Source organism: Coffea eugenioides, chromosome 11, assembly GCF_003713205.1.
Source record: "Coffea eugenioides isolate CCC68of chromosome 11, Ceug_1.0, whole genome shotgun sequence".
In the NCBI taxonomy this organism is placed as follows: domain Eukaryota; kingdom Viridiplantae; phylum Streptophyta; class Magnoliopsida; order Gentianales; family Rubiaceae; genus Coffea; species Coffea eugenioides.
In genome coordinates, this window is record NC_040045.1 from 37,457,343 (window position 1) to 37,600,650 (window position 143,308).

Here is a 143,308-nt window from a genome sequence, read left to right on the forward strand (position 1 = left end):
ATTTTTTTTTGTTTTTCTTTGATGGTTTGAAGAATATTTTACGGACTTGTCATGGAGAAATAAAGATTATTTCAGAATCCAAATTTGATTCTATGACTAGCCATAGGATCGAATCGGAAATACCTTTCCTAAGAAATTCCAACTCTTATATATGCTTTCGGAAAAGTGAGAAATTAATGATCATATGTTATCTTCGGGTTTATGCTTTGTCTTTCAATTCTTAATTGTTGTTTCTGAAGAAGATGGAATTGGAATTCTTTTCGAAGGATTCAAATTAATTTGCAAATTGAAGAAAACTTATACATGCACGACTCAAACAGTGAAAAGAAGGAACAAAAATTACTCTAGATAAAAAAAAAAGAAGCATTTTCTTTTGGTTGCATTTCACAAATCCATAACTCTTAATTGTGGACAGAGCTAATTTCCTTTTCAGCCTTGCTAGTGGTGCATTTTGCCACAATTGCTGGTTTTTGCCTCTAAAAGCAGCACTCAGTGATCTGGATACTCTTCTTGCTCTAAAGACAACCATATTGGATCCCCAAAGGATCATCCCAACCAACTGGTCCACTTCGACCTCCGTTTGCAGCTGGATTGGAATCGCTTGTAACACTCGCCACCGAAGGGTGGCATTGAAACATATACAAGCTGAAGTTTGCATTTCTCTTCGGGATTAAAAAAAAAGGTTATTTACAAGTGCAATAGTTCCATTGCAGTGCCAATTTTATGTTTCTATTTTGCCAGTAAATGGGGTAAGTGTAGATTATTATATGGGTAACATATCTACGTGTTTTGAAAAATATTTTTGTTTATATAGTTATAGTTTGATTTTTTAGTTGTGTATGCATTAGTAAGTTTAGGTGTAAGATTATAAATTTGAATTTATATTTTAAGTTTTCTAGGTTTAACATGTATCTAAATCTACTGATAGGTATAAAATATTTAATCTTATAATTATTAAGTTATAAGTCATAAACATACAATAAACATACAAAATAGTGGATAATTAATTACATGCTATTAGGTTGTATACCCATTTGCCAGACATGTATTCCGAATGCTTTACTTTTATACTTTTAACCTTCGTGGTTTTGTTCACAAACTAAGGTCTTGTTAGAATTTGTATTCAAGGGGTCGGCCCCTTTAACAAACACACCTTAATTACTTCGAAATGTACAAATCCTCATCTATCATCATGTCCTATATTTTTAGATACATTTTTTATTGTAACCTTACTTTCTAAGAAAGATTAGTTCTTGGGGTCCCCAAGCGGCCGTCAAGATTTCTTGAGACCAGCTTTTTCATTTACTCTTCCATGATTTTAAACTCGGACCGGACCGGCCGATTTAATTGAGAACTAGCCAAGTGTTTGGTCCAAGTTATTTTAAAAACTTGGATTGGTAGAAACCAGTCAAATGCGACCAAAAATCAAGTTTAACCGGAAATCGGAAGAATCGGTAAAAATCGGGTTTTCTTATTTTCCTTTTTGTTGAATTTTTTTGCCTTCCTTAGCTCTAACTCCAAATCTTTGTTAGCTCTTCTCCCCTCTACAAATCCATTTTCACTCTTGCACTTCAATTCAAGCATAAAATCAATGCTTTAACCTTTTTTTAGATCTTGTATTCAAAAGAAGAAAAGACCCAAAAAATGCAGAAAGAGAAAAGTTTGAAAAAAATAGATAAAAGCTTGATATTTCATGAGTTTGAGAATAAATAATGAGCAAATCTTATATACATTGACGGTGTAAACACTATCACGGTTGGATATACGACACACATACAATATTTGAGTTCAAATTTAAATTCAGATTATGTGTCATGCATCTAATGGTGAAAGTGTATACACTGTCAGTGTATAGAAGATTAATCTATAAATAATTAATAAAATAAGAATGAAAATGAAATTTAAAAAAAAAAAAGAAGAAAAAGAAGAAAGGAGTTGTAGAGTGGCAGGAGAAAAAGGAAGATGAAACTTTGGTAGTTGTGTTCTATGGAATGCATCAGGAGTAGAGGAAGAAATGGGAAACTATGATGTGGGGTCAAAGCATTTTCACTATTATGTTCTGACCCTTAGGTTGTTAAAAACTATTAATATATCTCAAATATTTCATACTTTATAAATGTTGTCCTAAAGTTTGTATTATTTTTCAATCAAATCCATAATTTTAATTCTAAACTTATTAATGTTCATTAAAATAATATAAATTGTTACTTGATCATTCTAATTTCTTTGTATTTTCTTGTTAAATACATTTGAAACATCAAATATATATGAATATATCTTTATTAATATTAACATGATCTTAGGTATTTTACATACAATATTTTAATTTTTAAATAATTTTTATTTTTGACGTCATTCGATTCAACCCCCGATCAAACCCGATCGAACCCATCAACCCCTGAACTTTGGGCTTTATCGAGTTGATACCCAGTTCGAACTTGAAAACATAGGTATTCTTCTGCTTTTTGAGTGTTTGGTAGAATAATTGATATCATAGACAGCTCCGGTGCTTTAGTATTCTATCTGGAATTGAATTTTGAGTATAACAATTTTCCAGGGTTGATAGTATTAATCCAAGCCAAGCTAAAATTATTATGTCTCTGAAAACTTCAATACAAAAATAAATTGAAGGATAAAAAAAAAGAAGAGAAAATGCAGATAAGCGTCCTAATCCTACTAGTCTATGGCATTCACTGTCTCGTAAAGACACACACCACATAGGGCCCTATTTAGTCTATTTTTGGAGGACAAAAGATGAGAAGACACGGAGAAGTGTCTTGTTCCTCTATGGGCCAGTATTAATCTAAGGGTGTGTTTAATAAATTGAAGTTTGAAAACTAATATTTGAAATTGGAAATCTAAATTTATTAATTTACTAAATTGTTAAGTATTAAATCTGATATATTTAAATATATATCATATTAAGTGATAAGTGAATTGCTTATTACTTATTTTTTGGAGCAAGTTTTGCTTAAGAAATTCAGTGGAACTTAATTAATTCAAATGTTCTATTTTTGTTACCAAACGCATCTAAACATGTTAAGATCTGAATTTATTAAATTTAAATGATGAATTGGATTATCAAACAACACCTAAGCCATCCATTGTCTCACAAAAGACACACCACATAGGCCTGCTTTGTCTTTAGGCATTCATTGTGTGGAAAGACAAGTTGGAGAAAACTGCTCTTGTCTAAAACTCTAAATCCCTACAAAAGCAGTACACAGCAATTAAAAACTACTTCTGTCCTGAAAGATGAACCAATTACTCGATAATCAAATTGAATTCGGTTCGGTAAGACTTTGTTTGAGTTTAATTCGCTAACTAATCAAACTAAGTTTGAATTGTACATTACATTTGATAAATGTTCAAACTTGCTTCAAACTTCACTCGATCAGCATAAATTTGAAATTTATAGGTACAAAACTCAAGTTACTTGAGGCCAACTCAAGTTCCACTCGATAAAAAACTTGTCCGGGCTCAGCTCAATAAATAAAGAAACCAAACTTGAATACAGTTTCAAGTCTGATAAAATAATCAAATAAATTTTTACACAAGGGTGTTCGATTTAATTAGATTTATTTACACATTACCTGTCAATTGTTGTCCTTATTTTGTTAGGTTGACCAAATTGCCATAGTTATAAAACTCGGCCCGGACCTCGACTTGACCAGTTCAACGGGCTTCTAGTTCAACCACCAGTTGGGTTGTTCAACCGCAGGTTGGACAGTTGCTATATTATATAATATAATAATATATTTTAAATTACAAAAATAATAAAATTTTTAAGTTGGTGGTTCAACCTGCAGTTTTTTCCCGATTCACCAGTTGAATTGCCAAGTTGTTCACTGCTCGATAGTTTTATTACTTGTCCGATCTAATTAGTGACCTAGTTCGATCCTATAGCTGGTTCACCAGGTTGAATGGTTCGATTGCTAGGCTGAGCCAGGTTTTGTAACCATGCAAATTGTATTTACCGCTATAAGTAACCAAAAGTCCTATTTTGTTACGTTGCCGTACTTATTTTGGTAAAACTATTCCTGTTTAAGTTCCTACATCATGTGAGTTCTGTTGGAGATCTTAGAAAACTCTATCCCATCTCTTCTTTGAGTGCCCTTATTCAGCTCAAGTATGGGAAGCAGTACAGAGCAAATGCCTGATTTATATACTTGTTAATACTTGGGATGTTGAACTCCAGTAGGTGGTAAAGCATGCCTCGAAAAAACTCTTCTGCAGCTGTGTGTGTGACACATGGTTAGCAATATCGGCCGATTCTGATACGAATTGGCTGAGTTGTAACCGGAACTGAGGGAACCAATACGATATCAATTCTCGAATCGCGGATATTATCATATTCACGGCAAGTCACTCTGACTTAGCCGATATTAGCCGATTCGAATCCGTAATACATGGTATCGGCCGATAAATCCAATTCAACTCGGAGTTGACTTGGATTTTTTTCATATTATGCATTTTTTTTATATTTTCTAATTTTAGTAATATTTTAAGATTTTTTGAAAATTTTTATGTGCTATAATATGCGTATTATCCGATATTCAATCGACATGCCACGACGGATGTGGAACAATCAAGACCGCGACACGACTGCAACCCGTGACTACGAACCATGGTGAGACATTTAGCTTTTGCTGCAGTAGTTTTTCATCTTTGGCGCAGTAGGAACAAGCAAGTGTTTCGAAAACTGCTATATACTACTGATTATGTTGTGCAGTTGGTGTTAAAGGATTTACGTAGAATTATGGCAGGATGGAGGAATACGGAAAGGAAATTGGAGAATTTTCAGTTTAGTATGGAATTAGGTGTCCCTTTATCAATTTTAGGTGTCCTTGATGGGATTTGTAGTCTAATACTTTGATTATAGAGTTAGCTGCTGTTTTTACAGAGGCTTGATTGCTCATCTTCTGTATATGATTGAGGGGTATGCCCCTCATACTTGTGTAAATTTTTGCTCATCTATCAAATGAAAAGGAGCTTACAAAAAAAAAAAATGAATAAATCTGAAAGGAAGGCTGTTGACTAGAAACTCTTATACGAATATGGTCTACAGTGTAAGTGGGTTTATTACGTTTATCTTTTGGTTAAATAACCAAATGCACCCGTCGGTCGCCCAAATTACTTATCCGATGGTCTTCCAACTCAACTCATGGAATGAAATAAAGGGAAAAAGTGCAATTTTGATCCATGATGTTTGGCCTATGTGCCAACTAGATGTAAAGTTTCGATTAAAATAAATTTGGTTTTCAAAGTTTTTTATTTTAGACACACTTAGAACAATTAACTAAAAATCAATAATGAATAATGGTAAAAATCAAATTGCTGTTATTCAGCAGCTTTGACTTTGCAATTTTAGTCTCCAATGTTTCGGACTCGGATCCTTATATTCCCTTAAATTATAATAGTGATGTTCAGGGTTTTAAAATGAAATGATATGTGTATTAGGTAGTCATTGTGTTAGATGTGCAATACATTTTTTATAATAGAAAACTTGTAAAGCTAATTAAATTTCTTTTTCCTTTTTTTTCTTACTTTTTATTTCATTTATTCATCCCACTAATTTCTTATAGATAGTCTCAAATTTATTGTTTGGCACTATGAATAATTGACTGATAATAAATTCTATAATTTTGGGGACTAGATTTTTTTTTACTGAAATAATGGAAACTAATTTGGGGCATAGATCAAACATTGAGAACCAAAAGTACATTTCTCCCTAGGCATTTTGTATGATATTTTTGTGTATTATTCTACCCTAATCAAGTTCAACTCGACTGATTTAAAGCTCTATCCTAACCATATTCATCTCAGCTGAAAGATAAAATATAGACGCATATTTATCTCTGGTTGTGGTTCGCTGTCAAATTGGTGTGATGGTGTCCTCCACCGTGTGGACTCTTCAAATTCTAGAAGTTGAGGTCCACCCCCCTTCCCAACAACCATTAGGGTCCATTTATTGCACCCGTAAAGACTTGGTCTGAGCTTCGACAAATCTATGCTCATTAGACAGGCTAAAATCCGAAAGTAAAATTCAACATTTGGATTTTGTCATCACATCCCAAAAGATTTTCATTGTAAAAAACAACCATGTTTGGTGTAATAGCCCTAGGAAGGAAAAATTTTTACAATTAACTTTTGCAATGTCCATCTATGTCAATCCTTCCTTGATATTAATATACCCTATAGAAGTTGTCATGTTTCAAAGTTTGCCAGTCTTGATACTCTTTCTCGTCTTTCCCTTTATCTGGAGTACTCGTGAAGCTCTCACCAATTCATAGTTGAGCTCTCTATTGCTTTTCTTGGAAATGATAGCTTTGTCATCTGGGCTGATCGCGCTTTTGGCCCCTTCTGGGGTTCCCCCATGGAAACATGGAAATTCCTCAATGGTGTCATTAACAGTTCTCTACATTGACTATCTAAAGAAAACCGTCCCCATCTTTTCATCAGGCCTACCAATACAGTTAGGGACAAATAGAATTAAGAATACTGTTGGTTCTAATTGAAATCTTATATTTTGTTTATTGTCTTCTTAATTCAAAGTAATTTAATTAAGGTTACAATTTTTTTTCTAACTACTACAATTATTGCTATTATTGAAATGCAAAAAATCTAATTATTAGGAAGAAGGGTATTTTGGACAGATTGAAAACAAAGATCCGATCCTACTTAGTTTCTAATGCTTAACATTTTTTGTTGTCATCAATAGATATGATACAATGAATTTTAATCATTATAATAAATTAAAAACTCAAAAGAGCATAGTATGAAACTTCAAGCATCGATTAATAAGGGTATAATTGAAATAATAAAAATTAAGATCATAACAATGCTTACACTTACACTCTAAAGTACCTAGACTCATAGTGCTTTCTATATAGTATAATATAATGATGATTTGTATTTTTCATTTAAGCCTCTAAGCACAATGCAAAAGTTTTTATAGCATTACTTTTTAACGATAAATTAATCTAATACAACAGTATTGACAAGAAATATTTATGCTTTCCTTTAATGTAAGAAAATCGTTTGAGTCTCTCTTGAATTTTGATTTCCTTGCGTAAAACTTGTAACATATCTCAGTTTTTTCTTGACAATTGATATTCTTTGAATTTAGATTTGTATTCCAAATTTAAATATCACAGTGTGGTTGTTGAATTAATCCAAAGCTGGCCTATAAATTTACACCTTTCACGCATTAAACAATGGCTTTAATCACTTACCTGCATATAGTGCTGCTTGTGTGCACCATCAAGAATTAGATTCTGCCTCTATACATTTATCAAACAAGCACCCCCTTTTGGTTGCATTTCAGCGGTCCATGATCCAAATATTGCAAATAACTATGGACAAAGCTTATTCCCTTTGGCTTGCAGCCTTGGTGGTACTGTTGCATTTTGCCCCAACTTCGGTTTGTGTCCAAGTTGTTTCCGCAGGCAATACTCGTGATCTGGATGCTCTTCTTGCCTTGAAGGCAACCGTATTCGATCCCGAGAGGATCCTCCCGACCAACTGGTCCAGTTCTGCCTCTGTGTGCAGCTGGATCGGAATCACTTGTAATACTCGCCATCAGAGAGTAGCAGCCATAGACCTGCCGAACATGGGCCTAATCGGCACCATACCTCCCCAACTTGGAAATCTTTCTTTCTTGGTCCGGCTGAATTTGCCAAATAATAGCTTGCACGGAAGACCTCCACCGGATCTGTCTAATTTGCGCCGATTGAGATACATTAGCTTGGCAGGCAACAGCTTTAGCGGAAGGCTTCCCTCATGGTTGGGAGCTTTATCTGAACTTCAGTACTTATCTCTGGGATATAACAAGTTTTATGGTTCATTGTCAGGTGTGCTTTTCAACGCAACAAAGTTGCAGACTATCCTGTTGCCGAACAACTCAATAACGGGACATATTCCTGACGAGTTCAGCTCTCTTGAGAACTTGATCGGGCTGAACTTGGATTTTAACCAGCTTACAGGCTCTCTGCCCAAGTCTTTGTTTAACCTCTCGTCACTGCAGAAACTTGGTGTTTCGAGCAATAGCTTATCTGGTTCCCTTCCGAGGGATATCTGCAAGAAACATGTCTCTCAACTCCAAGGGCTTTATTTATCATACAATCAACTTCAAGGCGAAATTCCTTCTGGTATTGGAGGATGTTCAAGGCTTCAAAACTTGTCCTTATCCTACAACAAATTCAATGGATCCTTACCCAAAGAATTTTGGAATCTAACTGCGCTTGAGAGGATCCGTCTTGGTAACACCTATCTTGAAGGTATGTTAATGGCTTGGATTTCATTCAAATTCATGATAGTTTTGTGTCTTTGCGTACGGATTTTGTCCATAACTAAACCTGCGCAAACGTAGACCCAGCATAGAATCATGGTTTGGCCATAATCTGGGGCCAAAAATCATGGACCAAGAGCCAAATCCAAACGCAAACCTGACCTACATCCAACATATGTATATTCAATCGTATGCTTCACAAAACTATGCATTCAAGAGCATTTTTAACCATTGACCAAACGTATCTAAGTATAGAAAAGTATATTTTCCAAACTTATGGGAATCCTGGATTTTTGTGTGCAGGTCCAATTGCAGACGATATTCATAATCTTCAAAATTTGAGGATTCTTCACTTAGCCAATACTGACATGACTGGTATGTCATCCACCTTTTGCAGAGCTAAACGCATGTGTCTCATTGAACATTGTCATTCATATGCATGGCCCAGCTCAAAGCAAATTCACTCAGCAAATCTGATCAGTTCATTTTAGAATCAAAAAATTAGAATGAATTGCCAACATCGGACTAAGCTAAGCTAGTGTTGTTCAATAGTTGCCAGTGTAACATAAAGAATCCGAATTCACCATTCTATATGACTTTATTATACAACCAAACTGGCATGGCATTTTGTTTTTCCTCTATATCTAGCCATCTCTTAAATTTAATTCACCTTTTGCTTCCAACCACCATCACTATCATCCCTCCAATGACTCCCTGCTCCCATACAACCATTACGTGATAAATGGACCCGTTCAATGATACCGACAAAAACTTAAATAAACCTTAAATCACTAATTGCTCATTTGCTAATTTAATGCCAAATATGCCTTAAAAAAAATTCAATGAGTCTCCCATCCCTTGCTTTTGTTGTTAACCAGAGTATGAAATAGAGGCTTAGCTCTTAGCTAGATTTGCAGATCTCATTCTAAGCTTCTAACTCTTCACCCCGACAAATTATCGCCACAACCACCGGCCGAAGTGAGAAAACACAAATATTGCTAAATAACTCTCGCCTGGCGGATGTGAGATTTGGCCCAACATGGTGCTAGGTAGACTAAAAAAATTCCAGCTTGCTTGAGATCCTGCACCGACCTTCTTTGGATCTGGCACTGATTCTTGAGTTGGAACACGCACACGCTTCTTTTCTTCAGCCTTTTCGTGCACGATCTGACGACTTGAACCCACTAGTGAATTTACCAAGTTATGCCCCCAAACGTTCTAGATCAATATCTCTCTTACAGTTTCTATTTCAAAGCACACTTGTGAACATAATCCTCTTTGTATTGTATGCAGTATTTTTTAAAAAAAATTTTGTGTCAATCATCAACATCTAACACTACACCTACTCCTAAACTAACTTGTACTAAAAGATGGTTCGACTAGGACAAAAGAGATTAGAAGAAGAGAAATTTGCCTCTAGACTAAAGAGTTTAACACAAAAATATGCATTTTTTTCCCCTTCAAACAGGAAAATTTTCATATATAGATGCATACTTTCTCTCTCACACACACATACACATACATAGACACATTTTCCATATTAATATACAATTTGTAGGTATAAAATTTAATAATTGAAAATATAATCAAATATGACACTAAAGCATAATATTAGAATTAATTTATATAATATACATAGGATAAAATATTTTAATCTGGTGTTCAAATTCAAGTAGTTGTTAGGCATATTTTATTTTATGAATTAAATAAATTAAGACTTAAGCATTTAAGTACATGCGTAACCTTCATTCAAACCCCCTACATTTAGACTTTTCCAAATTAACCATACCTTTGCAACAAAATTAACACTTGAAGCCCCTAGTCGACAAAATATTAATAGTTGCAGATGTGCAAGTTACGTCCTAAGTCAGAAGCTAAAGCTTGCTTTTAGGAAGGTTATTTCACTTTTATTTTCCTCAAGCATCTCAGTTTTGAACTCGCTTTGTCAGGTTTGCTACCTCAGGCGATTGGTTATCTTACCAAGTTGGAGGTTCTAGTACTAGATGAAAACAAGTTTACAGGTCCCATTCCCGTTAGGCTATTCAATATTTCATCACTGCAAATATTATCGATGGTACAAAATAATCTCTGGGGCAATTTGCCGTCAACTTTGGGCGTTATGTTGCCGAATCTTGAAGATCTTTTTATTGGGGGAAACAGACTAAGTGGGATGATATTAACATCTATCTCAAATGCTTCAAGTCTCGTAGGTTTAGACGTCGGTTCTAACCAATTTACTGGTCCAATTCCTCATTCTCTTGGTGGCTTAAGATTCCTAGAAGTCTTAGCTCTTGGAGATAATAGTTTCTCTTATGAATCTCATTCCGGAGAGTTAAGCTTCCTGACTTTCCTATCAAATTGCAGATATCTAAAGCAGTTATGGTTAAGTCTGAATCCTTTGAATGGCTTCCTTCCAATTTCTATTGGAAATCTTTCAAGCACTCTCGAATCCTTTTATTTAGATAATAGTGGAATTATTGGCCATATTCCAAGTTCCATTGGAAACTTAAGCAACTTGGTAGACCTCAATTTGTCTGGAAATGCCTTGGAAGGGACCATTCCAAGAACTATTGGAGGGTTACTGAACCTTCAGAGAGTTGAGCTTGGGTATAACAAAATAGAGGGACCTTTTCCACGTCAGTTCTGTCATCTATTCAACCTAGGCCATTTAAGTTTGAAAAGTAATATGGTCTCTGGTATGCTTCCTAGTTGCATAGAGAACATGACTTCCCTAAGATATCTTTATCTGGACTCCAACAATTTAACTTCTATTGTGCCCTCAAGCTTGTGGAGAGTTGGGGATATATTGGAGCTCAATTTGTCCAAAAATTCTTTTAGCAGTTCTTTGTCCTCAGAAATTGGAAATTTGAAGGAGCTAATCATGATGGACCTATCTGTTAATGACTTTTATGGAGATATCCCTACAGCCATAGGAGCACTAGAGAAGTTACAGATACTATCCTTGAAACATAACAGGATACAAGGATTTATTCCGGATTCCATGAAGAATATGTTGGAGTTACAGTATTTGGACTTCTCATTTAACAATTTGGCTGGTGAAATTCCCAAGTCACTGGAAGCACTCTCAAATCTTGTATACTTTAATGTGTCTTTCAACAGACTCAGAGGACCAATTCCACATGGAGGAAATTTTGCCAACTTTACAGAACTATCTTTTCTCTCAAATGAAGCTTTGTGTGATGCTTCTTGGCTCCAACCTTGTCAAACTTTTGAACATAGATCAAAGAAAAAGATTTTCTTGCCTGTGTTGTTGGCACTTGGATCAGCAATCTTAGCCATGGTCATTTCATTTTTGGTGATAAGAAAGTGGAGAAGAAAAATTGTGATTCCAACTAATTTTGATCCGGAAGCAACACTTGAAAGGGTATCCTATCATGAACTTAGACAGATGACAAATGGGTTCAATGATGATATGGTACTTGGCTCGGGAGCCTTTGGCTCAGTTTACAAGGGAGTACGTGAAAATGGGACGATTTGGGCTATAAAGGTTTTCAATTTGCAGCTAGAAGGTGCATTTAAAAGCTTTGATATAGAATCTGAAGTCCTACGTAGTCTTCGTCATCGTAATCTGACTAAAGTTATCAGTGCTTGCTCTAACCCTGACTTTAAAGCTTTGGTACTTGAATACATGCCTAATAGAAGTCTAGACAAATGGCTTTATTCAGGCAACCAAATCTTGAATACCATGCAAAGGTTGGACATTATGATAGATGTGGCTTGTGGTTTAGAATATCTTCACTATGGTTATTCAACTCCTGTAGTCCACTGTGATTTGAAGCCTAGCAACATTCTTCTTGATCAATATATGGTTGGCCATGTTTGCGATTTTGGAATCACGAAATTATTGGGAGATGGAGAAAGTGTGGTACAAACAAAGACCCTCGCTACAATTGGATATATTGCCCCAGGTGACTCTTCTTGAATCCAATCTCTAACTTTTGATGTCACTCAAGTAATGTTTCAACTTTCAGGAAAACAAAGAACTTGTATCACCACTTGAACTTGACAAAAAGTTTTAACTCAATTTTGATGCTAGAGTATGGACTAGAAGGATTGGTTTCAACAAGTTGTGATGTATATAGCTTTGGGATTACATTGATGGAGACATTTACAAAGAGGGGGCCCAAGGATGAGATGTTTACTGAAGAACTAAGCCTGCAGAGATGGGTAAAAGAATCCTTACCAGATTCCGTGATTCAGGTTATAGATGTGGACTTAGTTCATCTTGAAGATGAAGTAGTCAAGAATAAGATAGCGTGCATATCATCTATCTTGCAACTTGCTTTATGTTGTACACCTGACGCTCCTAAGGACAGAATGAGCATGAAAGATGTCCTAAGAACACTCCAGAAGATCAAACTTCAATTCTCCGAGGGGCTTAAACCTTGAAGCAGGTATATAACTGTTATATAAAGATAACTAAAAATTGCAAATTTTCTTCTTGGAATTCATGACATATCAGATAATTATTCAAAAAACAAAAATTCATCGATGCATTACTCTTAATTCTTTTCTGTTCTGAATATATGGCAGTGGCATACGGTGTAATTGTGGTCAATTCTTTCATTTGACTTGGTGCACCTACCAAATGCTTCAAGTGCAAGACAAGAGTGAGATTTTTTCCTCCCTCAAAAGGGATGTCATTTTCTGTATTTCCTGATGCAGCATTGCTGATTCAGGTAGCTTTTTAACAATGGTTTACTTGCAATGTCCACAACAATTTGCATTTTCCTCCAAAGAATATGTTGGTTCTTAATTGTCTACATAGTTATCCCACTGTATCTTGTGCATATTATCTTGAGCTTGCAAGTCAGATCCTGGAACTGTCCTATGGACATGATCTTCAGTGAAAATGTCTGTAACTCATCTAAGAAAGAGACAGAGTTGAGATGTAAGACAGCATAAACAAGGCATGAATCCAGGGCAGTAGAATAGATTTCAGTTTATTAATTTCCTGCCTTCATGAATATCTCACTTATCATAAGAACTTGATAGCCTATGCAACCTCATCAATATTGTCTTTCGAAATGGCAAGTCCTAAAATTCTCAACGCATGGGTGATGATAATTCGAGATGTAGTAACTTTGATAAGCGAAAGCTAATTATTTGAGTGTGATATTGTTCGTTCATCAATCAAGCACACAACAACATCTATCAAAATCAAATATCAAATTGTATGGAAATTTCGATTATGAAATTTCGCTGCACAAAATTGCGTACAGTCCTGAATAGGAGTTATTTACCCGGTATTTTCCAAATTAATTAACACTTTCGCGGGAAGAATCATCTGTGGATGAAGTCATTAGTGTTCGACTGCAGGTGCTGGTTGTTAGGCTACTATGTTCCCCAAAAATACTAATAGCCTGTTCTCATCTGCAAAAAGAGAGAAGTATAGTTGAGACTTGGCCCGTGTTAGTCATTATAGTCGAACCCATTCAAATTTTTATTTATAAAAAATAAATATATTAAAATATTTAAAAAAAAAAAAAAGAGTTGAGACTTGAAGAACCCTCTTGGAATAACAGGTCTTCATCAACGGCAGGTCTTTGTCAAGATTGCCTTCTCATTGTTAACAAGTCTTAAGTAAAGATAGATGTTTTATGATCTTATTGCAGTGTCAAGTGACTATCACTCATAGGAAATTTTGAAGTGGGACAGAGAATAAGGGTCAAAAGTAGACCAAATTAATTCTAACAAATGTAAGATTCAAATGACACCGTAGACAATGTTTTTAATGGAGCATAGAATGATATTCTAGATTTACATCTATTACGAGAAGATATGTATAAAATGGTAAATATAAGATTATTCAAAATATGTAACACAGTTCGAATTATAACTGTCCATGCCCCTTCACTCAAATGACATCCTTGACAAAACTCTCCATAAGTGCTCAGTTTAGATTTGAGAAAGAGTCAAAGAACCTGTGTCCGACGACGTCCGTCGCGATTGTGATGTTACGTGACTGTCAATAATTTTTCCAAGCCTCATTACGTCGAGGCCTTGTTTGGATTGCGATTTTTCGTCGGAAAATTACGTCGTTTTTCGTGATCACATTTTCCTATTATCTTTTTTCTTCACATACATCAAATCGCTACAGTAATTTTTCCATGAAATATCATGGAAAATGCAATCCAAACACAAACCTTGCAAGACATACAAGGCAGTTGACTGGAAATTCATGTGCACATAATTATTTTTCAAAATAGACAATGACGAATGCGGAACCTTTTATGGCTTTTCTAGCGTTAGTGACTGGAGTTTTCATGCTATTTTCTCTTGGGAAATTCAAGGTTAGTTGAACTCATGCGCATTAAGTACATGCAATACAACCATTGGGCCTCGCTCCAACAGTTAAGGAGATCCTTCGTAAAACTCTCTCTGCGCTAGGTCTCAAGGATTCAAATCCCGTCTAGTGCATTACAAGGAAGTATAGTGTTTTTTTTTTCTTAAAAATTTCCGAGTTTAGAAATGCATTTGTCTAATCTGACAGGTTACTCCCAAGTCTCTTGTACATGTTTCTTTAGACTCTCCTTCCCTTATAGTACAAGTTAGTATAGAAGTAGGGTGCATGGAGTTGTTGCTGTTGTGGAAAAAGAAATATGTGCAATACTATTTTATTTTGAATTTCGTGCTTTTGGGGCATGAAGGTCTTTACAGAAAAAGAAAATAAGAAAGTTACATAGAAGTTTGAAAATTTGCTAGAATTTCGTCCAATAGTTAGAGAGATCCTCTTTGAAACTCTCTTGTGTACTATGTTGAGGATTCAAACCCGGTCTACCGTATCACAAAAAAGTATAGTTCTTCCTTCCTTAAAAATTCGAAAATATAATAGTACACTTATCTAATATGGTGGTTCACTTCAAATCCCCCATACATGTTCCCTTGAGCTCCCCTTCCCCCATAGCGTAAGTTTGTGTAGAAATAGGGTAGATTATTGCTGTTGTGGGGAAAAAATACATGCAATACTATTTCATCTTGAATTTTGTGCTTTTGGGGCATGAAGGTCTTTACAAAAAAAGAAAATAAGAAAGTTAAATAGAAGTTTGAAAAATTGCCAATAATTTTCACTATTAATTTTCCCAAAATCTACCGTTAATTCATCTTAAATCTAACTGATACCGATTTTGACTTATATATATGTCAATAATTTTCAGGATCATGATGATATTTGAATTATTAAAAAAATATTAATATAATACTTTTATTAATTAAACGACGTAAATACGATAAAGAAGTCATTGACAGTCAGACCGTTAAAAACCCTTTCAGAAACAAAGTTGGGAAAAGTCCCAATCCAATTAGACTCTTCATTCCCCAAGACGTTTCTTCTACCTCTATACATTTATATGACAAGCGTGTTCTTTTGGTTCCATTTCACAAGTCCACAAAGCTAAATTTTGCAAATAACCATGGACGCAGCTAATTTCCTTTTGCTTTCAGCCTTGCTGGTGATGCATTTTGCCACAATTGCTGGCGGTTTCAGAGTTGTTGCCACTAAAAATAACACTCGTGATCTGGATGCTCTTCTTGCTCTGAAGGCAACCATATTAGATCCCCAAAACATCATTCCAACCAACTGGTCCAGTTCTACCTCTCTATGCAACTGGATTGGAATCACTTGTAACGCTCGCCATCAAAGAGTTGCGGCCATCGTGCTTCCTCACATGGGGCTACTGGGAACCATACCCCCAGAATTGGGAAATCTTTCATTCCTCGTCCGGCTGAATTTTGTGAATAACAGCTTACATGGACACCTTCCAACTGAGCTGTCTCATTTGCGCCGATTGAAATACATCGACCTGGAAAGCAATGCGTTTGATGGAGGCTTTCCATCATGGTTGGCGACTTTGCCTGAACTTCGGGTCTTGAACTTTTTATATAATAACTTTTCGGGTTCGCTAATGTCATGTGGGATTTCTAATGTAACCAAGCTGGAGACTCTCAACTTGGGCCACAACTCATTCACTGGAAACATTCCTGACGAGTTCAGTGGCCTCAAGAACTTGAGTATTGTAAACATAGGACATAACCAACTTACAGGCTCTCTGCCCCCGTCTTTGTTTAACCTTTCTTCACTGGAGATACTTAGTCTTACAAATAATAGCTTATCTGGTTCCCTTCCGGAACATATCTGCAATCATCTCCCTCAACTCCAAGGGCTTTTTTTGTCAATCAACCAAGTTGAAGGTGAAATTCCTTCCGGTATCGGGAAATGTTCAAGGATTCAACATTTTTCCTTCGCCACCAACAAATTCACTGGATCCATACCGAGAGAATTTTGGAATCTGTCCATGCTTCAGACAGTCTATCTTGAAGAAAACTATCTTAAAGGTAGGTACTATAGTTCCATTAATGTCAACGTTTCTGGGTTTACCCATCAGATACATGAACTCTGTGACGAATTTGATCTAAATTTTAATTGAAAACTGGATTCTGCAAAAGTTCAAACCTAACCAGAGAATTGTGGACTGGGAATTATTTGAGCCCCTGTAGTCTGGGGCCAAACTTCAAATCCACACTCCACCCACATTTAACACATATATTAATCATATATAGGATGCAAATGCAGTATACATGTTTTCTATGCTCAGGCCGGAGCATAAAAGGCATAGACGATTTGAAAGTTCGCACAGCTTTTTGGATTCAAAAAAATTATTTAGAAGTGCAATTCTTGCAGTGCAGTACTTAAAAGAGACAAGAAGAAAAGTGAACCGATTTTATTTTGCAAGTGCATATCCTAAATAAATACAGTATACAGTCATGATCTTCTGTGCAGGTCAAATTCCAGAAGATATTTACAATCTTCGGGATTTTAGGCTTCTGGACATAAGGGACAATGAAATGACCGGTATGTATTATTCACACTTGTCCTTATGCAGAGTCGAACTATTGCATGTCTCACAATATTAACTTGCATTTTTAAGAAAATATATAAGCACCTATACCTTGTGCTTTCCCCCGGAGGTGGGGGTGGTGCATATTTCTGAAATGAGACTTTCTGGAATCTGTGAGGGAACAGGGGAAAAAGAAAAGAAATATTCTGCAGGCGGTCTCAAAAAGTACAATTCATGTCTCAAATTTACTTTTTCTATTAATCTAAAGACCAAGTTGTAGTTTTTAAAATTTCACTTCTTCGTTGCAGGCATTGCTTTACATTTTCTGATATATACTCTGAGTAGTACAATAGTGACTCTACTTCTTTTCACTTATGTTTTTGGTGGTTCATTTCTTTTAGTATTTAAATTGCATCACAAATGTGAATTTGGAAGTTTCATAAATTCAAGTTGTTACCATCTATGGCATGATATTTTAAATAACCGCACGAAGTTTTCACAAAATAGGGGTGAATATGCCTAAATATTAAAGGCAAAGAATAGAGTGGTGCTTCTCATATTGGAAAACAATTAAGGGTCAAGAAGTGTCTATACCATCTAAAAGGTTGTAGTATCATGTCAAGCATCTTATAACTTCTAAGCTTTTTTCTTCAGGGACGATACCTCAGGCAATTGGTTACCTTAACAAGTTGGAGTATTTAGCACTGGATTCAAACAGGTTTACAGGTGCAATCCCAGCCAAACTATTCAATATTTCATCATTGCAAACAATATCGTTGGCAGCAAATGATCTCTCAGGCGGTCTGCCAACAACTTTAGGCATTATGTTACCCAGTCTTGAATATCTTTTTGTTGGGGGAAACAGACTAAGTGGAGTACTTGAACTGACATCTATCTCAAATGCTTCAAGTCTCATTGGTCTAGATGTTAGTTTTAACCAATTTACTGGTGCAATTCCTCATTCTCTTGGTGACTTAAGATTACTAGAAGTCTTAGATCTTAAAAGCAACAGTTTCTCTTATAAGTCTAACTCTGGAGAAATAAGCCTCTTGATTTCCCTATCAAATTGCAGATATCTACAGGAGTTGGAATTAGATGAGAGTCCATTAAATGGCTTCCTTCCAACTTCTATTGGAAATCTTTCCAACAATCTCAGATTACTTTCTTTGAATTACTGTGGAATTTTTGGCCAAATTCCAAGTTCAATAGAAAATTTAACCAGCTTGGCAGACCTGAGTTTGGGTGGGAATGCTTTGGAAGGGATAAATCCAGCAAGTATTAGAAGGTTATCGGAGCTACAGAAAGTGGAGCTTGGTTATAATAGAATTCAAGGACCCTTTCCAAGTGAGCTGTGTGATTTGGTTAACTTAGGCAGATTAAGTTTGAGCAGCAATATGGTTTCTGGGAGACTTCCTAGTTGCATAGGAAACATTACTTCCCTAAGATATCTATATCTGGATTCCAATAATTTAACTTCTAAGTTGCCCTCAAACTTGTGGAGCCTAAGCGATATCTTGGAGCTGAATTTGTCCACCAATACTTTCCAAGGTTCTTTCCCACCTGAACTTCAAAATTTGAAGGCACTGACCATTATGGACCTATCTGTCAATGACTTTTATGGTGACATTCCTTCAACAATTGGAGCCCTACAGATGTTACAAGAACTATCCTTGAAGCATAACAGACTACAAGGACCTATTCCAGATTCCATGAAGAACATGTTGGAATTACAGTATTTGGATCTGTCATTTAACAATTTGACTGGTGCAATTCCAAAGTCACTGGAGCTACTCCAGAATCTTGTACACTTCAATGTGTCCTTCAACAAACTAAGAGGACCAGTTCCTCATGGAGGACCTTTTGCAAACTTTACGGAGCTATCTTTTCTCTCAAATGAAGCTTTATGTGATGCTCCATGGCTCCAACCTTGTCAAACTTTTGAACATAGATCAAGGAAAAAGACTCTCTTGTTTGCATTGTTGGCGGTTGGATCAGCAATGTTTGCCATGGTCATGTCAATTTTGGTGATAAGAAAGTGGAGAAGAAAATTTGTGATTCCAACTAATTTTGTTGCGGAAGCAACAGTTGAAAGGGTATCCTTCCATGAACTTAGACAAATGACAAATGGGTTCCATGAAGATATGTTACTTGGCTCGGGAGCCTTTGGTTCGGTTTACAAGGGAGTACGCGAAAATGGGATGACTTGGGCAATAAAGACTTTTGATTTGCAGCTAGAAGGTGCATTTAAAAGCTTTGATACAGAATGTGAAGTCCTACGTAGTGTTCGTCACCGTAATCTGACTAAAGTGATCAGTGCTTGCTCAAGCCCTGACTTTAAAGCTTTGGTACTTGAATACATGCCTAATGGAAGCCTTGAGAAGTGGCTTTATTCAGGCAGTCAGATCTTGAATATTAAGCAAAGGTTGGACATTATGATAGATGTGGCTTGTGGTTTGGAATATCTCCACTATGGTTATTCAACTCCAGTAGTTCACTGTGACTTGAAGCCTAGCAATATTCTTCTTAATCAAGATATGGTTGGCCATGTTTGTGATTTTGGAATCACGAAGTTACTGGGAGATGGAGAAAATGTGATACAAACAAAGACCCTCGCTACATTTGGATATATTGCCCCAGGTGTGAACCTCTTCTCGACTCCAATTTCTAATATGTGATGTTAATCAAGAATGTTTCAACTATCAATTAGCTAATATTACATTTGCACCATATTGGTTGTGAAGAAATACTTATACTAGAATTTAACCATGAATTTCAATATTGATGCTAGAGTATGGACTAGAAGGACTGGTCTCAACAAGTTGTGATGTTTATAGCTTTGGGATTACATTGATGGAGACATTTACAAAAAGAAGGCCTAAGGATGAGATGTTCACCGAAGAGTTAAGCCTAAGGCTTTGGATAGAAGAATCCGTACCAGATTTTGCGATTAAGGTTATGGATGCGGACTTACTTCATCTTGAAGATGAACTAGTCAAGAGTAAGTTAGCTTGCATATCATCTATCTTGCAACTTGGTTTATATTGTACAACATATTCTCCTGAGGACAGAATGAACATGAAAGATGTTTTGAGAGCACTCCAGAAGATCAAACTTCAATTCTTTGAAGAGCCAAAACCTTTAAAGCAGGTACACAACCATTATACCTAACACAATTCAATTGCAATCTTCTTGAAATCCACGACATATCAAAATCTCCTTCTAATATTAAAGATTATATTCATTTCAACCACTACTTAAGTTTTTGTGTTGTGAATAAATGGCAGACTCCTAAGGTGTAATTCTGGTGAATCCATTTCTTTGACTCGCTGCACCAACCAAATGCTTAAGGTTCAAGACAGGAGTGAGACGTGTGTTTTGTCAAAAGGGATGTTATTTTTCGTCATTGTTGATTTCTGTGGTTTTGTTAACGTTATTCTTGCTTGTGGTTTGGACTTTGAAAACGAACTTTTATGAATTTATGTACGTACCTTGCATTGTTCTATCATTGTTCTTCCTTTGCAGAGAAGAGAGAAGCAATGGCTTTTCTTTTAAAAAAAAGTAACAAGAAATGCAAAAAAAAAAAGGTTAAAGTAACTCATTGAATAAGGTTACAATTAGAAATAAAAAATATGGATCAATAAATTGCATTTTCTCTAAATGCCAATTTCGTGAATTGTAGTACCCTTCTTTCTCAGTACCTAAGAGAGTCTTCATGCTGAAAATTCTGAAAGTTTGTACAGGTGATAAATGTTAGGTATAGTTTAGTTCCCTTTAACTATAAATTTCAGAAAAAGCGAGTCGATCTATTGTTAAATTACAGTAAGTTGTTGCCATCCCTTCTTTCTCAATAACTTGACCTTAATTTGTAATAATACTTCCCAAGTTTTATGGTAATTCCTCTAATCCAACATGATTTATATACAGTGAATTCCTGGCTGGATTGTGGACTTGTGATAGACTCAATGACAGAAGGAAATTGAAACTGCCGTTTGTGATCTGATCTCTAGGACTTCTTTATCATTTTCTATTTTCATGGCAGTAATATGTTAACACTAGGGACCTCTTTCTTCTTCTTGGTTTTGTCCCTTCTTTTTTATGACACCAAACCAAAAGGAATGTGGAGCTGGCGGTTGGATTACAATTACACTAAGTCAGAGAAAAACCAAATTCAAAAAATATTATTTCAATTAAATCAATATTATTGCATGTTGCATTACAACAGCTTGATCAAGCCAGAAAATGTTTACACTCCCGGCCCCTCTAACGTCTCTGCAATGTTGCCAACAGCTTCTAGCAGAACTTGGAAATGTTTGTTGGCTTGCTTAAGCGAAGACCCTGTTTGATAACTTAATTCAGTACTTAAATTTAATAGATTCAAATTTTAATATATTCAGACCGTATGATAACCAAAAATTAAATATCTGAATTAATTAAGTGGCACTAAATTTTCTAAATAAAACTTGTTTCCAAAATTAAGTGATAAACTATTCACTTATTACTGAATGTGATATACACTCAAATATATTAGATTTAATACTTAACAATTCAATAATTTCATATTTCAGACTTCAATTTTATCAAACGCACCGTTCGTCAGGTTCAAGTGGCTGTCCATTATCAAAAGCTATATCACAACCAGTAGCTTTATCATCAACTGAAACAACGCTGTTAACAAGACCTGCATAGTCCTTGCTACTCAAGAGATCACTGAAACCATCAACATCGCCTTCGACATCAGTGAAATCCTCTCGACATTGGTCTAATCTATCTCTCAATGTTTGATTAGTTACTGGCCCCTCAATCTTGTTGACGAAAGCTTGAATTGATTGTACTTGGGATTTTGCCAAATTAATCACGATTTGGTCTAGACTTGGAAGATCTGTGGTGTTAGAACCAGGGGCTGCTCGTAGAGTCTGGTTACAATATAGAATATCCAGTAGTGACTTGGAACAAATATATCATCAACTAAGTCTGCTTTTGTTGGATTACATGCAAAGACTAAACAAATACAAATACTACAAAGCAACACCCCTATCACACAAGCCATCTCAAATTTCTAGCTTGATTGATACCCTTTTTTTCTTGGTAAATTTTGTAGCTAAATATACTGAATAAAGTTCATACATGATATTTGGCTAAATGACACTAGCTATCATATACATATTAGTAGTTGCCTTGGTGCTTAATATGGCAGAGAATCGATGTATTCATTAGCTAGCAAATATATAGCAAGGAATTTCCTTTTGAGATATCTAACTTGGCAAGGGAACTAAATAATTGAAAACCTATAATTTTGGTCAGCACACTAATTCTTTCTAGAGTAAGTAAACCATAACAGACACTTCAATTCCCAACGAAATTATATGTTTACTAAAAAAGGAAACAAAAAAGAAATGTGAAACAATCTAATTGTTATTATATATAGTGGCAACATAGTTTTTGAAGTTTTTATTCCCTTCTCATAAGGTTAATAGATTAATAGAAAAGGGAGGTAAAAGAATAAATATTTATACCCTCATGGAAAATATATCAAATTAAGAAGAGACATTACTTCATTACTTTACGTATTATCTTGAATTCACAAATTATCCAGCTAAATATTTTTCATCGTTCTTTAAATTTCTTCCTCTAATCAAATTTTGCCTAAATTATTTTTTCATTGTTCCTTATTTATCCATATGTTGTATATTTTCGGGTACAAGGGGAGTGGATGAGAAGGGCGCCAAAAACCCACACACACACACACACACACAGATGGATTTTGTGGGTTGACAAATAGCCCATCAAACTTAAAGCACAAATCCAGCCCAAGTGAGCTCCCTTCACCCACACCTCCCTCCTACAAACCCCGTAGTCCGCAAATTCACAATTCACAATTTTAAAATCCCCAAATTGATAAGCAATAGTTTCTCGATAATCAATTGAAACCGGGTCCCATTGCAGAGTAGAAAATTTTCAATTCCCAGTGATGGAGTGGAAAAGAAGAAGATTAAACTCAATTGGCTCCCTTTCACGAGCAGAATATGGGATTTCCTGCAGAATTACAGCCTCAGTTCTTGACCTTCCCACATGCCTTTTGATTGATATCTTTTCAAGGCTTCCAGTCACCACAATTCTCAGCTGCAAACGTGTTTGCAAGGCATGGTACACATTTTTTTCATCAGAAACGGATTTTGCTAATGTTTATTTATCAAACCCACCTTTCAGTAGTATTGTAATGTCCTTTGGAAAGTCTGCTTTTTGTTTTCTTGAACTCAAAGCGGATTATAACTACTGCCTTCCCCGAAATAGTCCCAAGATTTTTCGAATCCCAGATGGGATTAATGAGTGGACCGTGACTTTGTTTGGTTCTAGCAATGGATTGCTTTGTTTTTCTGCTTATAGTTTAAATAAGCATGAGTATAAGGTGTATTTGTGTAATCCATTGCTTGGGGAATATGCTATGCTCCCTCTGTCAAATGTAGAGGAAAAAGACAGTAAGGTGGCGTATGGATTTGGGTTTAGTCCGAAAACGGGAGAGTATAAGGTGTTTAGAATTCTTAATAGGAAATGGAATCCGGGTAAGACTGAAGCTCAGGTTTGTACAATTGGCTTGGATAATGATTGGAGGGTCTTAAAGGAAAGTGCCCCTCTTCCGCATGCTAGGCAATTGATGGATCGGATATATGATAGATACCGAATTTGTGAAGTTACTGTTAATGGAGCTTTGCATTGGATAACTGATTATATGATTACGGGTGACTTCTTGTATTCATTTGACATTGGTGACGAAAAGATCCAGCCTGTTCCGCAACCTCGTGGTATGGTAGTTGGAAATGGTCGGGTGAGTTTGGGGGTTTTGAGGGGTTGCCTTTGTATCTATCAAATTGCTTTCCCTCCTGTGTTAGATATTTGGTCAATGAAGGAATATGGAGTTGTAGAATCATGGACTAAAGAGAGTATCATGGAAAGTTGCATTCCACCTCGCATGTATCGAAGCCTATATCTTCCCGTCGTAATTTGGAGAGCTGGAGAGATGTTTATGTGTACAGAATATGGGCACCTGTTTTCTTATAGTCTGGAAGAAAAGAGATCAACCATCGTCTCAGCTTATCTTGCGCATGATCATTATCGTTTTGCAGTTCCATATGCTCCGTGCTTCCTTTCGCTCAAGAATATTGTGAAGGCAGGAAAAGAGCAGGTACTGAGTATGAAAAATGTAGATTTTGTGCATTGCTAGTATCTTTTGACACCAAGAATAGCCTTTTGTTTTTTGAATACTGCATGTTATTAATGACTGTGGCATGTTGTTAAAGTTGGTTTTAGTTAAGCATGTTATTAATGACTGTGGCAATGTTATTAAATATCTGTATTCATTGTCCATCAAGTTGCTCTTTGGATGATGGATAGATTTGTGTTTCCTCCCAGAGGGATCTTTGGTTTCTACTTGTCCTGTTTTACTCAACCAGACTGTTGTCTAGGTGGCAAAAAATGATAAATCCTTGTTGCATCTTGGATAATGGTAACAAATGGAATATTATTTACAGATATATATGTATTACTTGATTTAGAAGTCCACATGCTAATTATTTTTTTTACTATAATAATTTACTAGCATTTGTATAAAAAATAAAGGTTGTTTATTTTAGCAAATTGTATTGCCTTGAAGTTTTAGCGGATGATTTTCAAGCAGTTGTTGTCTCTTGAAATGTGGTAGACTCATAATTTGGTTATATTCAAATCTATAGACTGTTAAGTACGACAATATCTGCTTTTGGCCTTTCTTTTGAACTTGATGGAACTTCTGAGGCTTATGCTTGTTGTCAATGTGTAAGGCACTAGGTGGAGGGTCTTGAGAGACAGTGGTGTGATTGTGTGGGTGGTCTTACATGAAGAATAAACAAAAGAAAATGAAGGAAGTTGAAGAAATGACAAATATACATGTATTCTTTTTCCATATTTCACTCGAAAATTACTGCTTCTGTCTAATATGTGTTGGAGCGTAATTATCGTTGCTGCCTGCTGAGAATAGCTTAATCTGTTGGGCATAATTCTTATTTTTCTTTTAGTGATGAAATTATTGAAATAGATAACTATGCATCAGGGTTACCATACCATGGTATATGGTCTTTTTATTTGCTAAGGTGATTGTTATTTATTTATGCTGCTTAAAGTAGATGAACATGACCTTAGGGTAAAAGCTTCATCATTATTTTTTCTGTTCTAGGGGATTTTACTCAACAAACTCCCTAGTTCTAGTCTTCCATATCGCTCAAGTAAATTGCAGGTCAATATGATAACCTCCTTTTTTGTGCACTCTCCTTCACATGGTTCTCACTTCTCAGAGCTGTGGAGGAAGAGTGGATAGTTGGTAACATGAGTTCTTTGTGGAAAATATCTATCCAGAAGCAAGTTTAGCTTCCCAGTTATTAATTTGGGTAGTAATCTGGTCATTATTGCTGTTTTCTCTGCCCTTCTACGGTTCATTTGTGCCACTAATATTATGGTGTGCTTTGGCAATTGGACAATTTTAACATCTCAGTTAGTGTATTAATTGTTTGGCTATGACATTAAGGTCATTTTGGATTATGCTGTTACTACCCTCTGAAATTCATGCGTTCTTGTTCTTAGGAATATATGATAGGAACAAAAGCAATGTTAAGTGAGATCTGACATTTGTTGTTTGTACTTTGTGAGAGCAAATTCATGGTTCAGGATTATATGTATTTTTTTATGGACAGGTTTGCTCTAGATTCTTCTTGTTCTTGTTGTTCCTCTCTCTCTCTCTCTGTGAGAAGAATTTATGAATCTCATTTCTGAAATTGGCTGACAAGCTTGCATTTTAATAGCCATTTCAATCTTATTCCTCTAATCTTACTATCATGTTGCTTGGTAGGGAGTTGATACAGAGCTTAACTTTGTTCTGGAGCAAAACAACATCAAAGATGCTTCAGCAATTAAGCACTGGAGTACTACTACTGGAATTAGGGATTTGCCAATCTTCATTTTGCTGAATATTTTTTCCAGAGTCCCAAGCTCCACTGTTATATCAATCAAGTGTGTTTGCAGGACCTGGTACAACTTGATTTCAGATCCTCATTTTGCTGATAGTTACTTCACTACTCAACAATCTGTTAGTCTTGTGCTTTCCAATAGAGATTCCATTTGCTCCTTTCTTGAACTCAAAACAGATTGCTATCGCAATGCTCAACCTAACATTGAAAAAATTCTTGAAACACCTGCCCAGTTTTCAAATAAGAGAGTAACATTTATAGGCTCTTGTAATGGCTTGATTTGTTTATCTAAAATCTCCCATTCTGTGAAGAAGTGCAAACTTTATATTTTTAATCCGCAATTGAGAGAATACACAATGCTTCCTAAACTAAAAATATATAAAACTTGTGAAGACGTCTATGGATTTGGATATTGTCCAGCAACTGGCCATTACAAGGTCTTGAGATTTCACACTACAAAAAGGCAGCCAAAAACATCAGAAGCTCAAGTTCACACAATTGGAATTGATTATCGCTGGAGAACTATATGGAAATGCCGCCTCCATCCAGTGGCTGCAAATTGGCCTAAGGACCTTAGCAAAGCACGATTTTGTGGGGTTACTCTCAAGGGAGCTCTTCATTGGATGGTTGAAGATTCTCACGATCCTTACTTCATATATTCATTTGACATGGAAGAAGAAGATGTCCATCCAATTCCATCTCCCCCAATTATTGGAGGGAGGGGCTGTTGGACTAGTCTTGGAGTTCTACGAGATTTTCTTTGTGTATTTCATGGTACTTCCAATCTTAATTTGGATATATGGTGGATGAGAGATTATGGAGTTGTGAATTCATGGACTAAGGAAAGTGTTCTGGCAAGCTACATCCCAGTTGGTCTAAAAGCTGGTGCATTTTTACCTCTTTTTGTTTGGAGAAATGATGAGATACTGATGTCTACTGATCATGGGGCTTTAGTTTCTTATTGTCCAAGAGACAGCAAATGTACTGTACTTAAGATTGAGCATAATGCTGGTGGCTACTTGACAGCAGCTCCACATTTCTCTAGTTTTCTTTCATTGAAGGCTGCTATGAAAGGTGTAGATTTGAAGGTGGTAAAGGTGAAGTGACCTTTTAGAGCCTTGTTTGTTTGGATTCACTTCTTATAGTTCAGCAGTAAGTCATATTGCCTAGCAGTAAATATTCTTGCCATAACTCCTTGTAAATTTTGTTTGTGAGATCCTGTGCTATATTTGGAGTATATCATAATAATAGCTGAAAAATTACTCTATTGTTATGCTTTGTTGTGGTTTACAGCTCCTGATTGCTAACAAAGTTTTTGGCCCTTCTCCAGTTCTTTGCGCGCAGGGATTGTCACGAGTTTTTAAGAAGTTTTGATCATTTTTCTGTAAATGATTGTTAGGTTTTAAGAATTAATCCTATGATTTGTTCTCAATTCTACATTAGGAAGTTTAAACTCTTGTGGACTCCCAATTGTAGGTGGTTTTTAACCAATTATATTTTCTACATAAATTGCTTATATGGACCCCCTTCCATTTATTCATTTAGGCTCCGTTTGATAACACTGAATCTGAATTCTGAATTCTGAATACTGAAATAATTAATTTGCTGAATTTTAAGCACTGAAAAAAGATATATGAATGTCTGAATCTTAATGCTGAATTTATTTATACTGTTTGATAAATATTCATAACTTAATGCTTAATAAGCTAAATTGTACAATTTTACCCTTCTATCTTTTTATCCAAAAAGAAAATAGAACCTATGATTTAATTAATTTAAAATTATTAGGTATGAAAATGACAATGATTGTGAAGAGCAATTCATACAATGACAATGTTTCTTTGTGTGGGAAAAGGGTTTGGTTTCATCGTTTTGAGAATGGGAAAATGAGCTTTTAATACTCCAAAAGTACGTTCAATTACATTTCTCAATCTTGCATGTGCTTGGTTAAAGCGTTCTTCTTTTGATCTTGGACGAGAAGCATTTCGAAAATCAGACAACCAATATCTAATATTTCGATATGGTGTCATAAAGCCACGTGTGTGTGGATAAGCTGCATCACATAAATAATATTTATCTGCACAAAAAAAAATCAAAATATAAATGTTTGTGGATGAAAATTACTGCAAAAAAATACTATTGTTAAAAAAAATTTTGAATAGAGAATATCAGGTTGTTTTGTTTAATTAGATAAGGATTTTGAATAGGGAATATTAGGTTGTTTAATTAAATAAGAATTTTGAATGTAATTAACAAACAGGGATATATTTGGTAGATAAGATAAAGTAGTTGAAGTAAATCTCTTGATTCTTATCAAATTAAGCATTAAGCTACGATTCTTGTGCTGAAAAAAATACATACAAATTCAGCACCACTTAATAAGTTCAGCAGGTGAATTTTTATTTATCAAACACCCACAACATCTGAATGTCTGAATGAATTCAGTTTCAGCACTTTTTTATGTTTGACAAATCCTTTCCGTGATCAATTTGCTATGTTGTCTGTAGGGGTAATTTTATGAGTTGTTGGTAAAAAAATCTTGTAAATTGTCCATGATTGTGCTGTAGGGATTGTGTGAATCTACTTGGTTTGGTAACCAAACCAAACTTTGGTTATTAGAAATACAAGTTGAAAATTGTAAAAGTACTTTGTCGATCTAAATAGTAAAATGTAATTTTCGTATGTACTGACTGTGTATATAATATTACGATCGAATGCGTGACACACATGCAAAATTTAGGCGATTTTTTTTTTCAAGATTCAGCTTTAATAGTGCTGCAAGGTCACAGCAGCTTGGTACTTTTCTGTGAACGTAGGGGTGAGGTTTTTCTTACAAATTACAAGAAAGCCAGTTCTTACTTAACTTTTTTTACATTTCAAGTGAGATTTTTTTTCCCAGTTCAAGTGAGACTCTAATAAGTCTTACAAGCTGGAAGAAGAAAAGGGAGGGTTTTGAGAGTGGAGTCAGGAAAATCAACATTTAATTGTTCTTATCTAACATACACGTAGTATATGTTGTTGCATTTCAATTGTTATCTTTTACTACATTCCAAATATATAACTCGATTTCAGATCCTCATTTTGGTAATACTTACTTCACTGCTAAATGCTCCATTAGTCTAGTGCTTTCAAATAGAAATTCCATTTTCTCCTTTCTTGAGCTTAAATCAGGTTCTGATCACAACGCTCAACATGGTGGTAAGAAAATTCTTGCAATGCCAGCTGAAATCTCAGATAACAGAGTAACGGTTTTGGGCTCTTGTAATGGCTTGATTTTTTTTTTTTATCTATGATCTCTAACTCTGACCAGAAGTGCACTCTTGTTATTTTGAATCTGCAACTGCATGAGTTTGCATTCCTCCCCCAACCAAAAATTGAGAAAAGAGCTCGTGAAGATGTTTGTGGATTTGGACTTAGTCCAGCAACTGGCCAGTCCAAGGTCTTGAGAATTTTCACCAGAATGTGGCAGCCAAGAAAATCAGAATCTTAGGTTCACACCATTGGATTTGATGATGGCTGGGGAACTGTAGGCAAAACGCTGCCCCTTTCCAATCGCTAAAAAATGGCCTGAACATTTTAATAAAGCTCGATTTTGTGAGGCTAGTCTTAAGGGAGCTCTTCATTGGATAGTTGAAGATTCTCATTATCCTGACTTCATATAGTCATTTGACCTGGAAGAAGAAGAAGAAGACGGCCATCCAATTCCACCTCCCCAAATTATTGGAGGAAGAAGCTGTTGGACTAGTCTTGGAGTATTCCATGGTGCTTGCCCCCCTTGGTTTTGATATATGGTGGATGAAAGAGTATGGAGTTGTGACTTCATGGACTAAAGAAAGTCCATGAATGCTTATGATTTTGTGTCCGGACTAATATTTGGACGAAATATAACATTCTGGCTTATGATTTTGTTGTTTTTCCATGCTTTGAAATATGATCAAACAGCAGAAAATTGTTTCGTGGTTTTTTTTTTTCCTTCCCTTTTTTCTGAATGTCGCTTAAATCTTGTATAACTTGATGATATCTCTAATAATGCTGGGACATCTATGCTTCGAACTGGCAAAGTCATATGGTCAGCTGTGACTTTATTGCCTCAAAAACTGGTTTATTTGGATTGTAATTTATTTGCCAATTTTTATTTATTTACATCATTAACATATTTTTAATCACTTTTTAATCTTATATAAATCATATTAAGAAAGTGCTACAATATTTTTTTTTTTTCAAAAAATTACTCAGCTAAGAATGAGTGTACAGTCAAACGCAATTTTGTCCGCAGTGGCAATGGCCAGCATGTGGATTTCATATATCAAGATGCAGTAAAAGAAAGAATGTCTGACAAAAAGGGGAAAAAATAATCAGAAAATCGTAATTGCCTGCCACCTTTGACCTAGATCTAGATCCACAGTCAAGTCATCAACACTAAAATTTCCTAGCTTTTTCAACATCATTTCTCTTCTTTCTTGTTTCCTGGGCATTTCTCTCCTGATAATCTATCATTTTTGGTTGCTTTCCTTTGCTTTCTTGCTTTCACACTCACCTCAGCTCGATTATCCTCTGTCCTCCATTCACTGTGGTGTAAACAATTAAGAATGCGGCCCCTTTTTCTTTTCGCGGTCATTTACTAGTGGATCTTTTCTCAATAGCAGTAGAAAATTTTCCTGCAAGAAATTTCTTGAACGCTTCCCATGTCAGGTCATCCATCCCTTCTACGATCTACTTTGACAATAAATAGGTGGTGCAAAGGCTACTTAGCCAGAAAAGGCAAATGGATCCTCAATTATACAAAGCAGCCCAATCGGGTGATTCAGATGTTATCAGACGGTATGCAGATCGGCTTGATTCTCAGCTGACTCCGAACAATAATACAGTCCTTCACATATTAGCACAATTCTGTGACTCTTCATATGCTGTTGAGCAGATTCTTGGAATAAACCACTCCTTGCTGTGCAAACAAAATGCAAAAGGTGATACTGCCCTGCATGTAGCTGCTAGAAACCGGTACTCTGGTGTCGTGCGAGCTCTTATTGATTGCGCAAAAGATGGTGAAAAGCCTGACAAACATAACTCTGAAGGGAGGATAAAGATGCTGAGACTGACTAATGACGATAAAGACACAGCCCTGCACGTGGCTGTAAGGACAAACTGCTACGACATTGTGGAACTCTTGGTAAAACAAGATGATGAGCTTCCACACCCCCGGAACAAGGCAGGGGAGAGCCCTCTTTATCTTGCTGTTGAGAGGGGATATCATGATATTGTGGATCTGATTTTAGGAACTTGTAAATCACCATCTTATCATGGTCCTCATTGTACAACGGCCTTGCATCGTGCAGCAATGGGGAACTCCTCAGGTAATGCTTAGCTTAGAATAAATTGAAGAGCATATTATGTTTTAAACTCTCTCGTCTCCGTTCAGTAATCATCTTAGTTAAAACAAACAAAAATGGTGGCTTTATGAGTTAAATTTTTTTAGTCCAACTATAGCCGTATGGATAGATGTGTCGGCAGGGACGGAGCCAGAAATTTATTTTTGGGGGGGCTGAAGTGTATTAAATTTTTTTTTTTGTGACGAAATAAATATATTTAATAAGTAAAATTTAGAATCAATAATTATAAAAATAATAAAAACATATAATTATACATACCCAAAAATTTGTTATTGATTAACACTTGAAGTATTGGTAGTTGTTGCACTCGAATAATTCAATTCTTTTTTTTTTAAGGTTGAGAACTAGAAATAGTAATTTATTTTAACTTTTAAATCTTGAGAACTAAAAGTGCTTTTTTTTTTTTCAGTTTGGTAAAATATGACGACTTTGTAAAGCTTAACACCTGCTTGAGAGGAAAAGTAAACACAGATGGTTTACTCAGGAATAGAAAAATAATGACAAGTTGAACAACAGAAAAGAACATTACAATGTACTATGTGTCTAGCTTGTGTACAGAATACAGTCTTGATCCAATTGTGATCCATGCCACTTAGACTAAGCAATAACTGTTAAAACTTCAAATTCATTCACAAAATGTAATAAGGTCTCCAAAAGAGAGAATGGGAAAGACTTTGAGAAGTTCCATTTGCAGTGGGCAAAGACTTGACGTACTCAAACTAAACAAAGCTGGATATTTGGAACTTTCTTGACTTTAGGCTGCCCATCCAGCATTACTACTCAATTCTGCACAGACTGGAAACCACCTCAATTGCCATAAATTCCATACAAAAGGTCAATGTCCACTTTGGGGACCAGGCCAGTTAAGAAGCACCCAAATAATGAAAGCACCACACCCATCCATTAATTTAACGTCGCGTTATCAAGCTGGCATATTGCCCATGAATTCTTCATCCTCTTAGCCAGGAACCTTCTTGTCTCGTTCTCACTCGGCCAAGTATAAAAAGACATTCCCAATGCTGATGTCCTCTCTCAAATCCAAAGCTATCTGATCATATACTAGCATATAAATTAACCCCCGCTTCAATTCTTCTCTAGAATTTCACCTTACGACTTTCATACTAGGGATTTCTTCCAGTTAGTATTATTACCAAAATCTAAACCAATGGCCGCCGGAATCCCCTATATATAGGGGTTTTCCGGCGGCTTGGGGGGGCTTAAGCCCCCACCAGCCCCCCCTTAAATCCGTGGCTGTGTGTCGGAATTCCGTGACAATTTTGAAATTCTTTATTATTCTTCTCTTAGTCAACATAGATTTGTTATAGAAGTGAATCTTGAATCAGTGAGAAAATATTTTCAATCTGATGATTGCACAGAATGCGTGAAATTGTTATTAGGCAAGTTGCCAAACCTCACAAAGGAGGCAGATCGTGATGGACAGACTGCATTACACGTTGCTGCAAAACTCGGTCACCAGGAAGTTACAAAATTACTACTGTCAGCAGATAAGTCCATGGCCTATATCAGGTCTTACAAGGTTAACTCCATGACGTCCGAGGCAGCCCTACATGTAGCAGTGAAGTATGGGCATTTAAATGTGGTAAAAGAAATTTTATCACACTGCCCGGATTGTTGGGAGAAGCGCAATGGTTATAACCAGAACATTCTTCATCTTGCAGTGGCGAAAGAACAGAAACAATTGTTGGACTTCATCTTAGACAACGTTTGGGGTTCTGAACTCATGAATGAGAGAGACCTTGATGGAAATACTCCTCTCCATCTTTATGCTGCTACTAAAAATTTGGATGGCTGTAATCTCGCAAGTCACATCCATGCAGATAAGAATGCCTTCAATGTTGCTAATTTCACTCCGCTAGATGTGGTCGTACAAGCTCCTGATCAGACTGAAAGACTGGTAAGTATCTTCGGCTATTCAGTACTTGTTCGGACTTCTTATGAACTCTTTCTGCAGTTGATTCTGTGCAAAAATTAATAACTACTGCCATTTTTCAATCTCATGTTCTTTCAGAATGTAATCAAGGATGAGCTGGAGAGAAATGGTGCTACTCGAGGATTTCGATGTAGTGGAACTAGATTGAAAGGAAAGCGTGGAAAAGCACTTTACGAAAGCAACCAATGTCATCGACCAGAAGAAGATTCAAAAAGCAAAGCTGAGACTAATTTGATAGTTGCTGTACTGATACTAACAGTCACTTTTGCGGCTGGTTTTACTGTTCCAGGGGGGTATGAAAGTAGTGATGGTCCAAATAAAGGCATGGCAGTTCTAAGACACAAACCATCTTTTATTGTCTTTGTAATTGCTGATATGATTGCCTTGGGATACTCCTCAGCAGCAGTTTTTACACAATTTATGTTTTCACCTTCAGAAGGTGAATTCTTCTTATGGCGCAGTTTTCCTACTACACATGGGACATTAGAATTGCCCTGACGGCAATGGTGACTGCATTTGTTTCGGGCCTGTTTGCTGTGCTTTCATCAACGATAATGAAAGTCTTGCTATGTTCACTAGGGATCACTTCATTGCTTGGGTTTATGGGATTTTTTGTACTTTTTGGAACTGGAAACTTCGGCATTCAGCTCAAGAACGCTGGAAATCAGTGTAAGATCATTTTGTCATTGTCGGGTGGAAGACTTGGATTTGCAATTGGTAGGATCCTGTATTAGGGACTTGTACTGTATTTTCATGTAGTAATGAAGTGAATGTTGTTAATGGGAATACTTGCTCTTAGATTTCAAGTTAAAGAGATTCAATTGCTTTCAGAGGACTTGTGAATTACTGACCAAGCACAGATGCACTCTATAACTTCCTGTCGGCTTGGTTCCAAAATATCCCTTTTTAATTTCACAAAGTTGAATTTATATATAATCATTTCCGATACTTTATTTGCTCTGTTATTTGATTTCTTTTACTTACCAGTGCTGGTTGTGTGGTTCCTTATTGTGAACTAGTCCAAAATTCTTCCATTTTCCATCACGCACGAGCTACTTAACTTTTAACTAAAATGCCTCCGAAAGAGCGTACAAGCCATTAGTATGCACTGTGGTTACTTTTGATATATCGACCATCTGAGCTCCCTTAGCTGTTCTTAAGTTTCATAGCTCTTGCACAAAGTTGGTTGATTTTGATTGCTGCTGCTAATAGAAAGGGTTAGAGTTCATTTCCTCGGGATACTGTCAACACCAGCTTTTTCACTTACCTTCTACCAAAACACACACACGGTCTGAATTCCAATTTCATTGTTGTCATTGCATGATACAGGTTTCTCAATCCCCCAAGTGATTATTTAAAATATTATTTGAAATAATTACTGCAACACTATATGTACGATAAAAGGTTGTTAGAAAAATAAAAAACTGATTAAAAATTGTAGTTGCGATACAAGCAAAATAATATTTAAAAAAACTATTGCTATCCAAACACACTCAGGCCTCTCACTCGACTAAGAATGACTGGACAGTCAAATGTAATTTCCTCCCCCAACCAAAAATTGAGAAAAGAGCTCGTGAAGATGTTTGTGGATTTGGACTTAGTCCAGCAACTGGCCAGTCCAAGGTCTTGAGAATTTTCACCAGAATGTGGCAGCCAAGAAAATCAGAATCTTAGGTTCACACCATTGGATTTGATGATGGCTGGGGAACTGTACGCAAAACGCTGCCCCTTTCCAATCGCTAAAAAATGGCCTGAACATTTTAATAAAGCTCGATTTTGTGAGGCTAGTCTTAAGGGAGTTCTTCATTGGATAGTTGAAGATTCTCATTATCCTGACTTCATATAGTCATTTGACCTGGAAGAAGAAGAAGAAGACGGCCATCCAATTCCACCTCCCCAAATTATTGGAGGAAGAAGCTGTTGGACTAGTCTTGGAGTATTCCATAGTGCTTGCCCCCCTTGGTTTTGATATATGGTGGATGAAAGAGTATGGAGTTGTGACTTCATGGACTAAAGAAAGTCCTTTGGCGAACTGCATTGCCTAGCAGTATCGTAGCTGCTGTGATTTCTTCCTGCAAATATTGCTTGTGAGATTCTCGCCCCTATTTGGAACATGTCAAGATACTAACTGTAAAATGATTCGTATCGCTTGTGCACTGCTGTGGTCTAAATCTCCTGATTGGTAACAAAGTTGCTCTCTCTTTCTCTTCGTGTGTAGCAGTGACAATTGCAACAGCAGCTTCTTGCTTGCCCTTCACCGAATTTTCTAAGTTGTCGCTATGGCAACTTTTCAGATGGTAGAGCATTATTCTTATTGATGGAAGATAGTAGAGCTGCAGTGATTTGCACAAATCTGTTTGATTTGGTTTTGAGAAACGCTATCAATTGAATCATGTAAAAGGCCTTTTGCGGCCTTGTTTGGAAAACAAGTTTTTTTACCTAGTTTGTCTGATACAAGTTTTTTAACAACTAGTTATTAGTAATCTCAAAAAACTTCTTAAAGTTTTTAAACTATACACTTCAAAATATTCAAAATTTTACCTACTTTAAAATTTTTTTCTACAACTTCTACAATAAGTTACAATAAAATTTTAGATAAACACTTAAAAAATTCACTTGCCAAATGGGGTAAATATTTGGACGGAATATAACATTCTGGCTTATGATTTTGTTGTTTTTCCATGCTTTGAAATATGATTAACTGGCAGACAATTGTTTCATGGTTTTTTTCTTTCCCTTTTTCAGAATGTCGCTTAAATCTTGTACAACTTGATGATGTGTCTAATATTGCTGGGACATCTTTGCTTCGAACTGGCAAAGTCATATGGTCAGCTGTGACTTTGTTGCCTCTCTCTAACTATGTGTTTCAGGAGCTATTGCACCTTTCTTTCTTGAAACTTTTTAAAGTTGACTATCACTCATGGAAATTCAAGATTGGACTGCATAGCTAGTTGGCAAAGTTCTACTTCCTTGGAAACTATTTGGATTGTAGTTTATTTATCAACTTTTATTTATTTATATAATTAACATATTTTTAAATCACCTTTTTATTTTTCCCATGACATATAAAAAAAATGTTATGGTATTTTTTTTTTCAAAAAATTACTCAGCTAAGAATGACCGTACACTCAAACGTAATTTTCTCGCTGTGGCCATGCCCAGTATGTGGATTTCATATATCAAGATGAAGTAAAAGATAGAATGTCTGACAAAAAGAAAAAAAATCAGAAAATCGTAATTGCCTGCCATCTTTGACCTCGATCCACCATCAAGTCATCAACACTAAAATTTCCTGGCTTTTTCGAGGTCATTTCTCTTCTTTCTTGTTTCCTGGGCATTTCTCTCCTGATAATCTTTCATTTTTGGTTGCTTTCCTTTGCTTTCTTGGTTTCACACTCACCTCAGCTCAATTATCCTTTGTCCTCCATTCACTGTGGTGTAAACAATTAAGAATGCAACACCTTTTTTCTTTTGGCAGTGATTTACTAGTGGATCTTTTCTCAATAGCGTAGAAAATTTTCCTGCAAGAAATTTCTTGAAAGCTTCCCATGTCAGGTCATCCATCCCTTCTGCGATCTACTTTGACAATAAATAGGTGGTGCAAAAGCTACTTATTCAGAAAAGGCAAATGGATCCTCAATTATACAAAGCAGCCCAATCGGGTGATTCAGATGTTATCAGACGGTGTGCAGATCAACTTGATTCTCAGCTTACTCCGAACCAAAATACAGTCCTTCACATATTAGCACAATTCTGTGACTCTTCATATGCTGTTGAGCAGATTCTCGGAATAAACCACTCCTTGCTGTGCAAACAAAATGCAAAAGGCAATACTGCCCTGCATGTAGCTGCTAGAAACCGGTACTCTGGTGTCGTGCGAGCTCTTATTGATTGCGCAAAAAATGGTGAAAAGCCTGATAAACATAACTCTGAAGGGTGGATAAAGATGCTTAGACTGACTAATGACAATAGAGACACAGCCCTTCATTTGGCTGTAAGGACAAACTGCTATGACATTGTGGAACTCTTGGTAAAAGAAGATGATGAGCTTCCACAGCCCCGGAACAAGGCAGGGGAGAGCCCTCTTTATCTTGCTGTTGAGAGGGGATATCACGATATTGTGGATCTGATTTTAGGAACTTGTAAGTCACCATCTTATCATGGTCCTCATTTTACAACGGCTTTGCATCGTGCAGCAATGGGGAACTCCTTAGGTAATGCTTAGCTTAGAATAAATTGAAGAGCATATTATGTCTTAAACTCTCTCTAGTCTCTGTTCAGTAATCATCTTAGTTAAAACAAACAAAAATGGTGGTTTCATGACTCATGAGTTAAACTTTTTTAGTCCAACTAATAGTTGTATGGATAGATGTGTAGGAATCCCTTGACAATTTTGAAATTCTTTATTGTTCTTCTCTTAGTCAACATGGAGTTCTTATAGAAGTGAATCTTGAATCAGTGAGAAAATATTTTCAATCTGGTGATTGCACAGAATGCGTGAAATTGCTATTAGGCAAGTTGCCAAATCTCACGAAGGAGGCAGATCGTGATGGACAGACTGCATTACATATTGCTGCAAAACTTGGTCACCAGGAAGTTATAAAATTACTACTCTCAGCAGATAAGTCTGTGGCCTATATCAGGTCTTGCCAGGTATACTCCATGACTAAATCCAAAACGTCCAAGACAGCCCTACATGTAGCAGTGAAGTATGGGCATTTAAATGTGGTAAAAGAAATTTTATCACACTGCCCTGATTGTTGGGAGATGTGCAATGGCGATAACCAGAACATTCTTCATCTTGCTGTGGCAAAAGAACAGAAACAATTGTTGGACTTCATCTTAGACAACGTTTGGGCTTCTGAACTCATCAATGAGGGGGACCTTGGTGGAAATACTCCTCTCCATCTTTATGCTGCTACTAAAAATTTGGATGGCTGTAATCTCATAAGTCACATCCATGCAGATAAGAATGCCTTCAATTTTGCTAATTTCACTCCGCTAGATGTGGTCGTACAAACTCCTGATCAGACTGAAAGACTGGTAAGTATCTTCAGCTATTCAGTACTTGTTCAGACTTCTTATGAATTTCTGCAGTTGATTCTGTGCAAAAATTAATAACTGCTGCCATTTTTCAATCTCGTGTTCTTTCAGAATGTAATCAAGGGTGAGCTGGAGAGAAATGGTGCTACTCGAGGATTTCGCCGTAGTGGAACTAGATTGAAAGGAAAGCGTGAAGAAGCACTTTACAAAAGCAACCAATGTAATCAACTAGCAAAAGATTCGAAAAGAAAAGATGACACTTATTTGATAGTTGCTGCACTGATAGTAACAGTCACTTTTGCTGCTGGTTTTACTGTTCCAGGAGGGTATGAAAGTAGTGATGGTCCAAATAAAGGCATGGCAGTTCTAAGACACAAACCATCTTTTATTGTCTTTGTAATTGCGGATATGATTGCCTTGGCATACGCCTCAGCAGCAGTTTTTCTACAATTTAAGTTTTCACCCTCAGAAGTTGACTGTGAACGCTGGTTATGGTACAGTAAGAGTAATACTCATTGGAACATTAGAGTCGCCCTGATGGCAATGGTGACAGCATTTGTTTCTGGCCTGTTTGCTGTGCTATCATCACCGTTAATCAAAGCCTTAGTATGTTATTCAGGAATCACTTCATTTCTTGTGTTTATGGGATTTTTTGTGATTTTTACAACGGAAGATTGCTACTTTTGGCTCCGAAATGCTGGAAATCGGTGTAAGATCATTTTGTCATTGTGGTGTGGAAGACTTCGGATTGCAATTGTTAGGTTCCGGAGTTGGTGATTTATACTGGTCTTTCATGTAGTAAAATGAAGTGAATGTTGTTAATGGGAACACTTACTCTTTAAAATGCTCGGGATACCGTCAACACCAGCTTTTTCCTTTACCTTCTACCAAGACACTACTTTTTTTTTTTTTTTTTCGAAACGTTAGAAGCTATTCATTCATTTGAAAAGGAAATTACATGTACGAGCAACGGCTCGAAAAAACACTTTACAACTAGTGCACATCAGGCACCGAGGAAATTCCATTCCTCATCCACTAAAATGCCAAAGGCATAAGAACTTAAAGCTCTAGCTCGTGTAATACTATCTTCATTAGCCAATCTAAACAAGCACATTCGAAACAACTTTTGCATGCTCAGTATGTCGTCTATCAAGGTAGCTAGCCTACTGTTAGAGGGGCTATTGTGTTTTATCTGTCGCATAAGGTCCTGGCTTTGGAACTGGATCGTTATTCTGCTCCACTGATGCTCTAAAGCTTTGCACAAGACCAGATGGACAGCCACTGCTTCATCTATGACTTTGTCACCCTTACTTCGCTCCTTGAGTGCCCATTCCGCAAGTCTAATACTTGGGTACTTGGTAGCTGTGACTCCTATCCCCAGTGGTTCCTGGCCATTCTGGCTTGTTGTAGCCACCTCCAGCTTGATGGTGTCCTCTTCATTGCTCCCCTGATATTGCTCATCCTGATTTAAAGATGTTTCTCTTGTGCTCAGTCTAGTTTTGCCTTTCATAACTTCCTCTTGCTCCAGCCACTCTTTTTGAGCTTTAACAATTGTCCGAACTGGAGAGCAGCTGGTCTTGTTTTCAAATTCCTTGCTATTTCTTTCTTTCCACAACTGCCATAAGATATTGGCAGTCAGGCCAATGTGTTCCATCCCTCCATGCCTATTCCTTGCTTCTGAAATTCTGATCCACCACCTTTTGAAATCCCCTGTTTGATCAACAGCACCATCCCATTGTAATGGAGCTGCCTTCCATACCTGCTGCGTGTGGTGGCAGTTTAGCAATAAGTGTTCAACTGTTTCCTGGTCCTCCCCACATAATCTACACACAGGATCTCCCAAACTTGTTTTCCTAAAAATTGCTGCTCTTACTGGTAGTGCCCCTGTTAAACATTTCCAGATGAATATCTTCACCTTATGTTTGATGTTGAGCTTCCACAAGGTGTTCCACATTTGTCGAACTTGCTGACCTTCTCCTGTGATGCTTGGTCCAGCTGCCTCTGGTACTATCTGCCTAGCTTTGGTACGCTCTTTCATTAAACATTTGTAGCCTGAGCTGACAGTATAGGTTCCCCCTGGATTATGCTGCCAATAGTAGTTGTCCTCCCTCCCCATCAGGCTTAAAGGAATATTCAGTATCTTCTCAGCATCGCTTTGATTAAAATGCTGGAAGATGGTGTTCCTCTTCCATCTATGATGGCTTATAAGTTCATGTACCATCTTCAAGTTGAAGCTTTGAGGTCCAAGGGAGGTTGGCCTACCTGAACTGGAACCTGGAATCCACTTATGGCCCCAAATGCTCGTACTTCTCCCGTTACCAATTTTTCTGATCACCCCTTCCTCGATTAGACTTCTAGCTCCTAACAGTCCTTGCCATATCCAAGAAGCATTCTGTTGTGGCCTGCAAGTTAGTAAAGAATCCTTTGGGAAGTATCTTGCTCTCAGCACTTTACTAATGAGAAGGTTTGGGTTGGTGAGGATTCTCCATATCTGCTTACCCAACAGTGCTCTGTTGTAAGCTTCAATGTCCTTGAAGCCCAAACCTCCTGCATTCCTGTTCATAGACATTTTCTTCCAAGATAGCCAATGCAATTTGTTTTTCCCATTTGCTTCTCCCCACCAGTAGTTAGCCATCAGAGCACTTATGTCCTTACAAAGCTTTCTTGGCAGCTTGAACACAGACATGGCATAAGTTGGCATTGCCATTGAGACTGCTTTAAGCATTACTTCCTTGCCAGCTGTGCTCAGTAACTTGTTCCTCCAGTCTTGTATCTTCCTCTTTATGTTTTCCTTTATAAAACCAAAGATTTGCTCTTTTGTCCTAGAGATCACCATAGGCAGACCTAGGTACTTTCCTTGTTGCATCTCCTATGTTCCAAAGACATATTCTTACTAAAGAAAACAGATGACTTCTCTAGATTGATTAACTGACCTGAGGCCTCCTCATACGTTTTAAGAATCTTCATGATTTCTGCGGCCTGCTGTTTGTTTGCTTTGCAGAAAATGAGGGAATCGTCTGCAAAAAAAAGGTGAGTGATGACTGGTCCATGTCTGCTTATCCTCAGCCCATTTATATCCTTTCTCTCTTCAGCTTTTCTCAACAAATTTGAGAAACCTTCTGAGCAAATAAGAAATAAGTAAGGGGACAGAGGGTCCCCTTGTCTTATTCCCCTTTTAGGATTTACAAAGCCTTTGGTTTCCCCATTACAATTGAAAGAATACGTGACAGTCTCCAGACAGCTAGTTATCCATGTAATCCATTGTGCACAAAAACCCATCTTTTGCATCATAGCCTGTAAGAAATGCCACTCCACTCTATCATATGCTTTGGCCATGTCCAACTTTATTGCCATATAGCCTTCCTTTCCTTGCCTTTTGTTTTTGAGGTACTGCATGTACTCATGAGCTAGAATTACATTATCTAAGATTTGTCTGTCTGGGATGAAAGCAGATTGTGTGTTACTTATGCACTTGTCCAGGACAAGCTTCAGTCTGTTAGCCAAAATTTTGGAAATGGTTTTGTAGATGACACTACACAGACTAATGGGTCTAAAGTTTTTCACATTTGTTGGGTTCATGATTTTAGGGATAAGAGAAATAATAGTATGGTTTATGGATTTTAGCATGAATCCTGAGCTAAAGAAAGACTGAATAGCTGGAACCAAGTCTCCTTTGATAGTACTCCAAAAACGTTGGAAGAATAAAGGGGTCATGCCATCTTGGCCTGGGGCTTTATCAGGCTGCATAGAGAAGAGAGCTACTCTAATTTCCTCTTCCTCAACTGAGTTAGTTAAATTGGTGTTCATTTCCTGAGTTATAGAGTGGGGGATACCCTCTAGCATCTCAGTCATATCTCTCCTCCCTCCACTGGTAAACAACTCACTGAAGTAGTTTGAAATTTCTGTGGTTACTTCCTCCTCATTCTCCGTCCATGAGCCATCATTCCTTTGCAAATTTCTAAGCTTATTCCTGGTTCTTCTACCTCTAACATAAGCATGGAAATATCTAGTATTTTTATCCCCATCTCTTAGCCAATCGATCCTTGCCTTTTGACACCAGAATTGCTCCTCCTTTTCATAAGCCTCCTTCAGTTGGTATTTGATCTCAGCAGTAGCTTTTTTCTTGTTATCATAATTCGAAACTCTCACAGCTTCCAACTTTTTCCTTAGTTCCTCAATCAGACTTTTAGAATTTGCTTGGAAGGTGTTCCTCCACTTCAATAGTTCAACCCTACAATTTCTGATCTTCTTGGTAACCCTGAACATTCGAGAACCAGGCTCTTCCAACTGCCAAGCTTTCTCCACCACCTGTTGGCACCCTTCCCTTTGAAGCCAACGTTTATCAAAAAAGAACTTCTTCTTCCTTTTTTCCTTATGTGGCTCAGTATCTAAAAAGAGCATGCTATGGTCAGAAGCAAAGGTATCCAGGTGTTGACATCTTGTCTTCTCAAAAGTCTGGACCCATTCATAGCTAGCAAGACATCTGTCTAGCCTCTGTCTGATTTCTCCATCTTCCTCCCAGTGGTTACTCCAAGTCCAAGGATGTCCTTCATAGCCTAAATCTATCAAATTATTCTGGTTGATAAAATCCTTGAAGTCCTTAAAGCTTTTCTCCTCCCTGAGAGTTCCACCCCACTTTTCATCATTCGACACTATATCATTGAAATCCCCTGCAATCAAGAATCTACCTCCCCACAGCCTACTTCTATCCCTCAAAACTCTCCACTGTTCCTTCCTAATTTGAGGATCACAACTCGCATAAATCCCTACAAGCCACCAATCGCACTGAGACTCTTGATCCTCAATTCTGACCTCTATGGTGAACGCAGTCTGATTGATTTCCCTGACATTAGTGTCCTCTTTCCATATCACAGCCATACCACCTGCCTTGTGCATTGCTTCCACTACAAAACAATTATCAAACCTTAACCCTTTTGCCATCCTGTCTACCACTAGTTTCCTATTCTTAGTCTCACACAAGAAGATCACATTTGGGGAGAGGAGGTTGTTCACCTCCCTCAGGTGGGGAACTGTCAAGGGGCTCCCCACTCCTTGACAGTTCCACACCAGAGCCCTCATTTCCTTTGGGGGGCCCCATTAGGGAAGGACCCCACCTCCACCTCTCTCATAGCTGTGTAATCCACTATTTCCAGAGGCTTAGCTCGTTTGCCTGATGCCTCTTGCTGATGCGCTTCCTCCATATCCTCATCATATAGCTGAACCTTCCTTTTCCTTCTTCCTTCAAAGATGTTATCCTGATCATTCCTTTCTTTCAGAGCCCTTCGTGTTTTCATAGGGGACTTCAACTTCTTGTAAGACCTTTTGACTTGCTTGTTAATAGCTTCTTGAATCTTTACAATACCTTGGGACTCTTCCTGCCTCCCTGCCATCCGAACTGGAATCTCTAGTAAACTATTCTCCTGAACCAGCCACCTTGTGCAACCTTCTCTGTCCTCCTCCATATCCTCCATTTCAGCTATAGACTGATTTTCCTCTACATTCACTTGGTCTAAACTAGGAACATCAATATTCTCCTTATTCGAGGATTGGGGATCTTCTCTACGCCCATGTTCCCTTCCGCTAGTTTCCACATTAGTATAGGGTTCACTTCGATTTCGCAGGACTCCCCTTTCATCCTCCTGTTCATTCGTAACCTCCTGGGTACTTCTATTTCCTACCCCTGAGGTTCTAAGAGCCTTAAGAAGCACCTCTCCAGAATGGATCCTACACTTCTCCCTCTCCACCATTTCTCCATTCTGAAACTTCCAATATCTTTTATCCTTCACCGTATCATCCCTTACCACTCTTTCCTTTGCTGGGCTTCTGTTAATCCCAGCTCGCATCCATGGTCCGTATTGGTTCTCTAGCATACCTTCTGGAACAGCTATACGTTCTTTGCAAGTCCGTTCCCTGTGTCCTACTATTCCACACTTATAACAGAAATCCGGGCACCTTTCATACTTAAAAGCAACCCACTTGAGTGACCCTGCTACCTGCACCAATGTTCCTCTGAGCAGGGGTTTTGACAGATCAACATGCACTAACACTTTCAGATGCCTACCTTCTTTTCCCCCTCCCTGAGGGATAACCACTTCCTTTATATCCTTAAATACTGCTCCTATTTTCCTGCCCACCTCTTTGGAAAGCCAATGCATGGGAAGGTTCCAAATCTGAACCCATAAAGGAGCAGTAACAAAAGCACCATAGTCATCTTCAACCCCTTCAGACCATCTGTTCAACACTAAGATTTGGTTATCCATTAACCAAGGACCCCCTGCCAAAATTCTTTCTTTATCGTCCCGGTTTGGGATATTGAATTGGAACAGGTTTGGACCCAATTCCATAACTGTCAGATTCTTGGGGTAGCTCCATGCTGCAGTCACAAAATTCTTCACTCCGGTGAAATTAGCTATTTTCTCCCCCATGATTCTCCCTACCAGACTTCCTTTACAGTCCTTTACTCCACTGCTCAGGTCCTCCAGCTCCAGTTTAGCTCCAGAGATCTCATTCCCTTCCAGCGAAAATCTTTGTAATAGTTCAGATAGGTCACCCTCCATAGATAAAACTGAGATGCGATAGGGTATGCTCTCTCTGAACTTAGAAGTTACGCCGTTTCAACTACCAGCCACGATATAGTCAAAGGAAAGCACAAAGAGTAGCTAAGAAATAAGGAAGCGGAAAAAAAACAGGGGACAAAACAAGCACTTCTGGATCGAGACTATCCCAATAAATGAGACCAGCCAGACTTACGACAAAGAGAAACAGACAACACTGACAAATAAAAAACGCTGTAAAAACTAATGCATGAGTACAGGCCTTACCTCTGAAACGGGAGCAAGGAAAAGAGAAAAATCAATTTTTACCTTGCTTTCAGTTGTTCATAAAGTGTAGGACAGACAACTTTGTGTTCCCCCTGGATAGACATCCTTAAATTTCCTTGAGTGCGATGATTAAAGCTGCGTTAATCTTTCATTGATTGCTGAAACAGATTGGTAGTGGTGATGGTTGGAATATTGTGGAAAAAAGTGCGGGATCGTGTGGATTTTGAAAAAGTTTGAAAACATGCTGAAACTCCCACCAAAGGGAGGTTGGCTCTTACCCCAAGAGAGAGCTTCCTCTACACTAGAGAGAGGATGGAATTATACTAGCTTTTTCTTAGTGGCCACCAAGACACTACTGACACTACCCAAATTCTAATTTCCATGTTGCCATTGCGTTATACAGGCTTCTCAGTCCCCAAGGAAAGTAATTGGATTGACTACTTATTAGCCGTTTCTGTGATTCTTCATTTGCAGTTGAAAAAAAAAATTGAATTAATTATTTCCCTGCTGCATGAATCCAGTGCAAAAGGTGAGACTGCACTCCGTATAGCTGCCAGAAACAGACATTCCAGTGTCTACAAGCAGTTATCAATAGCAAACAGGATTGTCAAATACATTGCCGAATCAAGCAAGCAGTTGCTTAGGCAGACTAAAAGGAGACTAAAAGCAGTTTTTTTGACCCCCGGAATGAGGACGGGAACTCTGCATAATTTTCATCCGGAGGAAATATCATTCCATAACTGATCTTATTTGGAAAATTTGAAGTCAAAACTGTCCAATTTATGCTGGCCTTTCTCGTAAAATTGCCTTGAATTCTGCAACAATAACCATTTCTAAGGTAAATTTATTCTTGGAATAGGACATGGGGTAAATTATTCTAGTTCTTTCATTTCTGACATATTTGCAGAGCCCTTCTCTTCTGTTTACAATATCAAACTGTATTCTAAGATGGATCTGGGGCAACATAAGTAAATTTAGGAACAGTCTTAGTGCATGCATCGGTCGTCATCATTTAATAAGAAGATTAAATTTTGCCATACACAATTTATGCCTCAAAAGAGTGCACTCCGCTCACACGGGCATAAAATCGAAATTGTACTACACCCAATAGGAGGACTACACTGGTTCCTGTCAAATTGGACCTTCAAAGAACAACATAGGGTGTCATTGTATCAATTTTGCATCTTTCGAAAATCATCCTTTCGACATATCATGAATAAAAGTAGATTTCAAGGAATCGACGGAAAAAAACTTGACAATTTTTACCTTCTTCTAATTCTCAATCTTAAGCATTGAAGCAAGTAAGCTATGAAGTTCAAGCTTGAAGAATGGACCTTTATTGTGCTCCCCAAAGGACAGTAGCATACCAAATCTTAGATTGAACATACAAGTACGTGAACTAAGCATGGACAATAGCTTAAAGCGTATAGAGCAGGGGTGAACTAAGCATGGACATATGATGGTACATGTACAAAATACTCTATGATGGTAAACATATAAGGTACAATCCACTGGGACTTCTGTCCCTGCCCCTTTTCCATGAGAGCAGTGGAGAGATAAATTATTTGTTTCCAGGATTGTCACTTGGCTCTCTTTATTGAAATCAAACTTTCCTTGTAAGTTACAGATCTAAAACGAGTGTAATGCCCAAGAAAAACATCAAAGTTCTGGAGTTGCAGGCATGCACTGAGGGTACACAAATAAACTCTTTTGTGGACTTGCTAACCAGAAGAAGCTCATCCTTCCAAAAAAACCAGCATGTTCCTGAAGGCAGTGAGCTCAGGTCCAGTCGAATACACCTTAATCCTAGACTCCTCAACACCGTACTCCTCCATCACCCATACGCCAACATGCTCCTCTGCTATACCACTCTCCGGTACTCCACCATGAAATTAAGGCAAGGGATTCTCTTAGCACATCGACACCACAGGAGACATAACATGTTTGTTGAGATATGCCAACTTTTCCTACTGATTTTTTTTAGATTATGTTTGGTATCAAAATAATTTAGTTAGTAGAAGAATAAATCTTGTAGTCAAGATATTTGTTAATCAAAGATCATGTTGGTTTGTTAACAAATATTTTAGCTAAGATTTACTAATAAAAGATTATTTTTTATTGAGATTTTTCTGGATAATTGTTAGGTAGATATTTGCTAGTTTGTTTCATGTAATCACTATAAATAATGAGTTGAAGAATGAATAACATAAACTTATTTTTACCTTCAATACAAGTCTCTTATAAGTATTTTTTGCAACACTGAAGTGTTGTTTCTTAATTTATACCCCAAAAAATTAACAATGTGGTATTAGAGCCTATATCTTAAGGGCTTGAGTCTTTTTTTGAGAGTGAATGTATTCGGTGAGGATCTTTTTATAAGTTCAAAACCATGATAGGAAAGAAATTTTTTGTCAAATATTTCAACTTTTAGTGGTGAAACTTGTCAAATTTGGACCATTAAATTTTGAACTTATTTGGTAGTCAATGATCTAAGGGATATGGTGGAGACAAATTTTGTCTTGCCAATAGAATTGATGGATACGCAGATTGGAAACATAGAGTTGCAGTTAGACAGAGATCCGAGGCCAACATTCATGACAAGTGTCCATTTTACCTAATAGTTTGTGTTATTTTAGATCATTTGTAGTTAATTTTGAACTCCTAAGAAATTATGAAAGACCATTTTGACAATATTTGATGTCCATGAGTAACTTTGAGAAGACTTGTGAATTCGTCCCTTTTACTTGTTAAAATTTATCATTTTTGGTAGGGATGAAAGAGCAACAAAAATATGGGACTATTTACAAAAAGTCATCACCAAATTGGATGAAAGCATACGAGACCGGACAATGAATTTCGAGTTAGATACCAAATTGGATACCCGTTAGAATGTTTTGCAAGAGAAAGGGTGATGAGTAGCATACGGCGTCGGATAAAGGGAGTCAAACCAGATAATCGTGCCAGATACTCTTTAAAGGATTTTCTGAAGAAGAGTGTTTAGTAATATACAGTGTCAGATAGTGAAATTCGCTTCGGATACCGCTTGGTATACTTGATCAGGAAAAATCAATAAGTTGCGCAACTTACACAACTTGCAATCAGCTTTCCATCCTTCTTTTCTGTAATGGCTATGACGTTTTGACAGCTACATTTTGGGTCCAAAACATCAATTTTTGTCAACTTTATTTCACTCCATTGCACATTTTTAACTCTTCAAGACACAAAAGATATTTTGGTGAAAGATTGGAGAAGTTTTGAAAATTATAAATAGAGGAGCCTTTAGTCTTAGAAGGAAGCTTTTGAGCTTTAGTTTCTAGTTGGTTTTAGAGGGGGAGAAAGTTTTGAAGCAAAAGAGAGAAACAAAAGTTTATAGGCAAGACACAAACCCACAATACTTATAACTTTTTTCTTCATTTCTATTAGTTTATAGGACTAGTTTAGGACTTTTGTTGTGCATCCACTCTTGTATTGGCTCCACAAGGAGGCCGATGGAGATGAAGATGGAAAACCTCAAGAAACTCTAGTGACAAGGGTTTTCTTTTCCTCACCTCTTAATCTTTGTATTAGATTCTAAATTTTGTTAATGCAAGTTTTGGATATTATATTTGTGATGTTGTTTTAAAATTTATGCCTTGAGTATTTGGTTGAGTTATCTATAATTTCTAAGTATTGATTTCTTGATTATTTTAAGCTATTATCTTGATTAATTTATTCAGTACTTTTGATCTCAAAATCATGATTAACTGGCCATTAATTGTGATAATTTCAAGGTGTTAGATTTGCAATAAAAATTAAAATTGGACACTAGTTCATAGAAGTATTAAACCTAGAGAATACACTCACGAAAGTAGAAATACACTTTTGTAGCTTGTTTCGCAGTAATTTCATAGAAGTAAATGAATTTATAGTTAATCTCATAACCACAAAAGTAGATATAGATTAGTTATAGATATGGTTGATACACCAGCGAAAACAAATATCACGTATGATAAGTGACTAATTTGAGCTATATTTGAATGACATTTTATATTATTTTTAGTCACTTTGGCTATATTATAGGAAGAAAATTTATCATTTTGGCTATAATTTGTTTAAAATGCTCTTAAGTAATTAAATGAGGTTTATGTCACTTTTTACTTGCATTTTGCCCATAATTTGTATAGGAGTTGAAAATAAACTTCATTTGGATGAAAAGGAAAGTTGACAATTTTGACACATATTTGTATTTCAGCTATAACTTGAGTTACAGTGATCGAATTAAGATGATTCTTAAACTATTTTGAAGATAAGAGATAGATCTACAAATCTTGTGAAGATATCAAAATCCAGTTTGAAGGTTTTCCAGGTCAAAAAGTCGAATTACAGTAGCCAATTTATATGGTCAAAACTGAAATGAGACATTGAGTAATGAAGGGTATTTCAGTCATTTCTCAGCCTACACGTATCCAAATGAGATGATTCTTGATGCATTGGAAAGCTAACTCAAAGGATTACAAGTTTTATGTTTTGGTCAAGAGTTAATTCAGCTTCTATCATCGTGAAAAGTTCAGTTGAAGTTGATGCAAAATTGGAATGCCTTGAAGACTGAACAGAAATTGCAAAGAAAAGCAGGGGAGCAATCCAGCCGTATTATGGCCTGATTTTGGTCAGAAATGGCTGCTCTCCACTTGTACAACTTGTTTCCTCCTCCAATAATTCACAAAAATTGATGGACGTGTGACAACCATTTAGCAGCTGTAAAAGGGATATTTGAAGCCTCATTTTTTGACTACATTCATCTATAAATGGCCATGGACTTACAAGGATCAAGAGAGCTTGGGGGAGAGAAAGGAAACACCATAAAAATATAGTTCTTAGCTTGTTTCTTAGCTCTTTAGTTTAGTTAGTGTAGGATAGTTAGTTTCTAGCTAGTTTATCCTTTCTTGTATAGAACCTAGAAGAAGATGAAGTTGGAGGATGAAGAAGGCAAGGAGAGAGCTCATGTGACAAGGGTTACTCTACCTTCCAAATCTTTATCTTTTGTAATTGATTCTTAAATTTAGTTAATATGCAAGTTATGGATTCTATGTTTATTATGTGTTTCTAAAATTTATGCCTTGGGTTTGGTTGAACTTTCTATGATTGTTAGTGTTTATTATTTGGTTATTTGATGCTATTATTTTGAGTAAATTATTTAACATTTTAGCTCTTTAAATCATGATTAACCTGGTACCATTAATTGTAATTATCTAAAGGTGTTGTTTTTTCAATGAAAATTGAGATTTAATGCTAGTTCAAGAAGTGCTAAACTTAGGGAGTTCACTCACGAGAGTAAAGGAGTATCTTTGTGGTTTAAGTGATTCATTTCATGTAATTTCATAGAATAAATGAACTTGTAGTTAATTTCATAACCACGAGCGTAGGTATGGATTAGTTATAAGTATAGTTGATTTACTACGAAAGTAGGTTTCACATGTATAAGAAAATTACGCCATAACTAACCAAGATAGTAGTACTCAATGATCCAAAAGTAGCACTTGCATGAGTAGTTAGGAATACCATAACCTAAGGAGCTTTCATTTGTTATTTTCTTGCATAAGTTTAGCATAGTTTTATTTCTTTTAATTCATTGATCGTCTAAATAATAGAGAAACTTTAGTAGTGCCAGTAATTGTCCAATTTTTCTCGTGGGATCGACCCGATATATGCCCTAAATTACTAGTTGACCTGTATACTTGCAGTCAAAACGGATATAAATTGGATTTAAACTTATACTTATATTTAAAACCCGTCAACGTACATAAGGAAATTACACCATGGCTTAGCCAAGATTTTAATACTAATTTAGTCAGAAAGTTGCACTAGCATAAGTAGACAGAGATTCCATTATCCGAGGAGTTTTCATTTGTATTCTGTTCCCATTAATAGCTTAGATTTGTTAGTTATAGTTTGTTGAAAGTCTAAATAACAGAGAAACTTTAGTAGTGCCGATAGTTGTCCGTCTCCCTGTGGATTCGACCCTAATTATCCTTTACTCGCTTACGCCCGTATACTTGCGAAAAATCACGTGTGAGGTAGTTTAGAAGATTATAAATTTAAAATTTGACTATAGATTGAACTTTATTGTTATATGCATACCCTACGCACGTCAAATTTTTGACGCCATTGTCGGGGAAGATTTATAGCAATATCGACGTGAAGAGTAACTTTATTAGTTTAGACATTTTTATTTGACTTCTTGTGTTATTCTATCTCTTTTTTTCGTTTGTATGTTGGTGTGTTTGTTTGAATTTTGTTTTGTTGTGTTTTGTTTTTGTTTTTATCGAGTGTGCTACTAACATCTATTTTTCTTACCTAATCTTACTTTTGAGGTGTTTAGAAGTATTTTTAGGAAACGAGAAAGATAGATTCTTTTGAAGGACGAGGCTTGATAGGAGGAAGAAAGGAAATGAATCCTCCATACTTTCAAGACTATAATAATAGAGAAATTCATAATAATCATGTGACGCCCCGAAAAAAAATGAGTTTGAGAACCCGGAAATTTTTTAATTTTTTAGGGTTTATTTTTTTAACGCCCGCCTTTTCTACATTTTCTTGATTAGAAAAATTCCCCAGATAACGTTTATGAGCAAAAATAGTTTTAAAAATGATTTTTCTAGTATCGGTTAGTTTTTGAGAAATTAAAAGCGTATTTTGGACGTGGGACCCGCAAGTGCGGTAAATGCATTATATTTTTGACAACTTGTTGGAATTTTGTATTAAGTGATATTATTTTTACAAGGTGTTAAGATATTTGTCTTGGAGAGACAAGAAGATAATCTCAAGCTTAAAGAGTGACAAGTGTCACCTTGTTATTGAAGGTTGGACTTTGACATTTGACCATCTTACTACCTTTACCAAATAAGTACCAAATTGATCCAAAATTACCTTCATTCTTCATCATCTTGGCTGAGCTTCACAAGGAGAAAAGAAAGGAAAGCTTTCATCTTACTTCTTCATTTCTTGCTCCAATCAAACAATTTAACCGATTAAACTTGGATTTGCTCCATAAAAACCTTTCTCTTGGTAGTATTAAGGTGTGTAGTGAAGTGGTTTGAGAAGCAAATGTGCTAAGTTGGGCCTTTTCTTGGGTTTGTAAGGTAAGTGACTAAGGAACCTTTCCTTTGATCTTGATAATGTTCAATTAGTGATTGGTGGTGGTTGAATAAGTGATTTTATGGTTGATTTCCTGATTTTGGTTGAAAATGATGAAGATTTATTATTTTTGGGGATTTTTCTGTTTTCATATGGATATGATTATGGGTCATGTATGATGATTGGAAATGATGTTTAATAACTCTAGGAGGTGGAAGAAGTGATTAATTGCAACCAATTTCTGTTTTGGACCAAAAATTGAAAAGTGAGGGTTTTGTGATAAACATTCTGTCCGAATTTTTAGGTCCTAGATAGAGGCCGAATTGGCCTTTTCTTAAAACATGAAAGTTGTAGGGAATGACATTTTAGAGGTGCCTACAAAATTTCAGGTCAATCGGAGTAGCGTGGAATGAGATAAGTCGAAATTACTATTGCTGTTCTGGGTTACCCAGAATTGGAAATCTGCGACTGTAATTGGTTGTTTTCGCTGGAATTGCTTCCGAATTGGTTGTTGAGGTCTTCTGATGAAATGTAACCCTGTTTCGTAGCTTTCAGCTGGTTTTGGAATTTCTGGATTTGGACTTGTGTAGGCTGAGTTATGATGTTTACGCTAGAATGCGTTTTGCAAACCTGTTTTCGTGATTCTGGTATAGCATCTTGCATTTTTGACCTGGTTACACTGGAAACTGAGTTGAGTGACCTTCTACAATATTGTACCCCTATCTCTTAGCTTCGAAATGGTGGGTCTTGCACCTTCATCCGACAATCGTAGCACCTTTGGTACCATTACCGCAAAATGACGTCAAAACCTGTTTTTCTGGTTTTGAGCTTAACTTTCATTTCCGGACTTTTCCCTAGTTTGACTTGTACTAGTACTACTTGGAGTTTGCTGAATGGCTATTGGATGAACTTGTTGTTGTGTGTGTATCTTTGGGTTTGAATGAGAAGAATAATGAAGCCATGATGGCTGGGAAAGTTAGCAAATTCAGGGGAAGTGCTGTCCGAACTTTGAAGGGACTTGATTGCATTGAGTTTGTGATCTAAGACTTGGATTTGAGCAAGACAATGATATATGATGGTTGGTTCCTGAGCCGTGGAGGTGAGTGACCTCAAACTACTTCTAAAGTTATTTATGAACCGTTTCTTACATTATTTACTTTTGAACTGTTTCCAAAGTTACTTTTGAAATGTTTTCTTGCATATCATGTGTGCTGGCATTTGAGTGTGCCTTGTTTGCTATATTTCTTGACTTCATGACTTGTATTTTGGTTGATAACGTGTTAAGCGCTTATAATGATTTCCAAAACGAGTTTTCGAGGCGAGTGTGTACTTTATCGTACTCGACCTCGATAAATGTGAAATTTTCGATTGAAATGTTACTTGCGCATGAATGTAAGCCTTTTGGGCTGAACTGGCCATTGCCCCTTGTTACCGGTCGTCTTGAGCCAGAAGCGGACTCGGTCAGGCGATTAGGAATTTGGGTGAACGTTTGGTATACTCGAGTATTACCTATGTAGGTTGGTGGAGCCTGGCCAAAAGCCAGGGACGGGGTGAATGAAATGAAATGAATGACCAAATGAGCGAGGAAATGTCAGGAGAATGAATGTATCCTTTCATGAATGTTACTATCGCTTTCCATTGTAAATGTTTCTTGAATTATTGATAATCCATATTTACTGTTTTGCAAATGATGTAGTTGTTTCCGGATTTATCATTTAATTTATGACATCATTGCTATATGACATCATTGAAATGAACTATTGTGAAACCGATTTGATTAATGATTTTCTGGTTACTCGCTGAGCTTTTAGCTCACCCCAAAAACTATTTATTCCCCTCCACAGGGCTCGTGGCGAAGGAAGGACTTGTAGTACTTGTGCACGTGTATGGATGGCCTAAACTTTGTACAATTTTGGATTTGGAATTATTTTATGTATATTTGGGATTAGTTTCCGCTGCATTTGTGACATGTAATTATTGGAGACGGATGTGTATTTGTGGACCAGTTGATGTATATTTGATTTTTATATTGTAATTTAATTGAGGACTGTAGTGAATGACTGAGTCCCGGCGAGAGCTGGGCAGGCGGCCCGCCGAACCCTCTGGTTCGCCTTAGGGGGAGGTGGGGCTGTCACAAATCATGCAAGTATGCCTTTTGATAATGGCATAGTAAGGTTAAATGCTAAATTGAACAATTTGATACACTTGGTTGAATAATATAGAAATGTTAATGTTTCAAATTTCAATTATATGGTTTGTGTTTTGTGTGGAGGTTATCACGTTGATTATCAATGTATGCAAGCACAATATCTAGATTACTTTGATGGATTCGGGTATTGCATTTCTTTTGTTGATCACCATGACCTTAATTGGGGGCAATATGCATGATTTTGGTTGGTATGATCATTGTGCTTCTAATGATTTTCAAATTTTTTATGATTTTCAACATATTGATATCCAACAAGATTATAAACCATCTTGAAAATTGACAATTGATAAGTTGGCTAATACACCTTTTCCTGGAGAGTTAGAAAGAGCAAAATTAACTAACAATTCTAAACTATTTTGGGAGCTAGTTATAGAAAAATTTATTCATGATATGAATTCAAAACTTGAAAAGCTAGCCAATGAGATAGACAAACGTTTTGCTCGGTTGGAGGATAGAATGGAAGAATTGGATTCACATTTTGGTAGAATATATGATTAATTGCATGTTTTGTGTGAAGTTGTGTTTTCAAATAAGCATAAATGGTAGAAATGTCATATGTGAAGGTGGACTACATTTTGATAATCATGATGAATCTAATTGTGGTATTGATGAAGAAATACCCACCTTGCATAATAATTCTTTTGGAACTAACCTTGAATCTCAAAGGATGAGTTTTAGTGGTTTATTTTTAACCCCTCTTAAGGAGTGCTTAGAAAGCAAGTTCCAAAGATAAAATTTCTCAAGTAATCCCTTCAAAAAGTCCATTGATGAGTTCTCAAGTGGTACACATTCAAGGTGATATCTACCAAACACTTGAGATCGGTATACCCTTTTCTACTGTCTTATCATTTGGATACATGGTTCATTCATTTGAGTTATCATTTGTAGATCTACCATGACCTAAATTGGTAGATTACTCTCTGACAAGTCTCCTTGATAATGAGGTAAAATAGTCAAACTAATGACTATAAACAAGCGTTTGTTGGGAGACAACCCAACAATTTGTTAAATTTCTTATATTTTTGGTGTGTTTTAAGTGTATTCATTTTCATTTTGTAAGTTTAAAGAATAAAGGTAAAATGAGCATTTCAATAGATATTTGAAAATTAATGACACAAAACCATGATAAATCACCTACTACATCAGGGGAGTATTTCTTTTCTTTCCCTTCACCTTTTCATATTAAGGATAATGTGTAATGTAAGTGTGTGGGTAAGATTGACTGGAATTGAATGCATTCCTTAGTATTCATGTGAAAATTAATATATTTGTTAAGAATTTTGATAGTTGGTGATATTGGTATGATTGAAATGTTAAATTTTGGGATTGTTGGAATGGAGAATGGCCCAAATACAAGGAAAAACTCTACCAAAATTTTTAAAAATTTAGTACCAATAGTATCGTTGGTTGTGTCATTCTTATTGATATGAGATTATGTGTAAGATGCTTTGAAATTGTTATTATGTAAGTGAAGGATTTTGATTTTTAGGAAACTTAATGTCTTATAAAGTGGAGTTTATCATGTTGAGATTTCCTTAAATTCATGAAATGTATTGCTCTTGATTTGTTTATGTAAGTTGGGTGATTGGTATGATTGATGAATGTGAAATTTTTCTTGTGATTTTTCCCTTAAATTTAGTTTTTACAAGAATCAAATAATGTGTATTTGCTTTCACAAAAGAAGAAAAAAAAAGTTATATGATTGTTGATGACATAAGCATCTATTCCAATGATTCGAAACACTTAGTAACCAGAGGTCGGCATCTACAAATATTGACATTCGCGTAAAATGGTGTTAGAATTAAGAGTATGCAAAGCAACGAGAGTTTGTGATTTGATTGAGCAATCAGGGGTATGCATCTACCAATGTTTGTTTTCGCGTCAAAAGACATGTTCACTGCTCGAATAAAGTTTAATGAGAAAAAAAAAAAGCAAGGAAAAGAAGAAAGTATGTGATCAAAGTGTGAAAGTTTTCTTAATTTCTTATTCTTGTTTATATAAGTTTTGAGGGGTAGTTACAAGTTTAGTTACTGTCGACCTCCATTTTTTGAAAAATAAATTTAGTTTTTATTTGAAAATTAGTTTTTTATTTTAGAAAATAAATAAAGAAAAAGGACCTAAAATGAGACATGTAAAGTGCAGCGGTTTGGGTCCAAAATAATAGTCTAAAAAGGATTTTTAGAAAAAAGTTGGAGTCGCCACTTAATATTAAGTTAAGGTGTACCAAATCATCCAAATTAAATAATAAATAAAATCCCTTTTAGACGATTCTAGATCTTTGAAAACAAGAAAAAAGAGTTCGGAAGTCACAGTTGAAAAAAAGGGAAGGCAAAGATTTGATAAGTTCAAATCTAAGGCACCCTTTCAACCTAATCAAAACTAGTTGCGAGATTTAGTCAAAAAATTTTCTAATCTAACCTATAAAACTTATCACATTTGGATATTCTTATGTGGTGCAAATCTAGACCTAAAGGATATCGGGAGGGTTGAAATATCTTTTCAAAGTTTAATTGGTGTAAATCACATTAATTGTGATGCCTAAGAATGATTCTTAAAAGAGGTCATGAATATGTAAAAGATATGACTCGAACAAGAACTTATAAAATATATAGATAAATATACATGACCTAGGAAAAGGAAATGCAACATAACGGGTACGGGATGTTAAGATTCATGATTCAATTTTCCTTTTTATAAAGGAAATACGAACGTGCTAAGGTTAAAAAGATATACTCATTTATTTTTCATATTTGAAGAGTGATTCTTCTAATCTAGTCAAGCAAAATGGACTAGTCTATTTCTAATTTTCTAAAATGAAATACAAGCCTAAATGATATGGTCCAAACATATAACGGGTAAGAGAATAATAATAGGAAAAATATCATTCAAATGAAAATAACATAAAAATAGAAAAAAATGCATGAGATGCAATAAATGTCATGCGAAGGCATGAATCTAGCCGAAAATGACTTAAGAGGTCTGTATAATATTTGCAATGAATGAAATTTGTATAATTTTTTTTATTGTCAATGCAAACTTTAGTCTTTAAATTGGTCTGTCAAAATGATTGTCATGTTGGTAATTACTGTTTAAGCGTAATTATATTGAAAAATACATTTAAATAGTATAAATGACAAAATGCTTGTAAGAAGTTTTGCTGACAACGTGTTTGATAGTTGATGTAATTAAAAATAGTTTATATGAGGGTAAATATACAAGTACATAAAATGACAACAAAATATTTATACCAAATTCCCTCCTCTCCCTTTATATATATAGTATAGATAATTTGAAATATTAAACTATTGTTTTTTTTGAGAGATACAATGCTATCTCAGACCGTAAAAATTTTTCCAAATTTATATTGGTTGAGACTTCCATTTGTATTAAAAAAAATCCCATTATAGATTGCTGGTTGCTACAATAAGAAGAATGAGTCATTTAAATCGAATATATTAGTAGCAAAACAAAAAAAGTATTTTAATTTATTATTTTTTCAAAAAAGGTAAGTACTAAGTAGTTGGCTAATGGGATAACAAACAGCCAAAATCAGCTCCGTATTAGGTCAGCATTTTGCCCCTCAAAAGGCGCCAAATTCACAAATTGAAACTCCCCAATTTGGTAAATAGGGTAGCTTTGCTGCCTTCATACTGACCACTGCAAAGAATGGAGAATTGGAGGTGAAAGAACGAGGAAAAATCAGAATGATGGATTGGAAAAGAAGAAAAATCACACAGTCCTCTGCTTCACCAGCAAAAGAAAGGATCTGTAACGGTATTTCAATCTCTATTTTAGACCTTCCCATTTGCATTTTAGTTGAGATTTTTCTAAGACTTTCAATTTCTACCATTGTTGATTGCAAAAGGGTTAGCAAGGCTTGGTACAAATTTATTTCAGACACTGAATTTGCTAGTGTTTATTTGAGAAAACCAACATTTACCAGTGTTATTTTACCCGTGGAAAAAAATGGGCTTTGTTTGCTTGAACTCAAAGGAGGCTATGATTATACGAGCAAACGAATTTCCCCGAAAATTTGTCGAACCCCAGATGGGTTTTCCAGGGGATCAGTGACAATATTGGGTTCTTGTAATGGATTGCTTTGTTTAGCTCATTATATCTATGGGGAGGAGCAGAACTATAGATTGTATGTGTGTAATCCATTGCTTGGGGAATATGTGTTGCTTCCACAACCAAAAGTAGATAAAAGAATTCGTGAAGAGGTGTATGGATTTGGGTTTAGTCCAAAAACTGGACAATATAAGTTGTTTAGGATTATTACAAGGAAATGGCGTGTTGGTAAAACTGAAGCTCAGGTTTGCACGGTAGGGATTGGAAATGATTGGAGGGTTTTACGGGAAAATGCTCCATTTCCACTTGCTAGAAAATGCTTGGGTGAAATTCTTTCTACGGTCCAAATTTGTGAGGTTACTCTTAATGGAGCTCTACATTGGATATCAGGTGATTTGAGTAAGCCTGACTTTATATATTCGTTTGACATTGGTGAGGAAAAGGTTCGGCTTGTTCCTCATCCCCATGGCATGGTAGAGAGAAATCGTTGGACAAGTTTGGGAGTTTTACGTGATTGTCTTTGTGTCTTTCAAGTTACCAGATCTTCTCCTGGTATGGACATCTGGTGGATGATGAAGTATGGAGAAGTGGAGTCTTGGACTAGGGAGACTATCATGGACAGTTGCCTTCCACAAGATTTGGAGTATAGAAGACCATATCATCCAACTTTGATTTGGAAGACAAGTGAAATGTTGATGTGTCCTGATTATGGGCCTTTGATCTGTTACAACATAGAAGAAAAGACTGCCATGGAAGTGGCGACTAAAGTTGATCGCCGTTTCCGTTCCTTACCAGTTCCTTTCCACCCGTGCTTTCTCTCCCTTATCGATGTTCTAGAGGCAGGACATGTGGAGGTACTGAAATTTAAATTACCTATTTTTTCCTTTTTGTCTCTATCATTGTGTTTTAATTGTACCTAGTTTAGTTGCTTACTCTTCGTATATAGAGTGCACAACGGATTTATTGGATACTGATTTGATTTGGCCATAATGATTAAAGAACTCTAGGCAAAATTTTATTGATTTAATATCTACAACCAACTAGAAATCCTCTATCTTTTAAATGTGTTGGAAATGCTACGGGCACACTTAAGGTTGCTGTCATTAAGAATGTGCAAGGAATTTCCTTACAATTAAATTTTGAATGGAGGTTGGCTATGTTTTAAGGTACCCATCGTTATTGTCTGAATGAGTTGCTTGTGGGTACTTAAAGGTTTCCATTTTGCTATCTTACCTTAGTGGTTTTACCGACTAGAATGCAACCAACATGGAAAAATAACATTATCCAGACTCTTTTAAAGCTGTGATGATTGAATTTCTTCAAAATATTTAATTTATGAAGCTGGTGTGGGATTAATCCTTGGTATTGCTGTTATTCAGCCCATTAAATGATGATACCCAGGGAATATATCGATTGTTACTTCAGCATATTGTACTCTACGTATATGGCTGTTTAGTAATTTGGTTGTCTGCAATTTGTTTTTCTTGGTCATATTTCATTCTGTAAGTCATTGTTGGATGGAAATGGAACTCTTTCCAATTCTTAATTTTTGGTGGTAATCTTGAGGGTTGATCTGGTATTAACTTAGACATCAGCAATGTAGGACCTTAGGGATTGAGTTGGTGGACGGGGTCGTTAACTTTCAAAAATATGGAAGAGCAATAAGACAACAATGACATTGTTGTAGAAAATTGTATTAAAAATGTAATTTTAGCAGTCAAGATTGTAGACCACATGATAACACTGCATGAAGCTTGAATGGTGGATGATTGCAAGATCCTACATGTTTCACATTAGATTTCTGGTTCAAGCTCGAATGGTTCACAGGGCTTTAGCTGAACTGCTATGTTATATGTTACATATTGGGCGTTTGCTCTGTTCTTAACAATTTTTGTGTTTGTTGCTCACCATGCTCATTGGTATATTTTCTACTGGCCTTATCATCATAATACGCTTTGGACATTTTATGACCTCACATGGCTTAGTTATTGTAAATTTGTTATACAGCAGCATTAAAATCAGAAATGTGGTTATGCTCTTATTACCAATTGAACTATCAAAAAGTGCTTTTATTTCAGGAAATAAGGGAAGCACTAATTCTCATGCTCACCTTTGTTGTCAGCGGGCTGCTTTGTTTGAGAATCTACATCAAAATTAGGTTGTCAACTTAGGTCTGCAGTGTGGCATTGAACTTGGATTGTTTTTTCAGTGGATCTTTTAAACTGCCACGCTTTTCTTTTTTGTTTATTTATTTTTCTGAATTCGGTGAGCCAGGTAAAGAAGAAACTTGAGTTTCATTAATGTTCTGTTAGATTTGCTTAAAGTTGTTTTCACTTTGACTGGTAGGTCTGTTTGATCTCGGTCATTTAACTGTAAAGTTCTTTTTTAGGGTGTTGGTGGGGAGCTAAACTTTGTAATGGGTTGCAAGAGAGATGAAATTACTTCACCAAATAATAAGAGGAATGCTGGTACTAGCATTATGGATCTACCCACCTTCATTTTGGTAAACATTTTATCAAGGGTACCAAGTATCACCATTTTATGCATCAAAAGCGTTTGCAAGACCTGGTATAGGTTCATCTCAGATCCTCATTTTGCTGACACTTATTTCACAGCTCGACAATCTGTTAATCTTGTGCTTTCGACTAGAGACTCTGCTTGCTCTTTTCTTGAGCTTAAAGCAGGTGACAATAATGACAATCAACTTAACTATAAGAGTGGTTTACCTGCTCGGCTCTCTGATGATAGAGTGGCTTTCTTAGGCTCTTGTAATGGGTTGATTTGTTTCTCTGTATCCTCCAACTCAATGCCGAATTACAGTGTTCTTTTTATCTGTAATCTACTCCTCAGAAAATTTTCTCCAATTCCCATACCAAAGGTGGAAAAAAATATTCGAGAAGATGTGTATGGATTTGGATATAGTCCATTGACAGGCCACTACAAAATCTTGAGAATTTTCACAAAAAAGTGGCATCCAGGAAAATCTGAAGCTCATGTTTGTACTATAGGATCTGATAAAGATTGGAGAGTTATAGAGAATCATACTCCATTTCCAATGGGTAGGAAGTGGTCAGAATTCAGTAATGTAGCCCACTTGAGTGGGGCTGCTGTTAATGGTGCTCTTCATTGGATAGTTGAAAATTCTCAAAATCCTGATTTTATATACTCATTTGACTTGTGTGATGAAGAAGTTCATCAAGTTCCACCTCCCCCATATATGGGAAAGAGAAGCTCTTGGACCAGTCTAGGAGTATTGCGAGATTGCCTTTGTGTATATCATACTATTTGCCCTGCAAATCTAGACATATGGTCGATGAAGGATTATGGAGTTGGCAGTTCGTGGACTAAAGAAAGCTTTTCTGCAGATCACATTCCAGTTGGTTTGGCAAATCATGCAGTCCTCCCAATTCTTACATGGAGAAGTGGTGAGCTGCTGATGCAAGTGGATTCTGGCCCTCTGATTTCTTATTGTCCAAAATCAAAGAAATGTAACGTTCTTCAGATTGAGTCTGATTTTGGTGGGTGCTTCATAGCAGCTCCGCATTTCCCCAGTTTTCTTTCACCAAAGACTGCTCTGAAGGAATGCCATTTAGTATCGTCGAAATGACTGCTCTCTTTTGGCTCTTCCAGCATGATTATGTGACTTTTTTTTCACATTGTTGTGGCACTCAATCAAAAAAATTCATTGCCAGGAACTATTGTTGCAAGGCTCTCCATGCTTCTTTTATTTGACCTATTGTGCCTCGTTAATATGTTCTTTTTTTTATTTGTTTATTTTGAATTTTTGGTACTTACAACCGTGATGTTTATCACTGGCAAAATATATTGGTATCACCAAAATACCTTTGATGCATTGACCTTACCCTTACAACAAAATTGATGGGATAGAGCAAGGCAAACATTTCAATGTTTGAAAGAGTATATATACAAGCAGATAAGAAACTCCAAACAAGGAGTGAAAATTGTCAAACAAATGTTACAATTACATTAAACGGTTGCAAGCTACCTCTGCCTGGCAATGACCTTGGCTTGTCCTCCTATGCAGAGATTCTTCTTTTCTTCATCATCCCCTCAAAGAAATCATACGCATTTCCACTTTTGTGATTAAATTTGACGGATGAAAAACTAGCAGGAAAGAAGACAGATTCCAGCGTTTGTATCCACCAAAACATCTGTGCCTTCTCTGAAATGAATTCAAGGCATTGATAAGATCTGCCTCTTCAAAGTCTGGAAACAACTTGTCCACAAAAGGGAATTCAGTGTATGCCAATTGCCACAGCATGAAGTTGCTCACTCTTTGTTCACCACTGGTTCTTATCAGCAAATCTGGATTAGGGAATTCAACGCATTTCGTTTCTAGCTCTTCTTCAAACAATTTCCATTTATGTTTTCTAGGAGCGCCTCACCATCCCTAACTTTGCTAGTAATTCTATTGATAGCCTGCAATATTTCGTTTCTTCCACTATAGTTCATTGCTATGAGGACATGAAGTCCTGTACTAGCCTTTGTAGTCTCCTCTACCAAAGTCATGGTCTCCTGCAGGGACTTTGGAAGCTTTGTTGTGTCCCCAATAATGGAAACTTTTATACCTTCCCTGTGACGAGGGACAATTGTTTTAGATGGAGAAATGGACCAAGCATGTTCCAAGATAGGCTCGACTCCGATGAAGCACAATCCCTTGGATTATGTCGTAAAATTTGGCAAAGTATGACTTATATAGTCGTATTAGTGTTAAAAAAAATGATTTGTAGGACTTAACAGTCTTGACCAACGAACAAAGAATTCACAATGAATTCTAAAAAGCAAAAGAATCAAAATTATGATAGTTTAGTGAGCCCAAATTCGACTCAAAGATCTGTCAATCGAGCTTGAACCATGATATGCAGACGGGGGCCTGTGCGGAGCTAAGTACAATTGAGGTTGAGCAATTGCCCCTCAACTGTGGACAGCTGCTAAAGTTGCCTTAAGAATGTTTAAAATTTTTAATTTTAGTTTTTATTTTGTACCCCTTATAATTTTCAAATTTCCTTTTTCCATTATATTGCTCTCCCCCTCCCTAAATTTATAGGATAATTGCATTTGTAGCTTGCTTTAAACACGAATACATCCAAAATAAAAGTATTATTCTCTTGTTTTCAAATGATAATTATTTTCTTTTTCTATCTTAAGAAAAGAAAATAAAGTATTAATTGAAAACAAAAGAATAATCTTTAAATTTTTGGGACATACAAATGTATAAATGATCTTCATGTGTTGACTTGGAAGATCATCCCAAAATCTACAAGGATTTAAGTGCCAATTAGTCAACATAAATCCAGGTACGCTTTCGCAATTTGGCTGTTAATTTATTTTTTAATAATCACCATACAGATTTTGGGTTTAATAGGTGATGGTTTTCAACAAAGGTTAATATAAACATCCACCTAACAATATCTCCACTAAAATACATGTAGGAAGGTCCATAATGCTCCTAACTGTTCTTGCCGTTGCTCTCAACCTTTTGCAGCTTCCCATGCTGGTTGCTTCTGGTGAGTTTATGGCAGAACTAAAATCATAAGGTTGTCTATTAGGCATATGGGGGGGGGAACGGTCACATACATATGGAAGTCTCGCAGTTTTAGGATTTAGGATTTCCTATTCCTTTTCTGATTTTTTTTAAGGTGGCATTATTATCAAAGCACCTTTTTTTTTATTATTTAACGTCGGGACATTCTATTTATACTCCCTCCCTTCCAATGTATCCCTTTTATATTATTACCGTTAAATTCATGACATGTATGTAAAAATTGAATTTCAAATTTAAAGACGAGATTTACCGGTTTGGATTTAGTCGAGCAGCAGGCCAATACAAGATCTTGAGGGTTCTGACTATAAAGTGGGTACGACAGTTAGAAGCTCATGTTTGCACAGTAGGATCAGATGACGGTTGGAGAAACTCGGGGAGACTTTCTGCGGATCCAATCCCAGTTAAGTGGTCAGAGAAGACCAATAAAGCTCGGCTATGTGAGGCTACTCTTAACGGTGATCTTCATTGGACAGCTGAATGTGAAAAGTACAATGTGGATTCTGAATGCATTTAATTGACGTGAATTACTGCAGCATGATACAGTGTTCAATGTTCCCCAGCTCATATAGTCTACTGATAGTTGAGGATGCATTGGGGTGCTGTGGAAAAGATTTTTCTAGATGAAACAACTTTATCTACACTTAATTTTCAGGATGCATTGGGATGCTACGGAGAAAGATTTTTACTAGATGGAACAAATTTATGTACACTTCATTTTCCATTCGGAAGTTGTTATCTAGGTTGTAAATGTGATACAAATTGTATTCAGAGTAAGAATGGAAAATTTTCCTGGCAACGTTGTCATTGATGGGCAATTTGTTATGTGCAATTTTGCAAATCATCGTATGCCTAAAGACTAACTAGACAACTTGGGCGCTTTTATCTTTTTCCAATTTGAGAAAGTTATTATATACTAGATAAACAGGCCATGCACTAAATTGGTGACTCCAGTGCAGGATGCTGCGTTTTAAAGAACAAAACAGTATATAGGTGAATGCTTTGTTGTGATTAATTGACTTTATATTGTTGAAAATTTTCATGAATGCTTGAATTCCTTCCCAAGGTGCTGGTTAGTGATAAAGGCTACTTTGAACGGACACTAGAAACCAAGTGACTGAAACAGAGAAATTAGCAACAGGGATCTTTGAACTAGTTTCGTAAAGAATCTGCAATAGTGATAGATGGAACTGCGCCTGATGTGTTGAAGGGATTCGCTCTTGTTTCTTGTGACATGCTTGGAAATACAGCACCAAGAACAGGTACATGCTTAGGCTCGTCCTGTGAAGAGATTTCTTAGCGGCACTAAGCTAGGAAGGAAAGTGCATTCTACCTCTATTTGCTTTATGTTGGCAATTTCGAGTTTGGTGTGCTTCCTTTGGTCTAGATTGCAACCAAGAAGTTCAGACGTACTAATTGATACTAGAACTGAATCATCTCCCCATCCCCAAATTTTGACTGATGAAATTTTGTCTAATAAAGCCATGCAGCATCTTGAAACCCAATTTTCTCGTATGGAGTACTCTTTAGACCACGACTCCACGACCCCGTATTCCTTCATTCTCCATATATCGAGCTCATGAGAATCATGGTAAGCAAAAGATGATATGCAGAGAATTTCTTAATACCAAGAGAGATCTTGCCTTATTCGTTTCCATGTCAAGGGGTGGTGCCAATATTGACCTAAATCTTTCTTCACCAATATCAAATGCATATATGAACACAGCTATCCTCGTGTTAGAAGTACGCTCCCGAGCCATCCAGTGCATAGCTCCTCGAAAAAGCAGGCCTTGAGGATCCAAAACATAAGGGCAATTTACCATCTCTAAGATTCTCCAATTGACATCAACTCCAACTGTAAAAATCTCACTATAACTTTTACCTCCAATATCTGAATGGACAAGTAGGACCTTGTAAAGATTAGTGGACGGATCAACGCCAAAACCACCTGTAATCATATCATCATCCACACTCCTTCCTTCCGGCAGAATCTGGCATTCTCCTAGAATAGGATTGCATATAAGCACATTGCTCCTAAATTCAGGACAAGAGCCAAAATAATGTTCAATACAAACAAGGCCGTTGCAAGATCCCACTACGTAAAAATTTCCTCGAATTGGTTTGGTGTTTGCCCGCATAGACTTTCCCGACGTGAATCCGACTTCACCCTGCTCATGTCCGAATTCAAGAAAACGCAAAGGCCTGGCATATTTGTCTGTTACCACCACGCGAACTAAGGGCTCCAACAGGATGGCTAAGGGTTTCTGTTTCTGATGTGCATTGAGAAAATCAGGCTCGGTAAGAAGTTTGGAGAAAGTTTTGTTAAGGGTCCTACATTTAAGTATTGTTTTTACTGGTAGCCTTTTGAATATCTCTACGAAGATGCAGGTGGGAAGGTCCATAATTCTCACCTTTGCCTGTGAGCTTCTTCTTGGTCTCACCCGCTTGCAGCTTTTCATGTCCATTTGTAGCAGAACATCACATCGCTGGCGCAGCAAGACGGCTAAGGGTAATATAGAGGTGCAAGTAGACTGCGTATCCTATTTCTTTCCTGATTCGCAGGGAGCCCTAATCCTCGTAGGATCTCATATGGTGGGTTAACCGATCAAAAATTTTTTTTTTTTTTTAAAAAGGTAAGTCGAATATTGAGGTTCAGAAAAGATACAGATATTTATTTTCCCAAATTTATTATTGTTAATTTGAATCCTTTTTCTTTTCCTCAAAAAAAAAAAATCCTTTTGTCTCTAAATTCTTGACAAAATTTACATACACATGTTAAGGGTTCCTTGCGAATGATCTAATAGATAAATAACACACACAACCCCGTGCAGATTAGATGAAGCATGGCGGCATACAAAGTTTGTAGAGATTATCCTATATGGAGAATCACTAAAAATAGTGAAGTTTTAGTTTCCTTTGTCAATGGCATGGAAATAGGATATTAAAGCTCATGCATGATTAAATTAACCAAACGAAGTATCATTAAAATCCTCGTATGCCAATTTAAAAAATTTCCCACATAGATCGAGCCAGCAGGAATTGTTATCTTTAAAAATTTTTTATACATAATTAAAAAATATATTTACGAAAAACGTGAAACCACAGTCCAGACAAGGTTAGAATTATTATATACCAAGATCACGTGCTTTTCAGTTTATTTCTTACGTGCAAACTTCGTGAGGGGTTTTTCATTCATTTTTGTTTTTGTGCTAGTTATATGTACCTCCCTTTAACTTTGAAGTTTGTCTATATTATGAGTCAGACCCTCGCGTTTAATAAAGCTTGGAAAAGACCCCTCAATCTCAAAAGTTCATAAAGATACGCCCCTGTTGTTAGTCAACTAAGGATGACCAACACAACCTTTGAGTTGTCTCGGGGTAAAATTATAGCTAAAAGCCCGGCCCAGAATGCCCGCAAGATGCCGACTTAGTCTTTCATCTTCCAATCCCACTAAAACCAACAAGGTGGAGGAGTTATTGATTGCAAGCTCCGACGAAATTATACTTTTAACGTTGAGAATTATATTTTTAGCTTTATTTTCTGTTTAAGGTAAATGATCTTGTACCCTCATGTAGTTTGGTTTTTCACTACATTACTCTCTTTGGTTTAAAATTCTATGTCTAATCCCTTCATAATATGGGTTAAAGTGTCATGTTAGTTCTACTGTTAGAATTGATGGTCAATGTTAACAAGTCAAAATTGAACTAATAAATTAAAAAAAATCACCCTTGCACTACTTTCTTTTTCCCAAACACAAAAGAAATAGATAAAAAATAGAAAATATGAATTCTTTAATGGCTACGAATATCTTTATAGATTTTATGAACCAAATCTTTAATGACTCCAAATCTTCAATGGCATTTTATATTTCTTGTTTATCTATTGTTTTATTTTCTTTCTTTTTTCTTTTCACATTTGAAGAAAATTAAGATTTAATAGGTCATAGTTCAGCTTCGTTAGGCAAAAAAGAGAAAAAAGAAAAGGAAAAGAGAAAAACATTGAAAGAGTGAATTTATCAATTTATTAATTTAATTTTAACATTTTAACATTGACCATCAGAAGGAGAAAAAACTAACTATGACATTATAGGTCAAATCATATGAGAGTTATGTATAAATTTTTAAACTATTGCTTGAGATTATATGATTAAACACTAAACTACTAAGAGGTATCTCAGGCTTTGGGGACAATTCTTATGACTATATATATACTGATTAGTGATGGATCAAATCCAAAACCATGCGATGCTGGAACGTCTCTATCCACAGGAATCGATATGCATTTATCATGTATAGGATTCCATACGTGATCCGTCAATGAATTTAAACCAGCGCCATCCTCGACCACCTACCCCAATGCAGCTCAACCCATTGCAAGAAATTTGCTTGATGCTATCAATTAGTACTAGTAATTGATTGAGAACCATGTCTTCTTTTTAGCAGCTCGTAAAAGAGACTATTGAGTGAAATTAAACTTGGAAGATATGCGTGCTTCCAGCAAAACTTGTTGATATCATCCATTCTAGTAGGGGTAGACTTCCTTTCATTTATAGTGTAGACTATCAAGTTGATATCCCAAGAGAACGTTGAGTTCTCCCTATCTCCCCATATTAAGGTTTTGGCACGTAGAATATCACCAAAACCATATCCTAAGAACCAACTTTGTCTGGTGGTGTACTCTTTGGACCAGTTCTCCAGGATTCTTTCATTTTCCACGTACTAAGTTTTTGATCATTAGCGTGACCAAGTATACTTGGCAATTTCGAAATACTAGCAAGCTGCAAGAGACTCCTCTAGTTCTCATCATGTCTGAGGGAGTGCGGATTGACCTGAACTTTTCCTGAATTATATCGAATGCACATATAAAATCAAAACTTGTTGGATCAATCGTTCCCTGAAACAAGAGCCCCTGAATTCCAAAAAGCTGATTCACTTCCTTAGGTGCTATTATACTTGGACTAGTTTCATGCTCTAGTTTTCACCATTTAGCATCAAGTCCTACAGTAAAGACCTCAGCATATGTTTTAACTTCTGAAATATTGTTAACTGGATTTCTTTCTTCCAAAACTCTTACAACCTACCTTGTAATCATCAGATGAGGGATAGAACCCAAAACCATACGACACCGGAATATCTTTAATTTTGCCAAGGGGAAGTTCTGAATATTCTCCCAAAATAGGATTGCATATGTAGATGAACCTCGGCATCATATGCGCTGGAAATGTTTCCGCTAAACAAAGCAAGCCTTTGCTGGATACTAATATATAAAGCTTTCCTTCATTTGGTGGAGCCCTTGCCCGGACAGGCTTCACTGTGAATCTTGATTCGCATCGATATTCACCCACTTCAAGTACTTTGGAAAATGTTTTACAGACGCAGCTACACCACAGAACAGTCTTTATTGGGAGTCTTCGAAATATTTCTACCCAAATACTGATAGGAAGAGAATGACTCTTGCCTGAGTAGATGAACCACCTTCTATTGTTTCTTGAATGCCTGATTCTCCTTCATCTTCTTTCTTGATAGGCATGTAGTTTCTGAACAGTTTTACGTACTCAGATCTTCATGATGTTTTTGAACCTTTCCATCTTGAGGATTTTACCAATATCACCTGATTTTGATCAGTTAGCTTTTCGTGATGTTTTAGAGACTTCCCATCTTGAGGAATTGATCAATACAGCCTGATTTTGATCCACTTGTCATTAGATGAAGTTAGTTTTCCTTAAATAAACAGTTTCCGAGTTTGAACATTATTTGTTGAGAGTAGTTTCTAATGGTATTCAGTTTCTCAGTTTTTGTATTACAAAAGATTACTGTTCATACTAAAATTCCATTGGAACACTCCCCCTTAGTCAGAACAGTTACACAAAATTCTGCATATCCTTTGGAATACGAAGATAATACGAAGACTGAACGTTGCTTCATCTGATAGGCATTATGAAAATAATGGTCCCTTAAGATTTTGGAAAAATTCTTACAAACGCAGCCACAAGAGATTATAGAATTTACAGGGAATGTTGTAAGTATTTCTACAGTATACAATTGGGATGGTCCACATTATTGACCCTAGCATTCTAAATAGATGATGAAACTCCTTTTTTCTTGTTTGCTTCCTTCTGATTCATCTTCTTCTTTGATGTTCTTGCAGTAAAGGGGTGCCTGCTTTGCTATTTGCATCTTGGCATATAGTGATTGATCATAAACGACTACTACGTGCAAGACGACAGGGGAAAAAAAATAAAGAAATAGGGAAGATCTCACTTGGATATTCATATGGTGATTGTTTCATCTACTCCTTGAAAGACTCTTTAGATGATCCTTGTTAAGAGATGTAGATAACTACAAATCCTCAAACACTTGTGTGTGTGTATATGTATGTATGTATGTATACATACATACGTATTAGTGTGAATACCCGTGCTACGCACGGTGCTGACATTATTGAAAAAATGAAAATAAAAAGGTGAATTAAAAAGGATTAAAAAATTGTACCAACACAATTAAAATATAATATCTGTCTAACAATAGTTTAAAATATGATAGAATGTGTATATTATTAAAAAATTACCTTTTTCGGAAGATATATCCTGAAAAAAATAATAGAAATTTATATTAGAAAATGAATGATATATGAATAAAAATAAATGTAATTAAATGTTGTTAAAATGAACTATTTACAAATATTATGCATTCGATTTGATAATCTTGCATGAAGGTGCGAACCTCTTCACATCAATCAACTTTTAGTACGAAAGCCAAAATTGGTGATTTAATTAATTCTGTTGAATTTTGTGAAATACGTACTACAAATGAAAATGCACGATCTTTGCATAAATTGATTCGTTGGTTGAACGACCTATCACCATTGTCCTGAGAATTAAGTAAATGCGAAATTCAAAATTAGTGTGTTTTTTTATATAGTTTATAAATAGCATTATAAAAAATAAACATATATCAAGAAATTCTACCTTCCTTTGTAATTCTCTGAGATAAGAACCATCACAACCAAATACAAATCGTGCATATCTGTCCTGTAGATTAAGATGCATGTTACCACTGGAATCTTTGATTTGTATGTTAACATTGTACCTGTTTGACAAATAAAATGTTATATACAATACCGAAAATTTTGTTAAAATTAAATGTACATCAAATTAATTACCTAACAACAGTGTCGACCACGTCATTACAATGCATACATACTATTTTTGAAAAATGACCTTCACATAGTTATCCACAATTTTTGCATAGCTCATAGAACATGTTTTCTATGTTAATACTCTGAATGTAAGTAAATATTTGAAAATATTTAACCTAGTAAGAATGAAAGAAAGTATAGGTTATGATTATAAACTTAAAAAATTTGTGCAGTAATTAAATTAAATGGAGTAAGTTTACCGTATGCATGATTGTATATTTGGATATCTATATTCTCTTTTTGAATTTGCTATCAACAATGCTTGTAATGTTGTAAAATTGCTCAACCTCAACCACATAACTAACTTTAAAGCACTTGTATCATTTTCAAACCTAAAATTTTTTGAAATACATGTTAATAAGAGTATGAAACAACATTAAAAGTTTGATGTAGTGTTACTGATGGAACTCACCAACTGCGCAGGTATCAAGCAAAATCTAAATTGTGATTGATATACAATTTGCTAGCTCCAATTGTACAAAGTGATGGTCCTGCATAGTATAGTTATATTCGCTAAAAAACTATTCAAATTATATACAGTATAAGTAAAAGCATTTGATTTACCTCTGAAATTTCGTAAAATATTATTTTTTGTAGTAGACTGATATTATAGAATTTGTAGTATATTCAATAACTTGATACTCAAATCACCGATGAGGCAAAGTTTGCCTAAATAAACTTTACAGAGTCCTAAATAGTCCTAATTGGCATCGCAAGTTACGGCAATGTGTCAGTGGCATTTAGGCCCTTTTTTTTGGGTCAAAATCTAGTCCTAATTGGTTCTGCTGTTTCTTGATCATGTTGTATGCTTTTGAATTAAAATTGTATTAAAATAGCATGTGAATGAGCATTTGTTTTTAATTAAGGAGTAAAAAAGATTTAAAGTATAAATAACAAACTATAAACGGTTTATGATGTAGATTATCGGAAAGTTATAAATTTTAAATTTGACTGGTGATAGGGTTGGTTATAACCCACTACTTTTTATGTATTAAAATAAATACAAAAATCTATAACCCACCACTTGTTCCATTCTTGAGATTTTTTTAAGGTTTAAATATAGTAAATCTCTTAACTTTACATTTAGCTGTATTTTACCCCCTCAACTTTACATTTAGTTGTACATTTGTGATTTTTTTCAAACATGATTGTAATTTGCAAAACTCATTTGTAGGGGTGGTTATAGGGTTAGTGTGGTGACAAATATTTCTTAATTATAAAAATGTAACATTGTATTAAAAATTAAAATAACATACGAATGAGCATTTGTCTTTAATTAAGGAGTAAAAAGAATTTAAAGTATAAATAACAAATTATAAGCGGTTTATGAAGTAGATAGTGAGAATGTTTTAAATTTTAAATTTGATTGGTGATATGGTTGGTTATAACCCACTACTTTTTATGTATTAAAATAAATACAAAATCTAGATATAGATATGAGCAACTGATAATCGCAAAAAAATAAAAGCAACTGATAATGACTGCCATGTAGCACCACTTAGATCGAATCTGCACCAAATTCCTCTGGATGACTAGCCCACTCAGTTTCTTTATCTTATAGTTTGTCATTTCCCTTATTCTTACTAACTAGACCCCTAAATGAATTTATTAAAAAAAAAAAACCAAAAAACCACCCCAAAATGAATTTCACTTGTCCTTGTCATTTTATTCCGAGAAACTATGAAAATTCGGGAGACCAAAGTCCATAGATATGTCAATCATATATTTCTTTCGTAAAATTGGCTTGTCGCCTCTTAAAAAATGGGACAAAACGTGCATAAAAATGTTTTTCACAACGAACAATGGATATTCATGTGGTTATTGTTTCATCAACTCCTCATAAAAATCTTTAGACGAATATATATATATATATATATATATATATATATATAGCAACTAATAATGGCCAAAAAAAAAAAGGAACTGCTAATGACTGCTATGCAGAACCACTAAAATCAAATCGAATCGAATTGAATCTGCACCAAATTCTTCTGGATGATTAGACCACTCAGTTTCTTTACCTTATAGTTTGTCATTTTCCTTATTCTTACTATCTAGACCCCAAAATGAATTTTTTTTTAAAAAAAAATCCTAAAAATGAATCGAATTTGCTATGGCTGGTGGCTTGGGTTTTGAATTGTGTCGTTAATAACTTTTGAAGGTTGTGATGCTCGCTGGGATTGTTTGCCGTGCCAATGGAAGATGTATTAACTGATTTTGGGATCTAAAATTAGTCAATTTCAACGGCCACAGGCCAATTAGCTTTTGATGCCTGAAGGGCCATTTTTCCAAACTTTTTGAAGTTTTTTTTTTTTTTTTTTTGGTAAGAAAAACTTTTTGAAGTATTGGTAGTTGGTATTTGATTTATGAAGTTGAGGCTGATGCTTTTGACCCTTGAAGGGCCATTTTTCCAAAAATTTTTGAAGTATTGGTAGTTGGTATTGATTTATGAAGTTGAGGCTGGATCACTGGGATTGATTACAGGGTGGAGGTAGGAAGGAGGGTGGTGATAGAAACTCAAGTACTTAATTGGACAATTAAATGCATGTGTTGCAATATCTATGATAATTAATGGAGGAAAACAAACAAAGACTTGATGCCAAAATATTGCTCCAGAAATCATCTAAGAACGTACATTGATTCAGGAAAACAGAGTTGCTGAATGTACGAGAGGCATTATCCAAAGAATCTTGAATAAATAGCTCAATAGAAGCAAATAATACAAAAAGTCTCCTGTCATTTGAACTTCAAAAAAGCTTATCAAGTGGTCAGAGAGGTCAAGACATCTCAATCCTGTGGAACAAACTCATCAAAGTTACATCATCAAACAAGAAAAGATAACAATATGGCAAATCCTTGCCCTGCCATAACTATGAATCTTCAAGTGTAATCGTATAGTCCTTGACATTCACCATCACTTCCAAGTGGTTAAGAACCATCCTTTCTTCTGCCTGACCGGCAAAACACTAGCTTGTCCCGCTGAGAATAGTTTCTTATAGTGAAATTAAGCTAGGAGTGAAAGTGTCACCATACACAAAATTGGTCACTCCATTACAATCACGATACATTTCAAGAAGTTCGCGATAAAGTTCGCGATTAATTTCGTGATGTTCAGCATACTTCTCTTCTTCTAGGTTATAGGAGATCAAACCTATCGTCCAAGAGAAAATAAACACCTCTTCATCTCCCCATTCATTGGCTGGAATGGGTAAAACCATAAAAACTTCATTATGTACTTTGTTTCGTGGAATTAGACTTACGCTGATTGAGTACTCACTAGCCCACGACTCCACAACCCCATATTTCTTCATTGTCCATACGTTCAACTTCTCATCATGATGAGTAAAGGACAATATGGAGAGACGATTTCTCAGTATCAACAACCTGCTAGTGCTGCAGGAATACTTACGATACACTCTGATTCTGAAGATAATGTATTGTGGAATAGCAATCGACCTAAACTTTTCTTCGTCTAGATCGAATGCAATCAAAACATTGTAGGTTGCCATATCACGCCAATAGCAACTCCGTTTAAGCATCCAATGAATTGCTCCCTGAAACTCAGGCCCCTGACATCGTAGTTGGTGATTTTAATTATCCTTTAAGATTCTCCATTTACAATCAACTCCAACGGTAAATACCTCAGTACATAATTGAACATTATCTCCATTTCCATAATATTTATCCACGATGACCTTGTACTGATTCTTGGATGGATTTAATCCAAAACTAAACCACTCGTTGAAGAATTTTTCTTGTATTCTAGGAAGTGTAACATATTCTCCAAGAACAGGATTGCAAACGTGAATCTTGTTCCGTTCCAGAAAATTAAAATAACCTTTGTTGTAATTTTCTGACAGACAGACTAAACCGTTGCTAGATCCGAGTAATCTAATCACCCCTTTAGTTTTTGGATGTTTTTATTAACAGGCAACGCAGTTAGTTTGTGCTGATCTGCAAACTCAAACAGATAAAAAGAATTTGTAGTTTTGCCACTCGTCCAGTTTAAATTGACTGAATTGAATATGATGCCAACAGGTTGCTTGATCTTACTATACTCATTGTTAAAGCACGAGTCCTTAAGGAGTGCGGAAAAGGCCTTGCAAACGCAGTGACAAATAAGTATGGACTTTACTGGAAGTCTAATAAATATTTCTACCAAAATACAGGTGGGAAAGTCAAGAATAGTAGATCTTGCCTCTTGAGTAGATGATGAAACCTCTGTTTCTTGGTTGCTTCCATCCATTTCATCTTCTTTTCCAGTACTGATGCAGCAAGGTAAAAAGTGTTTGGCTGTCAGACTATTGAACCACCCCATATTGAATTGTGATAGAATTCCCCCTGGAGAGGGCCAAAGAAAATTATTTAAACAGGCAAAGCCTATATGGCAGGAATGCAATGATCTATTACTAGAAAATAGCGTACAAGAAAAAAAAAAGTCAAAAAAGATGTCTCGTAGCCTACGAAGTGCAGAAGATTATATGCAATATAATTCCTTCTTAACAGCGTACAAGAAAAAGACTCTAAAATGTCAACATATATTCTTTTGTATAATTGGTTTAAATCCCCAAAAAATCAGGACAAGAATGTGCATAAGAAAGTTTTCCGCAGTGAATAACTCCTCTATCAAGGAGTTATGATATGGTGACTGTTTCATCAACTCCTTGAAAAACTCTTTAATTTGTATTGCCGAGAGATGTAGGTAACAAGTCCTTCTCAATTACAAATGCTTAAAAATGGGGATAATGTATACGATATGATAATGGCTTTAATCATGAGGCGGTTTCTTTCACTTTCCTTTATTTTCCTCTGGTTGGCGTGCCTATTAGGGTAAAACAAAGCCTCTAAGATCAAGAAACACATATAAGATAAACACTTTGAACATTTGTCATCACAAGAAAGAACAGTCAATTGGAAGTAAAGATTCTTCCAACAAATATTGGAACAGCGAAAAAAACAAAAACAAATGGAAGAGAGAAGAAAAAGAGCTCGTAAAAACAAATTTTGAAACTGTAGCAAAAGCTTGTAATCTGACTATGATAAATGGTGAAACTTCATAAAATTGAGATGTTAGTTTCAAGCCTTACAAATGTGAAATTATTTCTCGTTGAGCTATTATTCATCTGTATTGGTTCGACCTTTGTGGATTAATCGTAATCATATCTAGAAAACAAAAAATAAAAGATCATGAAGGCAAATATATAATAAAGGGATAATTTCAGAAATCTCCCTTGAGATTTTTTACAATTTCATTACCTCCCTTGAGCTTTTAAAAATTATACATACCTCCCTTGTCATTTAAATGGACAATACTACTCTTAAATATTTTAATGAAATTCCCTTGTTTAGTATGTTTTTACTTAGAATGGCTTTTAAAATTATTTTTTCATTCTTTTTGCTTCTTATTCCTTTTTCTTTAATTTTTGCCAATAAAACTGTAGAACTATCACTAATATCTCTTCTAGTTCCTATTGTAACCAAATGTCAAACTAGTGAATTTTTTTATGAGTTAACTTATATGTAATCCATTTTTTTTGTGAGTTAACTTATATGTAATCCAATGTGTTTGCTGATCTTTGTTTTCTATTTTTTTGGTATTAAAATTAACAATAAGTCAAAAAGAAATGTCCCAAAACTACTACTACATTATGATAATTCATAAACTCTATATGAATTATTTTAATATTTTCTTTTCTATCTTATAAATCTATCTAAATCCATAATAAAATACCATCAAAAGTATCATGTTATAGTGATAAAATTATTATTACAATATCAAATAGTAGATATGAACATGAAAATTTTGGCACATTTTTTTTATAATTATACTAGATAATCTTATAATTGTATAGACAAATAAACTAAAACTCATTATAGGGCATTTTTGGCATTCATTTAAAAATTTGACCAAGTGAATATTATTTAAAAGGTTTTGTTACTAAAACTCTCAAATCAAGGGAGGTGGGTGTAATTTTATAAACCTTAGGAGAGTTTGGTAGAATTGTCAGAAACCTTGGGGGAGGTATCTGAAATTATCCCTATACTAAATCTAGAATAAATCTCTGAATAAAAAAAAAAGAAAAAGAAAGCCATTATGCATTGAACCTAGAATAAGTAACCGAAAATCTCTTCATTCAACTTGAAATGAGCTCATCGCTTGTCAATGATTAGAGAGCCAAGACATCTCATCTCAATCCTATGGAACAAGTTGATCAAAGATATATCATCAAAAGAAGAACAGATAGAAACAAGCAATTGTTGCCCTAGCCTATGAACATTCGAGTATGACCTTACAAGCAAATCCCTTTCTATGTACCATCAATTCAGGTGGCTGAGAACCATTCTCTATTCTGCTTAACTGGCAAAACATTGGCTTGTCCTCCAGGAAACAGGCTTTTTAGTGAAATTAAGCTAGGAATGTAAGTGTCGCATTGCAAAGCATACATTTTCTTCGTGCCATCACAATTAACTTCAGTATACTTTTTCCCTTCCAGATTATAGGAAATCAAACCTGTCTTCCAAGATAAAATAAAGATCTCCCCATCTCCCCATACATTGGCTGGGGTAGGTAAAATGATAAAATTAAAATTATCCTCATAGAGTCCTGAAAGTAGACTGTCTCTAATTGAATAACTTTTGGACCAGGACTCGGCAACCCCATAGTTTCTCATAGTCCATATGTTGAACTCATCGGGCTTAGTAAAACAGAATATAGAGAGACAATTTCTCATGACCAACAACCTACAAATGCTACTACGCCCATCATCACAAGCTGTTATTTTGCTAATCATGTCTTTTGGAGTAGAAAATGACCGAAACTTTTCCTTGTCTAGATCGAATGCAATGATAAACTCATAGGTTCTTCTACGTAACGTATATGGGTCAAGCAACCAATGAATTGCTCCCTGAAACACAGGCCCGGACCTGTGATATTCCAAATGTTATTCACATTTTGCATGCTTTACGGGTCTCCATTTAACATCAACTCCAATTGTAAAAACCTCAGTAGATGCTCGAGCATTATCTTCGTTTAGAAAGGAAGGATGCGCGATTCTAATGACCTTGTACTGATTCGTGGAAGGATTTAATCCAAAACCAAACCATTCGGAAAAGAAACCTCCTCTTGTCCGAGGAAGAGTAACATATTCACCATGAATAGGATTGCATACGTGAATTGTTTCCGGGGGCCGAAAACCACGTATGTAATAATAAACTGCTACACAAATTAGACCATTGCAAGATGCCACAAACCTAACCACCCCTTTAGGTTCTGGCATGTTTTTCTTGACCTGTAACCGGGTTAATTTTTGCGGATCTCCAACCTCAAGGAGATACAGAGGACCTTTCGTTTTGCCACTTAGGAATATCGCCGCAAAAGGTTGCTTGACCCTATATGCATTGTGAAAATATGGGTCACTAAGGAGTGCGGAAAAAGTCTTGCAAACACAACGGCAATTAAGTATGGACTTTATTGGGAGCCTGGCGAATATTTCAACCAAAATACAGGTGGGAAAGTCAAGAATAGTAAATCTTGCATCTTGCATAGAAGACGAAACTTGTGTTTCTTGATTTATTCTATCGCTTTGATCTCCTTTCTTTATACTGATGCAGCAAGTTAAAAACTGTTCGGCTTTCATATTGAAGAATTCTTACAGGAGGTCAGAGAGAAATAGTGAAACAGGAAAAGCCTAATGAGCTAGATCGAACGCTGGGAAAAAGTAAAACCTTAAAGGATGTATAAAACCCTTGCACCTCTCAGGCTCTCACCCAAAGAAAACCCCTTGCACCTACAGTGCAGTTAATTGAATCGGAAGATGTGTGTCGATTGACAAAAAAGAAATATAACGTAAAAATAAAAGACTAAACAGTATAATTTGCAATAGAGTTCCATATCGATGTCTATTTTCCCGTAATTTAGCGGAGTTTGTTGTTATACATAATTTTATCTCCTCTCCTTTCGATATATTCCTTTGATAAAAGAAATTCTAAAAAAGTGACCATGTATTTCTTCCTCATAATTGGCTATAGTACTTTGACTAATTATTCAAGTATTATGAAAATGGAAAATCCTATATGAAGTCTACATAAACAAATTAAAAGATGAACCACCTCTTTAATTGTAAAGATTTCTATATTTGTGTCTATCGTTTAAAAGTAATTTTTAATTACTTTTTATAGATGGATTCTGTAAAAATTAGGAAGATAATGGACATGTCAAATTCTATATTTCTTTAGTTTAATTGGTTTGTTGCCCTTAAAAATGGGATACAACGAATGCGTAGAAAAGTTTTTCATAAAGAGTAATGGGAGAAGGAGATATTTATTGATTCTTTTATCAACTCCGTATAAAACGCTTAATTGATTTTTTTCAAGACACACAGGTAACATAGCTCCATGTCAATTATAGATACTGAAATATTAGGATATGATGATAGCTTTGTCCCAACTCCCAATATGATCATCATCATCATCAATTAAGATTTTTTCTGGCCAGTACTGACCAAGCATTTCTCAATATCCATAAAAATCTATATCTATATAAATTTGAGAAGGGATTTTTAGCAACAAGCCTCCACGCATCTTCCCACTATCAATTCCATTTTTCTAGCATTTCACATTTAGTTTAATTTATAAAATATATTCCTTTCAACTTTCACATCTACTCTTCACATTTGAAATTGTTGGTTACTTTTTAAAATTATTTCATTTCAAATTGTTGGTTAATGTGCATGTTATCCTATTTGAATTTCAACCCATCACGTTTCCGATTGTCTTGCATTATTTATGATTCTATAACAATTAAAACTTCTACAAGACCATGAGAAGAGATAACAAATATAACATCCTTTCATGCTTTCTTATTAATTTAAATAAGATTATTTACACTCAATTTTTGTTATTCACACTTCAATAATCATTTTGGTCATATAATTTTCATTAATTAGACTATATGATAAAATAAATGGTGGAATTGCAAATAATAAAAAATGGAGTGCAAATAACATTTTCTTAAGTAAGAAGTGGCTTCCATGCCTTTCTAATTTAAAAAAGTAGTGACTCCATTTATATAGGAATTTGGTTTGAAATTTATTAGTGGGAGGGTAAATAAAAAGAAAACATTACCAAACTTAGTAAAAGTAAAAAAGTAAATGAAAATATTTTATCTTTTAACTTATTAATCCTAAGTAAAAGGGCAAAATTAAATAGAAAACAAAAAGGAAATAATGTCGTGGATTTAAAAAATCAAGAATGGTACCATTCATAAAATTCAAATTATGAAATCATTGAATAAAAAACAAAGTACTACTAGCTTTTTAACTTGAATTTTTTTTTTTGAAATATTCTTTTTTGATAAAAAAAATAATGATAATAACAACACAAATTCTACCAAAAATTTTTAAAAAAGTAACATTATAGTTTAAGAGAAAGATATAGAACATTCAACCCTAAAATACTACTTAATTTGTATATATCTGGCCTAAATTTGACATTAGATTTAAATAAGAGTGCAAAACCCAAACACTAAAGATAACTTTTGGTATCATTAATTATTGTATGTATTCTTATTGCTGTCTTCATATGTAAATATGTATTTCCTATGTTAAATATATATATATTTATATATTGATTGCAGTACTTGAGGATATTATAGATATTATCAGTTTTTCATTTCCATTTTTAGATACTAATAATTGCAACCATTGTAATCAATTTCAATTTTATATTTTCATTATGATAGGTAAAGTTAAATATATTGAGTCGTAGGGATATGAATTTAGAGGTTAGGTATAGGGGGAGGAGGGAGGAAAGAAAATGGTGAGGAGTTGAAAAGTGACAGGAAAGGTTGAAAAAGAAATATGAGTTACAAGAATAGGCGAAAAAGGAAGAGAAGAAGAAAGGGAATTGCAGGGATATCATAGGGATGACCAAAAAAAAAAATAGAGAGAGTTGTACCATGTAGAAGATATGAAAGTCGTAGGAGGCATTGATGACTAGGTGGCGGATAAGAGAATAAGGAAATGATGGTGATTTTTAATAATTTTGAGAACTTTAAAAACACATATTACAGAGATTTTTTTTTAAAATATACGTTAAAGCTTATGAAAAATGTTAATCTAAATGCAATCAACAATTTTAGGGGCATAAGATAGGAGAAAGATTTTTTTTCTAAAAATGGAAGAAAATAAATTAATTATAATTTATTTTTTTATATTATAAGTATTGATATATGGGTATAATATAATATGTTTTGTCGGATGGTGGTAAATTGACTTTTTTTTTAAGAAAGCTCTTCTCATCTTACCACCCAATCTAACACTCCCCTTAAATGCGTTAACAATTCTTTTATCATGTAAATCATTATAGATTAAATTTTTTTTTCAAAATATTAAGCATCGCTTCTTTAAAATTTTAGTATATATATATTTATTATTTTGTACCACAATATATAAATATATACAATATTATTTTGATTTGAAATATAATCCCGTGCATAGCACGGGTCAAAATACCAGTATAAGCAACTTGTCATGTAATAATTATATCTATATTTATTGTCTCTTGCATTTTGAAACCTTCCTCGATTTAACTCCAAATTTTTTAAATATTAACACTTAAGATTTTTCTTATTGAGTACCCACTCGACACTCATTATCTTTCCATCTTTCTTTCTTTCTTTCTTTCTTTTTTTTTTTTTTTTTTTGTTTGTTTGGGCTGGGGTGGCTATATGGGGAAAATAAAGCCTTGAAGGAAGCGATAGATGGAAAGAACATAGAAAAGCCTACAGGTTTGCCAATAGGCCTTTAACACTAGGAAAATTTGTCAATGAATATCCAAAAGACTATTTAATGCAAAAACAAACCAAGGGAGAACATTAATGGCTGCTTCAAGATGTTACTTTTTCTGATTATACAATGCTACTTGCTCTTGCAATTGCACTGGTAAACAAACTCTACTGTGAAATTCTTGCGATATTCTATGTAATACATAACACATAAAACACAAAAACAAAAAAACAGAAAAGAAAACATAAAACCTCTTACATGCTAGCTGCATTCTCCACCTTAACAAAGGCAAAAAAGGAGAATATGATTACAAGTAAATGTTCTACGATTACTATGCAGCCCTCTATGTGTATCTTTATTCCTTTTCCAATGCACTATATCTTTTGAAATCCAGTTGACAAGCTGTTCCTGTTGTCTTCTCAATTGTCATCGCTCTCTTTGGGAAGTCCCCAGACAAGGAAGACAGCTTCCACCATCCTTTACTGCTTTGCAGCACATGGCAAGCAGCATAACCAGTTCAACAAGATCATCTATATATATCTCTATCTTGGGATATTATTTGAAGAAACTAGAAGCTAGAAATGGACTTTTCTTGTCCCATTCAACTGCTATATTTGATAAATATTTGATTGCTGGCCATGCATAGCAACTTGTTGCCTTGTAATGTTTTTGCTAGCTAAGCAACTTTCTCAATCTTTTTAAAGGCAGTGAAGTGATCATCCGAATACCTTGATAATCTTATTCATTTGTTGTGTTGCTCTTCATATATATGTGCCACAAGATTCTTTTTTTTTCCGGATTTCATTAAATTGGTAAGGTGGGACAAACCAATAATAGTTAGACAAATTACAAATTTTTTCCTTATTGGCCTTTTGCTATTTGTCCTTTAGATTTATAGGTCACAAAGCACCATTTATGTTTAGATGCAGATTTTGATGAGATGCCACTCGGATATACATTGACAGAATTATCAACTCGAGATTATGCCCCACTACCTTTTCATTAGGGAAAGCTAAAAATCTTTCATTGACAGGGTAATGAACTTGCACAAAACAGTTTACAAGAAATGCAAAGTACATCGGAAAAAAAATTGTTAAACTTTGCTACACAAAGTTGGAGAATGACCCACCATAATTAGTGCTTGTCCTCATTCGTTGTGGATTTTACAAAAACTAATTATTATAGAGAACAATTAGAATCAGTTTAGGTTACTGTTAAATGATACAAAACAAATCAAAACTTAAAAATAAGTTGATTATCTAAAATTACAATCTATAATCAGGTCAAATAATTGAAAGAGAACAAATTGTTAGTCTAGCTATGGGGTTTCAGATGTATGTTCATACACGTAATTTGAGGGCCAATGTTATTGAGGTCTAGGCAAAATGAAATGCCACTTTTGTTTGTGTTTTAGTCCACCAGTAATTATTTGTTTGAATATTTAACATTTCACCATTCATGATTAGTCCCCATACTTATCGGGGAACCCATATTTTCCTCGAATCGAATTGATCCTTTCATGAAAGAAAATGAAAACGAAGAATGTACCTAACAAATTAACAAACTATCGTTCCATTACTTACTCTCTTGAAATGATTAATACAGGCCAAAAAAAATAATAAAAAGATTTCCAAATAACACTAGATCTCTTTGACAAGTCAATTGATTATCTTATTGTGATTTTCAGTTGAAGCACTATCTGATAGCTTTGAATTTGAAGACTTAGCAACCAACCTTCCAGAGCAGGTGAAATAACAATTACGCAGGCAATAACTAGAAACCCCCCATCACCATCCATTTGAGGAGGCTAGGCGTAGTTAGTTAAAGAGAACATTGTATAATGGATTCAGATAGGATTCAGATAATAATTTTTGTGAGAAGTGAAGTTACACTAATTATTCAAATGTAATGGAGATAAAAATATGAGTGTAAATTGGTAAATATGAAGTTACCAAGTGTAAATTGGTAAGTATTTAAATGTAATGGAGGTAATAAATATGAGTGTGAGTATTGAAATGATAAATGAGTTTAACTAACGGGTGCTCACTTAAAAGTGTTAAATTTTCTGTACCCGTTACGGGTGCACCCGATCGATAAAATCCATTCATATGGCAAGTTAAATGTAATTTAGGTATACACAAGTACTCATTACACACCCGTATAAAAATGCGTGATAATTTAAATATAATAGAGGTGTCTTACTATATATAAAGCAGGAGGGAAGGGTTGATGTAAATAAAATGTGTCATTTAATGTATTACCAAATATATCCTTATTCCTAAAGATAACTGCATCATTTAACTACCTACTCCTCTACAACCACTCCACATACTTATAATCATTGAATTAACTACCACTCCCCCAAAATAAACCATCGCTTTCCTAAGATATTAAAACATTTCTTTGGTACAGTTGAATTCTTTTAAACTAATACTTTTACATAAAATTAATTTTGTTATTTTAATATCTTTTTATTAGTTGCACATATATTGGGTGTGCCTTCGAGCACTAGTACAAATAATACTGTCGAGTACCTAGTAGAAAAACCAGAGCGTAAATGATTGTCTTCCATTTTCGCTTACTATGCAATATATCATTGTCCTTAACACCCCAACTCCACACCCAAAAAAAAGGAGTTTGTGATTGTAGTTCCATTACATTACTTCACTATGCTGCAGTCCAATCAATATTCACCAGATTTAACACATATGCGCAATCCATGCAATTTACAAATGGTCATCAACCGCTTTAAAAAATGACGTATACAATATTCTCAATGACCCTTATCTTCTTCTTCTTCTTTTTTTCCATGCTTGTATTGGCAAGGAAGAATTTGTAGAAAAGTACCTTTGGTTATGAGTGATAATCCAATCAATAATCACCAGATGCTTGTATTTCCATTCCACTTACCAATCATCACAACAAGAACCCAATTAATATTCACCAGATTTAACACACATGCAAAAGTCTGTTCAATTTACAAAGGGTCATCAACCGCTTTGAAAAATGATATATACAATACTCTCAATTACCCTTATCTTCTTTTTCCATGCACTGCTAACGAAGAATTTGTGGAAAAGTACCTTTGGCTATGGGTAATAATCCATATAGACCATTTGATAGCATCAATTGTGGATCCTACAAAAATTGGTTCATTCGAGACCAACTATTTTTGTGGGCGACGTTCAACATAGACTTGATCAATAACGAAAAAAATTCCTTGTAAAGTATGCATGCTTCATAAGTAGTACTTCTTCTTTTTCTTGTTCCTTGATCTTCTTCTTCTTTCTTTCCCTATTGGTCATGCTGACAGCTCCGTAGGGCCACTGGCCATGACCGCTTATCCAATATGCTTCAGATATGTTTTTATTTTTTTTTTGGGAAAATTGCAAATTGGTCCCTCACATTTTCAGGAGAAGCTTCTTTAGTTTCCCACATTTAAAATTAGTCAAAATAGTCCCTTAGATATAAAAATTTTGCGCTTTTGCTCCCAAAACTCATTTTTTTTCTCAGTTTTTCAGCCAAAAAAAGCATGCCTACCTCATGTCTCCGTAATTTTAGAGCCAAAATGGGAACAAAATTCATTTCCATTCACCCACAAAAAAAAGAAAACACGTGACCTCCATTTTCCTTCAATTTTTGTCCACGAAACTCTTGGCATGTAATATCTCTTACTCATGTAATTTGGGATCCTCATTTTTGTCGACCAACTATGGAAGCTTTTACTCAAAAGGGTGATTTTGGCTTAGTGAATATCGCCTATTCTAGTGTTTATCAGTGGTGATATACAATTGATTTTATGCACAAATTTAGGCCTTTATAGTGAATCTTTTTCTATTAATTTTTTCTCTCATATTCTTAATAATAAATTTGTTATATCTACAACTGAAATAGAAATTGAGTGTTCCATTTTGCTTTAGCAATGATAGGCACATCTAGGACCAAAGAGGCAAAATTTTTATATTTGAGGAACTATTTTAGCCGATTTTGAATATGAGGGACTAAATTTTTTCAAAAAAAATATCAGGGACTAAATTGACAATTTTCTCTTATATTTTTTGTATCAAAACGCTGATAAAAAATCAATAGGGTGACTTGAAAAATTGCATATTCAATTTGACCAAAAGAGTCAAAGTCATCTAAAACAAGGTGCAAATGAACAATCAACATAAGTATAGAGTATTATTTGGGCATATGAACACAATAAAGCTTTTTTTGATTTAATGAACACAATAAAGCTGCGAACCACAGTAGTTCCACTGCCCAAAATTTGCTTTTATCAGATTCTTAATAGAATGAGCAGTGCCCATGTTCCATCAGCGGAGGGCAAAGCGAGAGAGTTTTCCTTTTCGTGTCTCTATTGGTTGTTGCCAACGGCAAAATAGATTGAGTCAAGAAGCCAAAATCAGGGAAGGCTATTGGATTCTGATATACTTGATAAACCATTAGGTTTGAAGGCTTATTTTTTTTACTTCTAGAACTTTCAGTTCTCTAGGGATGAAAGATGGGATACAAGAACAATAGTCAAAAAGATTCTTATTTCTTGTGTTTGATTATTGATGAAAACTACATATCTTGAAAATCTTTCCAACAATAAAGAGTATAAAAGTTTATTGAGGAAAACCATGTATGAAATGCCTATTAGGTAACCGGTGCGAACATCAACTACCTTTAACCATCCTAAAGTTGAATTTGATAAAAAATAATAATATTTCTTGTTACTTTAGCCTTCAAAAATTATTCAAAGACCATATGTAGGAGGCCTAGAAGAGGGAACAAAGAACAATTCAATCCCAAAACATGGTTTTGTCTAGTACTTTCCTCGGCAATGACTTGAAAATTCAGCTGCCAAACCTTCCAAACTTCAGACAACCAAAGACCAGTAGCATCCCAATATAGTTTCAAATCGATGGGAACTTGCCAAACACAAAAGAAAATCTTTACAAATAATTCATTGAATCTAGCTAACAAAAATTATACAAATCAAACCTTGATTACCAATAAATCTAATTTTGGCTCAACATCCAATTGGGTAATTAACATAATAGTCCACGCGGAAGAAAAAGAACACGAGTGGTGTTTTTGACCATTGACTTGGATCCATTCTGTAGTTTGACTGAATTGAAAAAATATATATAAATATATATATAAACCTTATTAATAAGAAGTCAAGTTTTCAGACTAATGTAGGGGAAAAATGGTGCATTACCATCATCTTCTTCCAATCTTTCTAGCAATTTTCTTTCCTTTTGTTTCAACTATTTTCTCCGACTTAGCCGCCGATAGAGCCGCCCTTCTCCGCCTTAGGTCCTCCATCCGTGGGCGGACACTAAGGTGGAACGCCACTAGTCCCAGTCCATGCAGATGGGAAGGTGTTACATGCAACACCGCTATCAACCGTGTAGTCTCCCTTCGCCTCCCCGGGGGTGGTCTTTTCGGTCAGATACCGGAGAATACTATTGGAAGCTTGACTGAGCTACGGAACCTCAGTCTCCGCCGTAACTCCCTATCAGGGGCAATCCCTTCTGACTTGGGTTCATGTACAGAGTTGCAGTATCTTTATTTGCAGGAAAACCGGTTTTCAGGTGATATTCCGGATGGCTTATTCAGATTGACCAATCTTTTACGTATAAATCTTGCTAGGAACAACTTTTCTGGGGATATTTCGGCGAATTTCGACAAATTGACCAATTTAAGGGCTTTGAACTTGGAAAATAACCGATTCAGTGGCTCACTTCCTGAGTTAAATAGCTTACCTAATCTAAGGGATGTTAATGTTTCATTCAATAATTTAAGTGGTCCAATTCCTTCTCGTTTAAAGGGATTTTCTTCCGGATCTTTTTCGGGGACTTTGCTGTGTGATGAACCTTTGCCTTCATGTCCTAATCATGGAGGAAGCACTAATCATGGAGGAAGCAAACTGTCTGGTGGTGCCATAGCTGGGATAGTTGTTGGATCAGTTTTCGGGTTGTTTTTGGCTCTGTTAATTATCTTTATTTTATGGAGAAAATGCAGAAACAGAGAAGTCTCCCAGCAGAATGAGCGGTCACCAATACCACCTTCACCAGTGAAGCCACCAGAATATGATTTTAGAAGTCCTAGGCCTTACATACCTAGAGAAGATCACGGGTCGAGTAACGGGTTCTCGGGTCCGATCGTGGTGAATGAGATTCCGGGAAGGGCAACTCGGAATGTTGAGAATGGTGATGGTGGATTGGTCTTTGTTGGGGATAGTGCTCAAATGTTCAGCTTGGATGAATTGTTGAGAGCATCAGCTGAGGTTTTGGGAAAGGGGATTGTTGGGACTACTTACAAGGCATATGTGGAGACGGGTGATGAAGTGGTTGTGAAAAGGGTGAAAAATGTTTGTATTTCAGAAGAGGAGTATACAGATAGAATTGAAGTATTAGGGGCTATGAAACATGAGAATTTGGTGCCTGTTAGAGGATACTTTTATGGCAAAGAGGAGAAGCTTATTATATTTGAGTCCATGCCAATGGGAAGCTTGCATTCTATTTTACATGGTAAGCCTTTCAACCTGTGTTTTCTGCTTTCAGTATATATCTTTTCTCTATATTGGTATATTAGTCCTTGCAATTCTTCAGCTATAGTTAGCCATTAATTGGTGACAATCTTGTGTTTACACTACTTGATAGCTGGACTTAGTTTAATAAGCACCTCCACTCTTCTTTGCCTGTCATTTGGTGTTTTTCCTTATGAACTCTTGGTGATTTTCTACATTTATCGATTGTCAGAGTATAGGAATATTGCAATTATGTCCTGTCTTGTCTTCCTATTCCAGTTTTGTCTGTTTGTGTATTCTGCAAGCTGAATTTTACATATAATCTGCAGCATTTAGTTGTTCACTCTGTTTACTTTGTTCTGCTCTTTGTTCTGTGTTAGGATGCTTGTTTGGAGGTCTGATAATTATAGCATATCTCCTGATCTTAATGTTAACCTAGTTTTCTAACCAAAAAATTTCAGACTCCGGTCTGGTTTTATCATACGTTGGAAAAAAGGAAGACATGATACTTCAAATTTCTCTACCAATTCACTCTTGAGGGTTCAATTGTTGTCCTAGATTACATATCTGAATTTAAAAGAATACAATTGTAAAAGCAGGTTACCATACAGGCAAAACATCAAAAGATGTCATTTTAATGCAGATATCTACGTACATTCTTCAGCTAGACTGAATGACTTGGTTTCTTTCTCAATTCTCACCTTATAATTCTTGCTTTTCTGCAGAAAATAGAGGGTCAGACAGAGCAGCCTTGACTTGGGTGATTAGGTGTAGAATTGCGTATGGCACTGCCAGTGGTATAGAGTATCTTCATTCCCTCAGATCGAGCAGTAGCCATGGAAACATCAAGTCATCCAACATCTTCCTCAAGCAGTACTACGATGCCTGCGTTTCTGAGTATTGCATAACAAGATTGGTTTCCCCCATTCCTACTTCAGACCTGATTGGTTACAAAGCACCTGAGGTGGTTGATTCCCGCAAGGTCTCCCAGAAGGCTGATGTCTATAGTTTTGGTGTCTTACTTTTGGAATTATTAACTGGTAAACAACCTAGAAACGCCCTTCAGGAAGAAGGAATCGACCTCCCCAGATGGGTGAAATCAGTAGTTAAGGAAAGGTGGTCTATTGAAGTCTTTGATCCTGAGCTTCTCAGGCATCAGAACTTTGAAGAGCAAATGGTTCAGCTGTTAAATCTTGCGATTTCTTGCACTTCTCAGCACCCTGATAGGCGACCATCCATGCATGAAATTACTATGCAGATCAAAAATATTTCTGGAGTTCCAGTTTCAGACTGAATTTATCATTAAGAATGTGGGATAGTCATCTTTTTCAGATTTTTTTTCAATATTGCAGCGTGAAGGAGTCATGAGGCTCATCTAGATTTAGAAGTTACCATCTGCAATTAGCTTTTCTAGGTTTATTAATTTCTTTCTCCTATTCTTTAGGCAAATTCTTCATTTCCAGAGCATTCTTGAACCATCAGACCTCTTTGAAGATAAATCTAAGGCCTATTCCTCTTCACTATTCTCCATTCTATGGATTTTCTTGTCACTAGTTAGGGAACTTAATCTTGTTGTGTACATACTTCCTGTTTTTCTGTATGGCCCTTGACGTCCAAAGCAGTCCAGGGAGATGGTCAGTTGTTCAGAGATGTAAAAACCTCATTCAATTTTATTTTCTGTTCAAATTGCAGTATTATCATAGTTGCAGTTGCAGTATCATCATTGTTGCAAAGTATCTTTGTCTCTTCCTCTGCTTGTTTGTTTATGAAAGACCCTTATTTTTTGTGAACTTAATAATCAGTTGCTTTTCCTTTTTTATTGGTAATAACTCCTTAATCAGTTACATGTCTCCTGATTACTGGACTGGACAACATCTCCTGTCTGTTTTTTCTGATTGTGAAGTCCTTTTTCTTTGTCTCTTTCTCTTCTTTCTAGAAATTTGCTACTTCCTTCTTCACTTGCTTTCACTTGATTTATGTTGCTCATCACTTAACCTTTTCATTGTCTTTGTGAATATCCTGTCATTCTCAACATGAAACTTTCTACAACAACATGCATAAATTAAATGGCAGAAATGCAGGGAATCTGTCTCCTCTTTTGCAGAAAATGGACATTGTTTGATTAAAATATAAGTATTTGAGACCAGGGATGAAGCAGTGTTGCTTTTGATGCTATCAAGAACTGTTCTTTCTTTTTTTTTTCCCAACTAAATATTTTTCTTCCCTTAGGAAATAAAAAGATAAATCAACAAATTGTTGTCAGCATGGGTTGTCGGACAACCATGGGCCCCATGTTTGGATACGTTAGAATGGTTCTGTTGGACACGAGTTGGCCCAAAAGTTTGATAGGTTCAGGTTCATTTACTTCCAGTCTAACGAACACGCTTCCATGCAAATGCTTGGCATAACTTCTCAAAACCCAAATCCAATTTAATTTATATTTCAAACAGAAGATAAAGGAGTTGACCTTTACTCTTAAACCTTAGTTGTTGGGTGTTTAATACATAATCAGAAGTTATTGAGTGAAATTCACGCCTAAATAAAATACTAATTTTCTCATATTTTCTCAATGAAAATATTTAATGCTATCATTCTCTGGAATTTCTCTACAATTGCTGTCACAATCCCTGTATGACACCTTCTTTCTTTAATGTGTTGAAATTACTATCAATACCAAACATTTATCATACAAAAATGACAAAAAAAAAAAAAGTTCCATTTGATCATTTTCAGATGCTCTTATAATACATATAATCCAAATTCTTACATATTCTTGCAGAAGCTGTTGAGTAATATTACCAGCTAAAACTTGTTTGGTTTCATTAATGGCAAGAAGGGCTGCTGACAAATTGGTTTTCTTGGGAGATGGTGTTGCAGAATATGAGTTAGAAGACTTGTTCCATTCTAATGCTCAGGTGTTGGGAAGGAGGATTTTGGGAGAACTTACAAGACCAAATTGGAGCTGAAGGGCATAAAGAAAACTGTGGCTGTGAAGAGGTTGAAGCTTGATAAATGAATTGAAATTTAGAGACAAGATTGAAGAGTTAGGAAAGATGGCTCATGAAAATCCGCTTTCTATCAGGGCTTATTCCTGTGCAGACAATGAAAGACTTCTTATATATGATTATGTGTTTATGGGAAGCTTGGCTTCTTTCCTGCATGGTAAGCCTTTTAAATCTGATGCTACATTCCATTAATGCAGAGTTTCTTTTCTCTGTGCTTTGCTTGCTCTATCTTTTGCCTTTTTTGGCTTGCCGAAGTCAAATGCATAATTGTCCTTGGACTAGATGAATCTATCTTTAATAAATTCTACACTAAGTTTATAAGTAGCACTGCTGATATTGTTACAGTGGCTACTCTGTTAAACATGGTTTTGATTTCGTTTGGTCTATCTCTGGTGGTTTTGATTTATTCCATGCATTTGACTGAGAAGAAGGCTTTAGAAATACCTGTTTTTTGTGGCCTATGTTTTCAATTGATGTCTGCATCTTCTTAATTAAGCTGATGGCGGTCAAATTTGACAGGAAGAGGTAGATGAATGTTCAAACGGAATTTATTTTGTCATTATGAAGTGAAAAGTCAACTGGAACGTCCTGTATGCTGAGCATGCAACATGGAAATTTAATTTACTTTGAATAAGTCCAGCTCCCAAGTTTGGCAATTAAAACATCTATGACATAAAACCTGAATTTGAAGCTTGAAATTGTCTAATAGGTGTGTCCTCCAAAAACAAGATTTTGATGAAATGAGATCCAACATGTGAAAGCAAGATTAAAAATGAAGAATATCCATATTTTTTTTATGCTATTTCTGACCAATTGTGATTTTCATTAAAGAAGTTCAATATGATTCACTGTGATAATCATATTGTGAAATGAGGACTGCAGAAGCAAGTCCTACTTTTCATTGACTTCAGACAACAGACTTCCATTGCTATGAGTATACTAATTAACAAGGCAAAAAGTCTTTGGAAATTAAACTCCTTTAATGCCATGTTTGTGATCATTTAAGGGTTATGGCACTGTCAAGCCTAATGACATTTTTTTCCACTAATTTAGTTGACATCAGAAGCGTTAGACAAAAGCATATGTTATGCAAGTTCTTTCTGTTGCTTTTGTTCAGATACATTATCTGATTATGTAAGGGATACATTTTTATATGCAGTCTCTTATTGCTTTCTGTTTTGCTTCTCAGGAACTGGAGTTGCAGCTAAGACTCCCCTTAATTGGGAAGAAAGATGTACCATTGCTTATGGGGTTGCTCATGCAATTGCCTACATTCATGCACGAGGGTCTAATGTTTGTCATGGAAACTTAAGGTTCCCCAATGTTATGTTAACATATTCTTTCGATGCCCGCGTTTCTGACTTTTGCATAGTTGAAATTATTCCCCCTAGCTGCAAAGCAAATCTGATAGAATGTTACCGTGCATCAGAGGTGATTAGCTTTGGCCTCCATGAAGTTTTCTCAAAAGTCTGATGTGTACAGCTTTGGAGTCCTACTGTTGGAGTTGCTCACAGGCAAGGATCCTTTCCTGAAGATTTAGACTTACCTAAGTGGGTAAGGTCAATGCTTCAGGAAAAACCCATTACGGATATGTTTGATGCTTGTTACAAGAATATGATAGCTCTGGGGAACAAATGGTTCAATTGTTACAACTTGCAGTTTGCTGCACTTTCGAATATCCTAGTAAAAGGCCTTCAATGGCTGCAGTTGCTAATCAAATTAAACATGTCTGTAGATTTGAATAAGGTCAGAGCAATCAATTATGGCCGCCATCTGATATGTTCTGCAATTTCTGTTGCAATTACAAATAAATCAAAATCGAACTGATTGAGAATTGAAGAATTTTTCACCTTATAATCCAAAAGTAAAAAGAAAATCTTCAATTCATGATGATTGATGATCGGTAAATGCATTTATCTTTCTTTCCCTTATCTAGAATCTTACACTACCATATATTTCTAGAGAAAGGTCTGTTCAGTACAGAAAGGCCCATTATGTTGTTTAAGCATAGTGAACTGTTCACCAAATGCAATTTCAATGATCTAATCTGTTTCTGAAACCCGATCAGCCAATACAATCGTTGGATTTTCAACTATGCGCAAAACCATATAACTCCTGGCAACTTTCTGGGAGTTGTAATAATCAACTCACATAGTGTCAACAGACTCAACACTGTGTTCAGATAAGTCAATTTTGCCTTCGTCCGTGAAGAAGTAATCTGAATAATCATTTGATGACATCCAAAAGAGAGAATATTTTGAAGTCTGTTGCAGGTTTTCTTCCAATTTTGTGCGCCACTTGCATCATGAATGATCTGATTATTAGATAATAATGTAAAATGAACATATTTTAAAGGTAATGAACGATTCTGAGCTCTGGGCTTTCTTGCACGAAATTAAAATTGTTAATAGAGAACTATCCTGTGTCCACATGTGGTTAACGTATCTACGCTGCTGCCTTAAATGAAGAAGCTGACTCTGATTTCTATAATAACCTCGGGCAGCTGAGTGTTTTGTACATAAACAGGAGGAGACTAAGTCCAAGTCAAGCATAACAGCATAAAGAACAAGCTAGACAGTTGTATTCACATCGCACTGGGGAATTTCTCTATAATTGTAGTTTCTTTATTCATTACCGTCCCAATCCATCTGTGAATGCTCATTTCAGCTTAAAGAAAAAGCAACCAGGATCCAATAAGTAGAAGTCAAGGTTTCCCAATAATCATTATCATATCCTCCTCCATCCAAGCTAACCCCCCCTCCCCCTTCAAGTTTATCCAATATCTTCCTTACTTCTTGTGATCACACTTGTTCAATATATCTTCTTGTGCCGAAATGGCATTGAGTGCTGATATTTCTGGTGTCAAATTGGTGTTTTTGGGAAATGTTGTTGGAGAGTATGAACTTGAAGACTTGTTGCATTCTGATTTTAGTATGTTGGGCAAGGGAACTTTAGGGATGTCTTACAAAGCAAGATTGGAGTTGGAGGAAGAATATACTCTGGCTGTGAAGAGAGTGAACGTTGGTAGATTGTCTGAAATGGAATTTAAAGAGAAGATTGAAGAATTAGGCAAAATGGATCACGAAAATTTGCTACCTATCAGGGCATATTGTTGCATTCAAGAGAAAAGAATACTTGTCTATGATTATATTCATATGGGAAGCTTAGCTTATCTCTTGCATGGTAAGCCTTCCAATGCTTCTTCTTTCTTCATCTGCTAGTATCTGGCTCATACAATTTCTTGAACTTGTTCTCTGCTGAAATTGAATATTCAGAGTTTTGTTTCCTTTTGATTCTTTTGGTCTGATTTCCTGTTTAGTCCCAGGTTCATATATTCATTCCTAACATTTTACTGGAAAGAAGAGCGAAATTCTGTGAGCATTTTGTGAGCTACTATTTTGATAAGTTCCTTTATCTTCTGAATTTGTCGCTTCTGAGTAGCATTTAGGAGAGATCAGAGATAGCGAGTTCTGAAGCACAAGGAGCCTTGTTAGTACATAATATAAGAGAACTGCTCTTACTGTGAGTAACTGGAAAATCATCTGATGAGATCTTGATTGGAAATACTTAATACAGCTCAAAGTCACTGATTTAAAGAACTCAAGAGTCTATTAGTTTCTTACTGCAGCTACCTTACTTCTACGTACAAGTGTATGGGTACTGGCTTAGAATGGTCTAATATGAACAAGTAACAAACTACTTCGATGACACAGATTCTTTAAGATAAAATGGAGTGGCCGGTCTTCCTTTTCTTTTAGTTGCAGCAACAAATTGGAACTCTCAGAAAGAAATTTTATATTTCGACCCCAGTTTTATTAAGATATGTCAATGGAGACTGGCGAAGCATTCTTGTTTATCACAGAATAGGGACAAAATAGGTCATGTCTATTGACTTTATCCAAAAATATGTGCTGAAAGAAAGTAAAGAAATGATAAGGGAAGTAATAACCTCTGAGTTAAAAAATTCCTTCTCTGATGCCTGTCTGTTCCCACTTAATACTATGAAGTCCAAAGGTGATCTGAGAGAGACGCTTATTCCTAAAATACTAAATAAATTTATGTACCTGAGGTGTATTCTGTTTTAGTCCTTTGTACTTTAGTTTGAACTATATTTTTTCATCCCAATGTGTCTGTTTTTAGTTCCAAATCCCTCTTTTCATAATTGTATTTTGGAGCCAGTCAGAGGTTTGCCAAGATTGGACTAGCTTAGAGTGAGTAAAATTTACCAGTTATCCATAGAGAAGGTTTTCATTTCAATATATGTCATGGAATGACCTTTGCAAAATTTAAGCTCTTCTATCTTCTCTCCTTTTCCATTTCTCCTGTCATTGGAATGACAAGTCTATGGTTTTTTATGGTTTCTGAGTTGCTTACTCTTTTGCTTCCTAGGAAATGGAGACGCAAATAAGACTCCCCTGAATTGGGACATAAGGTGCAGGATTGCTTATGGAGTCGCTCGCGGTATTGCCTACATCCATACACAAGGATCTAACATTTGCCATGGAAACTTAAGGTCATCCAATGTGTTCTTTAACAGCTCTTTCGATGTCCGAGTTTCTGAGTTTGGCTTAGCTCAACTTGTTCCCGTAGAATCCAAACTGATCCTAAATGAAGGGTATAGAGCACCAGAGGTGACTGGCAACCATGAAGTTTCTCAGAAGTCTGATGTCTACAGCTTTGGAGTCCTGCTCCTGGAATTGCTCACTGGCAAGGCCCCCCTACGTGCTGTTCGCGAACTAGAAGGGATAGACCTAGTTAAGTGGGTAAGGCTGATGTTTCAGGAAAAACCCATTCTTGATGTTTTTGATGATGATCTGGTGCTAAACTATGAGAGCGATGAGGAACAAATGGTTCAGTTGTTACAACTTGCGGTTTGCTGTACTTTCCAGAATCCTAGTAAAAGGCCTTCAATGGCTGCCGTGGCTAATCGAATTGAAGAAATCTGCAGAATTAAGTAAGATACAGCCATGATCAGTCAGTCATAGCTGCAATCAAATATGTAACTTGATCTTACTTGCTATTTGCCAATCACTTGAAACTCCAAAAGTGATGCCTTGTACGAAGCTAAGATAACATGAAACTGATCAACGCATTGTCAAATTTATGGTCAATTATGGAGATCAATCTCTCAGCTTCGCAGCTTTATGTCTCTTCCCCTATTCTTGAATCATGCAAAAACAGTCTCTCAAACCAATCAGGACAAGATTCTTTTGTTCCTTCACCTGTGATTATATTTGTTTTAGAACATTAGAAATTACAAGAAAAATATGTAGGGGACGAAAATTAGGGGGGGGGGGGGGGGTGCAAGAGCATTGGCATCATGGAATAAATTCAAGATTACCCCATAAAAGAATTGGAAATATTGAGCTAACAAAATTGTTGTGGTCTGTTAAAAGATTTTCTTTATTATCAAATCATAATTGGAACAGAAAAGGCGGCATTTGTGTACCAAAAATGATCACTGAAACCAACAAGCAATTCACTAACTTCATCAACTAATGCCCATGAAATGTCCGAATATTTGCTCACTAGTTTCCATATCTTGTAACAAGTCAAAGACAACGTTAACGTAATGGCAATGCATAGAAATTTAGCATCTAATGCTTATTTGGGTTAGGTTGACTTGAGTTTTTTCTAGTAATACGTCAAAGACTTTGTGCCAAGTACCCTAACTTTCTTTGCTGCAGGTCCATTATACAGATTATAATAAAGGGTCGATATCACACATATGTTGAACTTTTCTGTTTATCTGCAAACTTCTAAGAGATAATCTGGACAATAATTGCACTACAATTTTCTGGAACATTCAATGATTTGACAAGCACTTTTCCTCTCCTCTTTGTAGTTGAATGAGTCTAATATTTACATTTATCACAAACATTGATGCTCTTGTAGAATGGAAAATCATAACAAACATGGTGTGGAACACCTACCCTTGGATTTTGGGCTCAACTGAATATTTTCAACAAAAATATCCCATAAAAATCTTTTACAGTTAATTACTTCATGCAGTAAAATTTAGGGTAGCTGCTATATATTATTTTACTTTCCTAGTAATTTTTATTTCTTTATAAACTACACTTGCAGCAGGGTAGCCCTGAGAAATCCATTGAAGTTTATCGAATTCTAAAAATTAGTTAGTTTTACCACCACGTTATTTCAATATTTCCCCCCAGAAAAACCCAAAACCACCATAAACTATATCAACCAATACATTGATTACAAAGCAGATGAACTGTTGCTATTTATAAAAAAAAAAAAGTTGCTGATTTTCTCTGTCTTTTCTTCGTTGACTTCTCATGATTAACGAAGAATAAAAGCATAAATGAAAACTGCAAACAAGGGGAAATAGCATATACCTTTCTCTGAAAAAACACAGGAACATAATTACTGATGTTGGATGCATCAGTCTCTAACCATTTTCTGAACCTAACTGCCTTTTGTCTTTTTGCATATTTTTTACTATGTTTGATTAGATATCGATATAATGAGTCTCTGAAGATCAGGAAAAGAGATTTTGATAAAATATTGCAGCAGCCAGAAATGGTTTATCAGAATCAGACCCCAAGTGCTGGGAGTAAGCTGGTTTTCTTTGGAAATGGAGATGGTGGCTATTCAGTAAAAGAGCTGATGCATTCAGCGTCCAAGGTCTTATGGAAGGGAACTTTTGGAACCAGTTTCAAGACAGAATTGAAGGGTGGAAATGCTGTGATGGTCAAAAGGTTAAAGGGCAGTTGTTCTTCTGAGACAGAATTCAGGGAGAGAGTTCTAGAGATTGGAATTTTGCTTCATGAAAATCTGCTTCCACTCAGAGCATATTGCTGTTATCAGAATGAAAATTTTCTTGTGTATGATTGTATGCGTATGGGAAGCCTGGCAAAGCATTTGCACGGTCAGTTCTCTTATCTTACACTTGCTTATGCAGTTTAGATTACATTTTTCTGTCCTTTCCTGTTCCAAAAAAAAAAAAAAAAGTTGTGTGAGGAGAGGTTTTTCGGATAAAGGTTCGATTCTATTCTGAGCACCTGATACAGGAATTAAAGTTGTTTGCATAATCACAGAAGTTACATGTGTAGTGTCACTCTTGGTTTCGACTCGGCAATACTGATGGAAAATTCAGGATTCTGTCCCCAGGAACCCGCATGATCTTAATAGGATGGAAAATTCTGTTATGAATTCATGATTAATGACCTGTTTGAGTTGCTTAAGCCTAAGAACACACAGATACACACGCACATGTACACACACCGGGACAAACATTCTCTGAATAAAGAACTAGAAGCCAGATGTCTACCATTTTAGACTGTATACCAAGAACCAACTCCTCCAATGTTGTTTTGCAATGCCATCTGGGCTGCTCCTCAACTAACCAACGTTGTTTCCAAATTGCACAATACATCTCCAGTTAAAAAACAGCCCAATCCTGGTCAAGCTGCTCCGCCTGCTTTCACAAAACTCGTATTCCATTTTTTCTGCACTCTGTTTCAGGGCTTTGCAGAACGGCTTATTTCCTTTGATACAATTTGTTCATCTGTCAGCACATTTAGCAGTTGTCAAGTTTACTTAAATTCTAGCTATTTGCTCTTCAATCAACTACTTTGCAGTAAAGCAGGTGCATCGGAGATGTCAAGGACTAATATGATGCTCTTTCTGCAGATAACTTGTGGCCATTTTCCACAGATAGCAAACACTTAAAAAGTATAGTTTTTAAATTTCTTACACCAATAAAAGAAGATGAACCTGAGCATAAAGATCTAGAATAGGTTTTCTGTGGTTTGTTTTATTTTATTCTTTTTTTCATGAAGATAAGCTCTGAAATCTTACAAAGGACTACACATAGTTTGTCAGTTGACTAGAAATTTCCAAACGTTTAACATGTGAACAGTATATTTATTTTCTTCTATGAAGAAGACCAAATTGGGAAGATATCAGTTTTCAGCGTCATTAATTTACAATGAATCTTCACATAACAATTTGTTGACATGTTTATAGGATCTATATCAACACTTGGAAATTAAGATGCAGGGATTTGTATCCTGAATTAAGTAAAACTCCCAGTTTTTTTCACATTAAAAATTGCTTCGCCCCTAGCTGATATGCATTTTTAAGAAGACTTTACCTTTAATCTAATAAAAATCTCAACTAATTCTGTGCTGTTCAAGCTTGAAATTCAACCCTGATATGAGCCTACTTTCTGACATGTTCTAGTAGCAATTTAAAAAGGAAGGATCAAAATTGTATCTATTAAAAAATTACCAGCTTAAGGGTTAAGGAATGACATATTTAGTGAAGAAGATGAACAATAAAGAACTATAAATATTAGGGTTAAATACCAAAAACCCCCCTATGGTTTGACTAATGTTCACTTTACCTCCCTATGGTTTGAAAACTTACAATTTGACTCATCGTCGTTTCAACTAAAGTAAAAGTCAGGCGGGAAACATCTAAACTAACATCTGAAAGGAAAATGTCAAAATTGCCGCTCTATAAGTCAAACCCTTGGAAGAATGCTTCGTGCATTTGAGAATAGGTAAAATACCAAAAAACCCCCTGTGGTTTACCAAATATACACTTTACCTCCCTATGGTTTGGAAACCTACAATTTAATTCCCTGTCATTTCACTTAAAGTGAAAGTCTGACAGAAATACCGTTATTGTAGATGTTTTCTATTAGACTTTCACTTTAGTTCAAACGACAGGGAGTTAAATTGTAAGTTTCCAAATCATAGGGAGGTAAAGTGAACATTAGTCAAATCACGGGGAGATTTTTGGTATTTAACCCTAAATATTAAGCATTAGGAGGTTACCATTCACCAGTCACATGAGTTGCTAGAGTTGCTCAACAGCATCTTAAATACCAATAGGCGGAGATAAATAATTAAGAAGCAGCAAAGTATTATCCTAAACATTCACCTTCTAATAGATTGTTTGCTCTAACTCAGTATTTGCTAAAAACCATGGAGTCAACTTCATCTCAAGGGTTGAACAAGTTGTTGGTGCTTGTGTGGATTCCTGTTTAGTGATTTTGTCTCCTTGACTTCTCCTGCCTAATCTTATATGCTTTGAAGGCAACAAGCTCGGAGTCAATTTAACACATTGACAGGAGTTAATACCTTGCCTTTATAGCCATGATTGTATATCTGCTGCTGTTTCTCGGTTTTATGTCCAATTCCAATTAGAGTAGCTTAGTGCATTTGCTGTTTGCCTTCACATTATTCTGGTCTAAATTCATCATATGACCATCCACCTCTATTTTCATGAATTCATGTTCAATGCTATAGGTTCTCAATGCGATACAAATAGCGGAAATTTTAAAACAACTAATTTACTGACATCAAACAAGAAGAAGTACAGAAATCAAGTCTAAAGATGAAACTAGAAGCAAGTAATATGAATAGCTTCTGACTCTGCTACTTTTTCCTGCTGGACACAGGAAAAACATCTCCAAAGGACAGTCCACTTACCTGGCAAGTCAGATGTAAGATAGCTTTTGGAGTTGCCCGGGCTATTCATTATCTCCACACAACTGGTTCAAACATTTGTCATGGAAACATAAGATCATCAAATGTCCTCTTGACTGATACTCTTGATGCCCGCTTGTCAGAGTTTGGCATCGTTAGACTTATTTCACCAGAACATAAACCCGACCTCATTAATGGCTATCGTGCACCAGAAGTGAGAAATGCTCATGAAGTTTCTCAAAAATCTGATGTCTACAGCTTTGGAGTCCTGCTGTTGGAGCTACTAACTGGAATAAAGCCAGTCGGCACCATTTCTCCGACTACCGGTGTTTACCTGGCTGAATGGGTAAGAACAATGATCAGGGAGAAACCAATTCTTGAAGTTTTCGATAATGAACTATTACTCGAGTATCAGGCTGACTTTGAAGGGCAAATGGTTAAACTATTAGAACTTGCAATTTGTTGTACTTTTGAGTATCCAGACAGAAGACCTTTAATGAGCGCTGTATTAAAGCGGATGAGGGAGACTTGTAGGTTAAGCTCTGAAGATTAAATTGTGTTAAGCGCTCATGTTTATCTGAGGCTAACTTTATTTGCATAATCTTGATTCAAGTTTTTAACCGATGAAATTCTGATAGGTGTTATAGTAGCTTGAAAGCAAAGGCAAATAACACCTTGTTGCAGGGTGTACAAAGACAAGTTCTTCTCTTTCTCTTCAATGTGTATATTTTTGCTAGTTTCGTTTGTTAAGGTCTTTTTCTGCTTACAAATTTGAATTTGGTTAGAATCTGGATACTCTTTTTGAGTACCTTCACTACTGATCTATATTTCTATGACTGGTTTGGTAATAGTCAATTGTTCTTCTAAGTGTTCAAATATAGATTAATGAAAACTTCAGTAGGATAATCTATTGGAACAAAATCAGAAGAATTTAAGCTAGCACTTGATCCATTCTCCTCCCTTTAGCGAACAAAAATCAGCTGATCATCACATATATTGTAGTACATGAGCAAGCCAAATTCTTGTCCAGAACTGAATTGATCAGTTAGATTGACCTGTTTTTTTTATAGCTGAGCAGACAAGGATCAAAGGATTAGTACAAAACACCAGAACCTGTGTTATTGGCTTATTGGTTTGTGCAACACTTTTTGACTGTTAACACAATATGTACACAAATATAATGCAGAAACAGCAAATACCTAACACCCTGTCATTTCCTTTTTGTTTCTTTTTCTTTGCCTTTATTCTGCTTGCCAGATTGCGAGATATCTTTTATATATATACATATATATATATATGTATATATTTCAATTATGGCAGCAACAATGCAGAGAAGAGAACTAGGCCAGATTGGAATGAAGATACGTAAATGTTGAGTAACTTAAATGTTGGCACCAAACCAGCCCAAAAAAAAAAGTTGTAAGGGTATTTAACATTTATTACGTAGAAACCGGAGTTAACTCTTGATAAATCATTTACAAAGCACACCGAATTATAATTATAAAACCTGCACAATTTAATGAATGTGAAACTCAATTGCAACAGGAAAAATAATTGAACTAGCAAATAACACCCATATTCCAACAAGAAATATAATAGTGCCAACCAAACTTAACTCTAGTCAAGTTTCTAAGAGGAAATAAGAAACTTCTACCTTTAAGTGGTGTTATATTATTATACCAACCTTAACCTTGATTATTGGGAACCATTACTTTTCCCCAAGAAAACAAAAGTGCACAAACATTTCTTAGACCCTTCCAATATAATATTCAAAGAAAAAAAGGTTAATTTCATTTTACAGCTCTCAATTATGCTCCAATTTTCACTTTGGTTTCTAAATTCTAAATACTTTAATTCTTAAACAGGATCTCGATTCTCACTTTGATCTCTTAACTCTAAATTGGAACACTTTACTCCCTAAACTATATTGCGATTCCTGTTTTGGTTCCCCAAAATCCTTCTTCAATCTAACTTTTAGAATTCTTGTGGTTATTTTTTATCTAATTTCCCTTTTACAATCTCGCAACATATAATCATGCTGCTCAAATGACTAGTATTTTGTTAGTTTTGAGGATTCTGCTGATGATTGTACTTAAGTGGGACAGTTTTCATAGTTGACATGGCATAACATCGAGGATCAGTGGGCCCTATGACAACAAAATTAACCCAAAGATAAGAATGCAATCTCAGAAACCCAAGCTGACATGGCATAACATCGAGGATCAGTGGGCCCTATGACAACAAAACAGGCAACGCGCCAATCCATGCTACAGGTTTTTCCTTCCTAAAGAATCAGTCGCCGACCTATTAACTAATAGCCTGCCCAAATTCTTCTTCCTTAAATTCTTCCTTCCCGGCTTAGATTTCTCCGACTCTTCTGCCCATTTTTCACTCCTTTGTATACTTCCATACCCTGTAATCCCTTTGTTTTAATACAAAAACCTCAACCAAACTCCCATTTGGTGGAAAAAAAATAGTAATAAACAGCCTTCAAAATCTATTCTTGCTGAAAAGATACCTGAAAATCCGAGGCTTTTCTTTCTAATTTTCTGCCAGAATTTATAGATTCTGTTGAAGTTCAATACGAAAACCCGTACCAAACTCCCAATTGGTGGAAAAAGCAATACACAGCCGTCGAAATCCTGAATTGGATCCTTGCAGAAAAGGTACTTGAATTCAGAGACTTTTCTTTCTAATTTTCTGCAAGAATTATAGATTTTGTTGAAGTCCCTTGAATCGTTTTGGCCAAGTTAGCTTGAATTCAGCAGCATCCTTGATTTAGGGAAGCGGGTTCTAGAAAGATGGATGATATGAAGGATAAAGTCAAGGGGTTCATGAAGAAAGTCAACAATCCATTTACTTCTTCCTCTTCAGGTAAGTTCAAGGGCCAGGGTAGAACCTTGGGCTCTTCTGCACCATCATCTTCCGCACCCACAAGTTCCATTCCTTCAAGAATTATTCCACCACCAGTTATTGATTCCACTAAAAGCAAGATTTCATCAAGTTCATCAAATTCTAGACCTAACGTGAATGGTAGTAGCAATCTCTCTGATAAGAAAATTGAGAACAAAAAGAGTGAAATAAAGACTCATACGAATGAGAATGGGAAGGTGAGAAATGGGTTTGATCCATTTGATTCATTGATTACGTCTACGAAGAGAAATCCAAATGGTTATGAGTTAAATGTGGTTGAATGTCCTGTTTGTGGTAAAGGGTATGGTTCTGAAGAGGAGGTGGCTGGCCATATTGAAAATTGTTTGAAAGCTTCCGAGGTGAAAAGTGAATGTTTGGGGAAGGAATTTGATGATGGTGATGGCAGGGAGGAGGCAAAAGGTGAGTTGGAGGTTTGTGTTGGTGCATATGTTTCTGGGAAGCCGTCTGAGGGATCAATGGATGTGGTACTTAAGCTTTTGAAGAATGTAGTTAGGGAGCCAGAAAATGGAAAGTTTAGGAAGATTAGGATGGGGAATCCTAAGATAAAAGAGGCGATAGGTGATGTTGTGGGAGCTGTGGAATTGTTGGAATGTGTGGGGTTTAAGTTGAATGAAGATGGTGAGGAAATGTGGGCTGTGATGGATGTTCCATCTAAGGAGCAGCTTGGTTTAATCCAGGGTGCAATTTCTTTACTGGAGCCGCAAAAAGTTGAAGAATCACCGTCTACAGCTCCAGCTAAGGTGGATGAGCCAGACGAGCCAAAGGAGATTGACAGACAGGTATAGAGTTTTGTTTATTTAACTCTTTTTTGTTGTGTAGTTATTCTTTGTCTACTGCAGTGTCACTTACTTTGTTAATTGTTGGAACAGCTTGTGCTTTTACTTCATATGTTGTGTATTACCCATTTTGGCTTCTAAACTTGTCTCTTTCTTGTGGGATGCTAAATAGGCTAGGATGATAATCAAGTAGGATTAGGAAGAGACGAAACAGAAATTCTTGCATACATTATGATTTATTTTTGGATCTTTAAATCCAAGTAGACATATTCATGCAAAATAAAAAAGAAAACTTTCAGCTTCTTGATGAAGCTGTGGTCATAACCTTAGTTCTCCTGTTTGATGGATGAACTTTTTTTCTTCCTAATAGCCGGGGCCCCTGCTCTTCAAAATCTCCTGGTGCATTTTCTGAAGGACCAGTACCCCAAGGAAAACAAAAAATGAAACAATGAAGATCTCCAATATGATGGTGAATAATGTTGAGTATTAACATTTATTTCAGCCAAAAAAAAAAACCTTCATTTTGTCTGAAAAATACTAGATACGTACAAGCAGCATTATATCCTTAGATCAGGATTTTTCTCTTTTTGTGTTGAAACTAAAATTGTGATGTGGAGAGTATTTTTTTCACCTATCAAGATGGAGCATGCTCATGGTATGAATTTATGATTATGTTTTTCTATTGTTCTCTTTTGCTGGAAAAAAAAGATCCGTAACATATATATTATTAGAGACAACTCAAGCTGATTGTTGAACATGGCCCTTTCTTAATGCTGCATATATGGTCACCATTATACTATTATTTTCATTGCTGAGGCATTGGGACTAGTGGTTTTCAGAGTTTGAGTTGTGTTGACCATGTAAATTAGCTTCAGGCATCCACATAGAATAGATATTTAATTGTAGATATCATAGCAAGTTTGCTATAATGCTTAATGTGGAGCAAATGAATGTTTGGTATTTTCTGCAAACGTCTCCTAAGGCCTCTTACTTGGTATGAAAATCTTATTTTGGTAATTTATCTTGCTTTCCCACCTTGTACCTTTGTTTCATCTCTGGAAGGGAAACATCCACTTTCTTCAACTGTTTAATTGACTGTTATCGTACCCCATGAAGAGCATCATCGCAATCAGTTCTTAGTTTCATGAAAACCCCAATATAAGTTGCTTTCCATACAATTTCTGGAAATATACTTCACAATGTAATTGCAGTCGCTAGATCTTTGTCATTTTGCAAGAATAAAGTCCCAGGAGTAGCCACTGCTTAACTAGTCATAGTTATAGTTTTTCCGTCCAAGATTGAAGGGATAAGTACTACAAAGAAAAGCTGAAAACCTCAGGAAAAGATGTGCAAGGATGATTTCCTGATAGCTTTGATGTCAATTATATCTTTGAGATTCTATACAACGGTGAAACCCTGACTTGTGCATGTTATAGAGCAAATCTAACTTTTGTGGATACCTCGAGTCCCATAAAAGTGGTAGAGGTCTAATGCTGAACCCCATCATTCCATGGTGTTCTTAATACTGGGAAAAAGAAAAGGAGAATCCTTGAGAATTTTGACATTGAGGATGGAGATGGAAGAGCATTGCTTGCATACTGCCAAGTAGGGGGTAAAATTGAAAAAATGATAATTTCCCTCTTGGACCTTTTGTTTGTAAGTTAAGACCTTAAAATTGATTATTGTAATTTCGTCGCTGATAATTTGTTTCCATTTCAAGTACGTTTTATACACCTTTGATGTAGGAACATCTCTTGGTTTACTCTCTTATCTGTTCAACCTCCTGTTTTACATCTCACTGTACCAAGAAGTCGTATTTAATCCTTTTCTGAAGGTACAGATTGTACTTTATATTTTGTATGTTGCTTATATGCTAAATGCTTTATGTTGGCTTATCATCAAATCTCTTGGTTAATTAGCTAATCTTACTTTACTGTTATTCCTGTACTTATTTTTACAGCCATTGTCTTAAACTGATGATTGTATTGTCCTTTTGCATGCCAGATTCGGGTTTTCTTTTCCGTTCCAGAAAGCACAGCAGCAAAAATTGAACTGCCTGATTCTTTCTATAACCTTTCTCGGGAAGAACTGAAGAGAGAGGCGGATATGAGAAAAAAGAAGATTGGAGAATCCCAGCTGTTAATTCCTAGATCATATATGGAAAAGCAGGCAAAAGCTGCCAGAAAGAGATTCACGAAAACTGTTATCAGAGTGCAGTTTCCTGATGGAGTGGTGCTTCAAGGCATCTTTTTACCTTCAGAGCCAACTACTGCTCTATATGAGGTTAGTCCTCCAACATTCTTATCAAATTGTTATATGTGTTATAGCTTAAGTATTTCAAGAAAACAAAATGCTAGTTCTCAATGATTTAAAAGTAATTAATGGCCTAGTGTACTAAGTGGCCCTTTCACCAGTTGATAGGAGTTGTTATACAGCTTCTTTGATTATTTTTCTCTATCAACATATCCAATGTTTTCTAAGGGTTGTTGGATTCTGAAGGAAGTGCAAATTTCCAGATGTACATTGTTGTCTTGACCCTTCTAGTATAATACTCATCTTGAACATAAATTCCTGACTTTTGCAATAACCTTAATTGATAATTTTTTGTTCTTGTTCTCTGTGCAGACAGTTTTGGCTGATTCTAATTTCTTAGGAGGATTATTTGCCATTGTAGATCTTCTTTAAAGCCCTATGTAAATGAGGCTTCAATGGAATCCATTGTCTGTTCCTCAATTGCCTTCTTTTGCTTTGTCCTGGACTCGTATTAATCCTATCCTTGAATGTGTTATCTGAAGCATATGGGCCTGATGAATCCTAAAGCATCAGACTAACTCCTCCATTTCAGTCAGTAAAGGACCGACAAAATGTTATTATTTATGTCTCCTGGTTTTGATCTTCCTTTGGTTGCTTCTTATCTGAGGGGTACTAATAATCTTTGGTTCATGTCTAGCCAAATGAATATAGAAAAATGCTATTTTTATGAAGAAGGATTGCCCCAAAGATTGCCCAGTCAAAACTCCTAACTTTCTAGTGGTCAAAAAGATGATAGTCTATTAGATACCTGGGAGTATGATCTCCTGTGAATGGGCATTCAAGAATGGCAGTGCTATTCTCATATTACTGGATATGCTTTGATAGGGCAGGCAGAGCTGTTCTCGTACTATGATCCCTACTATATTGAATGTCTCACTTATGCTATAGTAATATCAGATACATGTCTGTGCCGATGTAAATGAATGTTAGTATTTTGCCTGTCTGGACTTTGTGTTACCTCTGTTTTCTGCATTAGATATATCAGAATGTTACCGCACCATTACATGTCTGTTGCGGGTTCCATCCCAGCGGTCTAATTTTGTGCCCTGCTATTTTTGTATCATCAGTTTGTCAGCTCAGCGCTCAAGGAACAAAGCTTGGAGTTTGAACTATTAGATCCAGTGCTTGTAAAACGGCGGGTGATCCCACGTTTTCCTGCAGCAGGACAGAGAGCAATAACACTTGAAGTTGAGGAACTGGTTCCTTCAGCTCTAATCAAATTTAGACCTATTGAAACAGATTCAGTTGTTTTCACTGGTCTACGCAACGAACTCCTGGAGGTCAGTGAACCCCTTGTTCCTGGTTCAGCCGTTGCGTCATGATGAATTTCAGTATTCCATTTCAGAACCCCATTTCAGTTTTCCCAACCTGAAGCAAACATATTGAAGAATTTTCAGCATCTCATAATTCTTTACATCGTCCATTCTGCTGTTGTCCCAAGGTTGTGGAGTCATATATCAATATATTTCTTCCTTCCGAATGTTGTGTGCAACCTTTTGCTTTTTAGTCATTTTCAGCAGATACAGACATTGTCGGGTGCCAGAATACATGTTTGTAAAGTTGGAACTTGTCAAAGCAAGAGAATTTTGGATAGATATCAGGTTCTTTTAGCACTTGGGATGGGTTCTAATATTTTTGCCATGGTCTTCTTTTTCATTTTTCTGGTGGTTGTTTGCCATCGAACAAATTTCCAATTTTACGTTCACATTACATCAGAATAAGAAAGCCAAGAATCTAGTAAAGATTTCTTTATTTATTCATCTTTTATTTTTATTTTTTTATATTTGGGTAGCAAAACTCCTTTTTTTGATATAAATTGGGATTTGATAAATACAAATATACAATGCATCAACATTACAAACTAAGTGTCCCGGATTCAACACCTCTCACATATACTAAAAAGATTACAAAAGTTGTTTCAAAAAAAAAAATTACAAACTAATCAAATATTGTGAGATGACACTAAATTTTATAGGTTCCTTTTCGTTGATTAATAAATGAGATGTTTATAACCTAATCCATTCAGTTTCTATCTGTTTCCTTTCTCCAAAATTTGTTTTGCCTTCACAAGAATTTTGTGTTTGGATTGCAATTTTTTTTTTTTTTTTTGCAATATTTTTCGTGAATACAATTTTCAATCACTTTTTTACTTTACATATATCAAATCGCTACAGTAATATTTCTAAAAAAAAATCCAAAAAATAATGCAATCCAAACAAAACCGCTTTGGTCTCTTTATTTGGTAATGTTTGTACCCAAAAGTAAAATGAATTAATGAAACCTAGTCATTTTTCTGTTTTGTATAAATTCAAAAAGCCTAATCTGATAAGGTATTTTTCAGGCCCTGCAAGATTTTATTTGCTCATTCAGCAAGATTCAGATTGCGTTGTTCGAAACCCAGCCCATTGGGCATTAAATAATACACTCCTTCTAACATCTAAATGGGTGTCCATTGGGCATTGAATAATGCACAGGCTTTTTAACAGCCACAAGTAGATACCCACATTTGTTGTCCTCTCCACTTGAGTACTTTTTTATTTTATCTAACTTCAATTCTTTGAAAAGGAATTTTCTAATCCGTGCCTTTAAGATGTAATTTTCAAGTTATAATGCCTACATTCATATTAATCGCCCTGATCTATTTGAAGCCTCTTTTAGCCAATACCCCTAGTTAGAAAACCTCTTTTTTTGTAAAGTTTTTTTCTAGCAGGGTACGGGTGAAATCGAAGCTAATCAAATTAAAAATCCTAGTATTCACTCTTGTTTAATTATTTTAACGAATTGAAAATTTTATTTAAACTTAACTTCTTGTTGCCGAACTGAATTTGAACGAGTTTTTTTTTTATCAAATTTGAAAATTATCGAATACAAAACGCTTTTTCAAACTTGACTTGACTAGTTAACTAATCAAATTTGAATGAACTCGTACCAAAGTAAACTCGATTCGAGTATCAAATAATTTGATTTATCTTTCAACTATAACAGGAGAGAGATGGGATTTAAGAAATGGGGAGGGGGGAAGAGGGGATTGGAACTAGAAAACACCTCTTGAAAACCCTTCTTAACCATATGCAGTAAATTGCTGTTAGAAAAAACTCTTCTTCAAAATTAAAAATCAGGGGATAAGCCGATTATTCAATGGTAATTTTTCGTATTTGTCTATCAATTTGAGTTCTTTTTTTTTCCAGTAAGCAGGAAGTCTATGAAAATGAGTTATGCAAACTTTGATCAGGATGGAGGCCCCATTTCTAAGAAAATGGAAACCGCTCATCACAGTGCCCAGTCCTGCTTGACCCATGTATTAAGTAAATCTTCTATGTAAGTCTCCATTTTTCAGTTGGCATTAATTTGGGCTGCAGTTTAAATTCTCAATTTTGAAACAACCTACTTATTAGATCGAATGTACTTATTCGATCTAATAGAATAATTTTGTCACATCTAGGCTGATACCAATCCAAGTCATTTCATGAACAAGCTAACCGTCTTGTTGGGCAGGAAAATACTCCAGAAAAAGTCAAAGTCATCATCCCATGGACCTTAAGCAGGATTTAAATGAGGATACAAGACTTGCAATTTTTGTTAGAAAGTTGGCCTAAATAAGGATAATGTTCGTTGGCCCAACTTCTTGGTATCTTTTGCCCTTTAGTTTAGCTAGTTAATTGTCAATTGGGTCATGACATGATTGATTCAACAGTCAATAGCAGCCCTTTTTGTTTACATTTGCCCTCTAGTTTAGGTAGTTACTATCGATTAGCTCATGAAATGTTAGGTTGAACAGGCAAAAATAATCTTGCACGAGATGGAGTATGGTTTACAAAAATTAAAATCAATGTTTGAAGAACATTAGGGGAAAAAAAAGTCGAGTGCTTAGTCACGACTTTTACCTACCATGATGGAGGGTTTATTGGCTATAACAAATAAAAAATTGGCAGGTATTTTCACACCATTTTTGCGCATCAAATGAGAAAAGCCAACGAATAATGTTTGTGTGAGTGGTTTGGTTTGGCATGGCAAGTGATCTTTACCCACAATAGGGCATACATATCATATGGGAAGAAAACATCCAGCATATATTGTACTAATATGACTAATGAAAAGGACCATAGCCCTTTAGAAGTTTTGACACGATGCAATAAGTAAGCACATATATATATATGAGAGTAAATTTTATATACGCTAACAGTGTATAAACTATCATGGTTAGATGCACGCCACATCTGTAAAATTTGGGTTTTAAATTCAAATTCGGATTATGTATCATACATCCACTGGTGAAAATGTATAGACTGTTTGTAGTATGTGTTTGGATTGCATTTTCCGTCATTTTTCATGGAAAAATTACTGTAGCGATTTGATATATGTTAGGGAAAAAGGTGATAGAGAAATGTGATCACGGAAAACGAAAATATTTTCCGACGGAAGCAAGCAATCCAAACAAGGCTGTGTTAGCTTTTGCTTCAAGGACTTTGTTCCTTGCCAGATATGGAACGTTTTGTAAAGACATTTTCAATGAGAATAAAGAAACTTGATCTATTGGCTCCAACATGTGCAAGAAACACAGGCAAAGATACCCCCTTAAAATAAAGAAAGAAGATATGATACTTGAAATGATCATCAAAAAGCAGGCAATGTGATTTACATGTTCTTATGTCTACTTTGTTAGAAAAAAGTTAAGTTGGAAGTATGGATTCTTTGACAAGGGCCATGCATGCTTATTAGTGGTATAAAAGCTTAGTGGTGCTCAATGGATGAAGGGAATTGATGGTTAATCGTGACTACTCAATTGCCAATAAAAGAAGGGAACATGGGTGTGACTCTGCATCTTTTCTTCTTTTGTTTTTCTTTCTTGTAATTTGCTTTATTAAGAAATCATCGTGGTCTGCTTTTATATGAGTGTGCTTTGCAAAGAAGAGACAATGATGCCTTTTTAATTCCCTCAACTACTTAATTTCCATTGGAATTGCTTTGATAAGTTTCTTCTAATCTTATACACCAATTCATAATCAAGTTTTTTTTTTTTTTAAATAACTCCAATTCTCATTACTTCAATTTAGCCAAATCCCTGTAAGATATAAGATTGTATCCAGGGAGAAATTTAACCAAACCACTCAATATATATTATCGCTCTTGCAAAATGATGAGAGTTTGTTAGTTAGTACAAACAACTTAATTAATCATATCTCCAACCATAAAAGACACAAATATGTATACATATGATTTCAGTTTTGATACCTTAGGTTAACAAAATTATATAACAACTCAAAGAGTTACCTCCAAAGTCTAACTACAAAATTGAAATTGTTTGTGTGTTTATGTTTAAATCTCCAAGGCTACCCAAGCAAAGGAAGTCAAATTCATTTGCACCACAAATTAAGTGAGACGTATTTATAAGTTTAGGGACTTAAGTGTCCCATTTTGAAGTTTAGGGATTGAAGTGGGTAATCGTCCAAAGTTTGGGGGGACAAAGTGGTATTAACCACAAATTAAATACATGTTATACTTGCATTCACAATCAATTGTGTTACTATCATTTGTTAGTCATGAAATCCCATGCTTAAAGTTTACAAAACCCATAAGTTGAAAAAATATTCTCCTTAAAAAATTATAGCCCATCAATGCCCACTTTGGTTAATTAATTGATTGATAGCTGACTTTGGCATTCTCACATGTGACTGCATCTTCTTCGTCTACCATGAATCAAGAGCATATTGCTTTTGTCCACCACCATTCTTGATCTACTTGAAAGGCAATTGCTGTAGAAATAAAATCATCTTTGAAATCTAGCCAGCTACCTTCATTTTCATTTGCCATCGATATGGACAATTTGTGGGGTTGAGAAAAAGGGGCAGTAGCCCCACTCACAAAATGTGAGGTCGCTTTTAAATTTAAACCGATTGGAACAAAAAATGGTTCCCGATGTAGGGTCAAAGCTTTTGATCAGAATCATCAGATATAGGTTCCTGTAAAATTAAAAATAAACGAAAGAGATCGGATAAAGTTCTTGTTTGGTTAGAATATGTAGATTTTACTAGTATATTTGTTCTGTTAAAATTTGTTCTTAGATCAAATATTTGCACATGCTTTCTCTACTAAGTATTTGCCCGTAAATAATTGTGGGAAAAAAAAAACTATTTGGTTCTTAAATCAGCTTTTATGAATGGCATCTTTAAAAAATTAAAGTAAAACCAAGCAGGCGCACTATACTACATCTAAGAATAAAATTCATGAAAACAACAACGAAATTGTGGCCTGCGAGATTATTTAAGGTCAAATTTAAAGATTACATGAGGGTTTTGTCTTCTTTTTTTTTTCTTGTGTATTAGGTGTTCACGGTTTCGTCATGCTCAAAAAGTTTTAAAGTTATATATATTTTTTGAAACAGATTTTGAAATTGCAAGAGCTCGTGATTATTCAAATAAAGGTAGGACAGACAAATCTCACAGAGCGGATACCGTAATACTTACTACTAACCCTATATGCTCTTAAAACTTGAGAAAATACTTAAATAGACTTAATCTATAGATCGATTTGTAGATCATATGATATATGTACTAGTCATACAAATATATAGATATACCACGATATAAGAAAATTAATAATGGGTAATATGATGATAAAAGAAAGCCATGTAAATATTAGATGTCACATGATTTAAAAGGTAAAAAGTAGAACAACCAATCTAATATTTGCTTAAAACCCAAAAGTAAGGCAAAAGGGTGGTTGGAACCAACATCAACATATGATTTGTTCATTAGATTACTTTCCTGTGAAGAAGTTTTGTTCCCTAAGTTTCGTCCAACATACAATGGGAATCTTAGCAGAGTTTGAGGTTTCAAACCAAATTCCTTTCCCAACCTTGAAACTAACAAAGGGTCCACCCTGGCCTTCATAGTTAATGATGGTCAATTTAGAAAAGACGTGCAAAACATTTCTTTTTAAGCGAGCACTTTGTCAACGACTTTATAGGAGACTCAGAAGTTCATAATAGGGTTAAGGAAAATCTATGACGATTCTTCAAGATTTTGAATGAAAAATGAAAGACATGTCTCTGGTTCTCAAACCACCTTCTTGCTTTTATATTAGGGATTTTTATCAGCAGAATAAACAAACAGAAACAATTCTGCAGCCAATGAAAGAAGCGAAGATGGAATCAAGTCCAGCAGTGATGGCTATATACAGTTTATTCTATGTTAGTGTGGTTCAATATTTTAAAGCATCCAAACATATATATTATTGGTCAACGTAACCCCTGGCAATAAAGAACAGATCATTGTGTGTAGTAAAGACACTAGACTATGATATTCATAGAAACCAACAAAATTGAAATTTTATTTTTTGTTTACTCTGAAAAGTTTTTGCCACTCCGCAGATATCTTAAATGCAAAATTTTTGCCCTTTTTTTTTTTTATAACAAGTTGGAAAAGCAAATCTAGGGGATATAATATGCCTTCACCTGTCCACCCCAAATTGAGAAATTCTACATGGTTATATATCATCTCTTACACCGTTTTCTTTGCACCATTCCCCAACATAGCAAGCACCTTTTATGGTTTCCTTGCATCAAGGTAGAATTTATTTGCATGAAAAAGTTAATCATAATTTGTGTGCAAATTGATCTTTAATAAAGCTATTGAGCAACATTACTTTCTAAAGATGTCAAAAGTCTTGAAGAAAACGAGGAGGTTACTCTTTATATTGTTGTTGTTCTTCAAACTTTATTCTTCTTTTTCGTCATTACAGATTAGATAAGATTAAGATTAAGATTCAGATTCAGATTGACCACCAACTGCTAGTGCTAGCCAGCATAAATAATTATATATAATAAGGAGAAATCACTCTTTTGGATAATATGCCCTCTCCTCTCCACCGCACAAAACGAAGTTAATCTATAGGCATTAATTTTTGTTTCAATAGGCATTAATTTACAAAGACTTAGGAAATGTGTCACAAGCTAGCTGTTGTGTTTGGATTGCATTTTTCATGATTTTTCATGAAAAAATTACTGTAGCGATTTGATGTATGTGAGGAAAAAAGGTAATAGGGAAATGTGATCACGGAAAACGATGTAATTTTCCAACGGAAAACGGCAATCCAAACAAGGTTATAGTAGAGTGTTGTATCCTAAATTCTAAAATCTAGCCTCAATCCTTTGTCCGGAAATATCACATGCTTTTATATTTCTACCCTTGAAAAAAAAAAAGGGAAATTAGAGGTTGATAAGATCAGTAAAATTGTATCATATTTATTATCAATTCACCACAACATATAATCTAACATATACGTATTTATATTAGTATGATTCAATCATACACCTATTCCCATTCATTGGGATTTCTTGAACCAAATTTGTCATTCACTGTTGAATAGACTCAAGGATGTATGGGTAAACCGAAGGCTTATTGGTCATATTGGTAATAGGTCTCTTGGTTGTTGAGGGAAAAAGCCTTCAATTACACCAAACCACAAAAAGCATGCGGAACAAATTTGATTGCTCAATCTATAATCTGCCATCCAATTGATTTACTGATAAGACATGCTCAAATAAACACTTAAACAAATGAATTTATCTTACTCTATGGATTAAGAAAATTATGCCAACAAGGTTTTGGTCCGGTAAGGTCCCATTTGAATTGTTATTTTTTGAAATTTTTACAGAAAATGATACTGTATTAATTTGATATATGTGAAATAAAAAGTGATCGAAATATGTATTTAAGAAAACATAAAAATTCTTCAATAGAAAATTAAAATTCAAACACCGCCTAAAAATTCTTGATTCAATTCTCTCTTTCCTTCCTTACTTCTTAAAATCCCACTTTTCCTCTGCTTAAAAAAAAATTACTAAATCAAGTCAATGTATTACATGTGACTATTATTTACTTTTCTTAGACCATTTATTCTTCCATTCATCAATTGATTAAGTGTTGGTGGCCGACAATATTCTTACCAAATGCTCATTGGCGTAGAAATATTGAAGAACAAGCCGTGCCTTTTTAAATGGGTGTCAAGAGGCAAATTATTAAACGAAGCGAAAGGAAACAGACACGTTCGGAGACTGTTTGCCTAGCGTGTCACTGTCTAGTTTATCGCACACAATTGAAAATGGTGGTTAGTTACACCTACTGAATTTCTTACGCTTGAAAAATCTAAATCATCTTTTTGCCCCGGGTGCTGCGATTAAGACAGAAAGGAAACATGCGACTTGGCAAACTGGTAGAAAAGGCAGGAAAAATTGCACAAATCTTCTTTCTGTGGTTTAAGTAGTCATAAAGATCACCTAAATATAAACGTATCATCAAAGTAGGTGGAACAAAACTGGGAGGTGGTTTCTTCAATTGTCGATTTCAATTGCATCAAACAATTTATGCATAAGTGCAACAAATATAGACACTAACACGATAAATACAGACACCAAAATAGCGACAAATAAAAACACAACAAATGTTTTTACTCCTTAAAATTTGTGCTCGACAATCAATTTCATCTATCCAAATTTAAATTAAACACGTCTGGACCATGAATTATGTCATGCACCATGTTTGACAATTACATAATTACTCAATTCATGGCGCCGTGTGAGGTGAGGGACCACCGACCCCAAGTTCTTGAAAATTAGGTTTTGCCATTATATCTTGAAATTTTCTGATAACATCCTTTGCATACATTAAAAACTTTGCTCCTAGAATATTTAATTTTGCACTCATACGTTTGAATGTAAATAAAGCTTTTTCTCTCGAAAGTAAATGTTTTGTGTCTGTTTTCTAATATGTTCCTACACCTACCCAGTTCTTTCTTTCAACCCATCTCTCTTTCAAAATCCAAAAAAAAATTTCTCTTCTCTAGGGAGGAAAAGAAACAAGCTCTCTCTTTATTCTAAATCGAATGCGGCCAATACTCAACGTCTGCCTGTTTTAGGTACCGTCTAAAACATAGAATTTAGTGTATGACACAAATGGTCGTCAAAAAGTTACAAATCTCTAGGTCGAATGCAAACAACAAAACCACGGATTTAAGCTCATATTTTCAACTTCAAGATGTCCGCAAAAGAAAGGTGCACGAACTAAGCACATACTTTCAAAAGTCCATTCGCATGTTAGGAAACATATTATTTAGACAAGCTCGTGGATGATGTATAAGCTCCTTGGATTTCCATGTGCTACTTGCTATAGTTTATTATTTTGACATTTGTTTGGATCGAATGGTTTACGACCTACATGTGAATTTGCATTAGGTTTATACGTCATACAATTTTCCCCTATGTCCTCTTTGCTTTTGTGCTGCTCATGAGGTGCAGATCTCTTTCTTGATAAATAATTGTATATCGAAGAATTATCTTCTCAATTATGATGCAAGAGTCCGAAATTTCAGGACATGACGCTCGCTTAGAGTTAAAAAGTTAAAGTCTTTGCCATTTTAAATTGCGAAATTCTCGAGTTTTTATAGAAAAATGTAATGCAGTGATTTGATGTATGAGAGGTGAAAAGGTGATTAAAAAATATGTTCACAAAAAATGTAGTAAATTTTTTGAGGAAAAATGGCAATCCAAACAAGATTTTAAATTGGTTCCTACATATTTATGCTATCTTATTGTAGCCAAGGTCTCGATAATTACTTTTTTTTTTCTTTTGATAAGGCTACAAATGACTCAAAATTGTCGATGCAAATAAATTACAATTCACAACATTTTGATTTCACCAACCATACAACCGAACTAAATAAATAGCGGCGTAAAACCAAATTAACCCACAAAGTAGGAGAAAATTTATCACGGTTCGGATTAACTACTTAGCAAGTCTAGCAGTTGATTTTTTATCAATGACAATGCTCCAAATAAGATTGTAAAGTCTTCTAATTTTATTTTAAATACAAACTAAGTAAGACTGTGGGATCATTATTTATCCAATTAACTGTATTTTATTAGCCAAAGACTAACTATTAACCTTGTCAAGAAGTTGGTCTAGACGGTGATAATAAAGGTGATTGGAAAAATAAAAAAGTATATTAAAACTTGTATTTGTGAGGTGAGTAAATAATTTTTGACCAAATAATGGCTATCCAAACGCACTCAATTTTTTTTCTGGCAATGGTGCACCGACGAATAAATATTTTTCCGGGTTAACATACAATTAATGAGACTTAATTATTTGAATGCTAGGGCTTTCTCCTGATAGGCACTCATTGACTAGAGTCACATATGTAGCTGAGCCTGTGCAAGTGTACCTCTTCTCTACCCAGTATTCATAGCCAGTTAGGTTTGATCATGACACAAATTAAAGAGATAATGAAAGATATAAGAATAATGTAAGGACTGATTCAAAGGTTAAAAGTCACTCTTTTAATCTTTTCAGACTTTATTTGATTATACAGTTTTTACTTTCATTACTTAATTTGCTGCACTACACCTTCAAAGGATATGGTACAATAAAACAAATTCTTTTGAGTAAGTTGTCATAGCCTTCACAACATAAAAAAAGAAAAAAGAAAAAAAAACTTGTCCTACTTGCTCCTATTTCTTGTGCTAAAAGCCAATAAGTGAAGCTCAACCACAGGAGCAATTTGGCAAATTAATTCTGAAAGAGGAAACAATGTTAAGTAATCTGTTGGCTTAAGCCGAGACATTATACGCCATTTTCTTTGCTTGAGATGCCGGTTATTGGAATTAGTTGTCTTGGCTGAAATGTTAACGTTGGTCAATATAATTTTTACATGAAAAACCGATCAGCTCTGAAATTTAATTTTTCCAATAATTTCCTAAGATGATGATGAGAAAATGTTTTAATATTTATTCACAACATTAATGAAAAAATGTGAAATATACAGTCCAAACTGGGGTAACCATGCTTCTGAGAATCAACACACATAAAACGGTGTCATATGTAAAAGATGATAAAAAGTTGAATTATAGCATTACAAAAACTTGTATCATAAAGTGGTAACCTCTTCTTCCTCCCTCCTCTAGAAAGGTTTCGAATTTCCCCTTGATCTCTCGAATAAGTATTTACATTTATTGGTGCTCGCTCTTTGGTCCCAAGTTTTTATTCTTACTGAATTCATCAGAAAAATCATACCATGGTTAGGAAGAAAACAACAGTTGATTATGCTATGGATTTAAATAGGCAGCAATCAGTGATTATACTATCAATATGAATTTTCACAACATAAATCAACCTAAGACACTATCTCATGTGTCCGCTTTCAACTTTCTAATGAGTAATGAGCGCTTGGCTACAGAGAATAATGGGAGTGTTACAAGATATGTTGGACAAGAGAACTAAAAATCTTATCCCTATCATTGTCAGGTAAAAACTACATTTCTATCATTTAAATTGTTTTTTTTTTGAGTTTTTATATATATAAAAAATATATATTGCAGCGATTTTATATATATGAAGTAAAAAGATAATTAAGAAATGTGGTTACAGAAAACATAAAAATTTTTCTTTGAAAAATTACAATCCAAACAAGACTACTTAATTAATTGGTTTAAGCTAGCAGAATAAGAATTTAGAGAAAAGGTTATTAGAGAGAAATTATAAATTGATTTCTAAATTACAAATAACCTACCTTTTGAATGTACACACTCACGCATATATTGTACCTCATAAACTATAAGAATTACTTTTCTATACACTGATAGTATATACACTTTCATCATTGGATAAATGACACATAATTTGAATTTGAATTTGAAAACTAAATTTCGCATATATGTCATGCATTTAACCGTGATAGTATATACACTGTCAACGTATATAAGATTTACTCAAACTATAAATGTTTTCGCGAATTAATAACACTTTTTCCAAAAATTTATACGTTAACGAGTGCTCACTGAACTACAGCAACTATAGTGTCCTTCATGAATTAATAAGAAGTGTTGGCTGCTCGTGAGAGGTTATCCCCTTGGGTCGAGTGTGCTGTGACATTAAAAACAGTGGTGGCAGTAACATCAGCTCTTGTATAATTAAGTTAAACTTATGCACTAGTGGGAAACTGTAAATTTCAGGATTAGAGTGCAACATGTATGAGATAAAGATGAATATGGATAAAGGTGTTTTGTGTGTCAACAAATAAATTTGAGCAAAAACTGGAAAAGCAAGAATTAGTGACACAATAAGATTTCACATGAGATACTTCCAATAGAGATACCAATTGAGTGCAAGCCACAAACGACAGCATTGTCGGCTTGCCACCTCTGCTTTATTGTCACTATTGCAAATGTGAACTTAGCTTAGTAGTAATACATAACTACTACTATTCCTACTCTGTGTATAACCAGTGATATATAGTGACATCTAACTTATTAAACTAGAATGTTTGGTGAGCGAGATTTAACAGAAAATCTAGATTGCAACATAAACAGTCTACGTGCAAATACATGGTTGGACCTATCTGTATAAGATGTGTGTAGAGCTCAATTTTTAAGAATTCCAATTATATCGAAACAGGATTAAAGAATTGAAGGAATAACAAATCACTTGTACAATTATTTTCAAGAAATTGATCTCACCATTGTGTGCATTATTTGCTGTACTTTGAATGTGATAGTCATATTGATATTATTTCATTTACTGCCACCTCATCAAGATTCAATAATTACATGTTCCATGAAAAAATGGGTTTGACTGGTAGATACTTACTACTTACTTGTTAAGAGGGATCTTATGTATTAGCTTTTGCAAAAGTGAAGTTAATTTGTAGAAGTGTCTAAGTGCAAGAGGCAATTAATGTGGATTTATGTATTTTTACATAGTAAATTTTTTTATATAGTAAATTATTTGTATTAATAAATGGACATCCATTAGGAAATTCATTAGAAATCTAGGCTTTGTTTGGAGTGCCAGTTTTTATAGAAAAAAAAATACTGCAGCGATGTAATGCATATAAGGTAAAAATGTAATTGATAAAATGTGTCGAGAGAATTTTCTGTTGAAACTCACAATTCAATTAGTTTTCTAGAAATTATGGAACAAAACGAGCATGCGTCCATTTTAAATCAGTCTACCATTAATGGATAAGAAATGAGGGAACAAATGCTGACATTGACTAATTAATACCAAAACCAATAAATTTCCCTTTTTTATTTGATAAAACAGAAGCCAATATTATTATTAAACTAGCTAAACATCATCCAATATGATTTGTTTGACAAAAAAGGTTGCACTAATGGTAGAAAATACATAGATCATGCCATAGATATATTTGATCTGGAAAATCATTAGACATATAAGAGTTACAAAATAAGAAAGATTACACTGTGAATCACAAATCATTATATTTGACTTGTACAAACTACTCCACAAATATCTGTGCATGTCTATTCCCTCAAATCTGATATCTAATTAGTTCAAGTTCAAATTCAATGTTGAAATCTGACGAGAAAACTCAAGAAATTCTAAATCTAACATATATATTTGAAAAAACTCTCAAATATAAAGAAAAATAACAAAAAACTAAACAAAACTCCTACTAGAATACCCTGGAAGAGAAGCAAACTTTCACTAGTTAATACTAGGAGAGAAAAAACTCTCATTAGAATATCCTAAAAGAAACTTTATTAAACGAAAACAAAAATAGAGGAAGAGGAACGGAGATTTTGACTTGAGATCAAGATCTCCTGGAAGAATGGTGGAGAGAAAATTGAAAGCAGAGAGAAGGCCAGAAAAAATGAGTGGATGGAGAGAGAACGAGGCAAGATATCTAGAGACGTCTAATAAATCTCCAATGCTAATAATTTCTCCCTGTATTGTTAATCATTCCCATTTTGTAGTAAGCACACATTTCAGGCATAAATTTTTCCACAATAACCTATAGGGATAATTTCAGAGACCTGCTCAAGGTTTCTAACTATTTCATTAGTCTCGCTTTAAATTTTAAAAATTACACTGACCTGTCTTGAGATTTATTATCTTGCAACATTTAGGTTTAACCAACAATTTAAAAGTGATATGAGGAGAGAAAAGATAGCATGATTCACCATTGGCCTTATCTACTATATTATTTAGTTAATCTAATACATGTCCACATATTAAAAAAAACAAAATTTTGCTATTTATCATTAGAGATCAAATCACATATAGTATCCAAAAATAGTATATCATTCTATATATTTCACTTAATATAAGATCTAAATTACTTTTTTCAGTTACAAATTTGTTGCCAAACATGCTCAACAATAAATAATAAAAAATGCAACCAAAACATTACAAAGAGCAATCTTTAATACCATAAAAATATCAACAACTAACCTTAATATATTGACAAGAATATTTATGATGTTAAAGTTCTCTCTCTGTAATATTTTCGTTGCAAATTTTTTTGATTGTTTGTTATTGATCATGTTTAATAATGGATATGTAACCAAAAAGAATAATTTAGATCTTACATTCGATGAAAAATATAAAATTATATACTTTTTTGATACTATATATGATTTGATTCTTAATCATAAACATCAAATCTTAGTGTTTCTCTTTAATGCATAGATTGGTATTAAATTAACTAAATAATGTAGTAGTTGAAGGGTAATGGTGGAATCATGTTATATTTTCGCTTTCCTAATATTAGTTTTTAATTACTGATCGGGTCTAAATGTTACAAAATAATTAACTCTAATGGATGTTAATGTAATTTTTGAAACTTGAATGGAAGATAGCAAAATAGTTGGAAACCTTAGGGAAGGTTTCTGAAATTATCCATAACCATCAAGCCTGAATTTTTAAATCCTCACGTGCTAACATACCTACGAGACTTTGAGGGGCATTTTTAATTTGAACCCCTACTGGTCCACCACCATTCTTATCCACACTTCCCACTTGCTGCCGTGTCACGCAACTTTTCGTGCCATGCCTGGGCGTTTTAGCAAACCTCAGCCCGGGGAGTTTTTGGATATTTACGAATGGCCGATTTAAAAGGTCGAGTAATCCCACGTGATGCCCGACCCCAGCCAGTATAGTCTCACGAGTTGCTAAAACACGTGTACACGTGTCGCTCTCTGAGTTAGTGACAGTATAGACCTGTGGTACCACCGACAGGTGGGCTGCACGATTTTAGCAACGCATGGATTAAATAGCTGCGCACGTGGTTCCATTACCGGCTTGACCGGTCATCGACCTTTCTAATCCGTAAAAGCATCTTCATGCGAACCATATCAAGTACTGCGTAGCTCCCACCACTTAAAGTATTGGTTTACTTTGCTTTGGCTGTACAATGCAAGTAATCCTTTGAATGCTTTTTCCACTCCACCAAGGTTTCTATGTGATTGAAATTACAAGATTGACCATGGTTTTGTGGATTGTGATTGTGCGTTTTTCGTACCTCTCACATGCTTGTCAAATGGTGAAAAATCAAACAATAGCTATAGATCTTTATTGGTACTTTTCAAGTAAGTGCTATGTGGATTGTTATTGATGAAAAAATGGAATGAATAGCAAATGAAGCCAACCGACATTTCAATCTCATTGGATAGGTGTTTTTTCAAATGTGGTATGAGAGTAAACAATTTTTGTGCATATCATCTTATCAAGACGAATCAGGGTCAACATCCAAATTGAAAGGTGTTTATCGAGCCACCGAATTCTTTAAAGAGCATCTTAGGTTGAGATGTCATGGTTGTTTTATGTCCCTCATTTAATTTCTTATTAGGCATCTATTCTCTTCGGTATTAAAAAAAAAAACTAAAAAAATGAACTAGGTATTAGTTGAGTGAAAAATGGTATAAATCTTGTTGGTACTATGATGTTTACATGAATTCAGTATATGTGGAACAAGGTCTTGAGACAGTATCTAGATCCACATGTTAATGTGATTTTTGTTACTTGCATTACACTTCTCCAAACTAATTAATTTATCAATATGCACTGTTTTTTCTTCTTTTCTTTTTTAACATTTAACATTATTTATTCATCTTCAGAAGTTAACAATTATGGTGATAGAGAATATATGTTATATGGAGTTTGATTTTTTGAAAGCATTCAATGCTAAAACATGAGATTATACCAATTTGAACAAAGCACAAATCTAGGGTGATACTTCACCAATGTTAAAGCCAATTTCATTTAAATCAATGCAAACCATAGCAGTTTACTTTCACTTGCTTCTTCTCACATGAATTTAGTATAACCCTTTGCAACTTTATTATCAGCATTAAACTTCAACCACTTGTGTTTAAAAACTCATACTCATATCTTTCTTGTTAGTGAACTGTCACTTTAGTCTCTTGCTATTGAGAAAAAGTGGTGATTGTTGAGTTAAGCATTAATAAGATAATTTTCATTTAAGAGTTTTCAAAAGTATGAACAATTTGAGAATGCATCATAGAATCACAACTACTCTAAAATAAGTTAAAACTTTATATGGAGAACAAGCAAAAATACATCAAAAGGCATATCAAATAGGAAATGATCAACTCAACTAAAATTAATGAACTTTTAGCGCATACTGGTCGTTTTTTTTTTTGTCTTTATAAGAAAATTTCGAACATAAATTACAAGATTTACACTTCATGCGGATCATTGTTAAATCTTTATATAAATTACAAGATTCAATTATTAGTACTCAATAAGTACGAGTGTCTTTCTTCCTATGCAGGTTATGAAGCATCTTAGGCTCATTCAATACAATCAAACCACTACAAATTCTACCAATTATCAATATTTGCAGCATCAATTATTACACCCAATAATTAAAAGAAATCATTTACCATGTCCAGCTCTGAATCATCTCTTTAGAGTCATCAAACAAAATTGCCAAGGACTTTGAAGTAAATTTTGTTTCTAATCAACTTGACAGACTATAGAAAATTAACATAGTTTCTATGCGATTAGATTTTTGTACATGTCACATATTATCAACTTTCAATCTGTACTATAGAAGATTGAACTGTAATGCATTAGATGTTTGGAGTAAATTTTGTTTTTTTTTTTTTTTACATATTATCAATTTTCAATCTGTACCATAAAAGATTGAACCAGGCATATCATAAGACAAGTGTTTAACCATGTGGGATCCATTAGGCATACAACAATTTTTCCTTTTCAAGGAGATTTTAGTCATTTTAAAAAAAAAAAAAAAAAAAAGTAATGTCCAAAACTTTTTCTCATGTGGTGTCAATATCAATTTTTTAGTACTAAAAAAATAATTAAAACTGATCAGCTCAAATGAATACAAAACTCAAGAATAGAAACGCAGCACCCATCATCCACTTGCCCATTCCTATAAACTCACAATAAAATACTCCGCAGCAAACACTCACACCCACAACACACACTGGGCTTATAAGCAACACGCTTTCTCCCTGTGTCCTTGCTCCTTGTCTGGTTGTGTTGCCTATTGCATCTGTTTAAAGCATTTCTGCTGAAGAGGGTGCTTAAGAGGAGAATTGGGATTCTGGGATTTGTCTTTTTTCTTTTCTTTTTGTGATAAAGCAGAAAACGTTGAGCTCTTTTTTGATCTACTGAATTGCGGGTTCTGTTTGAAATTTGGAAATTTGGGTTCTGTTTGAATTTTGGTGTTTCTTGAAAACTCTGATTCTGAGATGGAGAGAGACTTCTTGGGATTGAATTTAAAGGACTCTGTTATTGTTGTCAAGGAAGAAGCTGTCGAAGGCTTCAAGGACTCTGGTAAAATTCTCACTCTTTTTTCTTTCCCTTTCTTTTTTGTTTTTTGGTCATTTGTAGAAAAGCAGAACTATGTTTAGCATGTTTCTTGTGTGTGAATCACATTGGCTTTGCTGGTTTTTGGTGACCAAAGTTAAAAATTTTTGTCCTCGGTCTAGTATTGGTTTTGTGATTGGGATTCTATATGAATTACAGTTAATTCTGTTTGCTAGTAATTATTTCTGAGCCTTTTATGCAAATTTATACAGCAATGCAAGTTTTAGCTGAGTTTGATGTCATATTTAGGGTCTTGTATACAAATGAGTTAGTTTTCAATAGGGTTGGAAGGGGATGTGTAAACTTTTTGTTATTAGTAGGTGACTGAATTCTGTGGGTAGTTTGCCATGCTCTAATAGTATAGGGCTTATTGTCTGCCCAGTAATTTTTTTTTCCTTTTGAGTAAGTACAATTTTGTGTGGTAATTGAGTCAAAAATTGCCATTCTTGTTAAAGGGGTGCTTGTTTTAATTGAATTATCAGTTGCAGGGATGAGAAATAAATGATGTCTGGTCTGATTACTAGTTAGAGAGAGAGAACTTCAAAGTTCGGTAAGAAAGTTTGACTCAATGTGATCATTCATGATTGGAATTTGACCTAGTTCTTATATATAAGATTCACAAAGGAAGTGTTTTAACTTCAATTAATTTTGGCTCCAAACTGGAACCCCCTTAAGACTGTATCTGTTTGGAGTTAGTTCAGTCTTTTATGTTAGTGTTGCCCAAATAAAGTAAGTTTTCTGGGTAAGATTTGCTTCTTCAATGTAGTTTCCTGTTTTAAGGATGAGTTAACTGTAAAATGCATTATCCTTTATTCTGACTGGACTTTGCTTCAAAGGGTTGGTCAAAAGTTCCGGAGTTCCATGGCCATTATCAAACAAGGTGTCTGCCCTTGCTCCTTTCGTGCCCTTTAAGACTTCCCATGATGAGAAGATGCCAAAAGTCAATTCTGATCACCTTGCATCTTCTGGGTATATGGTAATGTCTTCTGCCGATGCATTTGATATCAAACGACAATCTGGTGAAGCTCAGGTTTGGATCTATCCTTCAAAGGGAAATTTGTTGCGTCAAAGTGTTTGCTTCATTGTTTACGCATGTGAATACAAGAGCAGTCTAATTATGATATGCTTTACTAACAGGCTGCGTGAATTTGCATGTTAGCATTTTTCAAGGCAATATTCATGCAATTATCTTCACAAATTGAGATACGGCTTTTCCATTTTGAAACACATAATAATGAGGACACTGGTTTAAGTTGACATTTGTTTTTATCCAATAGAACATCCATCATGTGCATCTTACTCATGATGCTAAGATGCTTCCAATTTGCATGAGCAACCCTTTCCTGAAGACTCATTTTGCTGGTGCTGGTCAGAACTTGGCTGGTGCTAGTTTAAAGCAGCAGTTCATTGGAGGTGTGCCTGTTGCAGCTCCTTGTTCATTTCTTGCTTCTAGTAGTTTTGCGGCAGGGACAACTGAACCATGGTATGAATCTAATGGACCTTTAAGTAGACCTAAAGGATATAATATCCGTCATAATTTCATACTTTTTTCTGACCTATAGTTCTATTGTTGAGAAATATAACAGAGGAAATGAATGATATAGGAAGCTGCTTCTGTGTTTTGGATTTCTTCATTGATAGGTTCAGTACCAAGGCTTCTGGGGGTGCTCCTCAGTTAACTATTTTTTATGGAGGGACAGTGAATGTCTTTGATGATATCACTCCTGAGAAGGTCCACCCTTTCTTTGTGTCTTTGGATAATTTATTTCTTTTTGAATTTAAAGCAATTCAGGCATTTCTCTCTTCTCTGCTGAGAAAGTTTTTCATGGTTTTACCTGTCTCATTTGATGGCTATATACCTTATCAGGCTCAGGCTATAATGCTTTTGGCCGGAAATGCATGTAACATGGCACAAACAAGGCTTCCAGTTCAGCCACCTGCCTCCAAGTTTGCAAGCGGAGATGCTGCTTTTGTGAACCAAACCATACACCCACAATCTAGCTCTGCCCTTTCAAGCCCAATTTCTGTTTCTTCCCATCCGGTTGGCCAGTCAGGTGTTGGTTCTAGTAACAATGATGAATTGAAGGTTTCTAAAACTGCAGGCATGTCAACAAATCTTGTGAACAAAGTGGAACCTTTAAATATGGTGGCTTCACTTGGACCTGTTACTTCCACAACCATGATTCCATCAGGTATATGTCACTTACTTGGTTTTGATATTTTTAGCATCCAAAAATTGCCTTTACAAAAACATCTGTCTAGAATTTCCTTATAAGTAGCTTTGATGTCGTTTATCTTTTTGAGTCTTGGATTTATGGATTTTCTTGTTTTGCTGTTGGACTTTCTTGGTATCTTTTATTTTTTTGGGCTGATCTATTGTTTTTATTGTGATACTAATATGGGAAGCGGATTAATATTCTTAAGCCATTTAACGAGTTCTGAGGTGCTGGCAGTATTTTTATTTTTAACTGCATTATCTTGGCCTCGCTATCATTTTTGTATTTGATTTCTATTTATTGCTCTGCTTTCGATTATCATGTTTTGAATTGCACAATTGCTTGCTTTCCCATGTATGAGGTATGTGAAAGACATTTTAGCAGCAGAAGCATTAGTATCCTCCAATTTTGTTAATCAATGGGGCTTAGGTATTTATATTAGTTAACTATAGCAGCAACATTTAAGAAACCAGGTTTTGTGTGCAGCTGTTCCACAGGCTCGTAAAGCATCCTTGGCTCGGTTTTTGGAGAAGCGTAAGGAAAGGTAAATCTGTTTCCTTCCATTTCTTTACTCTTCAACTTATGCTTTATTTTGTAGTAAATTTAACTCAATATCTGTTGAATTAGCTTTGTCAATGATGCTTGTGGTATGACTATTCTAAGTCCTCAAGGGCTATTCTATGCAAAGCTTGTAAATAAGTAAATTACTTGATGGATAAGAGGATCTTGTAGGTTTAAATGAGATTCACGACACATTTGATTAACGTATATTGCAATGACTTCCAGAATTTCCCACTTAATTCTCTGAACTCTCTTATATTTCTTCTCTTTCTTGCCTGCTTCTTCCTCTAATTGAATGTTAGGTTTAACTTGCATGCCTTTTTGTGTAGGGCACTGAACTCATCACCATACAATCCCAATAAAAAATCTGCTGGCTGTAGCAACCCAGATTCCATCATCGCCGGTTCCCGTGCAACCTCCATCGCTGGCTCTAGCTTGCTGTCTACCAGCAATGAGATGCCATGATGGCTCGTCGATGAATTGGAATCCTTGGTATAGTTATATATAAAATTCTGTAGCAAAGTAAAACGCTAAGCAATTAGTTTTGGCTATCCTCTCAAGTCTTATTTGTAATTTTGAACTTTGTCTAACTTGTAATCCAGTTTAGTCTTACTAGACTGGTGTAGCTTTTATTTATTCCACTACTCTTCTTTTGCAGTATAGGTTTTTCCATCTGCAAACTTAAGAGCTGGTTGTATTTATCAACTGTATTGCTTTTATTAATTTTTACACATATATAAATTAGTATACATAATTTAATGATGTAGTTCTTGTTAATCTATCAGGGTACGATCTTTGGTCTAGTTGATTATTGCTAGCATGCTTTTTTAATCAGTAAATGGAAAGTATAGTATAGCCTGCAACCCTTTTGATACTGCATTAGTTCGAATATGTTTGAAATCTTTTCTTGCAACTCCCAATGCTTTAAAGTTTCTCAAAGTTACAACCATTTTGGTAGTAAAGAAAACAAATTGACGTTTGTCTATATTTTCGTTGCAGGATCATACCAAATAACTAGCACATGATTTGAGGAATTTAGTCTTTTTTTTTTTTTTTGGAGACGACAACTGTAGTATATCCTAATCTATCATGTACTAGGAGAGGGGATGGACCTAAGGAGGTCCAGAGGTAATTCGGAGGGGACTGAATATATCATCGGATCAAACGGATGCACTACTACGCATTCGCTTGAATTTTTTTGAAGCAAATCCATATTTTTAATGTGTCAAACCCTGCCTCCCACCCCACCAAACCTTAAAAGTCCTTAAAAGTTTGATGGTGGTCACCAATCCAAAAGCCAGTGATTTTTAGGAATTTAGTCATTCATGTAAAATTTTCGAAGACTTGAAATATACGGCTTGGTGTACACGAATAAAATTTATTTATGAATTTTCAAAACGCGACGCTTACGCTTGCGAATTGCTAACTATTCAACAGGTTGGACTGTTGATATTTTCTCTTTTAGATGGATATATTCGAAAGACGGGTAACATCAACTGATGCCTATGCACAATTTCCACGTGCATCCGGATTCCAAATGAAAATATAGGAGTTCTGTCCAAATGAAAAGATAGTATTTGTGTGCCAGACGAAGCCTTTTGTGGTTGTCCTTCCTCAAGATCACATGGTGGTGGGCATATCCCCCTCCCCACTTGTTTTTGGTCCTTTTCTCTATGGAATTAACATTTCTTTTGTGCCAATTTTATTCCACATGTAGTAATAAAACATGTTCATCCCACATTCATTTTAGGGGTTTTCTTTTCTTGGGACCCTTTTATTAAAATTGTCAATGAATCCAACCAATGAGAGGAGAAGCTTGGTTTCTTGGGCAGTCTTAGTGCTTCAAATGTCGATTCCAATTTCCGACGATGTGATCATATTCTCCATCACTACCAGTTGGTGTAACGTTTCCATCAAAGGGAATTGTACAAACACCATAGGACCATTTGATCAGATCTTGAAATTATTCACCTAATTGGATTTTATTTCTTGGGACATGAGTACTATACATTTCTGTTGGCCAACCATGACTTGTGTATATATTTGTTTGGGACAATGTGATCATATTCTCCATCACTGCCAGTAGGTGTAACGTTTCCATCATACGTAATTGTACAAGAACATAGGACCATCTGATCAGTTTTTTTTTTTTTTTTTAATTTATTCACCTAATTGAATTTTGGGACATGAGCACTGTATATTTGTGTCGGCCAACCATGACTCCTGTATAATTACTCCAGGCAACTGCTACAGTGTAGACAAGATTGATGATTTTCTGAACTCATGTCAAAGAGTGGCATGGGTGTTTCCTAGTTGGATGTTCTTCTAAGGGAATTTATGACCTTGTTTCGATTGTGATTTTTTGTAGAAAAATTTTTACCTTTTTTTAACATATTTTTTTATCATCTTTCTACTTCACATATGTCTACAGCATATTTTTCTACAAAAACGTTTAAAAATAACAGTCCAAGTTTCTTGATTTCAGGCACCAAAATCATCTTCCAGATACCACTTTCATAAGCAATTTTGGTATCCATTTTGTTTAGAAAATTAGATTCATGATGCTTGTGTCAAAGAGTGCCATGGGTGTTTCCTAGTTGGATGTTCTTCTAAGGGAATTTATAGTTTCTTGATTTCAGGCACCAAAATCATCTTCCATATACCACTTTAATAAGTAAGTTTGGTATTCGCTTTGCTTAGAAATTAGATTCATGATGCTTGTGTCTTCTAGAGTTTTACTAAATACCAGCAATCCATTTCCCACAAAAAAATAAAAAATAAAAAATAAAAAGATTGAACTGAAATTCACAAGAGCTTCAAGTGCATTGAGTTGCCAACTCAAAACATCTATGGGCTTTATGCTAAGCCTTCATAAATGAGGGGCTAACAGTGCGATTTACCATTCTTATTTCCAAATTCCCACGTTACCTGTCCCTTTAAAATTATCACTATTAGAGGGTAAATAAGTGGTAAGTAGGGTACATTATCTTGTTGTACTGCAAGAAAAGTTCTCATTATTTTGGCTGTAAAGGGCATTTTGGACTTAACATTTAAATAGGGATGCCCAATTTACAAATTATAACGCCAATAACTATTCCTATCCTTTCTCTCATGAAACATACACATTCGCCTCAATTATTGAGCTAGTGTTGACCTCTGTTAGTATCAAATGCTATGCTTCGGGATGACCATGAATTTGATTGCATGTCAAAGACTTACAAATAAGAAACCTCTCCTAATGTTTACTAGTGAGAGTTTTCATATTTCTTAGGGTATTCTAATGGGAGTTTTGTTTAATTTTTTGTTATTATTTTCTCAAATTAAGAGTTTCTCATATATATATATATATTAGATCTGAAATTTCTTAAATCTTTTCGCTAGATCTCATCATTAGTTTTGAACTTGAACCAGATTTGAGGAAATAGACATGCAAAGACATTTATGGAGTAGCTTGTACAATTGGTTAGATCTAATGATTTGTAATTCACAATATAATCTTGTTAAATCAATGACTATTCAAATCAGATATATCTGTGATCTGTTCTATGTGTTTCCTGCCATTAGTGTAGTTTTCTTTGTCAATCAAATCATGTTGGACAATTTCCAACTAGTTTATTAATATTAGCTTATGTTTTATAAAAAAAAAAATAATGTGCCATCAGATTAAAACAGTGAGAATTATCTGCCTTTGAGATTGTGACAAGCTTACAGCTAAGGGATTAGCACTGATGTCAATTTCCATGTGAAACATAAGTATGATTCATGTATTGACCTACTTTTGATGCCTTCTCATGCCAAGGGAAGGAAATTTGCATCAACAATACTTTTGATGATGCAACATCCTTTTGTCCTCTTTCTTCTTTTCTTGTGATAAACAAGGAATTAAGGAATCTACAATGTTGAGTTTATTGATTTTCTGTTGATAAAGAGTGATGCATAAGTAAAACTAACCAATTATATCAACCAAGGGCTTAATTGGCACCCCTCATTTTAGATCCACATGTTTGATGCATCAATAACTTGTATTGTTAAAGTTGAAATTGGTGTAAGGCGTGGATCTAGTTCTCCTTTTATATCAATGCATGTGGTCCTATGTTTCTTTAAATATCAAATTCAAGGCACTCAATTATTGAACTCTTATTCACACACAAACATTTTTTTGATTATTATTCCAAGTGATGCTTCCAATGATTGAAAACTCATTAAAAAATTTTGGGTTTGGAAGAGAGCATTAACATTTACTGATTGCCTCTCTGTACTCTCAACTTTCTCTCTACTCTTCTTCTTCGATAGGAGGGAGATCTTGGCCTTAAACCAAGGTTTTCTTTCTCTTCCTTTATTCTCCCTTTCACTTTGTTCTTACTTTTATTTAATAAAGTCTCCCCTAGGGTATCCTAGTGAGAGTTTTCTTCTCTTCCAAGCTACTCTGGCGAGAGTTTTCTCGTCTCCCAGGCTATTCTGGTGAGAGTTTTGTTTAGTTTTTTTTTTGTTATTTATTTTCTCATATCTATATGTTAGATCTAAAATTTTTTGGATCTTCTCATCAGACCTGAACATCAGTTTTGAGTTTGAACCAATTGGATAGCAGAGCTGAGGGAATAAACATACATAGATATTTATGGAGCGGTTTATTCAATTGGTTAGATATGATGATTTGTGATTCACAGTGTAATCTTTTATATTTTGTAACTCTGTTAAATCTTATGATTTTTCAGATCAAATATATCTATAACATGTTCAATGTATTTTCTACCATTAGTGCGGATTACTTTGTCAAGCAAATTGTGCTGGAGAATTTCCAGCTAGATTATTAATAATATTGACTTATGTTTTATCGAAAAAACAATTAATGATTGCAGCAGTAGAAGATTATCTTTGAAGCTGTACATGCTATGATGTTTACAAACATATCATACATCTTTGCATATGATGTTTGTCCGGAAAAGCTGTTTTGCATTATGCAACACAATGTTTTATTTCAAAAATAAATTGATTTGAGCTGTGAATTCTCCTTTACAATCAAACTGGTCATCATAATGCCTCCATTCCTGTGCTCTATAATCAAAATTGTAATCATAAATCCCCTATCCTCTGATTCTGTGTTTGTCAATAACTCTATTCATATTAGGGTTAATTCCAATAAACCCCCTCAAAATTTATTTTTTTTTCTCACGTTGCTCTCTTGAAGGTTGAATTGCACCAATCCATCCCCTACGATATTACAATATTGTCAATAAGGTGCAATATCTGGTCGGACAACTTATGCGCACCTCACATAATTATATGAAGCGACCAAAATTATCTCTACAAAAATTAGTAATTGACATGGTAGAAAAATATGTAAATGAAGCAACTAACTTGCCTTTTTTTTTAGTGGTATAATAACTCGCCAATAAATGAAGTGACCCAGTTGCTTGCTTGATAACCTAAAAAAATTGCATCATTTTTCTAAACTACTTTTAAGTAAGGGACAAGTGGGATTTAAGAAGCATGACAGAGAATGCACGATTTAAATGCAAGACGTGTAATTCCTTGCGTCTCAGTCTTAACCACTAAACTGTCTTATTACCATTTCAAGCATTGTTATAATGGGTTTTTTGCTCTAGTCTTCGATGAACTTATTAAATGATTCATATATGTAGTTAAAAATCACGTCACATTTAGACCATTTTATTTATTTATTTGGCATGTCACTTGCTGATTTTTGCAGGGATAGTTTGGTCATTTCACAAATCAGGTGCACATAACTGAATTAGTCACAAATTTGGGCTTTTCTAACATGATAGCACCTAATTGCGCATATTATGATAGTATAAGGGATGGACTGGTGCAACGCCACCTTTCGGGGCCATGGTGAGAAAAGAATATTTTTTAAGGGGTTCATTAAAATTAACACTTCATATTATGGTACGCACTCCAAAAGGATCTCTCAAAAGGCTAATTTTCCAAACAAAAGTTGCAATGAGATCACGGTACCATTGGGGATAGCATATTTTCAATGGTTAATAACACTTTGGCCTCTTAAACTTTAGGAATAGTCACACTTTATGATCCTCAATCTTAAAATTATGCACTCTAACCTCTTAAGAAGATTAGTCAAAGCTAGAAATGTACAAAAAAAATAGTGCAATGATATTTTTGGCCTTTTATTCAGGAGATCATTTATAACTTATTATTATTTCTGTTTTATTGCTAAATAATATACATCTTTTCTATGGCATCTACTATACAAAAATATCAATTATATAAAAGCTAAAATAAAGTTTGCGTTTAGCTTGTTATCCTTATAATTTTCAAGTTGGATTAATGTTTTACTTTTACATATACTTTGTTCAATTTATTAGACTTTAAATCAAAAAATAAGGATAAATAACACAATACTAACAATAAATTGAGTTTAGCAAAATTTTTAAAAATTAAGGTAATATTAAACTTGTTATTATTTAAAAAATAATTTTTCATTATATCAGTTTATGTAAACAGTTAAGATAATATTATTTTTATTTTTGTTTGTGAAATTAGTCAAATAATAAATACTGAACAAAAAATTCTTAAAAAGGGCTAATATGCCTTATTTGTAAACAAAGAAGACAAAAATATAGATTAAATCAAACTTCACTGTTTTCTGCAACAAGAAAAGGGCTATAATTGTAACCTATAAATAATTCAGGGAACAAAAGGGTAATATTATCATAACACTCACTTCTTTTTTTTTTAAATATGAAGTTAAGCTTTTCAAGATTGACTAGTTTTCATAGACAATGAAATGTATATTTTTATCATTAAAGGTGGTAAAGTGTGACTGCTCCCAGAACTTAGGAGATCAAAGTGTTATTAATCCTATTGTCAATTACTATAGTGCTCTATCTTAATGTCATTTGGAGAGCTTACATACACTCCCATCTATCCTAAAACAATAATATTATGGTACACTTTTTGATGTATCGATGACTTGTATTTTTAATACTGAAATCACTTTTTTTTTTTAACAATTAGTTTTGAAACATGTACAAGGCTTTAATTTAGAGTGAACTTAAACTTAATTTAGCCTCTCTCATTATGCTTCAAGAACGAAACATAACCATGTTCTGTTCCTTCCTTTTCTTTTTGCCCCCTCTTTAGCTTCACTCTATTATTAAAGAAATTGGAACAAAAAGAACCAAACCAAGTGCAGAATTTTCACCCTCAAGACTCTGAAGAGCCAACCGTCACTCCCCTCCCCGACGCCCCATCTCAGCACCCCCATCACCCTCCCCACATAAAAGAGAGAGAGAGAGAGAGAAGAATCAAAAGAGTCAAGTGGCTGTTACTGCAGATAATGGCATGACGCGGACTGCCCAATTCTGTGTGGACCAAAGTGCAGTAATCAGTCAATGTGAAAACGTTTGATTCCTCTTAACAAGGTTTTCTGACCATTCATTCGGGCAATTTGATGCCTAGATTTCGCAGGATGTCTTTTGTTCACATTTTTTACGAGTCATATCAGCGTATGAATGAGAAGACAGCATATGTTTTTGGTCTCAAATCAAACACAGGAGAATGAGCAGAGCAGCCTGAAAAGAAATGAAAGTGACCTGCCACCTGTTGGCCATTCCCCTACGTAACCCCCTTCTAGTCCTTTCATAATAATACCAGCCATGATTTAGATTTGGGACAATTATGGTTAATCTAGTTGATTAGTCATTACCTTATGGTATTGTCTTTTTTAGTAATCTTAGGAACCCATTGGTTTATGTTTTAGGTTATATAGAGTGTCCCATGTACATGTATTATGTTACTATAAGAAACAGGTGGTCCATACGTGAGTTCATTTGCATGAATGGAAGGAAAGATGCTCTATAACCATCTCCTTAATGCTTTTGATGGTGAATTTAACTAAAAGACCCTTGCATTCAGGATGAAGTTTATCTTTGCCAAGGAATTTTTTTTCGTCCGAGTTTCTATCCCAATTAATGTTTATAAATATTTGTTAATACTATTGGCTTAAATGCATGGTATATATGAATATTACTATTAGTACATTTTAACATGTTAAAACTTTATAATTTCGTGAAATAAAAAGGTCCCCTTGATCATGTATCGTGTGGTTCTTCCGTTGTTTCTACCTTTTTTTCTTCACAAAATATTTGCTTTCTACCAACCTAATGTCCATTGAATGCTGACAATCCATTATTTATATCAGCTATGCTATGATTTACGTAGAGGTGTCAAAATAGGTGAATCGGATGGATTTAGACAGGTCATAATTGAATCACGTAATGAATATAATTGCTTAATTGAATCAATCCATTTGTGCTCATTTAATAAATTGATCAAAATGAATCAACCCATTATTACTCACTTGAAATTCTGTTTTTATTTTTTAATTTTTTTTGCATGTTGTTTTACAAGAAATAAAAACATTTCATTGTTAATAGATTGCTAAAAAATTCAAATTTATTTTCTTAACATCCACTAAAAATTGAGTTTTAAATATATAATTATTTTTAAAGGGGTATACTGGATGAGGCAAATCAACCACTACCCTCCAATTAAATGAATTTAATTGAATACCCATTTAGGACCCACTCAAAATTCACTTATTAGTGGACGAGTTTAAAACAGACAACACAATTAGATTGTGATTGACACTTCTACATTTACATGTAGTAAATTACAATATGCAATATCTGCTGGAGTAGAATAAGGCAATCAACCCCCCTTCTCTTTTTTGGTGGGAATGGAATTCATAGCATGTTTCCCAAATCAACCAAAAAAAAAAAACTAACTACAAATATGCAAAATTAGTCAAACTAGATGATTCTGAAAAACTAATATTCATTGGGAGAAATAGCAAAAGAAAAAACAAATATACAATCAAAACAAAGGGGGCAAATTGCTTAAAAAATACTAACATAGTCAAAGAGGACAAAGTGCTTGTTAACAAAAATTACAGGGGCAAAATGAAACTCAGACACAATTACAGGGGGGGTGCAGTCTAATCTACCCTACTCTTTGGCTACTGTTATGCAACTTGGGCCAGAAAGAGAACTATCTTGACAATTAGCTTTTCAGAAAACAGTAACAAGAAAAGCAAATTAACAATCAAAAAGTAAGATCATCTCTAAGAAAATAATAATAACAAGAGAATTGAATTTACATCTAAAGTAAAAAATTGACAGTCAGATTACAGACATTGACTTCCCATCAACTATCCAATATTTCACTCAAGAAACCTTTAAACACAAACTTCACTTGAGTATATTAAGCAAATGTGAGGAAATCATTCTCCTCTGCCAAGTCAAGCACCCAAATCCCTCTTAGTTTTGGTTCATTACTGCTGCAAATACAGCTCTGAAATCGAAGTTACTATTGTCCGTGACGGTTAAACCATTGCAGCCAAGGCTTATTTTTCTGGGACCTTTACCAAAGTCTCTTTTTGATTCATGATTCATGTCACTTTATCAAAGACTCTTTTTGCATGTTTCTGCCTTCCTTCTTGACATTTTCATTAATTCCTCGGAAACATGCCTCGATTCTTGCAAAAGCACCTGATTTTGAAGAATGCAAGTGCATATTTAGCAAGAAATGTTCAAACACGACTGAGTTCTTGCAAAAGTACCTGATTTGTGTTGAATGCAAGTGCATATTTAGCAAGAAATATTCGCAACAGCAATCAAAAGTTCAACCTGGCCAAGATTACAGATGCGAGGAACACAGCCTTCTAGACCAGACCGAAAAGGTTTCCAAAAGATAATCATATGCACTGGAACAAGTTACAATTGTGTACAAAGAGGGTCAGCCAAGGATAAATTACCACAGGAAAGGAGTGCCGCTGATATGAAATAGGTATCCTTTGATCTTCATCTCTTTCTCCCAAGAAAGCAAATGTTACACCCAAATACTGTCCTTTTAATGCCAACCCTGCTCTTCTCCTCAACCCCTTTATATGTACAATCCTAAATTATAGGTGCGAAGGAGAACATGGATCTCCATTGGAGTTCCTTTCATCTTAATCTTCACTGGGACAATGGCAAAGGAAATACTCTCCTCAGTAATGACACAAGACCTTGCAAGCGACTACAACTTGTGAAACTCAAAGTTTACAGGTTATTTGGTATATTGGGAAATATCATGATCAGCTCAAAAGTAATTTTTCCATGATATCAGATCCATCAATTTTGTAGCTTTACAAGATGCGCTTTTGTGCTAACATACATAAAGCACCAAGTATGAACAGATTCCAAATTCTAACACACACAGCTGAAACAGAGGTTTCAGCAACTCCATCGCTCTTTTTGTATCTCAGATGACTTGGTGACCAGGAATGCAAACAATTCCACTTGTCAAGAGGTATTTTGTGCAAGCTTTGGGTGAGTTGCTGCATAAATGGAACAATTTACGTCTGTTTTTAAATGTGAAAGAAGGTGCTGCATGTCAGGACGTAAACTATCTGCTGCTCTTCCAAGAAGAGCCAAAACTTCTGTCCTGGGCTTGCTACTTGCTTGTACTGGCCCTGCCTGCCCCTCATAGTGAATAACATGATGGCTGAACAAAGCAATATATTATGATAAGAAGGCAATATTAATTTAACTTGTTTCTTGAGATGCCACTTAAGAAAAAACCAATGAAGACCAACTCACAGGAAGTCAATGAGATCTACTATTTCTGATGCTTCAACAGGAGCTAATGGTTGAGAATTCTTGCCAAAAACATCCACCATTATCGTTAACAGCAGTGACAATGTCTAGCACAATAAAGTGGAGATTATTATAGTTAAATAATAACAAATACAGTTCAATGCAGCAAAAGGAGATTGCTAATGGCAAAAAATTTGTAATCCAAAAAGAGGCAAAATTGTATATTCCAAGTGAACCTGAAAGAAGGAAAAAGGCATTCAATACTTTCCTCGAACAACTTTAATTCATCAAAATGTTATTCTTGAGCATTAAACATATTTAGAACATAGCATCTTGGACGGATATTACAAACAAGATAAGCTACACAGACAAGTAAGGAAGAAGTTTTTCTATGCCTCTGCTAACAGTTATGGTGGCATAATTGGGTAGACTCCTGATTTTCTCAAAGTACGTTGAGAGTTAACTAATAATGAACAAAATTAACAATGCAACAAGCCAATGGCAAGGTCACATAAGTAATAAGATGAATAATAGAATAATGTCCTCGTTAAGTGTTTAACATAAGATGGTCAGTCAACATCAACTAGCATATACATGTTCGTTTATCAATGTCAAAATCTCAACTATCACAAAGTGGAAGGGGGAGTGCAAAGAAATTACGAGCTGATAAAAACTCAGAATTAGACTCTTCAGTTATAATCTTATAAATCTATTAGATTTTACCCCTAAAAGGTTGTATTAAAAGTAATAAATGGCTCTAATAGATATGGACTCTCTCAAATCTTGCACCATAACTCTCCAAGTCCTGGGTCTGCCACTCACTAGACCATGCATACAATGTTATACAACTTATACAAGCATTCTAAATTTAAATTGCGAGTATAATAATAAATGGAGAAAAGAATTAGTGACTTCTACCTAGTATGCATGCCAAAAGTAGAGAAAAGTTTTTTGACTTTCATATGGAAGAGGGAAATAGTCATAGAAGGAAATGCCAACTTCTCCCTACAAAGTAAATATATTTTTCAGAATGACTTAAATAGACACCAAAATTTGCTAATTATGATTCATTTATATTTGAAAAGCTTTTACTTAATTGAGATCAAACTTTGTACCCTGGCTCTCTATAAGAAGCCCAAAGAAAAACAACAAAAAAAGATCTCTAAGGCTGGTAAATATAAAACTGGTAAATATTAACAAATGTCAGGCAGTAAATTTTCCATTCAGAAGTATGCTAAGCATTCCAAGCAATAAAATGTACAGACATATCTAAAAAGGCACATAATGGATACACAGATTTATATATCTATACAGAAAATGGCTTAAAAAATTGCAGTCAATAAAATCGAATCTCATTTCCTATATACAAGAGCGAAATAAACAAAAGCAGTAGCAACTGTTTACCCCAAGATTGGTTATTTAGTCATCATGGCTTTAAGCAGGTTCAAAAGATCAACTCAGTGGGGTTTGTGTATATATATATATATATATATAGAGAGAGAGCGAGAGAGAGAGAGAGAGTATGTCCAGAACTATGAATGCCTATATGCACCTTACTGAAGAGGGGATGCGCATTGGCCAATCTTGGAAGCAGTGGACCCATAATACGAAATGCTATCCTCAAAACTGCAATCGATGTCACGGGTCTAAGATGCTTGATGATTAGGTGCGTGCCTTCTAGCCATTCTTGCGGAAGGTTACTAAAGAAAGAATGTAACAACGCCACAACATTCCCTAGTGGGGAAAGGGCAATGTAAATAAATTAGAAATATAATTTGGACAAAATCATATATTATAGGTGGAATTATCTAACAGTAGCATAGATGAACAACAAACACTTCTATTATTATTAGCAAAAAAGATAATACAAATCTATGCTTCTCTTCATTCAACTGACACTTGTACTTGGAAGTATATTTTGTTTCATGTAACATAGTTCCAGTCATTCCAGCAAACATCTATCCCCACCAACCACAGAGAGAGAGAGAGAGAGAGAGAGAAGGAACAAAACAATGTTTACTGAAGTGGAACGTTTGTTAGTTCGCCTAGTAATAGACTAATGACTACTGATATATCAATGACACAAACAACAATTGGCTTTAAATAATGCCACATCGTTATCCCAAAGGGAAAAAGACAGTCAGAAAGTACTAGTGCAATCCTTATTTTGCCCAACTGGCTCAACTCAACTTAGCAAAAGCATCACGACACTACATTCAGTCTGGAATAGCAGGAAATGGTGATAAGAGTCAAAGTGGAGGGATTTGAGCATGAACTTCAAATCCATACTGACATTTCAATCAAGGTTGTTTGGATTTAAACAAATCCCAAATCCCAGGTTGCTCGCAAATTGGGGTCATTGAAGCCAATTTCTAACCCTCAACGAACTTTTGGACATCATACTGCAAAAGGAATGCCCCTAAAAGTCTTCATACGATTTCAAATCCATGTCAATGCTAGAATCCTTGGGTAGTATTCACACGTGGCACAAGCTATGTTCTTTTACAAAATCAGAGTTGTAAGAAAAATCAAAAAGAGAACAAGAAAGAGAGAGGGTCGCCAACTATATCAAGAAAAGGCTCATGTAAAAGTTCAGAAAAAGAATACCAATAGCTGTAGAAGTGTTGTCTTGGGCAGCCCATGTTGGATCTAACAAAGCATAGCTAACAGCGGATTCAAGCTCACTAGCTGACCTTTTTCCATCAGTAAGCCACCAACATTCTTTTACAACACGTGCAGCTTCCATATACAATTGTACGTGAAACTCCGGAGGAAGTTGAGCCAGTAGAAGACCACAAGCTTGGATCAGTAAACATGACAATTGCTGGCATGTATAACCACTTCGCCAAATGAAGTTAGATGTGTTCATTCCAGAGGGCGAGGAACTAGTTCTGGTTGGACCAAACGAGTCATTGCTTCCACCAGATGGAGAAGTTGGCAGAACAGAACTTTGTCCACCAACACCAGGAGCTCCATGTACTCCATTGCTGGATTGGACCAGCGTTGGCTGTATGTGAACAACAATTTGAACAAGTGATGACACAACCTGGGATGCTGATATGGGAAGAGATAATATTTCTATCACTGCTGTTTCAAGTATCAGCTGCGTATATGTCCCAGGATCTTGGATTTGATAGAATGCTTTCTGGCCTTCAGATGCATTTGTTTGCCCAGGCTGTGCAGCTGCTTGAGTTTTATTATGTTGCATCCTGGCAGAACTAATGGAGACATCTCCAGCAGGTCCAAGCTTTGAAGAGTTACTCAGAGGAGGAATTACATGATTCGCCAGACCCAATAACAGAGTGGCAAAGTAATCCAGTGGTGGACAAATAGAAGCATTTGCTGAATTAATATGCTGGGGAAAGGATTCAGAAAATGGAATCTGAAAGTATTACCGTTGCAGAGTTAGAGGAAGACTAAAGGAAGAAATCAAAGAAAAAATGAAATATCATTACCTTCTTGACATCTAACACACTCAATATCCGCAGGATAAGCTTCCCAGGAAGATGACCATAGAAATATGCAAGTATATCACGAACAAATGTGAAATTTAAAGGATAATAATGCAAGAATAGATTATACAGCTGCAGAACTCTGTCAGCTGCATCTATAGCATCGTTTTCAATCAGTCTATATATGATTAGCGGAATCACTGGTAGCAAACGTGCAGCAATATCATCAAAAAATGTGGGAAATCTGCAAAGAAGAGTAGAGCCATTACAAACCTTAGTCTACAAATCCACTTGAAATTACTAGCATAAAGAAATAGGAAGAAATTGAAATGCAATACTGAAAAAATAGTTAAGTGGGTTCGAAATGACATGATATCACTAATCTGATCAGCAGATTCTGGTTGAAGCTGATGGTAAAAAGACTAGGTTCACCATAGTCAATCCTTTACAACATTCCCCAAATGGGTGAATATCTAGGTTGGCTAGCTTAAATTTGCGTAATGCAAATGCATCATGAA

The 143,308-nt window shown here is 35.2% G+C and overlaps 14 protein-coding genes across 19 annotated transcripts in view; 12 read left to right on the forward strand and 2 right to left on the reverse strand.

The window, feature by feature from the left end:
- The first annotated feature begins 7,357 nt into the window (after window positions 1–7,357).
- Window positions 7,358–9,188, forward strand: LOC113752496 (LRR receptor-like serine/threonine-protein kinase GSO1). Its single transcript, XM_027296609.1, has 3 exons — window positions 7,358–8,279; window positions 8,594–8,665; window positions 9,169–9,188. Exons 1-3 carry the CDS (start codon window positions 7,358–7,360, stop codon window positions 9,186–9,188), a joined length of 1,014 nt encoding a protein of 337 aa, XP_027152410.1.
- A 1,231-nt stretch (window positions 9,189–10,419) lies between these two features.
- LOC113753963 (receptor kinase-like protein Xa21) lies at window positions 10,420–12,742 on the forward strand. The gene is made up of 2 exons (XM_027298242.1): window positions 10,420–12,219; window positions 12,348–12,742. Exons 1-2 carry the CDS (start codon window positions 10,461–10,463, stop codon window positions 12,698–12,700), a joined length of 2,112 nt encoding a protein of 703 aa, XP_027154043.1. The 5' UTR covers window positions 10,420–10,460; the 3' UTR covers window positions 12,701–12,742.
- Window positions 12,743–15,723: 2,981 nt separating this feature from the next.
- Window positions 15,724–20,631, forward strand: LOC113752497 (putative leucine-rich repeat receptor-like serine/threonine-protein kinase At2g24130). The gene is made up of 5 exons (XM_027296610.1): window positions 15,724–16,645; window positions 17,091–17,162; window positions 17,803–19,785; window positions 19,937–20,295; window positions 20,433–20,631. The coding sequence occupies exons 1-5, from the start codon at window positions 15,724–15,726 to the stop codon at window positions 20,445–20,447; spliced, it is 3,351 nt and encodes a 1,116-aa protein (XP_027152411.1). The 3' UTR covers window positions 20,448–20,631.
- Window positions 20,632–23,044: 2,413 nt separating this feature from the next.
- On the forward strand, window positions 23,045–27,260 carry LOC113751668. Its single transcript, XM_027295758.1, has 2 exons — window positions 23,045–24,328; window positions 26,024–27,260. The coding sequence occupies exons 1-2, from the start codon at window positions 23,117–23,119 to the stop codon at window positions 27,245–27,247; spliced, it is 2,436 nt and encodes an 811-aa protein (XP_027151559.1). The 5' UTR covers window positions 23,045–23,116; the 3' UTR covers window positions 27,248–27,260.
- Window positions 27,261–30,906: 3,646 nt separating this feature from the next.
- Window positions 30,907–31,503, forward strand: LOC113752498 (ankyrin repeat-containing protein At5g02620-like). Its single transcript, XM_027296611.1, has one exon. The coding sequence runs from the start codon at window positions 30,907–30,909 to the stop codon at window positions 31,501–31,503; it is 597 nt and encodes a 198-aa protein (XP_027152412.1).
- A 1,538-nt stretch (window positions 31,504–33,041) lies between these two features.
- LOC113752499 (protein ACCELERATED CELL DEATH 6-like) lies at window positions 33,042–39,334 on the forward strand. Its single transcript, XM_027296612.1, has 7 exons — window positions 33,042–33,443; window positions 33,558–33,918; window positions 34,059–34,196; window positions 36,225–36,313; window positions 37,075–37,693; window positions 37,972–38,522; window positions 38,634–39,334. Exons 1-7 carry the CDS (start codon window positions 33,042–33,044, stop codon window positions 39,297–39,299), a joined length of 2,826 nt encoding a protein of 941 aa, XP_027152413.1. The 3' UTR covers window positions 39,300–39,334.
- Window positions 39,335–58,268: 18,934 nt separating this feature from the next.
- On the forward strand, window positions 58,269–62,476 carry LOC113751667. The gene is made up of 2 exons (XM_027295757.1): window positions 58,269–59,587; window positions 61,123–62,476. The coding sequence occupies exons 1-2, from the start codon at window positions 58,370–58,372 to the stop codon at window positions 62,338–62,340; spliced, it is 2,436 nt and encodes an 811-aa protein (XP_027151558.1). The 5' UTR covers window positions 58,269–58,369; the 3' UTR covers window positions 62,341–62,476.
- Window positions 62,477–65,882: 3,406 nt separating this feature from the next.
- Window positions 65,883–66,761, reverse strand: LOC113752502 (F-box/kelch-repeat protein At3g06240-like). Its single transcript, XM_027296615.1, has one exon. The coding sequence runs from the start codon at window positions 66,759–66,761 to the stop codon at window positions 65,883–65,885; it is 879 nt and encodes a 292-aa protein (XP_027152416.1).
- A 20,713-nt stretch (window positions 66,762–87,474) lies between these two features.
- LOC113752503 (probable inactive receptor kinase At1g48480) lies at window positions 87,475–90,473 on the forward strand. Its single transcript, XM_027296616.1, has 2 exons — window positions 87,475–88,801; window positions 89,526–90,473. The coding sequence occupies exons 1-2, from the start codon at window positions 87,475–87,477 to the stop codon at window positions 90,092–90,094; spliced, it is 1,896 nt and encodes a 631-aa protein (XP_027152417.1). The 3' UTR covers window positions 90,095–90,473.
- A 4,147-nt stretch (window positions 90,474–94,620) lies between these two features.
- On the forward strand, window positions 94,621–96,890 carry LOC113751670 (probable inactive receptor kinase At1g48480). Its single transcript, XM_027295759.1, has 2 exons — window positions 94,621–94,988; window positions 96,195–96,890. Exons 1-2 carry the CDS (start codon window positions 94,640–94,642, stop codon window positions 96,761–96,763), a joined length of 918 nt encoding a protein of 305 aa, XP_027151560.1. The 5' UTR covers window positions 94,621–94,639; the 3' UTR covers window positions 96,764–96,890.
- Window positions 96,891–98,190: 1,300 nt separating this feature from the next.
- LOC113754321 (probable inactive receptor kinase At1g48480) lies at window positions 98,191–101,947 on the forward strand. Its single transcript, XM_027298704.1, has 2 exons — window positions 98,191–98,697; window positions 101,239–101,947. The coding sequence occupies exons 1-2, from the start codon at window positions 98,199–98,201 to the stop codon at window positions 101,817–101,819; spliced, it is 1,080 nt and encodes a 359-aa protein (XP_027154505.1). The 5' UTR covers window positions 98,191–98,198; the 3' UTR covers window positions 101,820–101,947.
- A 1,612-nt stretch (window positions 101,948–103,559) lies between these two features.
- Window positions 103,560–108,904, forward strand: LOC113754147 (plant UBX domain-containing protein 2). Its single transcript, XM_027298498.1, has 4 exons — window positions 103,560–103,932; window positions 104,049–104,979; window positions 106,981–107,259; window positions 108,357–108,904. The coding sequence occupies exons 2-4, from the start codon at window positions 104,068–104,070 to the stop codon at window positions 108,609–108,611; spliced, it is 1,446 nt and encodes a 481-aa protein (XP_027154299.1). The 5' UTR covers window positions 103,560–103,932; window positions 104,049–104,067; the 3' UTR covers window positions 108,612–108,904.
- A 16,579-nt stretch (window positions 108,905–125,483) lies between these two features.
- On the forward strand, window positions 125,484–129,481 carry LOC113753558 (protein TIFY 6B-like). Of its 4 annotated transcripts, none has more exons than XM_027297744.1 (7): window positions 125,484–125,909; window positions 126,779–126,972; window positions 127,220–127,425; window positions 127,584–127,674; window positions 127,810–128,134; window positions 128,632–128,702; window positions 129,049–129,078. In XM_027297744.1, exons 1-6 carry the CDS (start codon window positions 125,825–125,827, stop codon window positions 128,661–128,663), a joined length of 933 nt encoding a protein of 310 aa, XP_027153545.1. In that variant the 5' UTR covers window positions 125,484–125,824; the 3' UTR covers window positions 128,664–128,702; window positions 129,049–129,078. The 4 variants fall into 4 exon arrangements, with proteins under 4 accessions (XP_027153545.1, XP_027153543.1, XP_027153544.1 ...); XM_027297742.1 differs by having other exon boundaries at window positions 125,486–125,909; window positions 127,590–127,674; window positions 128,645–128,702; window positions 129,049–129,481; XM_027297743.1 differs by having other exon boundaries at window positions 125,487–125,909; window positions 127,316–127,425; window positions 128,645–128,702; window positions 129,049–129,481.
- An 8,330-nt stretch (window positions 129,482–137,811) lies between these two features.
- Window positions 137,812–143,308, reverse strand: part of LOC113751349 (mediator of RNA polymerase II transcription subunit 23) — a 20,923-nt gene continuing 15,426 nt past the window's right edge. For 2 of the 3 annotated variants that reach the window (XM_027295328.1, XM_027295327.1), the window contains 5 exons: window positions 142,794–143,034; window positions 141,946–142,720; window positions 140,891–141,072; window positions 139,342–139,445; window positions 137,812–139,246 (listed from right to left, as the gene is read on the reverse strand). In XM_027295328.1, coding sequence (XP_027151129.1) covers window positions 139,045–139,246; window positions 139,342–139,445; window positions 140,891–141,072; window positions 141,946–142,720; window positions 142,794–143,034 — 1,504 coding nt within the window. In that variant the 3' untranslated portion in view covers window positions 137,812–139,044. The remainder of the gene's footprint in view (window positions 139,247–139,341; window positions 139,446–140,890; window positions 141,073–141,945; window positions 142,721–142,793; window positions 143,035–143,308) is intronic. The other variant, XR_003464818.1, reaches the window with a different exon arrangement.

Excerpts from the sequence above, each read along its gene's own strand:
- LOC113752496 (XM_027296609.1), top strand. The coding sequence starts at position 7,358 with ATGGACAAAGCTTATTCCCTTTGGCTTGCAGCCTTGGTGGTACTGTTG. Across the intron at positions 8,280-8,593 it reads TGGTAACACCTATCTTGAAG|GTCCAATTGCAGACGATATT; the intron begins GTATGTTAATGG and ends TTTTGTGTGCAG. Across the intron at positions 8,666-9,168 it reads AGCCAATACTGACATGACTG|AGTATGAAATAGAGGCTTAG; the intron begins GTATGTCATCCA and ends GTTGTTAACCAG.
- LOC113753963 (XM_027298242.1), top strand. The coding sequence starts at position 10,461 with ATGATATTAACATCTATCTCAAATGCTTCAAGTCTCGTAGGTTTAGAC. Across the intron at positions 12,220-12,347 it reads AATTGGATATATTGCCCCAG|AGTATGGACTAGAAGGATTG; the intron begins GTGACTCTTCTT and ends TTTTGATGCTAG.
- LOC113752497 (XM_027296610.1), top strand. The coding sequence starts at position 15,724 with ATGGACGCAGCTAATTTCCTTTTGCTTTCAGCCTTGCTGGTGATGCAT. Across the intron at positions 16,646-17,090 it reads TGAAGAAAACTATCTTAAAG|GTCAAATTCCAGAAGATATT; the intron begins GTAGGTACTATA and ends TCTTCTGTGCAG. Across the intron at positions 17,163-17,802 it reads AAGGGACAATGAAATGACCG|GGACGATACCTCAGGCAATT; the intron begins GTATGTATTATT and ends TTTTTTCTTCAG.
- LOC113751668 (XM_027295758.1), top strand. The coding sequence starts at position 23,117 with ATGGAGTGGAAAAGAAGAAGATTAAACTCAATTGGCTCCCTTTCACGA. Across the intron at positions 24,329-26,023 it reads TGAAGGCAGGAAAAGAGCAG|GGAGTTGATACAGAGCTTAA; the intron begins GTACTGAGTATG and ends GTTGCTTGGTAG.
- LOC113752498 (XM_027296611.1), top strand. The coding sequence starts at position 30,907 with ATGGATCCTCAATTATACAAAGCAGCCCAATCGGGTGATTCAGATGTT.
- LOC113752499 (XM_027296612.1), top strand. The coding sequence starts at position 33,042 with ATGGCCTATATCAGGTCTTACAAGGTTAACTCCATGACGTCCGAGGCA. Across the intron at positions 34,197-36,224 it reads AAGACTTGGATTTGCAATTG|AATGTCGCTTAAATCTTGTA; the intron begins GTAGGATCCTGT and ends TCCCTTTTTCAG. Across the intron at positions 36,314-37,074 it reads GCAAAGTCATATGGTCAGCT|GTGGTGCAAAAGCTACTTAT; the intron begins GTGACTTTGTTG and ends GACAATAAATAG.
- LOC113751667 (XM_027295757.1), top strand. The coding sequence starts at position 58,370 with ATGATGGATTGGAAAAGAAGAAAAATCACACAGTCCTCTGCTTCACCA. Across the intron at positions 59,588-61,122 it reads TAGAGGCAGGACATGTGGAG|GGTGTTGGTGGGGAGCTAAA; the intron begins GTACTGAAATTT and ends GTTCTTTTTTAG.
- LOC113752502 (XM_027296615.1), bottom strand. The coding sequence starts at position 66,761 with ATGGACATGAAAAGCTGCAAGCGGGTGAGACCAAGAAGAAGCTCACAG.
- LOC113752503 (XM_027296616.1), top strand. The coding sequence starts at position 87,475 with ATGGTGCATTACCATCATCTTCTTCCAATCTTTCTAGCAATTTTCTTT. Across the intron at positions 88,802-89,525 it reads CTTGCATTCTATTTTACATG|AAAATAGAGGGTCAGACAGA; the intron begins GTAAGCCTTTCA and ends GCTTTTCTGCAG.
- LOC113751670 (XM_027295759.1), top strand. The coding sequence starts at position 94,640 with ATGGCATTGAGTGCTGATATTTCTGGTGTCAAATTGGTGTTTTTGGGA. Across the intron at positions 94,989-96,194 it reads CTTAGCTTATCTCTTGCATG|GAAATGGAGACGCAAATAAG; the intron begins GTAAGCCTTCCA and ends TTTGCTTCCTAG.
- LOC113754321 (XM_027298704.1), top strand. The coding sequence starts at position 98,199 with ATGTTGGATGCATCAGTCTCTAACCATTTTCTGAACCTAACTGCCTTT. Across the intron at positions 98,698-101,238 it reads CCTGGCAAAGCATTTGCACG|GAAAAACATCTCCAAAGGAC; the intron begins GTCAGTTCTCTT and ends TGCTGGACACAG.
- LOC113754147 (XM_027298498.1), top strand. The coding sequence starts at position 104,068 with ATGGATGATATGAAGGATAAAGTCAAGGGGTTCATGAAGAAAGTCAAC. Across the intron at positions 104,980-106,980 it reads CAAAGGAGATTGACAGACAG|ATTCGGGTTTTCTTTTCCGT; the intron begins GTATAGAGTTTT and ends TTTGCATGCCAG. Across the intron at positions 107,260-108,356 it reads CAACTACTGCTCTATATGAG|TTTGTCAGCTCAGCGCTCAA; the intron begins GTTAGTCCTCCA and ends TTGTATCATCAG.
- LOC113753558 (XM_027297741.1), top strand. The coding sequence starts at position 125,825 with ATGGAGAGAGACTTCTTGGGATTGAATTTAAAGGACTCTGTTATTGTT. Across the intron at positions 126,973-127,219 it reads GACAATCTGGTGAAGCTCAG|AACATCCATCATGTGCATCT; the intron begins GTTTGGATCTAT and ends TTTATCCAATAG. Across the intron at positions 128,135-128,644 it reads CACAACCATGATTCCATCAG|CTGTTCCACAGGCTCGTAAA; the intron begins GTATATGTCACT and ends TTTTGTGTGCAG.